General features: G+C 36.8%; 1 protein-coding gene and 3 long non-coding RNA genes across 8 annotated transcripts; 1 reads left to right on the top strand and 3 right to left on the bottom strand.

The window, feature by feature from the left end:
• Positions 1 to 29,401: 29,401 nt before the first annotated feature.
• LOC110008537 (uncharacterized) lies at positions 29,402 to 39,016 on the top strand. The gene is made up of 2 exons (XR_002283495.2): positions 29,402 to 29,599; positions 38,749 to 39,016. It is a non-coding gene; the product is annotated as an uncharacterized LOC110008537 (long non-coding RNA).
• Positions 39,017 to 41,715: 2,699 nt separating this feature from the next.
• Positions 41,716 to 67,705, bottom strand: LOC18449093 (uncharacterized). Of its 3 annotated transcripts, XR_016044237.1 has the most exons (4): positions 67,482 to 67,702; positions 59,801 to 60,103; positions 59,210 to 59,637; positions 53,319 to 59,005 (listed from the first exon to the last, which is right to left on the bottom strand). XR_016044237.1 is itself a non-coding variant. In XM_006859142.4 (3 exons), exons 1-3 carry the CDS (start codon positions 67,613 to 67,615, stop codon positions 41,937 to 41,939), a joined length of 519 nt encoding a protein of 172 aa, XP_006859204.2. In that variant the 5' UTR covers positions 67,616 to 67,705; the 3' UTR covers positions 41,716 to 41,936. The 3 variants fall into 3 exon arrangements, 2 of the variants coding, with proteins under 2 accessions (XP_006859204.2, XP_088707801.1); XM_006859142.4 differs by lacking the exons at positions 53,319 to 59,005; positions 59,210 to 59,637 and adding an exon at positions 41,716 to 42,018 and having other exon boundaries at positions 67,482 to 67,705; XM_088851675.1 differs by having other exon boundaries at positions 53,319 to 59,637.
• Positions 67,706 to 102,630: 34,925 nt separating this feature from the next.
• On the bottom strand, positions 102,631 to 105,281 carry LOC110008538 (uncharacterized). Of its 3 annotated transcripts, none has more exons than XR_016044234.1 (4): positions 104,966 to 105,281; positions 104,013 to 104,217; positions 103,065 to 103,205; positions 102,631 to 102,984 (listed from the first exon to the last, which is right to left on the bottom strand). It is a non-coding gene; the product is annotated as an uncharacterized LOC110008538 (long non-coding RNA). The 3 variants fall into 3 exon arrangements; XR_016044235.1 differs by having other exon boundaries at positions 102,631 to 102,979; XR_016044236.1 differs by having other exon boundaries at positions 102,631 to 102,979; positions 104,013 to 104,169; positions 104,966 to 105,238.
• A 7,105-nt stretch (positions 105,282 to 112,386) lies between these two features.
• Positions 112,387 to 115,115, bottom strand: LOC148779852 (uncharacterized). The gene is made up of 2 exons (XR_016044233.1): positions 114,825 to 115,115; positions 112,387 to 112,869 (listed from the first exon to the last, which is right to left on the bottom strand). It is a non-coding gene; the product is annotated as an uncharacterized LOC148779852 (long non-coding RNA).
• Between the last annotated feature and the right edge of the window lie 6,955 nt (positions 115,116 to 122,070).

Below are 122,070 nucleotides of genomic sequence, written 5' to 3'. Positions count from 1 at the left end.
AACTTTAAGACGTCAAATCTAAGATCAAAAGGTGAATGGTTCGGACAGCTGGATGGTGAAGAAAGCATAGATCTTCTATGTTGGAGGGGAAGTATAGAAACCTTCCCTTATCAAACACGGAAGAAATCAAACACGCCTTAAAAGAGAGAATTTTTCCTCATATATGCAGTCCTGTTAAGATCTTGATCGTGTCTTGCTCTAGCTACAATATGGGTCATTTATCGATCTTCACATGTGTCCACGAGAATTCTCCCATCTCTCATCTTCAACCAAAAGAGCACACTTCCCAGGAGAATACCTGTCTCTCATTTTCAATCCAAAGAGTGCCTCTGCACTCGGCAGCATATGAATAACTCTTCCCTTTCGAATGTTATGAGCGGTGCTTGGGCAAGAGTAGTAGTAGGATGCGTGACCTCCTTGTGCCCTACTCCCTGGTAGGGGCCAGTCATCCTCACTGATTCATCCAAAAAAAAAAAAACAAATAATGTTATGAGCGGTATGTAGAGATCCTCATTTTCTATGTTCCAAATACACACAGCCCTACTGAGTCCCCCTTTTCATGTGGATGTCACTTCAAAGAAAACTTCCCTTGTGTTCTATCTTACAAGGATGGAACGCATTTCCATATCTTCCATGGGAACTATTTCTGTGTCTTCAACACATGTTGCTCTGTGTTGCGCTAATGAATTATCTTCCTCATCACATGCTACCCTAGAAGAAGCCTTATCTTCATCATCTAGATGCCTTGAAAGAATCTCCCTTTTTCACTACTGCTTGGTTGCTTCTTGGAGAATCTTAATCTTCTTCTTTCAGGTCGTCCTTGCTTGGAGCACGACAAGGTGTTTCTTATTTTTAATTTTTTTTATTATTAAAAGTTAGGGATGTATTTTTTGAAGTTCTAAGATTTTTAAGGTTTTTAGAATTATATATATATATATATATATATATATATATATATATATATATATTACGATTTTAGGAGTTGTTCAGGAAGTAATTAGGATTATAATGAATTGTTTTGTTTTATCCAGGGTAAAACTGTTATTACGATTTTTATTTCTAGACTGTTTAGTCAAGTTTGTTGTTGGCTAAGGCCATTTTGTACCCCAAGTAAATGTTTCTAAGTTGGGACTATTTAGTCAAGTTTGTTCTTGACTAAGGCTATTTTGTACCCCAACTAAAATACAAATGGAGGTCTGCTTTTATGGCACGTTCACGTGATTCTATTCCCAAAAGAAGAAAGAAAAGCCCCAAGTTCTTGAAATCCTAGCTGGATTAGGGAAAAATTATGGGTTCCTTTTATTTATTGCTTGTGTTTGACATGAATTATTGTTGTTTTTTTTATTCTCTTCAATTTTTCTATATCAATTTGTCATCAAAGCTTAGTTTTTTTTCAACAACAATGCCAAGAAACTACTATCAAGTCTAGGATTTGATTATTTTTGGCCAAGGATTGCTAATTTCAGCCAAAATTTCGCTAATTTCAACCTAAGGTTCGCCAAATTCAACCTAAATCTTGCTAATTTCTGATAGATTTTGTGGATTCTTTGCCTAGGGTTTGAAATTTCACTAAACCTATGGCCAGCAAGAAGGGGATATAAAATGATAGCTCTTGTGTATATACCTTGTGATGCCAGAGATGAAGAAATTGAAGGTGCCAAGAGGCAAGTTTAGCAGCTTGTACAATAATTTGCAGGCATCATTTATAGGGAAGATGATGATCTTTCTGTTAAAGAAGATGTCAAGTACAACCATTTTCACCAGCATGTTCTACATTAGGAGTTGCATGAAGAGGAAAGTTATAGAAGGTCTAGATATGAGAGGCATCACTCTAGAGTTTTTTGATTTGAAGGTGGACATTCCTGATTTTGGCATAGTTGCATCCAAAATCAGTAGGTTTTAGATTGGGTTTCACCACAAATTTATGCTACATGCTCATGAAGATTAGGATTCGCCACATATTTTTGGAATAGGATCTTGCTTATGAAGATTATAGATAGGAGGCAGCTGAGGGATTGATCAAAACTGATACCATTGAAGATCTCAAAGACATCAAAGAGGTGGAGCATTTAAGAGATTTAGGGCGTTAATAGTTTTAGCACAAGGGGAGTGTAATTTGGAATCATATTAATGAAGGGGGAGTGTGGTTGACTTATAAACCACAAATTGTAGCCTTGGATTTAGAGAATAATGAAATAGATGTTGAGAAAATTTTTGAGGGCCTAACAATTGAGTTTGAAGTTCCTACATGATTTTCAATGCAAATTTAGGGACAATTGAATCTAATAAATTTGCAATTTGAGGATTTCTTCTTACGATAAATGATCTTTGAGCCAACAAAGAAAAATAAGGTTGAAGAAAGTAGCTTTGATGCTAAACTTAACTTAGCTCAGGACAAGTTTCCTCTAACTAGGGGAGATTGATGTAGGAAAAGTAGCCTCTCATTTTTGAAATTTTCTATTGAAATTTTATGTATTTTAAAAGTTTTATGGCTTATTTTTAGGGGTTTGGACTCTAGGATTTTTTATATTTTTAGGAGTTGTTTAGAAAAGTAGTTAGAGTGCTTATCATATATTTTGCTCACTCAAGGGTAAAAATGCCATTATGAATTTTAGTTTAGTTAGGATTATGCAGTCAATTTTGTTATTAGTTAAAGCTATTTTAGACTTTGCACCTCAATTAAAATATAAATAGTTGTGAGTGGGGCCTTATGGCTCATACATGTGATTGTGTTTCAAAAAAAAAAAGAAAAAAGAACAACACTATACTTTTAAAACCCTAGATGATTAAAACCCTTTTTAATTATTGCTTGTGTTTGGCCTGAACTACTATTATTTTTCTGTTCTCCTTCGATTTACCTACATCACTTTATCTCCATCTTCTCACTTGGAACTTTTGGAGAAAACCCTCTGTCATTCAGATCAAAGCCCTTATTATTATTAAGTCCATATGTTGATATATGGGAAAGTGTGTCAAGGCCTACTTATAATGTTCAAACCCAAGAGTCCAAACTAGTTTTCCCACTACCACTGGGGTTTGGACAATTGATCCTATATTTAAGGGGCAATCCTTTTTCAAAATGATATCTTGTCACTTTTTTTTTATCTTGGAAAGATACGAAAGAAAAATAAGTATCTTAAAAACATGGGGCATCTAGTCCCATTAGGACTTGGAGAGGCTTAGTGGTAACATGCAACTCAGGGCTAGTGGAGCCCATTTCATCGACCTCTTTTGCTTAATGTCACAGATCCCATGGCCAGTGGGGTCCCATGTGATCCTTCATACGCTATGTGTGCCTATATGTTGCAGCCCACATGTGCCTAAGAAGCCTCTAACCCATGTATTTAATTTTCTTTTATATTTTCGTGAGGACGAAAATGCCTAATTTCAAAATAGCCTCCATAGAGGAAAAAATCATATTTTCATAACGAAGCTCCTCTCCTTTGATAACACAAAAGATGACTCTTGAGAAAAGTAAAGTATTTAATCTCTTCGAAAAGCTCTTTAAAAATATTGAAAAAAAGGATTATCTACGACTATACCATTTACCTTTTATACATGGAGATTACAATCATTCTTGTCCCTTAGATTTCAAAGTAGGTGGTTGTAGGAGTGTCATTGATTAAATACAAAATTCCAAAAACAAAATTCTCGGACTTCGTGACTCACCCAAAGTCATCCAATTTGATATCTAATGAGTAGGAATTATTGTGACCTCATTGTACAAAAGGTAAATATAGACAATCCCTTGAGAAAAATCTCAAGAGCATATATGTTGTACGATACCATATTAACTTATAACTACGTGGCCCAATGTCAGTTAAGCAACACATCTATTTATGGCTCAATATGGTTAACTAATCAGACTTTATCTCTCAAAGTGACTCAACGTGATCCATGACACATCTATTCAGCTTGCAGGGTTTTATAATTGCTATATCAAAGTTAGCTAGTAAGTTAGTAGGCTGCAAGGTTAATACAGAGTTCAGGTGCTCCCGAAGGATAAGTCACATCAGTTTAAACATGTTCACCAGTCCAGATGATGGGGTGATATGCCCAAAATGTGTTTTAAGAGAGAAAAATGAGGAATGGACTCCAAATAAACATAAACCAAAGAAAACATATCATGGAAAACTAAATTCACCCAAGATCGTACCAAGATCATGGGCTTTCTTTTTTTCTTTTTTCTTTTTTAAAAAAATCATTTATTGAAAGAGATTTGAGAGGAGTGCCATCTTCCAAGGGTTCAGCTGACTCTTTATTTCTTTTATTTCACAACAAAATAAACATAAGCAAGAGAAAACACAACTTGGGAAACCAAATTTATCAAAGATTGTATCAAGATTATTTTTTTAAAAAAAAATTAAAATTGACTAAGAAGGAGTTCCAAGGGGTCAATTGAGCTTTTGTTACATTCAAAGTTGATAGAATACCTTTGTTCAAAGCTTCAGGTGAAGACACTTAAAAGAACAAAAAATAACCAAGGGATTTACTCTTACCTAACAAAGGGAAAGGATGAAAAGTAGACAGCATTGCTGTTGAAAATGCTTGGGTGCTTGATGCTTTTCTCAATAGAGGGATAGCTTGGTGCTGTGCTCCCTCTTTTTTAGTCCATCATAATTTCTCCAAAAGTTCTTAAGGATAAATGGAGAAATGTGGCTTTGATAGCCTTCTTAAGGTCATTGGAATTGATGAGGATGAATTACCATTTTGATCTTCATCAATCATCCATCACCCCATCCGATACTATTAGATACATAGGTACATGAGCATAGGATATGATTGTATCAGAATATGGCTTATCCAAACTCAACTAATAGAGATTTCAAGGTTGAAAACAGCAGATCTCATTGCTGCAGAGTCCACTGCTGTCTAGTGTGCAAACTTAGAAAACTTGAGGTTTTGTCCCTCAAATCATTTACAAAATTGAGGTTTATTGATCCCAATCATATTCTAGTGAGACTAGGTATTTAAAGAGCTGCAAATCCACACAAATCTCACGAGAATTATTTTTGAAATTTCAAGGATTCGGGGACTTTTTAAGATATAGCTCATACTGGGCTGTATTGCATTTTGACTAGTGGCATTGAACAAATATTAACTCAATTTGACCCCTTAATTGTCTCCAAATTGGATGGAATTTATACGTAAGGTCCTTAAGACACTCCATCTAAACTAAGGTAATTAAGGGAATTTTTTGAGTTGACTGATGTTATAGATTTTCCAGACTGCAATATGTTAAACAAAACTGGCAATAGTCAGAGTTTCATTCGATTTAATCCCTTAGCAATGTACAAATTAAACAAAATTTCAAAATTTTAACTATAGGTTTTCAAGACATGTATCCATCTACCCAAAAAATTTCAGATAAAATTTGATATCCTTAAGATGATATTTTTTTATCCATCATAACCAACTTCTGCAAACTACACACTGGTGTATGACACTGGCAGATGAGTACAAATCAAATAAAATTTTGACTTTAGATTCTTAAGGCAGTTGCCTATATACCTATAAAATTATATGTGAAAATGGTACCATTAAGGTGGCATTTTCCTGGCCGTATTCCATGCAATATCTACACATTGCAATCTACTGTACAAAACCGACACAAGGATGAAATTTGTTAAGTGAATCCCTTATTAGTATCTGTCTCGAACGAAATTGGATTGTAGGTTTAGGACATGTTTCTATCTACCCACAAAACTGGCTTGATCTGATATCACTAAGGTCCCGTTATGTAAGCTGCCATTTAGGTAACTCTGTAAATTGTTGCAGATTGCAACATTTGGAGAGATTTAAATATCAAACTTGCTAAACTCTTTATTATACTCCAAATTGTATGAAGATTTTCACTGAAGCTTCCCTAGACCCTTCTCAATATTTCCATCAAATTTCATATGAAAGAATGCTCATTAAGGCCTCCATTTCCTTAGGGGATGCTATTCCATAGCAGATTGTAGAGATACGAGGTTTTGTACCTCAGGTTTGCTTGCAAATCTAAGTTCATCACTCCTGACTCTTTTTTAGGATAATTGTGCATCTGATCAAGAGAATCGCAAGCAATGTTCATGAAAAATATGCTGGAAATCAAGAGATAATAAGATTTATCTTCTTCATCATGGCAATTTTGCTGCATAAGTAGACAACCTCTGCCCCCCGGAATTTTGTTGAGAAGATTGAATTTATATGTTCAAAATCCCACGTTTATTATTGATAATCATCTTCTCATGTCTCCTTACAAAAAATTAGGTTTGAAAAACCCAGATCATTGGTTAGATCATCTCTTGAAGCTTTATATATCGTACATTCATAACACATATGCTGGAACATCTTAGTGGTAGGCATTGCAGTTGCATGATATAAAGTCGTGGGGCTTAAATCCTCCTCTTTACCTTTCTAAGGATTTTGTATTCTATGTAAGATAAAAAAAGAGGCAACATGCCCAAGTAGAGTGGAATCTAGAAAGTCAGGTTGAAATGCAAAGAGTGCTAGTCAGCATATTTTTCAAGACTCAGTCAAAATTATGGGAAGTATAATATATCTTCTGTATAAAACAGTAATTCAGCCCAAGAACTGGATAGTTTTTGGATGATTGCCGATATGGATTAGGTAATTCCAATTCTAATTGCTTGATCCAAATAAGTGATTTTTTAAACACGGAAAAATTCATGGATATTTTGTATTTATCCAATGATTTTGGGTAGTTAAAAGTGGATACAATGAAGCTTATTTGATTGGAAAAGGATAACATGAACTTTGGACCTCAAATGGCATGGAACTCATCTAAAAGATACCAATCGTTTCCCAAAAAGATCCCTTAATTGTTAGAACATGTCCACTTTGGATTAGAATTGGGGATCAACAAATCTTGATTCTTCTATGTAATTAAGTAAACTTAGTCAAGAAACTTCCACAGTGAATTTTGGTAACCTCATCAAATGATTTTCAAATCTCATTAAATTTGAACACATAGCCGATGAGGGCCTTAAAAATATACTAAACTAGGCTCCATACCAATCTGAGCTATTTTGACAAATTTTTAAAGTTACCCTCTAGTATGGCTGTGAGCAAGCTAGTTTTGCTTTTCATCTAACCAGCGCTCATCAAGCAAACTCCAACTTCTATGAAACTTGAGAAGTTAATATACAAGGTCATTCTCAACTGTGCCACCATGTGCTTAGACCATTTTGGGTTGATTTGATTGGATTTTGGAATTTCTCAAGTAAGCATCATATAGCCATATTATACCGGGGATGCATTGTCTATTCCATAAAACAATCTCCAAACTTTATGAAATTTTAATAGGTAGGCCACATGACCATCTTCAGCCTTTCCACCTAATCTCGTGTCCTTTTGAGTAGAATTGGTTGGGTTTTCGAACTGAGCTTCGATTTAGACATCATGTATCCATGTTGTACCATCCCTCAAATGATCTCCAAACCTCATGAGATTTGAACAACTAGCCTATAGAGCTTTTATTAGCTATTCGACCAAATTTTGGCTCATTTCAAACTAATTTGATTGGGTTTTTGAGTTGAGACCAGTCTTCTACAAGCAATGCTTATCTAGACCACGGCTGATGCTATGTGAGTATTGAATGACTCAAAAACTACTTAAAGTTTCCTTATAATACGGCTATCATGCATGCATGCTATAAAGGTCATATATTGAGGTTTTAGCCTTTGCATCAGAAGCTTCCAATCCTCATGCATGACTATCCTTTCTTCTAGGCTATTGATCATGAGATTCACTCCAACCTCGATACGAGATGACCCATAAACCTTTATCGGCATGGTGTATTGTGTGTGCCACATGTCCTTTGGAGCCCAAAATCCCTAAGTTTTTTGGACTCAATCAGCCCTAAGACTAGACTCCAAAGCCTAGAGAGTGTCCAATGGCACTCATTCCATTCAGGTCTAAAGCCCTCTTAAAACTAAATAGGTCCTGGATGTATCCAACCCCACTCAAACTAGAGTGTCTTTCTTTTATTTTACTAGTAACATGAGTACCCTCATGAGGCAATACAAGAGCTAAGGCATTTAATGTTTAGAAAAACCCAACAAAAAATACACCGAAGCCGTTAGAAAGTTTTAATTTTTTGAATACTGACAGCCCAAGAACATGAGGACGATCGACATGCAATCAATGGTTCGCAAATGATTGTGGTATACTTCTTGTCAAATGAAAATAAATAAAAAACTTTGTTGGGACTTGTTGTACTTACAACATTAGGAGTTCTTGCTTAGCTTTAGGATTTTTTCTGTTGCTTCGAGGTAAGGAGTCTGACTTGGTGGTTGAGAACTCCTTAGCTAAGAAGGACTTTTCTCTTTTAAAGGCTTCTAACTTTTCAATACAAAGAGATCATAATCACTCATGGCCATCATATATGAAATTTGATAGCTTCGAGTGTATCACAAAGTTCGAAAAAAATTATTTTCAACTTTGTGCTCGGTCAATGTCACCAGTTGCCCTATTTCAAATCCAACAGCCAAGATTGATTGTGATCTCTTGTACCAATAATAAATTGTTTTATTGTATATTTTCCTAGTTTTAATCGTATTCAAAATATACATTCCATCCTCTTAGTTATGGCTGTTCTCAAATTAAACTAGACAGGTGTTATGTGCTCATGGACAAATTCTGTAATTGATGCACGCTCACTTATGGATCCCATAGTTGAACTAAACTTATAGATAGAAAATTAATTGGAAGTACAAAATAAAAGAATGATTATAAAATATATAGGCCCACCATTGGTGGAAGGAAGCAGAGTGTATGAATTTACAATAAAATAGCTAGGTCTACCATTGGTGGAAGGATGGGGAGAGCAATATGGCATTCACTTATTAACAGATTTCAACTACCCCCTGAACTTCTAAACTTTCCAACATCCTGGTGTATTATATATCTCTCTTGTGCATGCCAATCTTTGTAGCTAATATTTGGAGAACATAATGAAGAATATTTTGTGGGACACGGTTTCTACAGTCCACGTAGAAATGAGTCAGCCTCATAAAAATCTATTTTTGAGATGGAGTTTTGGGCCTAATTTTTTAAGGACATATAATCTCTACCATGGAGATCATGAATATGAAAAAAGAAATTATAAATTATAAATTAAAAATAATATTTTTATTACAAAAACATTTAGACCTTTAATTTTAGTTATGGTTAAATGGATCACATATTCGCTCCCATCTTAAAAAGATGGATGCTTTATACCTCAGGGACCGCAAGCCGCATGAAACAATTTTCCTATTTTGTGAGGGTTTGACGCAAAAAAACTTGGCAGCCAGGGATAAAATTTGTTCACAGAAAGAGGATGGTGCTTAAGAAAGACAACAATAATGAATGTTGCTCTTTTGACCAAATGGTGGTGGAAGATGACAATACAAGAAAACAATAAAACAAATGCAGTATGGGTGACAACAAGATGGACATCTAATATGAAGAAGCACAAAGAATCAGCATATGTTTCCTTATGGAGAGGGATAATGCGCTGCAGGCCCATTTCCAAGAGAAAGCCCATGTGCTTGATTGGCCAGGGTGAAAGCATTCATTTTTAGCACAAAAAATGGCTAGGAGAAACCCATTGATTTAAAGTTAGATAATTGCATCTCTTCCTAAAACTATACAGCCAGATACTAAAGAGACTTCGTCTTTAGTAGCGCATATAACACAAATTGGAATATACTATGCAGATATGCTAGGCTCTAGGATAATCTCATTGAACTGTTGATTCAATTATTGAATGAGTTACAAGAGGTCTTCTATTATTCCAACAAATTGGATGAGAAAAACACAAGTGATGGACACTTACGTTAAATATCTTATGGGATATTGTTTCATGACAAAATCAGATGTGGTGATAAATAAGCGGCAAAATTATGGACTTAGCCTATACCTCTCAAATATTTTTGTGGTTGCCTGTGACAGAAAGGCAACTAACTCAGGCAGAGGGGCGAAATTATGGTGAATATGTGCATCATGTGTAAGAAAGATGAAGAAAATCCAAATGAATTCTTCCTGAAATGGTGTGGGAACTATGGAGTTGGGTTCTGAGAAAAAAGGAGTAAAGCGACGTTTAATAGCTGTGGTCATATGCCTTTACTTTCAATAAATGAAAGAATCTTTTGGAAGATCATGAGTGTACCTATTATTTGGCAGGTAAGGAAAGAAACATGAGAGTTTTCGAAGGGACTGTGGCACCAATTGAGCAATTTAAGGTGCGGATGCTGCTCAGGATAGCAGATTGAGCAAGTCTATGCAAAGAATATTGGGGAGTCAAGTAAGGGGATTTTCATTAACCACCTCGAAGAAGTTGCAAAAATGAACGGCTAGAAGAGAGCCAAGGAGACCTATGTTAGAGACTCCAATACAAGAACAGTTTAAACTAAATTTTGGTCGGAGTTCGCAGGGAAATCTACACCAAGCAGTTATTGGAGGTTTGTTAGGAAATGGAAGTTACACCTTAACATTAAATAAAAAAAAGAAAATAAGGAATTATTATAGCAATTGAGCCAATGCATTCAATTTCTTTCTAATCCGTTCTGCCCTAATTGGAAATTATTCCTTTCTAACCCATTTTTTCCTCCTGGAAAATGATGTCGTAAACTCTCATAAAACAATCACCGCTATTCCACCTCATACACCACTTTCAGATTAATGGGATCTGAAAAATCCTCCATTTGACGTAGGGCATCAAACCAAATGCAAGGAAAAAACAATGAAACTTCACGAGAAGCAAGCGAAATTTTGAAGTCCTTGCTAGTGCACAATGGCCTCTCACTATCCTCAGTCCCCAAAAATCAAAGGGGCATTGTACAAGGTCGTGCCTTTTGAAAGCCAATTGTGTCAAAACACATCTTAAAATAAAAAAAAGCTCCTGATTCCTCGAATCCACCAAAGGGCATCAAAGCATTGGATTCTCCAAGTGGAAACAATCACCTTCTTTACATTTTCATAATCAGTGTCAAAATACATTTCATAATCGATGTTAACATAATAGAAAACCAGTAAGATGGTTTGGAGAGGGAGGTTACCAAGAACACCTCTTGAATGGTTATTGTTGCCTTCTTTGCATTCTTCTTCAGTGCGCACGCACGCACACACACACACACCCACAGAGAGAGAGAGAGAGAGAGATTGTCTTTTCCAAAAAGAAGCCTTACCTAATGAAAATGCCACTTTTCTAATTTGATGCTTATATACATGTAACCTGGATTCTAGCAGAGCATCAGAATTCTCTCATAACCACCTCAAGAACTGATACTAAATGGAGTTCACTGATGTCATAGGATTTAGGAGGATTTTTGAAGTTACTTGCCCCGAATTTTATACATTGGCAAAACTGACAACATGGAAAGAGTATACATTGTTATGCATGAAGTGCAAAGATATGATGCACACACATCAAGCCACACAGGTAGTGATAGACATCATTTGATGCCTGGCACGGTCACTTTCTAAAACATTCCAAATTGATTCAGCTTTTCATGATCCAACAATCAAGAATCTCCTTTCATATTTTCCATTGACCACCACCGCCAAATAAATTATGAACTCAGAGCAATTGAAGTTGATTTATCCCGTAATCTTGCAATCAAATAATAATTTAAACTCTTTGCCATGACAGTCACTTCAATGTCAAACATCTTCAAGAATATTTTCTGCATGTAGACAGGACAATATCAGCCTACAATCATTTAATTTAATTCATAACTATATATTGAAGACACCAACGAAACAAAATTATAAACATATCACTATAACACAACAAACAATGCATGGTTGTGTTGGTGTATGTGGGTGCATGCATGTGTGCCTCTTGGACATCAGATCTTTCGCCCCAACCTTGTCTTTGCCCCCATCCGTGTATCCACTAGTTCAGCTACATTGTGCATTCCGATAGGTAAGTACCAATAATCTGTGAAATACTTATCACTCCTCGTAACCGCTATTTGGAAAAAGCAATTCTTGCAATATTATTGTCCAAAAAAAAAAAATTTACAAGGGTGGATGTCCGAATTGCCAACCTAAAGTGGTTTTTAAGACATGACAACTCTGTACATCATTTAGAGAACGGGTGGGGCCATGGGGATATGAGATTTTCAAAGTAAAATTTGAACAAAAAGGTTTAGTATTACTGTCTAAGTTTCTGAAGCGTTGTACATGCATGTCATGTCCTTGCCATGTCGATGTGTTACAAGAACCTTGGACAACCATGTCCAAATTACATAGCATTATGGAACACACCTAATTACACTAATAGCTATGCTCGACAAGAAAACAGCAAACCGTCTCCATTGGAGGACAACAAACCACTGGCACTACAAATGAAGCGTCCAGGGTTTACTTTATTGTCTGCACCATTTGTTTTGACTTTGACTTGTCCACTTCTTTCTTTTTGGCACATTTGTGTGAATTAACATGCTATGTGTTGGTTGTGTTTAAGCCATGTTTCACGATTCCTACAAATACATTTTTTTGTACTTGCAAAAGTAGTTTTTGGTTATTTTCCTACGTGGTTTTGGTGTTGATGTTAGTGCCACTGTCAAGTTAAGCAACACAAGAGTGGCCTTTAGATCTGTTATTACACAGCCATGCACAGATCTTAGACATATAAACTAACCAACCAAAGGAGTATCTCTCTAGATGTCTTCAATGTTTATGAGCACGAACACCAAACTGGGAGACGCATACTCATTCCACAAAATCTGCTCATCATATGCCTAATGAGTCTGATATTTAGATGCAAAGTTTGTAGCAAGGAATAGAGCAAGGAGATACCAAATTTAAAATGGAATCGCCTACGAGACGCATATGAATTATATCCCTTCAGAGAAGGCCAACAAGGAATATAAATTATAGTTTCTACTGGACATAATCAAATTCTGCAAACAAACTCAGCTGATTACTGGTAGGAATTCAACCTTTTCAGACAATCAACATTCTTTAAGTCATAATGGTATCATCCACCAATGATCACATCCAGAACCCCAGAACAAAGTGTGCTTGAAGAATGTAAGAACCAACATATTATGGAGACAATTCATGGATTACAACTGCAATCCAATGTCCCTGGTGGTTTGTGGACATAAAGTGATCTAGAATGCTGTTTACATTATCAATAGAATTCAAAATTTCATGGTGATATCAACTTGTCAAATGCCTCATTGGTCAAGAACCGGATTATTCAATACTATGAGCAGTATTGAAAGGAATGAACTTGGTGCTGGATCTGTTCAATGTGTTTTTCTGGGATGTAACACCACTCAAAAAGGTTGTCAAATTATAGATTTCTAGACATATTTTTTCCTTTAAAGGGATCTTTTACTTTAACGATTTAAAGGGTGTCCAAACCATGGAACCTTAGTTTCCTAAGTGTCCCACTCCACTTGAGTGCAGTTCTTCTTCTTCACCACTCATAATGTATGCTAAGTGTAATAAGACTCCAGTTGTCCTTCAGAATGTTGACACTCTCCCAGCGGTTGATCCAATCGAGACTATTGAGTAGCTACAACATGTGCCCATTTCCACTCTCTTGACTTTGTTACTATCAAGTCCAGTAGAATTTCTATTCCTCATGTTAAATTATAGTTTTCAGCCCACTCCTTTTTGTCATTCTGCTCTTGTTGGTTCTTTATCTTCTATTTCACCTAGGATTTCTGTCATATTTTCTTGGTTTAGAGATTACAAGGTTGGCTCGAGGGATCATTGTTTATCAGCACAAGTGTGATTGTGATCTTATCTCCCAAGCTAACCTCACTAACTTTAAGATTGCAGATACCACAGTATAACTTAATGTTTGGTTACCCTCATTAGATAATCTATGAGAAAGAAGAGATTAAGGAGATGTTGCTCATAAAATTAAAGCTGGGTGCACGAAGTGAAGATGTGTTTCTAGAGACTTATGTGATCATCACATACCAATGAAACTGAAGGGGAAGTTTTATAGCATGTTTGTAAGACTGGTCATACTTTGTGGGACTGAATGTTGGGTCTAGAAACAATATATCCAGCGAAGGAGTGTAGCTGAGTTGAGGATGTTGAAATGGATGAGCAACAAGACAATGAAAGATAAAATTCAGAGTGAATATATTTGAGGGAACTTAGGAGTAGCTCCAATAGGTGATAAAATAAAGGAAAATAGACGTAGGTAATCTAGTCATATGTAGCATCAACCTATAAACACACCGGTTAGGAGGGCTGATTTGGTTCAAGTGGAACGGTCTAAAAAGATAAAGGATTGGCCCCGAAGGACATAGATGAAAGTAGTAAGAAATGATATGGTGACTTATGACCTAACTGAGGGTATGGTCCTTGATAGAGTGAAATGGCAGAACAAGATTCGTGTAGCTGATCCCAAATGGTTGGGATATGGCTTGGATGATGATGATGATCTTCATTCTATAGGGACCCACTATCTGATCCAGTTCTATACTAGCAATTAGTTTGTGGACTACAATATCACACTATCAGGCCAAGTATCAATAATGCAGTTCATTCCACTAGTTAGTTCATTCAGCTCCTTGCGCAATTCATATCATTAAATATATTTGTTCCACACATGATCATGGTCTCTTTTTTTTAGCATCCTCTGATCTTTGGCCTATTGCATTTGCTGGACTTAGACTGGGAAGTTGTCCACTCACTCGCAAATTGACTTCTTTGATAAGGTATTTTTCTTGTTGATTCACTTTTTTCTTAGTGGTGCAAGAAACAAGATTTGGTTTCCAAATCAAAAAGTATATTGCTTGCTTTCATCTCTAATGGGATTCTCTGTATCCACAAGCTTCTCTATGATTTAGGGGCCCCTACTTCATCGAGTACACCTCTCCATGGGGACAATATCAGTGATCAGGATTGCCACCAATCCTTTATTTCATGACTAAACATATTGAGGTTGATTGTCATTGTATTCAAGAAAGATTGCCCGTGGACTACTTACTCTCTTATATATTTTAGGATCACATAGATGACTTATTTACCAAGGTTATTACTAAACATTGACATGATTATCTTGTGAGCAAAGTGCCACTCATTTCTACTGAACCCTAGTTTGAGGGGGGATGTTAAGATGTATATTGGTCCTATAATTTAGTTTGTGTAACTTTTTTTTTTTGTAATTATTTTAGATTGTGTAACTCGTTAATTAGTTTGAGGGTACCCTAGTCATAGCATAGAGATATTGTACAACCTAGTCATCTGTGTATATGGGATTAATCTCCTTCCAATCAATAAGAGTTCTACCCAAGTTTATCTTATTCTAACAGTTTTCACCTCAACACATAATGAAATCCCATAATAGGCTAATTTAGCTTCTCAGTTAAATAAATCGAGGACATCAACGTTATTTACCATTAAAGATATACCCGCCATTACATATCAGAGGACATACTAGATAAGACAAAAAGAACCATAGGGTAAGAGAAAGCATACGTATACCATGAAACCTGTAATCAAAGTCAACAACTAGTAGCATATGAGGGATTTCGAGGAAAAAATGGATGCAAGTAAAGAGATAAAGGAAAGGAAATGAAAAAAACCTTTCAAACTAGGTAAAGTCTTGAAAAATGGAAGGTTAGAAGGGACACTGACTGAAAAGAATAAGTATATTGCTCAAGTAAGAAGTGTCGTATTTGCAGTGCTACCTGGCCATTAATGCCATGCTAAGACAAAGCAAGGAGAGAATTTCAAACTGGAAAAGTAGTCTCTTCATGAGAGTAAAACTTGTCAGGTGCCTTACGGACAAAAATAAAATATATAATGAAGATAAATTTCCTATATTTCTAGGGGTCCATCTTAGACACCATGGGATCAAGAACAAGGACAAGATGCATAAAGACCTGCCCAACTTTCAATTTCACAAACTTCTAGTCCATCTAACATTTTCATAACCTAGAGTGAAACAAATTTTTAGCCAAATATTTCCAGAAACAGCCTTGAGGCCATGGAATTCCGATTCAATGACACAATACGAAGCTGTCTAAATAGGAAGGAGGTCACAATTTCCAATAAATCAAGCACATTCTGTGTTGTAACTGTGCTAGAAGCTACGTGCATTTGAAACTAAATATCTATAAGAAAGTGCCATTTTGGCTTTAAACTATAGAATAACAACCTTGAAAGGAATAATATATAAAGTTTATAAACAAAGAATATCATTCAAAGCCTAATGTTTTAGTGGATACACATTGACCAAGCGTTCCCAAAATTCGGATTGAAGTTATTCTCTTACAAATTTCGGAAAACGATTCCTGAAGATTAGCTCTTCTTCTCAACTATGAAACTGAAGAAGGTGGAAGGCATAAGCACTAGTTATAACGGAATTACCAGTTCATATAAGATATGGGTATAGTTTGATTACTATCAAACTCTTAATTATATATCAGGATATCCCTTCTACAGTTCTAATTCAATTGTAATGGATAACAAGTGACGTGCTTCCATTCTTTCAGTTGTTTCAAATCCTAGTTCATCCCAGGGTTTTATGTGCCAAAAGCAGCCCACTAGCATGTGGTGAACCATGAAACTGCTAGCTTCCTTCAGTGATCCTCCAAAGCTTGGAGCTACCACCTTAGTTAGCAGCTATCTTCAAAAACCAAAAAAATGACAACACTACATGCATAATTTTCACGTCCCCTGTGCCCTGTGCATCTTGTGATCATCCACTATGACTTTCTTTCTTCATTCTTTATCCTCATCTATTGTCATCACTCGTCATCCTATACCAACCACCATTCATAATCTTGTTTCGAGATTTGTGACTCATGTGAGTCAATTTGTAGGATGCCTGGGTGTCATTGTTAGAATTCGAGTTAGGTTGGGTTTTTTAGTTTTTGATTAAATATACCATAGTTACTACCAGAACATATTGCATGTTCTGTGGTAGACATGTTTCCCTATTTAGCTTGGTCTCAATTTCAAAGTATGCCGTTGGCATAAAATATTCTTTACCACAATTGAAAAACTTGGTGAATTGAACAGGTTTTGCCTGTGGTAGAGTCAAGGACTGAATTTGAGTTTCTTAACAGTGGTCCCAACATAGAAAGATAATTACTACAATTCTGGCAATTAAGCTATATACTCTTTCATTAGAACAAAGTGATTAAACTACAGAACTAATCTACAATAATTAGATAATTTACAGGGTCCGCGTCTGGTATAGCCATGGCCACGCTAGAAATCCTGTGCAGCCATGCCATGATCCATGTTTTTTAAAGCCTTGATGACCCAAAAAAGGTTAGGAAACATTTGCATATCACTCTCCATCAAAAAATAATAATAATATATAAAAAGAATTTCGAGCTACTGAAATGCTTATGATCTGATCAATCCTTAGAAATGAGAGGTTCAGATCAGAGTTACCATTTCTGAGACCTCAATGGAGGTGGAGCATTATAGGGCTCCAAATCCATTTTCTTTTTCAGGAAACTGATCTTGGAGGGCTAGAGAATAATCTCCAAGTTCTTGGGTCCTCAAACATTCAAAAATTTGGACAATTGAGGTGCAGCCACACAGATTCTGCTGTAGCCGAGGCTACAACAATGCAGTTCTGTTATTTGAAAGATAAATTGTTGTATTACAGTAGTATTTTGTATTTCAGTCTCTCTCTCTCTCCCCCCTTTGGTGGTTGGTTCAGCAGTAGGAATCGAATCTGAGAGCCAATGTCAACTGCTAACCACGTAATCCGAAGCCAAAGTCATTTATTCAAGTACTCCACTACCTTCTTTTATTCATAATTTTGATCAGCCTATGAGTACCTATGAGCATTAAAGTCTTTTTATTTACTTTCTCTTTTTGCTCTTCTTTCCTATCGTACTTTTGCATGTTGTACTTTGAAGAATTGTTTGATGCTCTTTGTATACATGTCTACGCATGTTTGCATTTTGTAACTAATGAGCATTGATGTAACCTTGCATTTTGTAGCTAATAAAAATTGATGTATATGTTAATCCAATCTAATGAAATTTTATCTTAAAGAAAATGAACGCTATTGTAAAGATAGAAAGCAGAAGCCATTAACGAAGTTTACAAGTTGAACTACAATGAATAAACCACCCACGTGACAAACGACGGAGATTCAAGTTCATGATGCTTAAAGGAAGAAGTCTGCATGGAATAACTACATATGATGCGTTAATGAAGGTACCGACAAACTGTGCAAAAAAGCCACAAGGCCCTAAGTGAGCACCCAAAGCATGACACATTATCTCACCATATGCACTAAATGACTCTTCTCAAATCAAATGAATCTAGCAGACTTAACCACCATACTTTTCCAAAGTGCTCAATAACTTAGCAATATGACTCAGCCTTTGCTTACACCTCTACAACACTGAATAATTAATTAAACTCATCATGATGATAGGTGCACGAAATACTCATTATACACCCACAAGGTATTGCTAGATACAACACTAGTCTTGTTGCAGTACATAAATAGAACAAACAAGAATCGATAAATATCAAGAGAGCAATCTACATTCATATTTCTGTATATTCCACAGGACAATTTACAATCATACTCGTCTATAGTTTGCATCGTGATGATGCACTAAGGTGTCTAAAACAATACAATGCCCAAGCAAACCGTATAGAACCTTGATTCTATCTTCCAGCATTCTCCAGTGTGCACAACATGCATGTGAGACTCCCTCAGTGTGCCACTCACCAGCACTATAGGGGTGTCAAAATTAACGAATCACCCAACCATGCAAATTGGTTGTGCTAAGTCTAGTATCCATGCTTTTATCCCAAAAAACAAAAAAAAAAAAAAAAACGAAGAAGAAGAAGAAGTCTGATATCCATGTGGTTCTTGTTCTCCCCAAAGACCAAAATCTTTCACCCTGGCAATTATCCCCTCATCCAGTCTGATTTTATTTTTACTATTGTTTTTCTAAATGCCTAAGATAGAATTCCTAATGAACATTTTGAGAACATCAGAGAGGCACTCCTAGCATGAAATATACAAGGCAGGATCCTCATGATCTGGCACATTTATTTTCATTTCCAACTGTATAGGGAAAAAGGATAAGAAAATTGGGGCAAGTTTTCAACTACACGATCATTATGTTCTTGTCTTGCTCTATACAAGATCAAATACGGAAAGAACAAACCAAAATGAATCCCTAATTACAAAGGACAAAGTCATCATTGGAACAAGTATATTGTCTAAGTACACTAATCATGACTCCTAGAACAAATGCATGAAATATGACCTAATGCTCTTCTTCAAAACACAGTTTCAGGTCTCCATCTCTTTCTGATCTTTTGGGACCCCTTCAAAAATCAAGCTAAGATGAAGCAAATGAAAAATAAACTAAGCACATGAACTTTTTGTAGCTGACCAACTTCTCCATAATTTCATCCCTCCTCAATTTTGAGTCGCTAAAGCAAAAGACAAAAGTAGAGAAGATTTCACATTCTCCCATTTTCCATCCTCCAAAATCATGAGCGTATATCATTTTTTTGGGTAGGTCAGGGTCCTGCGCTTATAATATTCCTCAACCAAATAATATATACCCACTCTTGTGAGGGCCTTTGTTCTAAGATAGAATCTCGTTATCATTCCCTGCAACTTAAAACAACACAACATGCACGTTTCAGGAGGATGCGGCTTTAGTTCAGGAAATAGCGATCTCAGTGCTAAGAGTTTGCTGTTCATAGTTGCCAATATTGTACCCTTTTTATAATCAAATGGAACAACTATTTTAAAGTTCCCACATACCAAATGCGCAAATGCCACAGTTCTCACAGATTCCCCTATAATGTACTCATAAGCATTTGCCCCTCTACATGGGTATCATAGGATTTTCCATCTGTCCAATACATCATTTATGAAATGTGCACGAAATATTAGCTCAGGAGCCTTTCCACACACCCTTGAATCCAATAAACCTACCTAAGGAAGTCCTCCATCATTACCATCCTTTCCCTCAAACCTCCTGAACAACAGATTCATTTATAAACTTAAAAAGCCATGGACCATCTAAAAACAATATATGCTCAGATGCATATGACTCACTGATTTGACCAATCATTCCAAAATTTTATCTTCATCACATAATTTGACGAAGTTTTAATCATAATCATAAAGGAAAAGGAAGAAAGCAAGACCCCAAATCAGACTTTTTCTCCTAATTAGGAGCGATTAAACATACGCGAAAAACTTTTAGAAAATATTCATGACTTGTCACATTAATCTATTCATTTCCAATGTTTATCCTTCTCACCAAGCAATGACCCAAAACTCGGCTATTTGGGCTGGGAGTCGCCCAAGCCACTTGAACCTGGCAGGTAATGGATCCCACTCCAAACCATGAGACTCACCCAGAGTCTTTCAAGAGACCAGCAGAGGCGCACCACTGACAAGAGCTCGGGATCTTGGCAACTCCAAGCCTGAGTCCTTGTTTACAAATACCATCAAATGATATATCAATCATCAAGGCAAGTGATGTACACAATTTCAAGAAGGATATCATTAATTATTCAAAAGACACATTCTGTTGGAATTATGGCCTTCAAGGCCTTAAAACCAAAATTCTTTTGCTCAGTGGGAGTGAGTGAGGGAAGATGATTCTAGGTGCTTGACGCACTGGGGCACATAATCACGTATTCCAAGTACATGAGGCAATGAGAGCATGCCTCATGGATAGTGCGTGTTGGCCAATGCTAAGAGAACCCAAATGAGATTAGAACTTGAGTATCTCTAGAGAAATGGCCCTGTATAGGATGGTCATGGCCATAGTTACTCGATTCCCTCATTGATAGTCGCAAGTACGTTTCGGAACACCGGTTCGACGATTCCGACTAGGAATCTTCACAAAACCCATTCCGTGAAGTCTGGAATCTCATTTCCTTAATTTAGGAATGCTGACTCCAACACTTTTAGAATCTCGTTTCCAATATTTATTGATTCTCGATTCTGCAATTGATGAATCTTAATTCTACACTTGTTGAAACTGGTTTCCACAAGTACTAGAATTCTACTACTTCCCCCCCTCTAGTTTTTCTTTTTCTTTTTGGTTTTTTCTAAGAAGTATGTTCAGAAGTTTTCAAGCATCAAACTACACATAATCTCAAGCTACAAGGAATAGTTATCTGTTTTGGTATGAAATGACCAAATAGAAACCAAAGTGGTGGTCCGTCTTCTCAACTTAATTCTTTAAGTATGCATTGTATTAATCCAATGATGAGATTACAACTCCAAGATGTTAGAAATAATGTAATACAAATAATGTAAACGTGCACGTATGGCATGTCCGTCAATGAATGGCATTGAGACATGTATTGTTTCCCTCTCAGTTCCCTCTCAATTCCAAAGATACCGCAATCTCGATTCCATAAATGAAGGAATCTTGATTTTATATTGGTCGATTCCAACTAGGTCAGAAACTCGATTCCAAAGAGCTAGGAATCTCGATTCCAACTATGTATGATTTTAGTCGAATCTTGATTCCTAAAAATAGGAATCTTATCCCACACGATTCCTCTTGTACGGAGGTCGATTCCGGAAACAAGAATCTTCCAGCCGGCTGCAATTCCATGCTTCTGATACCTAAGTCGATTCAGTTTCTGAATCGCTTCAGGTAACTATGGTCATGGCTCATGGGATATGAGTCAGTGCCCTGAAACTTGAACACCCTATGGCATGTGCAGTCACAGTCACACGGCAAGCCACTATTCTGATGTGTATGATCCAACTAAGAAGACCTAATGCATATGTATGTTGATAAGACTCCTGTATAAGAGCACTACTTTGTCCTAAGGGGTACACCTATAATCCACTGAGATCCAGAAATGTTGGGACCTTGATTCGGGTGACTTTGATAAAGCCATATTATGTATCCCCGCTATAGACTGTGGAGCATAGGCTGATTAGATTATTCCAAGATAGTGGACCACCATTTAGAACTAGCCTACTGGAGTACTCTGATACCTTGATTTCAGCCTAGAGATCTCATTTAACAATTGTCTGATTTTATTTTGATATGTAAATGAGTATTTTTTGTTGAAGATACTTTTTAGAATTTTTGAGAATTCTTTTGGAATTTTTTCAAAGTATAAAATGAAATTTGTTTGGGGCAAATTCCAAGGAAAGGACACCTAGTGAGGGTTCACACGTGGCCCCTAAATGGCCATAGTGTGACCAGGTGGCACCCCACAGCCCCACCTAGTTGATGACATCAGCATGACATCAAACTAAAGGGGTGTCCTCTTTGGAATGAAGTTATTTGTTCATTTTAGTTATAATGTTTTAAATAAAGTTATGTTTTATAACTTCATTGTTTTTAATTATCACATGAGTCTTTAACACACATGTGAATTTGATCACATGTGACTAGGGTTAAGCCCAGCCATTGATATTTTGAACTAAACCCTAAGTATTTGATGGAAATACTACCTTGGTCAACCCTTTTAGATGGCTCAATCCTATTGACTAAGCTCATGTGAATTTCATTAAATAGCACATTGTGATTAGCTAATCTATGAGAATTATCTTAATTGGAGTATTTTATAAAATAAAGTTTTAAGTTACCATAAGGGCATACACTACCCTTTTGATGTTTCATTATTTTCATAAAGTCTTATTAACTATTTTGGAATGAGAAAAAGGCTTATGAGATATTTATTTCCTACCTTAGGATAATTTGGTAAAATGGCTTGATTGTGTGGTATATGAAAGCTTTATTGCTAATGGAGAGACCGATGTGTTGGTATTGGACTCCGGCGCCATGGTTCATGTGGCTAATTCCATAAGAGGATTCTATACTTTTGGGGAGCTCAAACCGGGAACTCGTAACCTTTACATGGGGGGGAACCAAGTTAAGAAAGCGTTGGGAGAAAGGGTGAATATATCCTAGAGCTTGCTAATGGAGAGACTCTTGTCCTTAAGGACAATTTTTATGCCCCGAGTATGAGGAAGAACCTTGTCTCCGTGTTGAAGATGAGCAAGGCGGGTATTGCGGTTCTGTATAAGGAAATTGACGTCTATGTCTATGATAGTTCGCTTATGGGGGATCTTGTCTATGTTGCTTTGCTTGTGTATGGTATTTACCAAATCGCAATAAAAGTGACGTGTGCTCTTGTTACAACAGTTGTACTTAGAAACTTCAACAAAGAATTTTTATACTCAACATTTGGACATACAAATTCAAATTCTCTTAAGTCATTGTTACACCTTCAAACTTTAGTTACAAAAACTCAAATATCACTTGAAAATGAAAAATTGCAAGTCAATGGGGTCCCAAAGTTATAAACTCAGAACACTTTGCACATGGAGATACAAACTATGTCACTCATCATCATCATCATTTTAGCCTTTTTCCAATTAATTGGGGTCGGCTACATGAATCCTGGTTCTCCATTTTGCTCTATTAAAGGCCATATCCTCGCTGGGGAACGCCCAACATAAGTAGATACTATAAGTTTATCAGGATTAATGATCGCTTCTATAACTTTCCCTTACTTGGGTATGGGATGAGTTAAGGGAAATTAAGGTCATCAACCTTCTTAGACACATACAAACTATGTCACTATGCACATAAAATAGTACATGGACTGCACATACGATTTCTTCATCAATTTGTAAATCACAATAACAAATTATATTTCATTCTCTATGGCATAAAACATTCACAAACTCAAAGTGATAGCAAAATGAGTACAAATTATGCAAGAGAAGCCAATAGTCGAACCCTTTATGCCTGAATCTCATAAATGAATCTTTTAGGAACTGAATTTTGTCCCATAGCATGGATGGTTCATGTCACAAAGGTTAATATTAATCTCACAAAGGGAAGCTTATGATCTATCACTTGATTAGGTTCAAAAAGAGAGAGAGAGAGAGAGAGAGAGAGAGAGAGAGAGAGAGGAACTTTTGAAGATGGCAACAGTGTGGTAAAGCTAAGTGCAAATAGCTCACATAGAATGCATGAATATCAGTATGTTGTACTGTAGAATGGTGCAATTTCTCAAACAATTTGTCCAAGGACCATACTCTAACTAAATGGTACTCATATAGGTATGAAATATTCACTGATTCACATAAAAGGGATGCTAAAAAATCTAGAAAAACCGGGAGCATGAATCATGAAGAAAATGGTGCCTAATGAATGGAACTAAGGGAAAGGCAATAAAGGATCATCAAATACTCAAAAAAATGTGATGGAGACGCTATTGTAATTGAAAATTTACAGCAAGCAAAGTATAGGAGAAAAGCTCAAAATGAGAAGAGAAATGGTGTAGATCCTTACCTTAGATCATGGAGCATAGATGGCGTAAACACCTTAGAAGATAGTATGCACCACCATGGTCATATGGCCTCAAAAGGATGAAAAAGGATGGAGCTCTATGAGTGGGCCGTGGAGGCCTCTCTCTCTCTTTTTCTCTCTAAGTAATACTCATAAGTTGTGTAGAGAAATGAGGGTGACAAGGGTTTAAATAGAAGTGCGTTAGTGTGACATTGTGAGTGAATAAATCTAAGTTCTTTATGCTACTCATCTATGGTACCTGAGAGGGCTATGATCCAAGCCATACATCCATGTCTAGCCAAGATCAATGGATGTGATTGCACACCATTATCACTCCATAAAACCATAAATCTAGCCATTTTACCAAATTATCCTAAGGTACGAAATATTTTTTTTTGAGAATTAAGGTAGGAAATAAATTTCTCATAAGTCTTTTACTCATTCCAAAATAGTCCACAAGACTCATGAAAAGAAGGAAACACCAAAAGGGTAGGGGAGTGCCCTTATGGAACTCTATTTCATAAAATTCTCCAATTAAGATAATTCTCATAGATAACCCGATCACAATGTGCTATTTAAAGGAATTCACAGAGGCTTAGCCAATAGGATTAAGCCACCTAAAAAGGTGGATCAAGGTAGTATTTCCATCAAATACTTAGGGTTTAGATCAATATATCATGACTAGCCCTCAATCCTAGGCACATGTTATCAAACCCACATGTGTGGTAAAAACCCATGTGATAATTAAAAACAATTAAGTCATAAAACATAACTTTATTTAACAATTATAACTAAAATGAACAAACAACCTGATTCCAAAAAGAATATACCACTTTTTGTTTGGTGTCATGCTGATGTCATCAACTAGGTGGGGCCGTGGGTTGCCAGGTGGCCACACTATGGCCACTTAGGGGCCATGTGGGACCCCCCCACTAAGTGTCCTTCCTTGGAATTTTCCCCAAACAAATTTCAAATGCTCATGTTATACTCCCAAAAATTCCAAAAAAAATTCCCAAAACATTCTTAAAAAAAAAAAAAACAAAAAAAAAACTATTCGAAAGATACCCATTCAAGATATCTAAAATACTTTATGGGATGCCACAACATGTCCAAATCTATCTCTTGCTAATAGGTTATATTTAAGAACAAGAGATGAAGAATGACTTCACAAATTCAATGGCGTGATAGAAGTTAAGACCTCACTTAAAATAAATCCATTCTACATTAATGGATATATCATCCCTCAATCCTCCGCAGCTCCAACAACTCCTTAGAGATCGTGGAAAGAAAGGTTTTATAGACCCCAAACAGAACTCAAAACCTAAAGTAAAAACGAAGTTAAATGAACTGGGAGTGGGAGTTCAGGGGCACCGAAGTTCCAAAAGGTCCATGATTGAGAATGTCTATGAAATGTCCTGTGTACACAGTGCTCATACCTTTGTGGTAGTGATCTTGTATATCTGCGTCATTCCCAACACTAGCATTTCCTATATGATTTATAGGCCAATCCTAATGGCAAATTGTTTCTTCAACCGCTTTGTTTTCCACGTGCATTTATAGTTATTTATGGAGACCCTAGTGAGTGAGAGTGTGTGTGTGCACGTGTATTACATACACATAGATGATTTGGACTTCAAGCAAACTGAACCAATATAATAAGTCCTCCAATATTACCATAAGAAGCCACAACAAAGTTGTTGTAGAAATCACAAGGTGTACATTGATTTAAGAAAATTTAGAGTTCAGAGGCCATTCACTTATTAGAATCTTGATATGCTTTGTTGGAAGCCGAGTGATGCCAAGTTGGGTTCTGATGAAATCAAATCACTAAAAATTTACCCAGAGAGAAGTGTGGTGATACAGATAACTAATGGGAAGTGTGGTTATACCAATCACTAATTTCAGCAACAGAAATTACAGCATTGAATTCTGCTGGTTATCTTTTCATTCATATGTTCACTGACATACAAAAAGATATTTGCGACAATTTAGTCACTGACTTCCAGAAAAGCAACCAGATGCCAACTAAACTAACTAAAACCCTAAAAAGATGAGGCCCTAACACACTTGCATCAAGAGGGAAAATAATTAAGAGATCATTAACAAGTCCAACATAGAAATTTCCAGATCATCCAAGTATCGCAAGCAAATAGCCCACAATGACAATATCAATACAAAATAAGTATGTCTTCACAAATTAAACTAGGAACAGTACAGAGCTAGAACACCCACACTGCTGAATTCTAAAGTCAATTAGAGGAATCCAGAGTTCAGTTAAAAGAAGAGCAACCCATATCAAGAATGTCCAACTAGAATACAGAGAAAGCAATTACCCAGAAGCTGAATGTCTTTTGCTGTAATATTCAGACAATCGGCGAGTAACAGGCTTAGTTTTTTTTGGAGAATTCTTCTTCAATCCAAATATCTCCTGTATGACAGGCACTCTGACCAGCAATACCTTCCAAGCCACAACCCATCCTTGAATCCAAAAATCCAAATCGTTACAAAAAAATAAAACAAAGAAAGATAAAAACTTTATTGATCATAGTAGGCCTTAAATCCAAAACCCAATAAAATAAAGATAAAACCGAAAAAACAAAGGATAGAAATTTCAGTTATTAGGAAAAAATTCCTTAAAACCGAAATAAAAAATAATATGGTGAGAGATAAAATTGACGATGAACCTATAGAGTTCCAGAAAGTACCTAAACCAATCACAGTGAGAACAAATACCGTGGCGAGAAAAGGGCGGAGAACCAATAAACAGAAGGTATCCCAACCAGCCATGGCCAATTCTAGAAGCTTCATATTTACCTCTCCCAAACATAAATTCATTCTTTTGTTTCACTGTTGCTAAAATAAAATAATTTTTTTTTTTGTACATGTGCTTTTTAAACTTTCCTTTGACGGCTGGGGAAATCAAAAGTTTTATAAACAAGTGGCTTAAACTATTTTATGAACCTTCAACAAAAGTGAGCCGTCCGTGCATGACAGCTGCAACTCTTGCAAGCCCTAGGTACGGCCCGGCGAGGGAAGGTCGCGATAAACGTGATATCCGTTTTAAACATAGACCCGGGGGAGTAAGTTATCTATTTGCTCCCTCGGGTAAAACCTAACTTAGGAGTATCTTTTGGATTGTAACCTCTAAAACATAAGAGCCAACCTCCGAAGAACATAAATATTCAAATCTCATGCTCTATGTACTTGAAAAAAATGTCATCTCAAAGAATTGAACCGGTGATGTCCAATCTTTGTAGGGCATGATCTAAGTGCTGCATACTCAAAAAAAAAAAAAATTTTGGATAAGTAAAAAAAATTTAAATTTTCCTTTTAAAAAAATATTCATCTATTGATCCTTAGGTGAATCCCAAAATCTTAGATAAGAAAACCCACCCAAGTAACTTTTATGCCCAAGAGAGTTATGTATGGCATGTTATATGTACTCTTTTCTATTTTTATGGTGGTCACAATAATTCTTGTTAATTAAATTTTCAAAATAGGTGGTTGTAAGAGTGTAGTAGAACAGATACAAAGTTTTTTTTTAAAAAAAAAAAAAAAAATATAGCACTTCATGACTCACTCCATACCATCCAATTTGATATCTAATGAATGGGAATGATTATGAGTTCTATATACAAAAGATAAATGATCTCTTGGTACACAATCCCTATTACCTAAAAATGAATTTCTAAAAAAGTAAAGGTGAGGTTTATATAAGGGGAAAGCTTTCTATGTTTTCCTTACAACATAGAAGTTCTATCCTCCTTTTTATCCAACCGTCCATTTATTAATGGACGGTTAAGATTGTTCGAATCACAATGTTACGTCTCTACACTGTTTTATTTTTAAATTTTTTCTATAAACTGTTTTGACACCAAATTTTGGACGTCTATTCCTCTATTAAATTCTCACTAAGAAAAATATAAAAAAAATATTTCAATAAAATAAAATGACCAAATTACCTTTAAAAGTTTTAAGGGGTATTTTAGTCATTATTTATTATAAAAAAATATTGTTAATATGTTTAATAGGTGCCCCCCAATGAGAAAATGGCACGTACCAAATTTCATGTTCAGAAAAATTGTATTACCAAATTTCATGTTCAGAAAAATTGTATTAAAAAAACTAAAAATAAAATACTTTGAGACGTCGGATATAAGATCAAACGGTGGGTGGCTCTCTTGATAAAATGGACGGCTGGATGGTAAAGGAGGATAGAACTTCTATATTGTAGAGGGAACATAGAATGCTTTCCCTTATATAAAGTACCCACCTTATCCTACACAAGTAAGATACACTTCTTTATTTTGTTGCTTCAATTGTCGGAAACCTTATGATGGTTTAAAATTCCATGTTCAACCTTCATTATGAAATTTAAAATTTTAAAAATGATGTAGATCGGATAGATCTATAAATACTTGAAAATCTTGTCCAAATGGCGAACTATTTTTAAGACTAGAAATTTTTTCCTCTTTTTTTTTTTTTTTTTGTTTTTGTTCTCATAAATCTTAACGTATATTTTCCAACCTAAGAACAACTTTCTTGAAGTACACCTGACTGCGACGATATAAAGTTGCAATCTTATATGAACTTTTTCCAAAAATAAATGGTTTTGAGACCTTAAAACACGAGACGTCGTTGTTCTCCAATTGGACGGTGCGCAAAAGGAGTTTTACTTGCAAAATGGTTTCTGTTATTCTTTTTATTTTTAGGGGTAAATGTTTTATGCCTTTCTTAATTAGCCAAAAGATTTCCTACTCCAGTGGGAGCATAGTATCCGTATACTTCCTTAGACAAAACTTACACTAGCAATATCTTTTAGATTAAAAAATTTGGGGACGTGATCTCTCGCAACCAACCTCAAAAGGAAAATAAAATTAAAATTAACTCACTGTGTACCTAAAAAAATGACATCTCAAGATTAAACCATCTAATTTTTGGAAGAAATTGACCTAGATCATCAAAAACTTAGGATCCAAATTTTTTTTTCTGAAAATAATTATCTAGTTATAATCAGATGGATCCTGAAATTGAAAAAAAAAAGAATTCCTTTTTGCCCGAAAGAGCAAATGTATGGTATGCTCCCGAGGAAGCATAGTACACGCCTTACTTAATTATTAGTTACTACGTGGGACTTCACCACCATTGTTCCTTGGATTCAAAGGTAGAATGGGTGACTCACCAGCCTCATCTCAGCCTGTTCAGAATGCGGCATGTTTGGGAGCAACCCTACTCATAGTTGGTTGTGTTTCATTTTTGGGCTTTTTCTACACAGCTATCTTGTCCAAGCTACATCCACCTCCTGCAAACCAATTTATATCTGCCATCCAAACGGACAGGTATTCTGGATACATCCATTGTTTGGAGTTTGGACTTCCTATTTTGTACTATTGCACTGAGGGCTCCCAATGGTCTTTTCTTGTGCAAGTCCAAGCTCATTTATTAATTCTATGCTCATTGAACATATGATATGTTCCTAGATTGAAAAGATATTCTGATTAAGGAACTTTGATAATGCTCATTGAACATATGATATGTTCCTAGATTGAAAAGATATTCTGATTAAGGAACTTTGATTGTGATCTGGTTTTAACTTCCTGGATTGAATTTACTTTGGTTAACAACTACAAATGCTGAATGTAATTCGGAGTAGTGAGTTTCTTATTGTCTAAATTCAGATTGAAAATTCAAATGAAGAGATAAATTCATTGAGACTTACCAACTGAAATTGCCTGCATCTGTGGAAAGCCATGAAATTTTACAGGAACAGGAAACACAAGACTTAATCTGGATTTCTTTATCATTCTACTCAGTTTTAGGCCTCCATTGATCGTGCCACAGACCTTTTGTTTCATGCTCTAGCTCTTCTATGAAAAAGCAGCCCAATGACTCTAATAGAGCAGGTCATTGCTAAGATTGGACACATGCTTGAAAATATGGTTAACATGTAAATGGCCCCAGTCGTAGGCTAGGAATTGACCGGTTACGGTGCATTTGGTGACGTCAATGGCAGGCTCTCCTAAACCCAGCCTTAAACTCACTTCAACTTATAATAATATGATGAAATTTTTGGTAGAGTAGAGATGCAGGTGGTGATGTGGGCTTAAGCCTTCAGAGGCGAGCATGTATTGTTTGTTCGCTTCAGGAACTATTGCACTTCAATACTTATCCTTCTGTTTATTCCGTTCTTCTAATTTTATACTTCTGTTTGTTTCATTCTTCTAATTTTTGCAGGCTTATCGACAGGTATAAATGCTTGTTTTTCTTAATCATGACTAGATGTTCTGACATCTGCGTTATCAACTTTTTGTTGTTAGGTTTCAACCAAGCTCCTATACGAAAATAGGAACACCTAGTATCGGATTCCACCAAGATTGTATACTTCGCAGGCTAGAAACAAAATAGGCACGTACAAATCATAATAAGAGCATGGGGAAGCATAGATACACACACAAATCAAGAATACAAAGATTTGTATCGTTTTATCCCCAAGGGGCTACATTAACGGCCATCACAAAATCAAATCCACCATACCAATGAGAGTTACCTCTCTAACCCTTGACAAAACATGGTTAAGTAACCTTTTTAGACTAGCTCTTTCAACCAACGTCTTCGGTGGATCGCCCATCTCTCTTCAACTACTAAATCAATTTCCTGGACAATAACCTCGAGACCAACAAAGATTGTCTCTTAACTAAAAGGGGGTATCACTCAAATCTTTATGGGAGCACTCTCACTGCTTTACTGTTTCTCTTTCTAGGAAGCTCACTTCTCTTATTGACAGTCTTTTATCTAAGTGCATCTCTCTTTCAAGAGCAAGCAGACTGTTCGTATTAGGGGTGACCCATCAAGAGCACACCTATTCTTGATCTTCTCATTCCTTATATAAGGTTTTAACCCCCTACATGATTTTTCCTAAACCCAAAGAAACACGTCCCATAGAAATTGGAAACTCCTCTTAGACTCATAGCATGGTGATTTTTCAAATCAACAAAATCTTGTTTTCCCATAGAGTAAGAAGACTTGTTACGATAATCTTGGGCATTGATTTTTGGAGATCACCGTATCCAACATTGGCACCATATTGTACCACAGTGCTATACACAGCCAGTTCATTGTCCAATAATCTGTTCCTAGTACTTGAACATCAGCTATCAGGTAAAAAGAAAAAGAAAAAATAGACTTCTTGGTTTCTCAGCAATCAGCAACTAATGTGCCTGTTAAGATTTTTTAATACAGGCATGAGATTTATTTACTTACCAAAACCAATTTCTCTAGTGATGCTCAATGATGGCACAGTTTAAACCTTCAAGAGTGGCTCAGTTTGATATTATATGTAACAAAGTCCTGGAGAGAATTGGGCCCATGCTCTTCATGACCAATGTTTCTATGCAGAAGCTGCCATTGAATCAATAAAATTTGGATCCTGTTATCAAATGATGTTTTCTTCCCAGTTAGGGATTTTGTATTATTACTATTGTTTTCTGTGTTAGATCTTTTTCATCTTACCTGATGTACTTCATGGTATATAAGGGAATTAGTCCATCAAGTTAGGGACCTAACCTCTCTCAGTAACGGAAACAAATCCTGCTCCTCTGGGTTTGTCATGTTGGTCCTTTCAATCATTGGATAATATTCATCTTTCCCTCCAGCTTCTCTCCTCATTGTCTTTTACCCCTAAGAACCACATCTTCAAACTGTTCATTTTGATGTACAGTACATTCAATTTGCACTCCTTAAGGGCCTCCTCTTCTCCAACACTACTCTTCAGGTTACATCTTTACAAACTCGGATTGGTCTACTGTCTAGATAATTATTTTCTACCATCGATTTGTGTACTTTTTGTATTTATTTTGTGGGAAACAACAAAGCAAGAGAGTTCTAAATATAGAGGCTCTGTAGAATATCCAATTGTTCTACTTTGGGAACTTCATATTCATATGATGGCTTCAGTGTGACTACATTCGAACCATGTGTTTTGGATAGCCACTTTATGTAGGATTTACTTGACTGATGTAATGTATATGCTGAATATTACAATAGAGAGTAGCCAACCTATTCACGAATTGTCTCTCTTTGGATCACTTGAGTTTCTAGGTGTACGAACACTTGCTGCTTGGTCCTTACCAACATGTCAATCTTTTTGTTCAGGTTACCTTGGTTTGTTCATCTTTTGCACCTTCGATATTTATTGTTATTGAAACACCAAGTAATGCATAATTGATTGGGATTTTGCTGTGCTAATACAAAATTTGAAGTCAATAACATGGTTATTTGCAAATGATGTGTTTGAGTACGAATCAGAAAAATGTAAAGACAAAGAAACAGTTCCCTACGAAACGAGAACCAGCTATCTCTTAGAGTGATACAGTGAGTATACTTCGATGAATAGCATCCCAAATGCATGATCTGCCCAATCACTTGGCTAAAACCAAAAATAATATGACTTTGAGAATGAATGTATGTCAAAACGACAAATGTCCATAAAAAAGTCACTTAGGAGATCTTACTGGAGATGTCTCAATGGGATATATTTTTTCGTAACATGAATTTATTTATTTTGGCTCTTTGACCCTATAGATATGTGTATATGTATGTGTGTGCGTGTTTGCATACGTGGAAAAAGTTTATTTGTTTATACTGTAGAATTAAGGTGCACCGAGAATGGGCTGTGGCCTTGGTGGTAGTACCAACGAGTCCTATGATGAAGTATTTGACTCCATTCTCACCAAAGGGTAGAGGCCCAAATCCTCACTGACTTATCCTTTATTTACTTACCCAAAAAAAAGTAAGCTGCACCTCAAAAATCCAGCAAAAAAAAGGTGTTTTAAAGTTGGAAAAACTTCTAATTGATCATCTCGACTTTGAGATGTATGGATATAAAGAAAAAAAAAAAAACTTTTCAAGTTAAAAAACTGGTGCATCTTGTAACAAATTATCGTGACAGTATATTTTCCATATTTTCAAGTGTTTATGGCTCTGCTCAATGTGTACCATTTTCAAAATTTTCAATTTTATTATTAGGGTTGAATACAAATTTTCAAGTTATCATAAGATTCCTCACACTGAAACTACATCTCCCAACAAAGTTTAAAAGGGTACAAAACAAGGGTATATAAGTGTCCAAAATCTGTTGCATACAATTATAAAATGCTCTATAGTGTGAGAACCCTAACATAACATATATATATATATATATATATGAAAAAAGCTGTTGTCAGCCCATGGGCTGATGGAACAGTGTAAGCCCAACAGCCCAAATTGAATCTGGGCTGATCTAATGATCATAGTTGTATTTCGTAACTGAATTTTAATTTTTTTCTACAAATCCAAATCACTTGAAATTTGGAGCGTCTATTCTTCAAAAATAGTGGAATCTAATAAAAATATCAAAAAAATAATTCGCATAAAATAAATTGATCAAAATACCCCTGAAAAGTTTCAGGGGTATTTTGGTCAATTTATTTTATACAAATTATTTTATTAATATTTTTATTAGATTCGCCTCGATGAGAAGAGTTGATGCTCCAAATTTCATGTTATTTGGATTTATATAAAAAAAATTAAAATGATAATTCCATGTTGCAACTAACGATTCGCACCTCCATGTGTTGATTTGTGCACGTAGGAAAGAATGAAATTCAAAATAAACCTAGATGTGATGGGTCGAGTGGACACCATTTTTGTATTTTTTTGTTCAACCCTTCAATGGCACTTTGGCCACCTCCATAAAAAAATGATGTATGTAGTTTTTGAACTCTCAATTTTACAAGTATGAACCTCTCATCCTCATCCATAGGGTCCTTTTCGGTTTGGATATCTCTTAGGCGCATTACCGATAACTTCCCCTGGAATTACACTGCAGTTTATTGTCCAAACTCCTCCATTCTTAGGCCAGACTTCTGGAATGAATTGGAAAGCATAGGCAGAACTCCACCCTGCTCCTGGTGTATAGGTGGGGATTTCAACATTACTCATTGGTCCTCGAAAGGAATTCAAACTCCTCCATTTCCAAAGATATGTTGGACTTCTTTGACTTCCTGTCTCGCCTAAACCTCATGGATATCCCTCTTCAAAGGGCCTTCTTCACCTGGTCAGGTTATTCCTTAAACCCTACCCTTTCCAAATTGGATAGGTACCTCATCTCTTTGGAATGGGATTCAATTTACCTGGCTCACACTCCTTAGCCCTCTCAAAGCCCACATCCGATTATTGCCCCATTTTACTAGACAACTCCCCTGTTTCTTGGGCCTCAAAACATGTCAGATTCAAATTGGCCTGGCTGGAGGAGCGTGACCTCCCTAATCTCATTCAACAATGGTGGGCCTCCTTCTCCAACCAAGTCCAGGGCTGGGCAGGTTTTCGACTGCAAAGAAAACTTCAACTCCTCAAAGGGGCCCTGAGAACCTGGAGCTCCTGACTGCAAGGCAACTTCCACTCCCAAAAAGAGGCAATTCTTCTCACCATTCAGCAATGGGACTCCACTGCAGATCTTCATAGCCTCCTCCCCATGGAAAGGGCAACACTATCTCAAGCAAAATTAGATTTCCAGAATCTCCTTCAGAAAGAGGAAATCTTTTGGGCTCAGCAGTCCCGTGTCAAATGGTTGAAACACAGAGGCCAGAATACTGTGTTTTTTCATAAAATTGCCAACTGCCGAAGGTGAGTCACTACTGTAACCCAGCTTAAAGTGGGCAATCAAATCCTAGATCAACCCCCTTAAATAGAAGGAACCATGATCGAATTTTTCCAAAACCTATTCAAGGTCCCCACTGGACCCAAGCCTACGATGGCAGACCTATCTTTCCTAACCATCCCTCTTCACTCACCTGCACGGCTCGAATGCTCTTCCGATGAAGTAGAAATCCTCAAGGCGATTTCTGATCTTGGCCAGGACTGGGCCTCAGGGCCTGATGGCTTCCCAATTGCCCTATTCAAAACATTTTGGCCGTTAAATCTGATATCATGGCCTTCTTCCTAGAGTTTCATACTAGAGGGGTAAAGCCATAAGGCTATGAACGTGACTTTTATCGTGTCGATCCCAAAAATCGAAGGGGCAGAGGAACTCAAAGATTTTAGGCCTATTAGCCTCATTAATAGTTCCTACAAGGTCCTTTCCAAAGTGCTCACTTCCAGATTTCGAGTGGTCCTTGGATAGGTCATTTCCCCCACCAAGGGTGGATTTGTCGAGGAGAGACAGATCCTTGATGCTACTTTGGGTAGCACACGAGGTCATCCACTCTAGACACGTCTCTAACATCTCTGGGATCGTTGTAAAGGTGGATTGGGAGAAAGCCTACGATCATATCAATTGGGTTTCCTCGACAAGGCTCTATCATGCATGGGCTTCGGGGATCGATAGCATCTTTGGATTAAAGGTTGTGTGTTCAGTCCTTTTTTCTCTATTCTAATAAATGGCTCCCCAAAGGGATTCTTCCCTTCGTCTCAGGGACTCCGCCAAGGAGACCCCCCCTCTCCCTTCTTATTTTCTATTGTGGGTGAGGTGTTCAGGAGATCTATCTCGCAGATGTACCAAGCTGAGCTTCTTAAAGGCTTCATGGTGGGTCGCCTAAGCCCCGTCATCAGCCATCTGCAATATGCCGACGACATGCTGGTCTTTTGCGACGCCTACTCTCAGCAGCTGAGCCACCTTCTCATCTTCTTGAAATGCTTCGAAATGGCCTCCGGCGAGACCAAAATGTCAAGGGTGGCAGTAAATTCATCCCTAGTTAATACTATCTCATCCCAGTGGGGGTACACTGCCAAAGAACTCCCCTTCTCTTACTTGGGATTACCTCTTTGTCTTGGTAAACCTAAGCTCAACCTTTGGAGTCACATAATAGATTTTGATTGTAGATTCGCGAGCTGGAAGGGCAGATTCCTTTCATTGGTTAGGCGCAGTTCTCTCATGAAGGCCACCTTCTCAAATATTCCGATATACTACTGCACAACATAAGTCTAAGTGCACTCTGTGGTGCGGCGTCTGGAACAACTCATGAGAAATTTCCTTTTGGTCAAGAAGTGGGGACAAGAAAATCCACCTCATTTCCTGGTCTCAAGGGGGTCTTGGGATATGCAGACTCAAGCTTAACAACCTTGCCCTTCTCGATAAATGGTGGTCGAGGCTGGCCACCCAAACCAACCATCTATGGCAGGATGTCATCAACTCCAAACACCGTGCTTTGGACCCATCCTGAGTCCCTGAGCGCAGTGCCCACAGTAACTCGTCAGGGGCCTGGAAATCAATCCTTCACCCGTACACTCAATTCAAATCCAATATCAGAATGCGCCCCCTCAGTGGTAACAGGACCCTCTTTTGGTTAGACCCATGGGTGGGCCACGAACCTCTAAAGGTCCAATATCCCAGTTTGTTTCGGCTCGCTACGAAAGCACAAGCCTCAGTTGAATTCCATATGGAAGTCTCGGGACATTGTCGAAACTGGAATCCCAACTTTAGAAGGGCTTTGATGGACCATGAATTGCAGCAGTTCCTCAGCCTCTCCTTGACCTTACATTCTCTCTTTCTCCCTCTTCGGTGCGCTGATAAACTAGTTTTGACCCCGACTCCTTCAGGAGTCTTCTCGGTCATATCCTTTTAGATCCCTTTCCCAACCCCAAACCCCCAATGGTGGTCTGTCTGTTTCTGTTAGAGCCTGGTCCAAGAGCACTCACAGTCGACCTCCTTCAGAGGAGAAGGATGCAGATCCCTAACAGATGTAGCATGTGCTTGGAGGAAGAGGAGACCAATGGCCACATCTTCATCCATTGCAATGTGGCATCCTCCCTTTGGACTGATCTCATTCAACAGTCCCATTGGCAATGGGTGACCCCTCCTACTGTCCCCCATCTCTTTAGAGCTCACTTCTCCCCTCCATGGTCTAAGGCAGGCATCACTTTATGGAGAGCCTCTGTGGCAGCAACCCTCTCGGTCATCTGACAGGAAAGGAACAGCAGAATCTTCTGCAGCCAATGGTCCAACCCGTCGGTCTTGATCGAGGTCGTCAAATCCTTGGTTAGATTTTGGGCAACTCACAATAAACAATTCAGCTACTTGTCCCTCTCAGAAGTCCAACTCAATTGGCCCTCCTTGCTGAATCTTTTAGAATACCTCATGCTTCTTTGTGGACCCCTTGATCCTGGCCAGATCAAGCTAAAGTTTGATGGATGCTCCCTGGGTAACCCAGGGCCAGCAGGCATTGGAGGTTTATTTTGAGACAATGAAGGAGTCATCCTGAGTTCCTTCTCCTTTCCTATTGGTTTTTCGGATTCTCCAGCCGCAGAAGCCCAAGCACTTCAGGAGGGCCTCAGAATTTTTTATCATCTTGGGCCATACTCTAGTAGTTGAAGGTGATTCCAAGAATGTGTTGGCTTGATCCTTGGACAGTTCATTGTGGCCTTGGAGTGGGTGATGCTTTTGACGCGACACAACAACTCAGTACCTCAACTCCAATACTGTGGTGCCACATTTGGAGAGAGGCCAATTCCGAGGCTGACACCTTGGCTAAGGGGCTTTCCAATTGGCTATAAACTTGATTCAACGTAGGGAAGTGACGTAGCACTTATTTGAGCATGCGTCTTCCCATCTTTACATTCTGTCTATGCTAATCTTTTCTACTGTATAGGATTGTCAGTTCATTCCTTTTCTGTACAGGGTACCCGTTTGTGGGTTGCCTTTTAATATTATAGCCTCTGTAATTCTACCCTCTTTAAATACAATGTTAACACACTCAAAAAAAAAGTATGAGATTTGTTATAAAAACACGGTTTCTTATTTTCACACCATGTATGTACAAGCTTTGGCACGAAATTGCCGAAGAGGGTAGTTCAGCTCCTAAGTCATCCACTCCATATCATTTCCTGTACTAATTGAGCGTTCCATAAATAATGCACAGCCAACCTAAGGACAGAATAAGACATTTTGCATTTGGTTTGCGCAAGTAGGAAGAAACTATAGCCCCCTAGCTATTATGGAGTCAGATCCATTCTAAAATAAATAAATAAACCAGCAGGTAAGTTAGTCTATATACTCGTCTTTTGTGAGCAATTAACTCAAATGTTCTCCAATCATATGCTTGCTTGGTCGCATCTGCATTTGGTGTATCCTGTGTAGGGAACAAAGCACTAAACACCAAAAAATTGGAATTGATAGAAGACCAAATCAAGCTGAAATCATCACAATGATGTAGGTCTGGAAAGAAATCCGAGGTTCCGTATGTGATTTTTTATGAAGCTTGACATTATATGAGAATGATGATAAGACCATACAAAAGAAAAACTAGCAAAATGTAGAGAAAACTTTTCCATAATATAAATTTGGCTCTTATGAAAGCAGCGTATCTAGCAATTCGGTTTTGAGGTAATTGATAGGACTACCCAATGATTATGACTCTTTATCAAAATTTGTTTGTATATAATAACTACTGCTACATTGCTGTTTCTACATAATTGGAATTCTGATTATTTTCTCATATGAGGTTAATTCTGTTAGGTACTACTGTTTGTTGGTGCCTTCAACACTTGCCATTCTGGTGGTAGCAGTGTACTTTCACTGGCTCAGCATGAAGCTCTTTAAGCATGCTTGAAGATATGCATGCATGTAAATTCCGTCCCCACATGTAGAATACTCCTGTATTTTAAATATGATATCCAAATTTTGCATTTGCATCCTGATGAACTTGTGCTGGGAATCAATGCATTCTTGGTGTACATCCAAATTGAATGATTTAAAATTGAGTATCTCTATATTGTAATGCAAAGTCCAGTTCCTTCGTAAGCTAAGCTTTGTCAAAACCCAATTAGTCAAGACTAAGCTCAAGTCTTGTCAAAACCCAAGTAGTAAAGACTGTTTTTTGTTCCTGCCCAATAGCGAGTTCAGTCATGAGTGGAACAAAACCACTAAGAGGGAGGGAGGGGAGAGAGAGAGAGGTTAGTCTGGGACACACTTTCAGATTCAATACGGTGACCTCTTTAAAGAAACCAAATGTTCAACCTTAGGGACATTGTGTAAATATTATTCATTTTATCCACGCAAAACATGCAGGTACAAATATGAGGTACTTGACGCACCAAGAGCTGAGGGACATTGTGTAACTATTATTCGTTTGGGAAAGCTTTCTATGTTCCCCTACAACGTAGAAGTTCTATGTTCCTTTTTATCCAACCGTCCATTTTTGAATGGAGGGTCAAGATTGCTCCAATCATAATGTCACGTCCCTCACTGTTTTATTTTTAATTTTTTTTCTACAAACTGTTTTGACACCAAAATTTGGATGTCTATTCCTATATTAAATTCGCACTAACGAAAAATATAAAAAAAATATTTTCAATAAAATAAAATGACCAAAATACCTCTAAAAGTTTTAAGGAGTATTTTGGTCATTATTTTTTATCGAAAAATTATTGTTAATATTTTTTATAGGTGCGCCCCAATGAGAAGATGACATGTACCAAAAATTGTATTAAAAAAACTAAAAAATATATATTTGGAGACGTCGGATCTAAGATCAAACGAAGAGCGACTCTCTTGATAAAAAATGGACAACTGGATGGTAGGGGGAACCTAAAACTTCTATGTTGTAGGGGGAACATAGAAAGCTTTCCCTATTCATTTTATCCACTCAAAACATGAGTTAGTTGACGCATCAAGCGCTCTTGGTACCAATATGACTTCGTTGACGCATCAAGCGCTCTTGATATTTTATGATAGGGCGTGACTTGTATAAGGTGTCAACCTTAAATAATCAAAGTAAGGCGCACCACTAAGTCTTGTCCAAAAATGCAATCTCAGTACCGGAATTATTTATGATGGCAATAAAATCTATTTTTATGCCTAATTATGAAATTTAAAACCCTACAAATGGTACAGAACATGCATATCTATAAATACTTGAAAATTTTGAAAATAGATGGTCCAAATAATACATTAGAAGATGCACTATATTTAACACTTAAAAACCTTTTCTTTTTTTCTATATATCTCAATGTCGAGATGATCAATTGGGAGCATCCGAATAAACCTTTTTTAGTGGGTTTTTTATGCCTTGTATAAACTTTTTCCTTCATGATTAGACAAGCTTTTTCCTTCATAAGGTCAGGATGGCAGTCAACTCTAATACCGTATTTTAGTTCTTGAATGTCATCCCCCCAAGCAAATAAAGAAAGCCACCTTTGCAAGGAATTGCAAATCAAGGCATTGGTATTTCTATCACTTCAAAAATTGTGAAAAGGTTTGGCAGGGAAGCATAGCAGAGGGGCATCCCAATTACCTAAATCTATTATGCAAATATAGAGTTCATCATTTAGAGATTTACATACCAAAAAAAAATTGTGATAGAAACACATTGTGCGAATGACAAGAATTTTTAATATGGGTGAAAATATCGTCTACATTTGGCCAACTAAACATTAAGGGTGGCAACCGGCTGGGCCAGGCTTGTCTCCTTGGCCAGCCCTAGCCCTGTTAGCACCAGGCTGAGCCAGGGCAAAAATAAATGAAGAAAAAGCGAAAGAGAACAAGAAAACAAGGGCTGGGCCGAGCCGAACTGCACAGGCACTAAGCTCTAGCCCAGCCCCTGGGCCAAAGTTTGTGGCCCATGCCCTAAGGGTTCCCTGGCCCATTGCCAGCCCTACTAAACATGAATATGGTCTATAACATATTCCATGGCTCTATTGTATGCTTTCCCAATCCATGAGGCCAATCCGATCACAAATTCAGCAATATGCAGTTTTCACACAGAGAAGTATTATTAGCGGCGTGCATCGCTCAAAGGGGTTGAAGTTTCAATCCAAAATTGGACATTTTAGTCGGTATACTTCTTAAAGAGCCTTAATCATGGGGATGATAAGTGCCAATTCTTTTTTTTAAGTTAGGATCATGACATATGGCGAGATCTGCTACAGCTGTATGGTTTGGAAAGAAATCCAAAACGAGAGTTAGTTTTGTTTTATGCACAATTTTTTTTGTAAAAAGTTTATGTAAGGATGAAACCTTATAATGTAGAACTATGGATGCACCTCAAAAATCCATCAGAAAAAGGTAGTTTTAACGTTGCAAAACCATTTGATTGATCATCTCGACATTAAGATGTATGAACATAAAAAATAAAAAGATTTTAAGTCTTAAAAATAGTGCATTTTACAACATATTATCTAACCGTCCATTTTCAAGATTTTCATATGTTTATAGATATACTTGATTTTAACCATATTTAAATTTAAAGTTTTATAATTAGATATAAAAATAGATTTTAAAATAGTTCTAAGAACATTTTATATCAAAATTATATATCATGATAAAATTTGAAGGTGCACCTTACCTCTATAGCTACGGATGCATCCGTATGCCAACTGCACCCTTGTTTTTTTACTTTTTGAGCTCGAACACAGATTCTTGACATTGCATATACCATGCCTTAGGTGCCCCTGATTGCTCTCTCACACACACACACAAAAAGTATACGTACGGTACCTTGGACTGTTTTCTTATGGATGGTTCACATAGTTTACACGAATTCCACCGGTACTGATAAATGTTGTGCATTACTGTTTATAAAAATATACATACAAGCCCACCGAAATGACAACAACAGGACATGGAAGCTCAAAAAAATAACTCAGAAAAACCATAGACATGTTTGTACAACTCTACACTAAGTTAAGTGTCAGTGGCATTGAGACTCAAGAACTTGGAGGGTTAGTATGATCTTCGTGGCGCCTTCTCACAAACAGTTTATCTATATCTTCAGTCGCAACATTGCTCCTGCAAAAATAATAACAATAGTAATAATAAATCAATAGTCACATACAAAGAATCACCAAGAAAACACCAGGACAGAACCAAAAAGAAAAACATTAAAGATTGATGAGGAAATCGGTTGACTCCAAATCATCAAAAGAAAAAAGTTCTGGACATGTTAGGCTAGTTAAAAATTGTGCTATAATCTTTTTTTTTTTCCAGGGTTAAGATGGGAGACTTTGTGCAAGAACCCCAGCCATTATATTAATTTCAAACAAAGATATACAAATGGCCCAAGACGAGAATTTGGTAAAAAAAACAAACTGGGAGCTGTTCGTTTAAGATGCAACTCAGCTCGTCGTTCTCAGCAAACCAGACCAGGATGGTGACAAAAACAAAAAATGGACTGATCATCATAATCAAAAAACTGAAGAAGTGCTGGATTTGAAGCTGTTAGCTGCATTGTATTAATAATAAAGAGTTACCAGTAAGACTGGTATACCATAAAACAGGCTACCCAAAACAACTGGAAGCCCTATACAAAAACCCTCAAGGGGCCCAAAAAATTCCAAATGAAACTGTACAATAAATCACGGGTGGGAGTAGGTACAAGAAGGGGTTCAGTAGCTCAAAAAGGTGCCTGGGAACCCCTCTAAAGGTTTACTAGAAGCGCCCTCCCTAGCAAGGAGGTCAGCTTCAGTATTAGCTTCCCCCCATATGTGCCTCCACGAGGTGCTAAGAGGGCTGATAATATGCAAAATTTCATCAAAGAGATGGGCCAGAGGTTGAGGCCCAGACAATGGTGTTCTTGGAGTCACCTTCGATGACCAGCATGTATTTTTGAGAAAGTTAACCTTGAATTAAGGACTCTAAGTGCAAGAAACTGGTGGACCACAAGTGGGTGTCCCAGGGGAAAGAAAACAGAATCAAAAGGCCTTCTTTTTGAAGGTTATAATCGAAAGAGCAACCCAAAAAAAGAGGCCGATCCAAAAAAACATGCTAGTTTCCTGCCAAAGATGCCGCTGCTTTAGCAAGGGTGTCGGCTTCCTAGTTTCCTTCTCTCCAGATATGTCTCCAAGAGATGTGGGTGTCCCTACAAAGGGATTCGATCTCATCGAAACACTGAACCAAGCACCAGGGAGGTAGGGTGGAGTAGGGCGTCTGCATCCAAGAGATGACGTTCTTGGAATCTCCCTCAATAGTACTAGAGAGGAAAGATAGGGATTGAACTAGCTTGAGTCCTTCCGCGAGTGCAACTGTTTTAGCCTCCAAAGAATCAGCACGACCTATAGGTTTAGAGATAGAGGCCATCATTGTACCAAGGTGGTCCTTGACGATAGCCCCTACTCCCGAAGGCCCAGGATTTCCGAGGGACCATTCATCGAAGTTTAGCTTAAGATGTCCTAGTTGAGGAGGTCTCCACAAGGATACCTAAAGTAAACGCTTGTGGCTGTATAGAAGAACAGCAGTCCAAATTTTGGGCAAAGGCCGAGGTAGACAACTCTTTGAATCTGTGGTGGTTGGATGCCCAGAAGACCACCGGGGATTTGAACTTGGCGAAGGTCTTGTACCATGAAGAGTACTCCCCCTGAAAGATTCTATTATTATGTTCAATCAATCCAAATAGCCCACAGCAAGGCTGCCACCGAAGATTCCAGAGTAAAGTCCCAGCCTTAGGCCAAGGAAAAGGTTGCAGGGCAGAGAAGATGGAAGGTACATCCGCAGGGAGCACCCATTCTATATTGATGAGGGTAAGAAGGTCCCCTCACGAATAGAAGGCGTAGGGGCAGTGCAAGAACAAATGGGGATTGGTTTCCTCATCTGCCGAACATAGAATGCAACGGTTACGAAGAGGAAGGCCTCTTCTTTGAAGCTGGTCTACTGTGAGCACCCTCGGGGAAAGGGCCAGCCACATGAAGACCTGAATTTTCGGGGGCGCAAAGGAAGCCCAGGCTTGCGCAACAACAGAAGTTGGATGGGCAGGTAAGGTTGGGGGCTGTGATAAATTTCAGTAGGAGTAGGAAACCGAGAAAGTCCCAGATGATGAAGGCGCCCAAATAATACGGTCAAGCCCAAGGGGGACGATGAACCAATCAGAAGTTCAGCTGCAAGGGCAGCAAAGAGAAGAATTTCTGGTTCGATAAGAGCCCTTCTGAAGAGTGGATTCCAGGATCTCTGGGAGCCAGTCATAGTCATCTCATCTGCAACAGTTGCATCTTGATTCCGGGCGAGAGAAATGAGACTTGGGAATCTGTCCATTAGAGGAGCATGCCCAAGCCACAGATCCTTCCAAAAAAGACATGATTGCCAGCTCTAGGGTGGAACCTGATGCGATCTTTAAACAGCTGGTGGACCGAGCATATCGATCTCCAAATCCCAGATGACCTGTGATTAGGCCTACAACTGGGGAGCCAAGGTGATGAAGGTATGCGATATTTAAACTTGAGAATGTCAGTCCGTAGGTAGTTCCTGAGAGCCACCACCACTGTCCTAGTAAAGCTAGAATTTTCTGTCTTAAATTTTTAATCCCCAGCCCTCCCTGGTTCTTAGGTTGGCAGAGTTTCTCCCAAGCTATAAGATGGAACTTACGGTTGGTGGCCTCACCCTCCCCCAAATATCTACGTATCAAGTGTTCGATCCTAGAACTGGGATATTAGCTAAGGTGGCTTTGATAAGAGTGTGCCTAACCCCCGGAGATAAGAAACGGCCCTTCTACCCAGCTAATTTGAGATCTACCTTGTCAATAATGTGTGACCACAACCTCTTTTTGGGTTTCCCTAGGCAAAGAGGTACTAGGTAGATAGAAGGCAAGTTGTCTACCCTACAGCCCCTGCTTTCAGTGAAACTGCTGAGCAAGGTGGGATCAACTGCTTGCCCCATCATCTTAGATTTGTCGAAATTGACCTTGAATGCAGTGGCATACTCAAAACACCTGAGAAATAAAAAGAGGTTATGCATCTCTTCGGGTAGGGTATTACAAAAAACTAAGGTATCGTCGGCGTATTGGAGGTGAGTAACCATATGGCCTTGGTTCCCAATCGAAAAGCCCTACAAACGGCCGGTTGCATACATCCTAGAGATCGAATGACTGAAAACTTCTGCTGAGATAGCAAAAGGAAAGGGGGACAGAGGGTCCCCTTGTCTGACACCCCTAGAAGAGGGGAAGAATCCTTTACCTTTAGGGGATCCATTGATTAGGATTGAGAAATAAGGGGTAAGAGTAGCAAGCTCTCCACCTGCTGCCAAAGCCCACTCTGGTCTAAGTTTCTTCAAGTAGAATCCAATCGACATGATCATACGCCTTCTCCCAATCAAGTTTAACAGTAATCCCGTATTCTTTGGTCAAGTGCCTAGAATGCAAGCATTCGTGAGCCACAAGGGCCCCATCCAATATCTGGCGATCTCTAATGAAAGCACTTTGAGATGGAGAGAAGACCAAAGGGAGGACCTCTTTAAGTTGAGAGGCCAAGACTTTGGAAAGAACTTTATAAGTAGAATTGAGTAGGCTAATGGGGTGAAAGCCTTTGAGGTGGGAAGCACCTTCAATCTTAGGAATCAAAGTGATGAAAGTGGCGTTCAAAGCTCGGTGGATTACCCCTCTAGAGTGGAATCTTCGAAGAGAGCCAAGAAGTCATCTTTAAATGAATCCCAGAATAATTTGAAAGGAGCTAAAGGGTACCCATTAGGGCCCGGTGCTTTATCCAAACCCAAAGAAGAAATGGCAGCAGGATCCCAGATTCCGAGAAAGGCCTTTCCAACCAAACAGCTTTTGTCGAGGGGAAGCAATAGGAAGGAAAGGTCTCCCATGGTGGGTCTGGGGTTTTGAGGAGCAGAAAACAGGTTTTTGAAGTAGGATAGGATGCGCTGCTCAATTTCCAGGGGCTGGTCTAGCTGGCTTTTCCCAAGTGAGAGATGGTATTATCTCTACGCCTGCAGTTGGCAGTTTTATGGAAAAACCCTGTGTTAAGATCACCGGCCTTGAGCCATTTGATTCTGGACCTCTAATACCAGAAGATTTCCTCTTTATTGAGGATGGCTTGGTATTCAAGTTTGAGTTGGCCCCTTTGCTGAATTTCAGAATCCGTGAGTGGCCTTGCTTCCTCCACATTATCTAGGGTCTGGACTGCCATCAAAATCGAGTTCTTATAGGGTCCAAAACATCCTGGGAGCTGCCTACTCCAGGATTTAAGATGAGCCTTCAGCAACTGGAGCTTTCGTTGGATCCTGAAACCAGCCCAGTCGTCAACCAATTCAGACAATGACTGCCACCAGGCTGGGCATAGATGTAAGAGGGAAGGTTCTTCCAGCCATGCCAACTCAAACCTGAACGGTTTGATAACTCTTTCAGCAGGATTAGAGTTGAGTAAAATAAGACAACGATCAGAAGTGGGCTTGGGTAAGGCCACAAAGTGCGAGCCCGAGAAGTCAGAGAGTCCCAAGAAGCGGTCCAATTTCGATAGGGAAGGGGACGCAACATGGTTGGATCAGGTGTATTGGGCTCCCTGAATGGCTAGGTCGATAAGGTCGTTATGGGCCACAAAGTCAGAGAAGGCAGTCATGGCTTGAGTGATTCTGGTGGAGTTATTTCTCTCAAAAGACCACCTAGTCACATTAAAGTCTCCCCTTATGAACCACGCCAGGTGAGGGAGGTCAGCCACAATGTTAAGCTCCTGTCTAAGGGCATCGAGGTTAGGACCGTACACTGCAGTAAATTTCCACAGCATACCGTCAGGAATCCTAGAGACGAGAATAGAAACAGAGAATCTGGCTACGAAAGACGAGCAAAGGGAGTGGGCAGTCAGATCCCAGATCACCCAAATCCCCCCCGAAACACCTTCGGCAGGGAGAGCCACCCATTTGCAGGGCCTGCGTCCCCATACCAATCTGACCTGAGAGAGAGGGGCAAGGGAGTTTGGTCTCAGTGAGCACCAAGACCATGGGCTGAAGCCTAGGACTAAGGTCCCTTACTGCCTGTTTTTTGTTGGGAAAACCGAGCCCCACGAATGTTCCAGGATGCTATCAACATCAAGTCTAGAGGGAGATAGGGGAGTTCCGAAGGGAACTGAGCAGGAAACCCTGGAAAGGTGCCTGCGGCAAAAGAGTGGGCGCAGGGGAGGATAAGGAAGATTTAAGGAACACGCCAAGCCTGCGAATTCGCGACTTCCTTTCTTGTTTAGCTGTAGTCCAGATTGAGCATCTTCATTGAAGAATTCACGAAAGGGTCCATCTGGTCCTGTTTGGGGGAAGCCTATCACATTCAAAACATCTCGGATATCGCCCTGACCCGCATCCACACCGTCAACAGACTCAAAGTCCACCGAAGGTGGAGAAAGGGGATCCCCCCATGGTGTCCACTGAATCCGTGGAAAAACAGGATGAAGAGGGAGGTCCATCCACTGGCGATAGTGGGGCAGGCAAACCCAAAGATGGGGGATCAACAGCAGGAGAAGATGTGAGTGAAGCAGATTTGACACGCGTAGAAGCCCATCCGAGGAGTTACCAAGGGAAGTTCCTACTCAGCAACTGGTAAGGGGTCCCTAGGAGTCGCAGGCTCAGCAAGAAGAGTCAACTACTACTGGGACAGTCAAAGAAGAGGGGCCACGGGGATATAGAGGGGAAAGGAACCCACAGGGGGCAAGGGAGAGACAGGGAGCCAGCCTGGTACAAGGAAGGGTGCCACTCCAGTGGGATCAGACCGAAGAGGGGATGGAAAGAAATGCAGATCCATATCAGTAGGGGGATCTTCCGTCGCTGAAACCACTGGGTCGCAAACGAGAGGGCAAACCTCTGCTAGGGCTGCCATGAACAATATCAACACCTCAGAGATAGCGGGATCCCCAACGGGAGGGTCTTCCACTGCAAGGGGCCTCTGAGAGAACTCGATCAGAGGAGGAGAGAAAGGAGGAAGGCTGCGAGAAGGCCTCGACATGAAGGGAGAGAAGAATGGGGTAGGAGGTGTGCCCAAAGGCAAAGAACAAGAGGGTTGCGAAGGAGGCGAGGGCAGCATCATAGTTGTTGGAAACGCTTGGGAACCCAAATTGTTTTAGAAACTGAAATCACAGAATCGCAGCCGGCTAGAAGATTCTTATCTCGCGAATCGTTGTTCGTACAATAGGAATCGCTGGAAACGAGATTCCTAGTTTTTGAGAATCGTGTTTCGACCGAAATAAATCCAAGTTTCATCCACATGGAATCGAGATTCCCATCCTCCGAAATCGACACTCCAGGTGTCAAGATTCATTAATATGCGGAATCGAGTTTCCGATGCCTATCGAATCAAGTTTCTTACATATGTGAAACAAAGATATGTTGTTGTTCCGAATCATGATTCTAATATATTTGGAATCAAATTTCTGAAGTATATGCGTCAAAGATCCATGTCAATTTGAGATCAAGATTTACGATAATAGGGACTATGGAGTGCTTTTGAGAACTGCTTACCAGGAATCGAGATTTCATTTTTATATAGAAGGAAGCCACAAGCACATCTTGAGCCTTATCAACTTTAAAACCTATATTGGATGTCTTTTATTAGAAGGTTTTTCAAATTTTAAAGTGATTGTATTGAACTTACAGTCACTATATACAAAAGATAAGTATTTCTAAGTTGTGATTTTGACTTCATTATTATAAAGACAAAATAGGATTATGTCTACACCATGGTTTTACTTTTAATTATGTGTTGTCTTTACCAGTTATATTTTAAATTTCAGGTGAAGGCCGTCCAAGGTAGCACAAGTAAAACAATAAAACCCTGCAACCACTTGAAGCATTCGAAGAAAGATTTCTACTCCAATTTTCTTTAGGAAGTGCACAACTATCATAGACATTGGACATTATGTACTTTGAATTGGTGTATCAATTGATGTGGAATCAAGATTTAATCCTCGCTGGAATCCAAATTCGATATATTTTGGAACGTCTACCCATAATTAATGGGTTCAAGTTTCTAAAGATGTGTTGGATCAAGATTTTAAAATTAAGGAATCGAGTTTCCATGGTTCCGATAAATTGTTTCTAAAGATGTGTTGAATCGATATTCCAAAGTAAGGAATTGAGTTTCTTTGGTTCCGAAAAGTGGTTTCTAAAGATGAGTTGAATCGAGATTCCGATATAAGGCGGTTTCCGTGGATATTCCTTAACGGAAACGCAGAATCGGGTTTTGGAACCAGAAACATGAGGTCGGTGGAGAGATTCTGGTAACTATGGGCAACATCTCTACTTGAGGGGCTAGGGTCGTAGGCAAGGCGAGAATAGGTGGCGTGGCAGAGGGAGCACCACGGCCGATGAGGGGGAGGTGGGAAGAAGGGGGAAGGGAGGCAAAAAGGATAGGGAAAGGAGAGGGGAGAGAAAGTGTAGGTTGGGCAACAACACAGGTATCCTTCGAAGAGGAAACCTTCGGGTGAGAGGTGGCAGGAGAGGAGGCTTGGATCCGAGAGGTGTCAGCACCAAGGTTGCAAGGGGACCGATGGGGGGGAACGGAGCTCGAGGGGAGAAGGGCCGATGATGACACAATCTCCTTAGAAGTAGAGCTCTGAGCTGGAGGATCACAGAGAGGTGGCTAAAGGGCCTAGCATTAAAAATAGGTTGACCTATCCCCTCTGACCGACACATGTCATCCAAAATAGGTCGGCGTGAACATCGCTGACGTGCGCCTCCAAGGGATTGCGCTGGGGTAACCCGAGAGACAAGGTGGGGGGGGTAGGGGTGGGGAAGGAGGTGGTGGAGGCAGCGGAGCAATAAGACGACCACAAGGTCAGTGAGGTCTACCCAAAAAATGCAGCGGTGATCAACGTCCAGGATGGCTTCTGTGGCGGTCGATATTACTAAGCCTACACTTGTGTGAGACGACGGTCCAGTTAGATTGAGTAGCCAAAAGGGGAGGCGACAAGTATGGGTCGCTCAAAAGTTTTTCCACCTGCTGAACAAACAGAGGGGAGGGGGGAGAAGCAACTAACCAGGAGAGTAGAACTTGAAAGTATACCCCTGCACTTCCAGCCAAAGGAAAGGAGATATGGTTTGGGGGTCCACAACATCCACTATCAACCGAAGAGAACCGAGCGGGAGGCTTTCCATAGATTGCCAATGGACAGCCACAAAGGATCCACAGGTGTTACTGATGGCTTTGAAAGTGTCGAGGCACCAGGAGTGGAGAGGGATGGATGTAGCCGAAAGTCAGACTTTTTGGCAGCAAAAAGCTCCCACATCTTCAAACCACCTGGACAATTGGAGAGATACTCCCCTGGACAATTGGAGAGATACTCCCATCTCTCGATACCTTAAATGTCATTTCTCTGGGGGTGGAAAACACCAACTAGGGAAGAAGCAAATTGTTTTGCAAGATGAGATGAAGAAACAGGGAGAATAGGGATGATGCAAAGGGTGGAAGAGGCAGAGGGAGGAGAGATGTACGGGGGGGGAGGAGGAGTGCACTTTACAGTTACTCTTAACTTGTATTTGTCATCAGTGTTCGATGACCAGCGTGTTGCCCCAGCTCAAGTTGAATTTTCTTAGTCCAAGGAGACTAGGGCCTCGCCAAAGGTGGAGTCTGCATGGCCGACAGGGGAGAAGAAAGAGAGAAGAATGTCGCCGTTAAAAGTTCTGAATATTCTACCAAGCCCGAAGGACCTGGGTTGCCAAGAGAGCAACCATCAAAATTAAGTTTGACTGTGCCGATGTCGGGAAGTCTCCACAAGGAGGCACGAGAGATTATTGGAGATTTCAGATTCAACATGGTTTGCCAATTCTGAATGAAGCCGAGAAGGAGAAATTCCTGAAAGTTGTATGTTGGTAGCCCAAAAGGTGACCTGCTCGATGATCTTCTCAAAACAGCAAAGGGCCGAGGTTGTCACCCCCTTAAAGATTTCGTTGTTGCGCTCTCTCCAAAGGGTCCAGATTGTGGCTGCAATGGAGGCCCTCCAAAGGAGGAGACCAGCTTTGGACCAATGGTGAGAGAGGGAAGTTCAAAAAATATGGGGGATGGACATTAGGGAAACCCATATCCAATTAAACATGTGTAGCAGTTTGCTTCAAAGGATGCTAGCAAAATGACAATGAAGGAAGATGTGGTTGTTAGTTTCCTCAGCTAATAAGCATAAAGCACACCTATTGGTTAAAGGAATGCCTCTTCTTTGGATTTGGTCGATAGTGAGAACATTGTGGGTTCAGGCAAATCCAGGTGAACATCTGAATTTTGGGCACGGTTAAGGGAAGCCAGGCTTGGGCAGCTATGGTAGGGGGGTGAGGTGATCTTCCGGTACATGGTCGCCACGGTGAAGATTCCCAAGGAAGGGGGAGCCCAAATCAGCAAGTCTACACCTGAGGGAGGGAGAAAGACCTGATCGAGAAGGGGGGCTGAGGTGATCTTCCGGTACATGGACGCCACTGTGAAGATTCCTGAGGAAATGGGAGCCCAAATCAGCATGTCTACACCTGAGGGAGGGAGGAAGACGTGATCGAGAAGGGTGGAGAAGGCAGTGAACACCTCAATTTCATGGTCCAGAAAGGCTCTGTGAAGCTCAAGATTCCAAGACCTCGCGGGACTGCCAAGAGGGAATTAATCAGCCATAGTAGCTTTGGTGTTCCTTACCAGGCTTGAAAGCCGAGGAAAAAGGTTGCACAGTGGGGAAGCATCGAGCCAAAGGTCTTTCCAAAAATGTATTTAGTCCCCCCACTCGAGGATGGAACCGGATATTGGCAAGAAAGGATTCCCGGCTATGATGAATGGACCTCCATGCGCCTAAGATCCTGCTTGAGGTCCTACAATGTGGTATCCAATCGTCACTGACGTGGCAATATTTGCGGCAAACTACCTGCCTCCAAAGGTGATCAGGTTGAGTGGCGCATCTCCACCAGCACTTGCCTAACAGGGCAAGGTTGTTAGGTTTCAACTTTCGGATGCCCAAACCACCCTGAGCTATGGGAGAGCATACTTTGTCCCATGCAATGAGGTGGTATTTCCAGCCTTTCATCCTAGACCACAGCACGTTACTCATAATTTGCTCCAAACAGGCTGAGACTGTGGCTGACATGATGAATAGAGATGTTTGGAAGATCGGGATATTGGAGAGGGTGGCTTTGATGAGGGTTTTTCTTCCTGCAGGGGGAAGGAATCTTTCCTTATATCTGATTCAGATTTTGACAATTCTTTACAAACTGTAACCGTCTTTTTGTGGTTTTCTCCATCAAAACCATTTTTTTAAGGGCCTTTCCTAACTGAAACCTCGACTTCATCATTTTTCAAAATCCTTTACGAATCACTAAAGGACTTTGAAAGCTCATCTCTAAGGGAAAATCTAGACTGATCAATAGTTTTTTAGCATGAATCCATGACTTTCAAAGCATCAGGCACTTTAGATGAATCAGGAACTGGAAAGTGACATTCTGAAACCATATTTGGTTCCGGTGAAAATGTTTTCTAGAAAACATTTTCACATGAAAAGTTCTCTTATGTGGTCAAGTGTGGGAATATTTTCATACCAATTGGTCTTAGTGCATCTTTTCACACCAATTGGCAACTAATTAATGTGAAAATATTCCCGCACTTGAACACATGAGAGAATTTTCTAATGTGAAAATGATTTCTAGAAAACATTTTCACATGAACCAAACGACTTTGGTTCATGCGAAATAGTTTGCATATGTAAAACAGTTTTCATATGTAAACAATTCCCTGTGCAATAGTTTTCCAATCCTGTTTTTCCCTTGTTTGTTACAACATATCTGGAATTCATGTGTACCCAGTTCTTATGTTTGGCAACTCATTGATAAACTATCTCCCAATATCTCTGTCTCTCTCTAAAAACCCCTTTCTCTCTAAACCCAATCTCTCTTTCTCTCAAAAAATCCAATCTCTCTTTCTCTCTCTAAAAACCAATATCTCTTTCTCTAAAAACGCTTTCACTCTCTGGAAACCCAATCTCTCTTCCTCTCTAAAAACCCAGTTTCTCTCTTTCTCTTTCTAAAACCCATTTTCTCTTTCTAGAAACCCAATCTCTCTTTCTCTCTCTAAAACCCATTTTCTCTATCTAGAAACTCAATCTCTCTTTCTCTGTCTAGAAACCCAATCTTTCTTTCTCTCTAAAAACCCATTTTCTCTCTAGAAACCCAGACTATCTTTCTCTCTCTAAAAACCCATTTTCTCTCTCTAGAAACTCAATCTCTATTTCTCTTTTTAAAAACCCATTCTCTCCAGAAACGCAACTCTTTCTCTTTCTAAAAATCCAATTTGTTTTTCTCTCTCTAAAAGTCCATTCTCTCTTTATAGAAACCCAATCTCTCTTTCTCTCTCAAAACCCATTCTCTCTCTAGAAACCCAATCTCTCTTTTTCTCTCTAAAATCCATTTCCTCTTGGAAAACCAATCTCTCTCTCTCTCAAAACACATCATCTCTCTAGAAACCCAATCTCTCTCTAAAAACCCATTCTCTCTAGAAATCCAATCTCTTTTTCTCTCTCTAAAAACCCACTCTCTAAAAATCCAATCTCTCTTTCTCTCACTAAAAACCCTATCTCTCTAGAGATCAGCACCAGAACAAAGAGAGATGATATATAGAAGTGAGAGAGAGAGAGAGAGATGGCGGATGGAAGAGCGAGATATTTTTCTTTGTTTTTTGTGGTTTCAGCCCCTTGCTGTAAACTTGAATAAAATATTTTTTCAGGTCTGCGCGAGTAATGGATCCCCGAGAACTTACTCCCCACCTTGGGGGCTGGGGATTTCTTTGCACACCATTTGCTCCTTGTGGTGGTAAAACTTTCCTATGGGACAAGTTTTCATCGGCTTTACGCACGAACCAAATGTGTTGAATTTTATGTTTCATATGAAAACTGTTTCATGATGCAAGTTTTCATACGAACCAAATAAGCCCTTAAGAGTGTTCTCTGGTTTTAGAGAATAACAGCCCAACGACAATGTTGAAGCTATGAAAGCATAGGAACTAGAGAAAATGGAGGAGAAAACCTATGTGAAAACTCCACGTAAAGCAAGTCAGAACACATAACCAACGAATTTAAAGGGCCACTTTGGTCTTCTTCAGAAATCTTTAAAACTCTAAGAGGTCGAGGAGGATTCTTTAAGAAGCTCTTTTTTTCTCCTTTTTCAGACAAAAAAAAAAAAACCCTTCAAAAAGGGGTTTTCAAGTCAGACTCCGGCAATTCCCCAAGAATAGGTCGGGAATCAGCAGTGGCCCGAGTGCGGCTCATGCCCTCTGTAACCAGAGACTCCCAATTACAATCAGACTCAGCCAATTTTGAGTTGGATGGGCAATCCTTTAGTCATTGATTTCTAGTCCAATTGGGTCTATGGAGTATCAAAGTATGCTCAATCATGTCTAACTCTGTTAATGTGGACTCTATGTGCCATGCATTTGCATGTCATTTCATTTAAATCACATTTTAGTCCTCATATTTCATGGAAATATCCACTGGCTGCATCTGCCTCTCATCCTCGGCCTACAGGCCTACACATTTCCAACTTTGTGCCAAACTCTTCATTTTCTCTCCTTACCCTTCCTTTTTCTTATTCCCTCATGATAGTTTGACGTCATCAGAATTCCTCTTAAGAGCCTTTCTATGAGTTGTAGCCTTTTGTTGATCGTTCTGTTATCCACTGTATGGCATTATGCTGTGCTACATACTGATTGCATGCCTCAAAGGTCCTACCTATAGTATCTTGCTCCATGGAACTACCTGTACCACAAGATGTGTTTTCGTAGTTTACAATCTGTTACAGAGGAACATGCTGTTTTTATTCATGCCTGGGGACTTCCTTGGAATTTAAGTATTGTTGTGCAAGGCCTTGATAGTAACCCCTCCAGTATAAACTGTACTGAATTGCACGATTGAGCTACTTGTGTCATGCTTTGCCTTTTGAAGCATAGCACCTCCTATGTATTTCCTAAGTTTTGTGTATTCTCTAGTAGGCAGTGCTTTAAACAAGGCTCCAGCAATGGACTAGGCACCTGCCTGAGCCAAGGGAATCTGGCAAGTGGGCTCGGACTAGACCAAGCCAAATTCTAGCCACATACAAAAGGGGCAAATATAAGACCAACAATAGTAAAAATTGTACAAAAATCTAAATAATCCAAAAAATTAATACAAAACCAGGAAAACTATATAAAACACATAATAGGATTAAAATGATGTTACTGGCTTGAAAAAATGGAAACTATGAAAAAAGGAATTTAAGAAAAATGACAAAAAAACAGAAAATTATATGCACAAATGGATTATAAATCAATTATATTTAATTTAGTGAAAAATTAATCAATTTTATGAATTTAAATTGAAAAAAATAAAATATACCCAAAATTTCAAGGCCAAGCAATCCCTTGATCAATGATGTTGATGTAAATCGATGCCTTCAATCCTTGTCAAAGCTTCCTTAAGAACCCCCAATCAAAACCTCCAAACAATTATGGGTTTTGAGTTCAGATGTAGATGATCCAAGCACTTGAAAATTTTGGTTCAATAGTATTGGAATTTCAAATCTCTCAAATCTTTTTTTTTTTTTTTGTATTATTTTATGAAAATCTATGATTAGATCAAGAGAACAAAAATAAGCCTACAGATTGAATTTTATCAAAGATTGACCATCGATTGGGAAAGAAATCACAAATTTTCAAAATCAGGAAAAAACCTGGCCAATCTTACTGATATAAAAAATCTGTTAAATCTGGCACTTTTTTCTCAATTTAAGCCTTCCGATAGATATATTAAGGAAAATCTAACAAATGAATTATGGCACAGTAAGCCTCTACAGTACTTGCCCGAGTACTGTACATGTCCATACAGGGCACACGTTGTCAACTGTTTCCGATTCGGCACATGTCACTAACTCCGAGTGAGGTGCCCAACTTGAAGGCAACTTTTCGACGAGTTTTAGAACACTGCTGATAGGTAACAAATTCGTTAGAGTGCTTCGCAAGAGCAAAAAGACAGCAGCACTTCAGCTCGAAAGCCGTTTTCTTCGCCGGCTCAAAGCCTACGTGTATCCACTGGCTCCAGTGCGCACTCTGTTATCTTCACGGGTAACATGCACTGTAGTTTTACACTGGCTCCAGTGCACACTCTGTTTTCTTCACGGGTAACATGCACTGTAGTTTTATTCGCAGCTAGTGTGCCCTGCAGTTTTCTTCGGTGCTGGAATTCAAGTTTTAGGACTATGGCAGCTTTCTTCAAAATCCGAGTCCCCCATCAGACTATATGGTTATAATCTGCAACTTGAATTAGCCAATGGCCTTGCAGGATCTCCTGTCGGACTTAAGCTGGCCAATGAGGAACTCGGATTTGAATATGCGATTGACACATCCATTGAACTACTCGTATCTAAGTCCGAGTTCCCTATCTTCACCGCAATATCCTTGTGAGGTTGCCTGAAATAGTTTCCTGTTCTTTGAGGCTTGTCTCCAGCATCTCCCAACCGTCCAGAATATTTTCATAATCTTTCCTCCTCTCACGCGAACCATCCTTATCCTCAAGTTCCCAGTATTTTTCCATGTTTTCCTTTTCCAGCACCAATATCCCAGCTAGTTCATTTTTCATGTTTTGACAGAGTAAATTGAGGAGGTTTTCCCAAAAGATTGCACTTTTTCCGCGACCAGTTTTCATTTCCTCTTTTATGACCTCCTGTTCCACTCACTTTGTCCTGTTTCGCAGTTCATCAATCCTCGCCCATCCCTCATTTTTCAACCCTTCTCAGTGACCTGTGTAGCTCGTTATCACTTGCAAGAGAATAGATCCCTCCTCGGGACAAAAAATATAGAGCTAAAAGGGGAAATGGCCTAGGACCATGGTGCTGTTTTACTAATCATTTGAGCTTAGTTTAACATGTGCAGTGTTTTAGAACTTGGCTCGGGCCATAAAATCAGCCTTGGCCCGAACTGAGTACTCAACTCGCTCGAGTAATGACAAATACGAAAAAAAAAAGATAAAAATAAAAAAAGGTGAGACAGCATTGGCTACGTGCCCAAGAGAGAGAGAAAGGGTGGGCATGTGGCCAAAGGGGGAGAGAAGACTTTGGCTATGTCCCTCCATCTCTGACAGGCACCTCTCTCTCTACACACAAGGGTCTCTCTCTCACCTCTCTGTTTCGTCTCTTGCTCTCACATAGGGATCTCTCTCTCTTGGAGGAGAGTGAAATGGAAATAAGGGGAGGATCTCCACCCCTTTTATAGAGAGAGATGATGCCCCCTTTTAGAGAGATGAAAAGAGGAAGATTTCTGCCCCTTTTGGAGAGAGGAGGGAGAGAGAGAGACAGATGAGAAAGGGGGGTGTGGAAATCCACCCCTCTTATGAGAGTGAGAATGGAGTGGAAATCCACCCCCCTTTGAGAGAGAGAGAGAGAGAGAGAAGCACCTAGTTGAGAGATGAAAGGGGGGCAGTGATTAGAGAAAGATCAAAAAAGGGGGGCGATGAGCCCTTTTAGTACATAAAACCCACGTACCCGAGGGGTACATGGGTACTCGCCGTAGCACATGGCTGAGGCTGAGTATCTCGGGTGTGTCCAAGTAGCTTTGACTACCACTAAAGACTGCTAAACTAGCAGGACCAGCTCATTAATCCATTCTATAGGTGGACTTTAATGCTGCCTCTCACCTCAACCTCCCTCTATTCAATAAATTTCCCGATTTGACCCAAGGATGTCAACTACCCTCATACTCTCCTTAGTATTCACCCCCAACCTATGTGGCATGGATACAGGTAACCATGTTGCCGTTACACAGGTACATGGTGTTGGATTCTTTGAGTTTCAAAAAGGAGGACTCAATGTCAAGGCCAAACACACACAAACATGCACCCAGACAGACAAAGAGACAAAGATAGAGACACAAGCACACGCATGCACGTGCATGCACACATGCACGCATAGATAGATAGATAGATAGATAGATAGATAGATAGAGAGAGAGAGAGAGAGAAAGGATATACAATGTATATCTACATCCATATGATATAAAAGCATGACTATCATGATGACTCCACCCCCATGTACCTTCATTTTGAATGCATAGGAAAGAATAAATTTTTATTTGTCATTTAATGCATAACAAAGAAGGCCAAGTTCTTTGATTGTAGAATCATAAAAAGCAAATTTTTATTTTTGAATCACATCAAAAAGTCTGTTTCACTTGAATATAGAAACAAAAGCAAGTTTTATTTTAATTATTTAATGCACAATAAATTAAAGCAAGTTTCTCATTTTTGCTTGTTGAATGCATAACAAAAGAAAAGCAAGTTTTATTTTTGATTCACAGCATAAAAGTTCACAGATCTGTTATGTGCTCTTTTGTTTTGAATGTAGAACAAAAAGCACAAGTTTTTCTTTTTTTATTTAATGATTAAGAAAATAAAGCAAATTTTTGTTTTTGTTAATGTATAACAAAGAAAAGGTACTTTTTATTTTTAATTCATTACAAGGAAGTTTGCCCTGTGCTCTATCATTTTGAACGCAAAGCAAAAAGAAGCATTATTGGAAACCAAAGTTGGAAACTTTTTAATGTGTATCCAAAGAATGAATCCAGGAGAATACATACCCGTACTTATCTAGATATGTCTCCGATGCGGGGCAAGGGACCATACAAAGAATCCATGTATATAGCTCCTAACATTACATTAAACTTCATCCTTAAGTCCAAATTTAGTAGAGCCTCCCAAACGTGACTTGAGCTAGACCCTGACTCAATCAGCTAATGCTTCCTAAACTTGTTCACTCTATGAACTGGTACTAGCTCATATGCCAGCTCAATGGGGATTCCCCAAATTCTTCATAACCTTCATCGTGGTAAATGGAATACGCCTTGATTCCATGCACTTGAAGCATGACACCATGATGATTGGCTGCTGATATACGTTTTTCTGCTTGTGCCTAACAGTAGGCCCAACATCCCCTCTTTATGGGCCTCCATCATGCTAGCTCAAGTTTCCAAAGGGCCAAGTTAGAACACTATTTTCATGACTACTGAATCCTCATAGAGGCCAATCACTTCTTAGGAGTCCCTTTTCATGCTTAGTGCCTTCACAATTACATAATGTAAGCACACTACTAATGCTCATGAGAAAAATCAATTAAAATAATAAGTTCTTTTTGCTGGGCACTCACAAAAAGTGAGTACCATACCAATGAATTGCATCCTAATGAGACAAGTCCACTGGCTACGGATTTCATTCTTTGAAAGCTGAAACTACCCATGTAAAATGATTTAAAGTGTCAAACTTACCCAGTTGAATCCAGAAATGCACAGTAATTGACTGGGTTGATCACTTTGAAAGATTAGACCACTGTCAGTTATAAGAAGATAACAAGTATTGTTGATTGCTAAAGAAAACTTTAATGAGAGGACTTGTAATGGACAACAGATATTGCTTATATAACTCTGTTACTTTACCTTTTTAATTATTTTCATAATAAATAATCAGGTAAGAATGCATTTCATGCATGGTCAATACGTACCAAATGTATCTAAGCATGCCTGACAGCATAGGTTTATTAAGCACACACTACTCATTGCTGACATTCCTGATCTTCATAGACCTCCCAAGAAAATTAAAGGAAATAACTGCAGCATTCCATACTGTGATGCACTCACTACAAGCATATCTTAGGGCTTCACATGATCTATTGCAGGAATGTGCCAAATGAGCTGCCCTGAACTTCGTATTAAGTCATAATCTATCACAATCATGAGGCTCATTCTAAACATCTCAAAAGATTACAAAGTTTCAGAAAACTCAGCTATAAATTAATAAAAACCTTCAAGTTTATTTGCATTGCTAACAAAAAATAAGCATGGAAATAGATTGCAACTGACCTGCCATTCAGTTGAGGTGGCAATAGAACACCACCCAAAGTATCTGGACTAATTCTTGATGGAGGTAGGTTTCCACGGGGAAGTTTCCTGTGTGGAAGCGAAGGAACTGATCCATTTGCCTCTCGTTTCCTTGAAGCACTTTCTGCCATAGCAGCTGCGACCCTCGATGAGTGATCACCAGCTCTCAGCTGACTCGATGAGAAAACCGGAGAATCAAAAAGATCTGAGGCATCTGGAAGTTTCTCAATGGACTGAGTAGATGAGTTTGGAGTCATATATGCTTGCGGCGGAAATCTCAAGTTCCTGCAAATTGGAAATAATGAATACATAATTGCATTTCAAGAAAGAATGAAAAGGGCTTGTTTTCAGGCAAGGAGGTAGCACCGTTCATTTCAAGATCCAAAAAGAAGAAGAAGAAAAAAAAACGTAGGACAAATAGATCATATTTAAAATATTGAGATACAAGCTTGTCATCTTAAAGGAGATACAAGTTCTTTTTGAGACAAATGCAATTCATTTCATCATGATGCCAAGCAAGGGTGTGAGGATTCCATGTAGCAGTTCATGAAAGCGTCACTTCAGCTTTTCTTGAGTCTAAGCTGTTCATAAAATGTTTTATGGGGGTTGTTTATTATTCCACAGGTGACAAAACTGAGCTCAACCTAAGCTCCTCAAGCTAAGATCACTTAAAAGCTAGGGAACGTTGTACACATACTGTGCAGTCATTTAGGCTGATTATCATTTTAACTCAACAAATCCAGAGAGAGAAAGCACATATGATCGACCATGCAGTTCAAAATTTCCCAAATAATCTTGAAGATCACTGGAACCGATAAGTGAGATGCAAATAACTATGACAAGGTCAGAACCTCAGATTTATAAGGATAACAAAACCAAGACCCCCAAAGCGCACTTCACAGCAGAGGATCTATAGGAGGGGAATCACAAAAACCGGGGCACTTTGAAAGAACTAATGGAGCATTTCAGAGTTTCCACTATCCATATACGATACCATTTCTCCAACCCATAGTTGTTGGAGAGGGAGTGGCATCGGGGGCGGGATCAGCTAGGAATTCGCCGAACCGCCCTGTAGAGGAAGCTCCTTGGGGTTAGGATTGGTGTCCGTACAGTGAATAAGACAAAGAACGAGATCCTTAGGTTTATGAGAGAGAGAGATCCCATGTCAATGGGTTCGATGTTTTGACTAGCAAGAATCTAAGCTACACTATACATAAAATTGAGGTTGTCAAGTAGAGCTAGTACGAGTTCCCTTAGTGAAGAAATCGAGGTTTAAGTATGTCATATAACGGGGTTCCTTTTATTCTAAATAATTATGTTTGGCACATGTTTTAAGTCCTAAGTATCACTCTTGGGAATGGGGAGAAGAGGCTAAAGCCGCACCACGATAAAAAAGTATAAGCGTCTTATCTTGATGCATTTGCGAGGTTGTACCCAAACGAGAATGAGAGGAGTAGAATGCGGCAACACAATAGTGATTTTGTAAGTAATAAAGGAGTCTACTCCCGACATCCATTTTCGATAGAGGAACAATGTCAGCTATTTCGTGGTGGGATCTATATAGTGGTGGGGTTCCTGAATTATATTCACAGTTGTTAAGGTGTTGTCTCAGAGTGTCAACTCATCATGTGCTGAAAGGTGCTAGAGTATGTATAGTTATATTCACAGTGTTAAGTAGAACAAGTAAATGCTCAATGCTCCGAGTCATTGGTTTGTGTTCACTACAATGACAGGTTGTTAAGTAGACTGCGATCAAACTACGCAGAGAAGTACAAAGAATGAGATTTTCATCTTGATGTTAACCACCTTGATGATGATGTTGGGGCATTAGAAGCATTAGGCGACCGCCTTGATGCTGATAATGAGGCTCGTCAGAGTGCTCCATTACCAAGGCCCATCCTTCCCGCTACATCTTCAAGCCGTGACACAAGTTTGGCATGCACCATTACCTCAGAGTCCCCAGCAACCCAGAATCCTACCACTCAAGGGTCATCTTCTTCGAATGTAGTCTCCTTTGCTTCCATTGTTTCTCAAAGGCTGGCTCTCCAAAGGGGTAAGAGGACAAGATGAACTACGCTCTCTCTCTCTCAAATGTAAAAGAATCTTTTTAAAGCTTGAAATGAAAGCATATATTCTATCTCACAAGTAAGAGGATTCATCATTGTTATTTAAGAATCTAAAACAATAGGACATCATAAATATAAGATTTTAAATGAAATATACATTCTCACAACTAAAAGGGATGGCTTACACAATAGGACTTAATAAAACATTGAGTCACTCTAGACTACGCCTAGTTCAAATAAAGAATATAAAATAATGGAACTTCGTGCTATGCGAAAAAGGGACTGGATTTTACCATCATGGAACTTATGATTCCTAAACAATGGGAACTTGAAACAATGGCAATCTCTGACCTGGTATCATCCGTTAATGAAAGTAGATCCCATAAACATAAAAAACCAATATTTTAATGTACCAAAACCTTGGACCATGGTTGATGGAAGCGGTGATCTATTTTGAAATGGAACTAGATTTCACCGATGGATGGAACGTGGTCCCCTTTTCTTGGGAGAGAAATCCCAAAATCGAAAAACCGGGGTCCCTACAAGATCCCTTTCAGGGACTGTGGGATCAAGGATCCAGAGCGGGATCGTCACCCTACCCACAAGGTTCCCTTAACTATGGTCCAACCACAGATCCTATCTCGAAAATTGAGTCTCAAGGTCCCAGAGTGATATAGTGACCAATGGTCTTGAAACGAGCAGCACCAATGGAAAGAATTGGAGAGGAAGTTAGAAGGCTAGAGCTGGTCTGTGCAAATGTCACAGGCCCCCAAGCACTCAAGCCACAAAAGGGTATAGTAGTGAGTGCATCAAGAATAGCATTCAACTTCATCCTTACGAGCCAACAAAGAAGCATCAGCACTGGGGATGAGAGGGGGAAGCACAAATGTAACTTGGTCCTAGTTCTTTCAACCAAGGCTGATACAGGCAGCTTCCAGAGGGCATAATTTTTACCTGGATGTCAATTTGCAGTGATCAAAGCACATTCAAAGATGTCTTCAAGACCTAGGATTGTTATGTCTATGAATTTAATGATGAATCTTAGGTTCACCATTCACTTAAGTTTAAGTTTTAGTTAGGAGTTCCACGTCAATCTTAATTTAGTTGTTTTGGATTTCCTTTGTTGATGATTGGAATCCTAGACCTTTTTTTTTCTTTTAATGATGGCTGTTTTATTAATTTAAAGTCAGATAGATTTAGCAGAAAACATAAACAATAAAAGGTCATACCACACTACAAGGAAAATAGCTAAGGCCGAATTACAATAGTCGCACACTCAGCACCTTCTGTAGCCAATCAATCAGCCATTAGCCTACTTAGCCATAAAACACGCAATGAGTGTATAAATGATTATTTTTCACATCCCACTACCCTCTCAAATCACTGCCAAAATTTGTGCCACTATCCAAGGTGGTGGAGCTTCCCTCCTTGACCATCTAATGAGATTGAGAGAGTATTCCTCAATATGCAATGGTGCAATCCTGAAAAAGGGCTCTAGATTCAGCATAAGTAATATCACATAGATCTAGGGGCCCTTTGAGTGGCAATAAAGACCTCTCCTTGTTGATTCCATAAGACTTCACCCACTTTTGCTGAATGCCAATTCAAACGACCACCCATAAAAATCGAGTTTAAAGCACCCGACTTCAAGCCTCTTAGTTGTTTTAAGGATTCCTTATGTGCATACAGTCTGACTAGTTAAGGTTTCCAACTTCTAACTAGAGTCATGGTCAAATTATTATATTAGTTGGAGCTTAAGATATGATGGAATTAGGAGTTAAGGGGTATTTGATTAGAATGGATTATTTTAAATACATGAAATGGAGAGAAGAGGTATTCTAATGGGCTTAGGAGCCAAGAGGTATTTCAAATACATATAAAAGGCCAATGGCAAGGACAACGGCGAGGACATTGTTTTATTTGATTATATTGTTTTATTTGATTATTTTAATGAGAATTGCTTGATTTTCTTGAAAATTAAGGTGGTGGTGATTCCATCCAAGGTGGTGGTGGGGATTCCACCCAAGGTGATGCTTATTTCATCTACTCTATGGTGTCCATTCCACAAACCCCAAACTTGTAAGATGCTGATTTTATTTGAACGTAGAAATTTCGCGCAATTTTTCTTCTTCCATCATCTGCTTCTCTCTCTATGATTCATGGCATTCATCCATTTTATCTCTAAACCCCACACTATACCCATATTTTTTTACCATCCATGGACCTCCTCTTGAATCCTACAAGCAAGCCATCTCCAATGAAGTCTGAAATCCCACATCCCTTTACTCAATTTTCTAATTCAGCCCTAAGCCCTAAATACCAGTCACATTACCTTCTTTCGTCCCTTTAAACCTGAAACCCCTTATTAAACCAATTATATCTATGACCCCATATGCATCATCTTACAACCTTCCATGCTAAACCTGAATCTCCTCCATCGCTAACTACGTAACTATAACCCTAGCTCTCATAAACCATAACCCTAATTGCATACCAAGATCTCACAAACCCTAATCTTCGAAATCCTAGTCCTACTTGCACGGTTATCTTTTAGTCCTGCGTTGGATGATGCAGACTCCAAAGCTTTTTAAAAGACGCCTTAAAAGTGAGGGTGAATCTACAACAAGGAAGCAAATAATTGTTTGTTGTATATGACTAAAACTTTACGTCCAACAAGTGTAACTATAGATTCTTGAATGATGATTAATGACTGATCGCTATATATACAACATCACCACGACTCCATCTGCAATAAAATGGGTGGTGAAATAAGATCCCCCTATGTGGTTGTTTAGAGCTTTATTCGAACATCTTAGTCTAGAGGTCTGCTTTCTTCAGGCTTGTATCTCTCCTCTATTTCACCAAATGAGCATTGTGTATATTGTTGCCATGCAAGAAGTGTACATTTTTATGCTTTCTAACTATTTCGTCATCCCGGCCAAAATTTGGAGCAAGGACGTTAATAGGTTGAGCATTATTGAGTGTTATCTTGATAAAGTATGGAATGCAAGTTTAGTAATAATAGGAGTAGAAACGATGAAGCAATTAAGATTGACGGTCAAGAAATACCAAAAAGAGCGCACTTTCGATATCTTGGGTCGATAATCCAAAAAAATGGAGCGAGATTGAGGAAGATGTCGCACACAAAATTAGAGCTGGGTAGGCAAAGTGGAGATGTGCAACTGAAATTTTATGTGATCACTGCAATACCAATGAAGCTGAAGGGTAAGTTCCATAAGACAGTTGTGAGACCAGCTTTGCTTTTTATGGAACGGAATGTTGAGCTGTCAAAAACCAATATATCCATAGAATGAGTGTAGCGGAGATGAGGATGTTGAGATGGATGAGTGGAAGACAAGAAGGGATAGAATTCAAAATGAATACATTTGAGAAAATTTTAAGTGTGGCACCAATAGGCGATAAGATGAGAGAGAATATTTAGGTGGGTTGGCCATGTGTGGCGCAGACCTAGTATAGAACCTGTTAAGAGGGGCAAGTTAGTTCAAGTAAAAGCCTCAAAAAGGGCAAGGGGTACGCCTAAAAAGATATGGTTAGAAGTAGTGAGAAAAGATATGAGAATTTATGGCCCCTCTAAGGGTATGGCCACTAGTAGAGCAGAATGGCAAACCATGATTCGTGTACCTGACTCCAATTAGTTGGTAAAAGGCTATGACGATGATGATGATTATTTGATAAGGTCAATACTTCTTGAAAAGGATAAAAATTCTTCGTTCAATAAGACAATCTTCCACCAAATCCTTCAATTACTAGATCATATAAGTGTCTGTGTTCGTCCAACATGAAGAGGTAGGCCAAAGTATCTACTAGGAAGTCCATCAGCCCTAGACGCCAGTATTGATGCCCAAATGTCCATCAAGTGTACTAATACCAAACCCCATTTGTTTTTCCTTTCTCATTCACTTCCCAAATACTAGCTCATAGCACCAAAGAAAGAGCTTTTGAGTTCCCAACATAATCCAAAGTGATCCTCAGAATTCTTTAAATCCTTCAATCAATCTTAGGCTCACTGTTGAATTAAGGGGGGGAGCTAGGTATACCGTCCAAGTCAAAAGGTATACTGAGTCATTTCACGACTATAAATAAAACAGAAATTGAATAGGAATACACCTTGTCATACTCCTTTGAAGCTCCTAAGAAAACCCATCACAATCCATTCGCTATGAACAAAATAATATCTTGTAAAAAACACTCCCTAACCCGTCCCTTCCACAAACCCTATAATGCATGCCCCATCAAGTAGTCTCAAAACCTCCAATCCATGTCGCAATGGGCCTTCTCTAAATCCGCTTAAAAAATCACACATGGAATCATTAATTCAAAAAAAAGAAAAGAAAAGGCATGCTTACCCTGCCTATTTGTGGAATCAATGCACATATAACTATCAAGGGTTCTATCCCAATTTTTCCTTCCACCACTTAGTGAATGCACCCCATGGCAATCAAATGCTATAACTAGTAGTCCCCTCATCTTCGTGGCTAAGAGAGTGGCTATTGCTAGAGATAAAGAGTACATAGTTTTCAATTCCATAGACCTTCAACATCATCACTTAGGAACACATTTTTATCAAAACATCAAAAATTTCCCAACGAAACAATCCTCCAATTTATTTTTTTACAGATTTAGAGATGTCCAAATCAGCTCCATCAATCGACCTTCATCTAGCAACTTTATGGAAAGCTGAGATCAAGAAGTTTTTTCCTTTTTTGTGATAAATTGCGTCCTTGCAACTTGCAAATTAAGTTTTCAAACCCCTTGAAGAAGTGCTGTGAAGAAGCGACAAACACCCAATCTAGTACGTCCATCATGAGAAAGGATAGTGTTTGTTCAATTTGATAAAACCTCCAAGAAATTATCACAATAAAGCACACCAAAAATGAACAGTTGTTGTTGTAAGCAATAATACCCTACACATGAATTCAGCCTTTTCCATTACTCGAGCTCGTAGCTCCTTCAACTTGAAATTGAAAAATAGACGCGCAATTTAACCATAGTGTATGCTTATTTATCGTTAGCATACAGATAGTAGTTGCAAATTCACTGATTCAAGAAATGTGCTTTCAATAAAATAACAAGCGAATGAAAAATATCCCGTAATAGACTTCATTATACAGCTTCACATTAGAGAATTCCCAAATCTAGGTTGACAAATAACAACCAAAAAGAGCATCACATTAGTAAACGAGTATCATATTCCACAACCAAAATCCCCGTACGATGAGCTAACTCTCTAAAAACCTATAATTTTGCACTACATAGACAGAACTGTTATTCTGACAAAATATTCAGAATATTTCAAGGAATGAGAAACTATCTACAGTGAAAGCCACTCCATCAAGCCCTACAGTTTCAATTGTATAAAAAATAATGAAGCCAATTCCTTGAAAGAAGTAAACTTGAATAAGAAAAAGCTTCGGATTCAGAAATCAACAATGAGGAAAAATCATGCCAAGCAGAAAGCATAAGAAACAAGGAAACATAAAAATTCAAAACAAAAAATTTCCCCAATAATTTACAGAGAGAGAGTGAGAGAGAGCAGGGGATGGTAGCCATAACCAAAATGAGTGACAGAGACTCACTGGTTAGCAGTAGGAGCAGGAGAGACGGAGGAACGAGGCAGAGCAACAACAGCGGTCGTAGTTTCTCTCTCCTCTTCATTTGCTGTTTCTCTCTCTTCTTCAGAGTCCGACGATGCGTAGTCTACTAAAGACATGGAGAGAGAGAGGGGGAACAATTTTTGCAGGGGAGAGAGGCCTGCCCTCTATAAGTTTGCAACCTTAACCAATCCAATTAAGGTGCGCCTCTAAATTTTATCACAACATATGACTTTGGTGTAAAAAATTATTAGAATTACCTGAAAATCTATTTTTATATCTAATTATAAAATTTTAAATTTTAAAAATGATTAAAGTCAAATAGATCTATACACATATGAGAATCTTGAAAATGGACAGTCTAGATACTATAAGGTTGCATCCTTTAAATGTACAAATTACACATGCACCTTAAAAATTCATCGAAAAAGGTTGTTTTAATGTTGAAAAACCATGTAATTCATCATCTCAACTTTAAGATGTGTAAATATATAAAAAAGAGGTTTTAAGTTCCAAAAATAATGCATGGTACAATATAAACTTTTTTCTCTATTTATTATAGATTTAATAAAGGAAAAGGTTTATATAAGGTTGCAACCTGATAATGTAGAACAACGGAAGCACCTCAAAAATCCATCGGAAAAAGTTGTTGTAATGTTGAAAAACCATGTGATTAATCATCTCAACATCAGATGTATAACTATGAAATTTACAAAGATTTTGAGTCTCAAAAATAGTGCATCTTACAACATATTATCTATACCGTCTATTTTCAAGATTTTCATATGTTTATAGATTTACTTGATTTTAACTATTTTTAAAATTTAAAATTTTATAATTAGATATAAAAATAGATTTTGAGATAATCTCAAGAACATTTTATATTAAAATTATATATTATGATAAAATTTGAAGGTGCACCGTAGTGGGATTGTTTACGGTTGCAACTGTATGGAAACCAGACCCCTTAAGAAATTGAAAATCATGTAAATTTAAAAGGGCTTCTCGTTCAGATATATGAAGGGTGATCGGCCTTCAACTCTTTTCTCCTCCAAGCTTGATGGGAAACTTCTTTATGGAGAGTGAGGAAGAGCCAGACCGTACCTTATATCTCTTTTCTATTTATTTTCTTTTTTCTTAATCCTAACCCATGAAAGGTGTTTATTCTTAAGAGGGAGTGGGGAGATGGTTATCAATAATCATTATCTTAATATTGGATAACCAATTCATTTAAATTGTAGACAATATTACATTTCTATAATTATTGTTAAACCACAAAATAGGAATATTTCTAACATTCTCCTATTTTGGCTAACAATAATTATAACTAAAACTACATCTTCAATTCATGGAAATACAAAATACTCTTCTCAAAATCAAAACTTGGACAATTGAAACTACCAATACCAAAATCATGAAAGCTAATTATATTCCATAAATTATATGAGCAATATCACTCTCTACAGTCTCCCACAAGTAACCTTTATGGTGGATGTTTTTATGGTGGACAAAAAGCCTTATGATATATACTAAAATCCACATCCTACCTAATAGCGGTCCAAAACTTAATATATTATCCTTATCATATATATACCAAAAGGAACTTTGATACATCGAATACATATAAATCAAATTGAATGGATGTCACATATTGTATGCTAGCAATATAAAATCAACCAATCCTCTTGAGTTTCGTGCTTGGTTGTTATTAGGCTTTTTTGAATAGCCAGGGACTCTCCAACATCTCTATAGACAAGATCATCCTCATCTGGCTCCTCATCATAAACTGTATCATCGTCATACCCGTCAGCATCATCTAAGTTTTCTTCCCCAATCATGAGTTGTTTACCTTTATCAAGACAACTATTCGACTCCCTACAAACTCCAACTTTGTGACCTGCCTCCCCGCACTTGAAATAACGGAGAGTTGAGTTGTTGCCCTTAACTCTAGCCCCTAGACCAACACTATTTGGGGGACTAATAGTTGTTGCAGTGGCACCCATGCAGCCCCCAGATGGTGCATCTTCAGGCCTTACACTACGATCATTAAATCGGTCTGTACTGTACAGAGACCCCAATATCCTCTCGTGGCTTCGCTAGCCTTGGTCATACATTGATATTTTTATATCATAAAAGCACGTTGATAGGCTTCTGAAATAGTCTATAGAAGGTGCAAGCTTAGGGCATCCTGAATCGATTGGCCCAGTCATACTATGTATTAGGCAATTAGCTGCTCTTTAGTCTCAGACAAGTTATTTTGCGCCACTAATTGCGTCAATATAATCATCAACAGACTGTCCCGCTTGCCGAAGGGTATGAAGTCACCGAAACATCTTATGGGTGTAGTTTAAGGGCAAGAACTGCTATCTCAACTTTTTCTTCATCTTTTCCCAATTAGTGATCTTCAATTTTGTCTATTTCTGGAGCCCTTTTCAATTGCTCCCATCAGGCTGATGTATGACCCTTAAGCTTAATGGTCACGAGCTTAGCCTTTCTATCATCAGGCACATCTTTGTATTTGAAGATGTGCTCCATAGTCTTCCGCTTGCAATCATTCTACTAACCCCTGCATATCAACTTTAATACCTAGTTCCCAAGATCTGCTGCCCGAAACATAAGGCTCCCAATGAGGAGCGTGCACATGGAATGTTCTCGAAAACATTATCCAACTCACTACCATCATCATAGTCTGTCGGGGCTGGATTTTGCATCAAGCACAGGGTTAGCTCCTCTAATTGCCTTTTCAAATATGTGATCTCTATATCTCAAAGGTCTTGCTCTCTTTGGATTGGCTCATTCTTGATATATGACTGTCGAGCACGTCCACGAGCCATGTTGCCTTATCGATAAGCATTGTGATCACACAAAGAATTGATTGACATTCTGATATCACCTGATGCAGCTAAAAATTGCCGGCTATCGATATCTGACAAATACAGCCACATTTTAGAGATAAATAAAAAACTAAGGATAAATCATTAAAAAGAAGCACGTACGCAAAGATTCAAGACCTCCTCACGCACCGTCAAGAGTAAATAAAAGATGCAACTCTTCTTTCTTTCTCTAACTCACTTTCCACAAGTTCAGTGAAAAATTCATCTGCCAAACACAGTTGCATCTCCTTTTATTAAACCCCTCTTCTAATGTCCCATATTCAAAGATAACTTTTACAAATTTTCCTTCCCAAAAGAAACACTTACTTATCTTTACCGACAATCCAATCTCTTCCCTATGGAAAAAAAAAAAAAAAGAAGAAGAAAAAAAGCAAGAAAAGAATAAGAGGACGTCACATATCCAAGAGGTAAGTACCTTATCTCTTAAAACTCATGCACAAAGAAAAATACTTCCAAACTAAAAATAGTTTACGAAAAATAATACTTGTTAAAAAAATAAAGAGAAAAAAAAAAAAAAATTAAATAAATGCTAATCTAATTTTTCCGACCGTGATCCTACAACTCCTTATAATAGTTCGATCATTTCGACTGCATCATTCAAGTATTGAAAATAGTGCATATTGTAAGGCATCATCTAGACCATCTACTTTCAAGATTTTCAAATATTTATATATCTACCTAATCTACACGTTCTTTTAGAGCTTTAAATTATATGATTACGGATGAAGAGAATGTTTAAGTCATCACAAAATTTTCTAGCACCAAAACTACATCTTTTAGAATAATTTACAGGCACGCATTACTTGGATTGTTTAAGGTTTATACCTTATATGTATTACATATGGTGATATGCAAAATCACCAAAAATAAGGAAATCTCATATTATGTGGGATTGTGATTGGTATTGAAATTGATATTGATAAGTTTTCCAAAGCAAATATAAACAAAAAAAGATTAAGATACTAGGTTATCTCTTGGTTTTTGAGATATATGTAACATCTATAAGAAGTTTCTATGTTGTGGGAATTCCTAATCTTATATATAAAAATAAGAGATGAAAGAATATGTATGCCCTATTTGAGACACCATATGAGAAATGTGGCTTCCTCTAGAGAGAGAGGTAGAGGCCTTCTGTGCATCAGGGGCAAGTCCTCCCCATAGAGAAGAGAGCTTCCCGTGAAGAGAAACCTACGATGGTGTCACCTTGCCTCCCCTTGGAGAGACCAGAGCTCTCCTTTAGACTAAGAGGTAGTTTTTATTGTAGAAAAACAATTCCTATAGAGATTTTAGGTGATTTTTCCTAGTGATAGAAAATCTTAGTTGCTCTCAAAGTTCTCTTCTAGGATAGTGGTTTAACTGTATAATAGAGATGAATCTCTTTTTGGATAGTAATTTGGCTGTGCAATAGAAGAGTTCGATGGGCGATGACAGTCAGGAGATCGAATTTAAAAGGGTTGCTCGACTAGGTTTTGTCGATGATTAAAGAGGCAACTCTGTGTCCCAAAATATGTGATGTAACTTTCATTGATATAGTGGATTTCTGCTTGCCATGCATGTATGATGTAGCCTTTTTAAGGTGAACTATGTAAATCTTTGTGCTCTTGTGAAATGTGTGTTTTATTTTTTATTTCTAGTATTATAGCTCGCAGTCTTGCCTATTTTGTTTTTAGCAAGATAAGTACATGTTACTGGTGGGATCTAATTTTTTGAGATTCATGTTTCCGCATCTAAGAGGGTTCTTAAATCCTAACAAAATCTACACCCTTTAAATATATAAAATTATTTTTACCCAATGTTCAAAAATTTGGCTTGGTTAGCCGAACCAATACTAACTCTTTCTAGCTGGACGAGCCAACTCATCGGGTTAGCTCGAGTAACCAAAAATTAGTGTTTGAATATTCAAATCCAAGAGATGAATCGTTTACTCCATAGACTGCTTGTTGGATCACTGGATCAAGGATTCATATCAGGCTGGATCAGTCTGAAGCAATGATTTAAAAAATATTAAAATCTAAATAAGATAAAATAAAAAGTAAAATAGGAGTTTATGGGATGGGGATTTAGGGGACCTATGAAAATGTTAGACATACCTCCAATATATATATATATATATATATATATATATATATATATATATATATATATATATATATATATAGATAATAAGGGGAGTTTTAGGGTGGAAGTGGGCAGGGGACCCATAACATCCCAGAACAGGTTTAGTCTTGACTTAATCGACAATTTGGATCAAGAATCACTGGCTTTTAAAATACTAAAAAAAAATAAAAATTCCAAAATAGAGAGAGTAATGAAAATGGCCAAAAAAAAAAAAAGGGGAAAAATAGCCAAAATATTGAAGAAAATTATAAGATGATAAAATAAAAAACTAGAAGTTGGTTTCATCTTAAGGAGCTGCAAATAGAAACAAAAATCAAATATAAGAATCAAAGAATATTTTGGGGCAAAAAATCATTACTAATCTTGAATATTTTATGTTTTGATTCAAAACTATCTGTAGGGTTTTGTAGATCAACATGATAGAAATATGTTGCAATAAATTTCAGTAAATTAGCTGAAAAAATAACATGGAAATGTAAGTTTTTCAATATAAGGTTAAAAAAATTCCTAAATTTCGACTCTAGTTTCTTTCTACCAAACACAACAAATCATGGCTTCGCTAGATGGATAAGAAATGAACTATAAAAAACAATAGCTTTATTGTGCTTTTAAAAGAGAAATTCAAAGAAGTGCGGATGGAGTTTTTAAGTATATTCTCTATTTTCTCTCTCCATCTCCAAGACACTCTCTCCCTTTGGCCTCTTGCCCTTTCTCTCTCTATAAAAAGCTAGATTAAAAAACTCCTCTAGAAAGCCCAAGGGAGAGGGAAAGAGCGAGTTCAATTTTCACAATCTATATCCTAAATCATCATGAAACGATAACTGAAACACGAAGTCCCAAAGGGAGTGAGAGAAATCTTTGTGAGTTAGCAAAAGATAAAAAAATAATAATAATAAAATATATATATATATATATATATATATATATATATATATATATATATATATATATATATATATATTCTTTGATTAAACAAGGACACTCTTGAATTGTTCTAGAATTCCCAGCCCATCTTAAGCTAGAGAGAAAGAGAAATTGATGGGAATATTAAAGATGAGCCCATTTCAAGCCGAAGGTTTTTGTTGTAGTTATGAAGACTAGATTGGACCGGTCTGATCGATCGGATTGCCAACAGGTATATTGGCCAGTTTGGTCTAGAGTAAAAAACTAGAATTTGGTTTTAAACTAGTCAAAATAAATCTTTTACTAGTTTTGACTAGACTGACTAGTTGGTTCGACCGACTAAATATATTTGGCAACTTTTTTTTTAATATATTATATATTTTTAAACTAATTTTCATATTGTTTTTTATATTTTTAAAATCTAGTCAAACCAGTTCAATCAGCAATCATATCGGTTTTTACCAGCTCATACCCTTAACTAGTTTGGTGACCGGTCCAATTCTGATAACATTGTTTTTGTTGTTATCTTTTATGTGGTTTTTTGCAGGATCATTCAAGAAGCTCTTACTTGGAGAATTTGAGAGAGGGAGAGTATTGTGTGTGTGAAGGGGCATGTGTGGATTAACAAAAAGTAGTGTAGGAGATGAAAATGGTTTAAGATAGGGAATTGTCATGACATAGAGGAGATGGGTAAAAGCCATAGGGATATAAAGAAAGAGGGAGAGTTTGGATGGCTGAAAGATAGAAAGGGGGAGGCTTTGAAGGGGGAGAGAGAGAAAGAGAATAGTTTCAAGGGGGTTAGAGAAAGATAGGGCAAAAAGGGGATGTTAACATAAAAGTGCATGACAGGTTAGGACTTTTAGGCTTTCCAAAGTGGATAGTCCAAAATTAAATACACTCCAATATATTCAAAATACGTAAAGATCATTCCCTTATCATCTTTAAATGTGATACAATATTTTAATTTATAGATTCAAAATACGTAAAGATCATTCCCTTATCATCTTTAAATGTGATACAATATTTTAATTTATAGATTGTATGCTATAAGACCATTTATATTTTTTAGAAAGGATTTAACCTGCACTATAAAATGGGTTGGGTCGAGTCTGATGTGAGTCTACATGTAGGACCGAGATATGAATAGATTCTAGCTAGGCCCAAGTTGACAAGACCAATTCAAACCCGTTGGGTCTAGATCAAAATATAAAAGAAGAAAATATATATAAGCGAAATGATCTTGTATATTATACCTGTTTGGGGTGATTTTAGCCCCTAACCATAGGATCCAATTGAATCTCGTGATGAATGCTAACCTTTCACTCGTTAGCCTGTTCACCAAGTGATCTCAGTTACTTTCAAGCATATCCCTCTCTCTCTCTGTTCAGCATGCCCATCTCTTGCATTTTCTCTCTCTAAACTCCCTCGGATTTTGTAGTTAGATTCTTTACCCCTTTTTATTTGTATCTCCTTAGCTTAGTTGTTTATTTGTGGTTCTCTTCCATTGCTCTTTTTTTAAATCTATTTTTCTAAAATCTCTTACTTTATCTCAAACTCACTTTTGAAAGCTTTCTTTGTTGAGTTCCAAGGTAAAGATAGGAGGAAAGCCGGCTTTGTCTGCGGTCCGAGAGGGATAGGGTCTTCGGACCCGATTTTCCCTTAGACTGTAATTTGATAGGACCCATACTCTATCAACTCATCGATTTGTTTGCTCTCGAAACCAAGATGGGGGCGAAGTCCCCTGCCAGCAATTTGGAGCATAAACACATCCTCATTTCTTCTCTCTATAATATGTGAATCCCTTCTTTCCCTTCTTGAATCAATTCATGAGCTTGATGGGAAGATCAACAGGCAAACACCCATGTCTCTGATCAAAATGACTCTTTTACTACGAAGCTTACTAGTGAAATCTCTCACAAGTTGAAGATATTTGAAGAAAGTTTTATTAACACAAACGAGGTAAATTTACAGGGCCTTCCCCCAATTGTTTACCAATTTTAATTTGCTTTCGGCCCTAAGAAGTAGGAGGCTCACTAAGGCTTCTATTTATCTATGAAGTGGGTGGTTTATCGATCTTATCCTCCAAATTTTCTCTAAGGCCCGTTTCGCAGAAACTACCCATGGAGTCTAGAGTAAATTTGAATTGGATTACATTTTTGTTGAAACAAATAGAGTGGCTAATTAGCCCTAGCAAGGAGTAATTTGATGCATTTCGAATATATTGACATTAATAGAATCTTTCGAATGTAAGAAAATTGTATATAAATATACAATAGAAAGGGAGAAGAAAATAATAAGGATTTCATCATAGTTAAGAAACAATATTGAAGTTTCGAATGAATGTGAGAAGTTAATTAATATAGCTTAAAAAAAGGAAAATTTACGCCGGTACCTGTTTTTTAAATTGTTATAGCGAAAAGGCCCCAAAAAAGGCTGTTACTACTCAGAAGGATGGGCCCTTATAAAAATTTTTTTTTGTCAAATTTGTCCCCCATTCAATTTTTGAGTCATCGGACCACTTGGTACAATCTCATTTCCTATTTCGAAGCAGTCCGATGTTTGAAACATTGGATCTCAAGTATAAAATGATAACAAAAGGTGGTCCAACGTTGTAAAATTCGGATTGCGTTACATGTTGGAAATGTGACCTATCAAGACATTTTCGCACGAGAATTTATTTTTCAATAACAGTACAAAAGCAAGATTGTATACCATGTGATTGACATGAGGCAATACCATATACTAGGATCCATGTTAAAACTTTTATAAGACGTTGCACTAGAGCGAAAACCTAGTGTCATTGGAGGGAAAACCCATTGATGTGTTTGGATTCCTTGTAATAATTGCTTTTCTATATTATAGATGTACAAAATTATTTAATTTCTATGCATTTTCTATCAAATTATAGGAATGCTTGGATGCCATCTTATTATGTGAGTCATTAGTGCACTAATTACAGGTTTAGCTTATTACACACGATTAACATTTGCTGATAACTTGTTAATCCTAATTAGCTGCGCTTAAGTGAATTAAGGCAAAAGTTATATTTTGATCTCAACTCTTATAGACTATGAATGTGAGAGTTACAAACTAAATAGTTCTCTATAAAAATAGGTTAACCCCCCAAGTAAAATAGAGACATAGAAGGATGGAAAAAGGGTGCATGAGATTCAACAAAGAGGACTTTCAATGTAGCCTTTCTTTGGATGGCTTGGTCTATAGTTTTGGTATGGAACCTTAAGTCCATTGTCTGATTTAAGGACAGATCCGAGTAAGTTGTTTATTAATTTGATTTATTTATTTATTAATTTTCTTTATTGGGACTAACAACGGTGTTAGAGAGAGGTTGTTAAATTGACTTCCGAATACAACTTATTGGGTTATCTTTTTATTCTTTTATTAATATTTTTTTGGCCTTTATCATAAATATCAATACACATAGAATTTCTTTCTGTCAATAAAAAATAAAAATTGGGCTATTTCTTTGAGGTCCTTTTACTTCTATAGTGATTTCTTTGTAATGCCCATAATAAATGATTATATTCCAATTTATTGCTTAGTTATCAAAAGTCTTTATAAGGGCATTTTTTGTCCATTCTATAACACCCCCTTTTTTAGACTTATGAAGGATCATACCGGATCATCTCAATCTATCATGAAAAAAAATAAAGAAAGGGAAAAACTTACTGCTCCCTTCCTCTCTCTCTAAAATTTCATTGCAGATGAGAGGTTTTCTCTGATTTGTTTTTTGGCAAATCACCATCTAAGAGATCTTGTCCATTCAAGAGGGAGAGAGTAGTGAGAAGGAAGAGTAGAGTGGGAGGTTAGATTTTTTTTAACCGATGACTGTTTTTTTTTCTCTCCAATGGATGGCTATTTTTCTTCAACGGGCAACTGTTACTTGATGATTGTTTTTCTTTGTTGCCTAAAATTCATTGTGATGGGTTGCATATTCAACATCTTTCTCTAACATGTAGGATTTGTTTTCATTTAACTTGTTATATTGGGCCATATTGAGCATTATTTATAGATGCCCTAAATCCTTATACCAACATAATTAGTCTATCAATATTTTTTCCCTTTTCTGAGATAATACACAATATTCTCCTCTGTTGTTCTCATATATCTTTTTTTTTTTTTTATTGCTATTTAATCCATTTTGAGATCATCCATTTTGTTAGTATCACTTATTTCCCCCCCTCCCCCCCCCCAAATCTGGAGAGAGAAATTTTTATACTGGAAACTCTTATACTCTATTTGCTTGCAATATGGGGTTCATCTGCTGAGAGGGGTTGAAGAATTGTTGATTACGCTAATCCACATTGAGGCTTCACCGGTTGTTGCAAATTTTTCTTGAGCTATCTTTCTTGATAATCAATACTATCCTCCTGTGAGATCGTAACTATAGTCGAGATTTAATTTTCTTGGTCTGTAATTTTTTATTATTCAGGGATCAAAAGCTAGAATTGAATATAGAAAGACTCAATAGGCCAAATTATAATACATGAGAAAGAATATTGACTTTGATCTTAGAGCTTGAAAATTTAGATCATATTATTTCAACTAAAGTTCCTACTGAGCCCATTGATGTTAGCAATAGGGTAGAAAAATCAACTTATGCTAATTCAGAACAAGAAAATAAGAAATGTAGGAGTATAATTTTGAGAAACATGGATGATGAATTATTATTGAGCTTTGATAAATTTAAAAATACCAAAGATATTTATGATAAATTCTAGATACAATTTGGGGTGACTTCAATGAGTAATTTAAAAGTATTGACTCAAGAGTATTATTCTTTTAAGATGAAGGAAAATGACTCTATAGTTGAACATGTTAGAAAAATGATTTTACTAGGCAAACAACTTATTAGTGCAGATTATGCTTTGAATGATCAACAACAGGTTTTAACCATACTGAATAGTTTGCTTAGTTCTTGGAATTTGTTGTGACTACTTTATCTTTGAACAACAAGGATCTTATGCTTCAACATCTTGCTGTTGAATTGAAATATGAAGGGGATCGTAGATCTTCGAGGAGGGTTGTTGCACTTCGCCATGCCCAAACTCAAAACCCTCAATAAGGAGAATGCTTTAACAAAAGAAAACTTTATCAAATTTGGAACAATAATGAAAACTAGAATTTTGAAAATAAAAACAAAAAGCCTATGCACAACAGACCCAAAGGGACATGTTTTATTTGTGAGAAGGTGGGACATTTCAAATCCGAATGCCAAAACAAATGAGCACCCAAAACACCCAACCAAGGTCGTGAATACTACATGTATGGTGGTTGATTGCTTAATAACTAATGTGTCTAATGATGATTGGTGGGTGGACTTTGGGGCCACTAAGCACATATCCAGGTCCAAAAACGGCTTTGTAGAACTTAAGGAGCTTAAAGCTAGGGAACATATCATCTCGATGGGCAATGATTCTAAGTCCGATATTGTAAGGACCGAGATTTTTCGGCAAGGTAAAGTTCACGAGTGTAAGAGGACAACAGTGCGCGACAATGAGGTGCCGTCATGTGCAGCAGCAAGAAGCAGAAGAAGCGAGTAAACACGTGCGACGGTACGAGACCGACGAAGAGAGAGAAGATAGCCATCGTGCGTGTAAGCTTTACCGTCGTACGTGAAGAAGATTGCCACCATGCGTGTAAGCTTTACTACCATGCATGAAGAATATATCCGTCGTGCGTGTAAGCTTTACCACCGTGTGTGAAGCAGATAGCCACAATGCTTGTAAGCTTGATCGCCGTGCATGAAGAAGATAGCCACCGTGCATGAAGAAGATAGCCGCCGTGCTTGAAGAAGATAGCCGCCGTGGTCTAGCGTACTGTTAGGTATTAGAATGTCATCCACATATAAAGTCATGAAAGTAATGCTAGTCCCACTGGTCTTATGGTATACACAATGGTCATCCTCATTTGGTTTGAATTCATACCTAATCAGGGTTTAGTGAAACTTGAGGAACCATCTTCTTGAAGCTTGTTAGAGACCATAAAGTGATTTGTTAAGTTTGTATACAAACTTTTCTTTTCTTTTCACAACAAAGCCCTTGGGTTGGTTCATGTATATATCCTCTTCTAGGTCACCATTTAAGAAGGTGGTTTTTACATCCATTTGATGCAATTCTAGGTCAAGGTAGGCTTCTATGGATATGATCATCCTAATTGAAGGCATATTGGCAACAGGTGAACAAGTGTCAAAATAATCTATCCCTTCCTTTTCAGTAAAACCTTTTGTTACAAGTCTTGCCTTGTATTTTTCAATACGCTCTTTGGAGTTTAGTTTCTTTTTGAATATCTACTTACATCCAATGAATCTAAGGTTAAGTGGTAATCAGACTAACTCCCATACATATTTCTTTATGATTGAATTTATCTCATCTTGCATGACTTCCTTCTATAACTTATGATCCGGACAAGACATGGCATGTAGGTAAGAATAAGGTTCATCATCGGGTTCTTCACTAATTCTCTCATAGTCCTCCCCAAGGTAAGTGAAAAAGGTAGGTGGTCTCCTTATTCTCTCACTTCGCCTACGTGGGTTGGTTTCAATGTTTTTGTTAAGCTGAAGCTTATGGAAGTCTACTCTCTTTTGGGTTGATTCTCTCTCAAGGAATTCATCTTCAAGGTAATGGGAATCAAGGCTTTCAATCACATTACGATTCAAGAAGTTATAAAACCTAAATTACTTCTCATGACTTGGGTATCCGATGAAAACACATTTTATGGTTTTAGGATCACGTATGGACCTATTTTGGGATGGTATGAGAACATCTGCTGAACATCCCCAAACCTTGAGGTGTTTTATTGAGGGAGGTCGGCCCATGAAGAGTTGATTGAATTACTTTGGTGGGAGTCCGATTAAGGACATAAGTGGCGGTTAGAATTGCCTCCCTCCAAAACTCTAATCTAAGATTAGCGATACTCATCGTACTTCACACCATCTCAACTAGGGTTCTATTCCTTCTCTCAGCAACCCCATTTTGTTTGGGTGAGTAAGGCATGGTGGTTTGGTGGACAATCTCATATTGGACACAAAGGTCTTGGAAGGCTTGGGAGGTGTATTCCCCACCCCTATCTGATCTAAGGTTTTTTAAGGTTCGACCTAGTTAGTTTTCAACTTCCACTTTATATTGTTAGAATTTGGTTATAGCCTCACTTTTGTTAAAACGGGAATGGTCATCTAATGTTATGAAGTATCTCGTGTGCTCCATGATAGACACACTCATAGGTCCACACACATCCGAGTGGATTAGTTATAAAAGACTAGAGACCCTTTCGACCTGTTGGTGGGACTTCTTTACCAACTTTCCTTTAAGGCAAGCCTTACATCTATTATGAGAATAGATATTCATTTTATCAAGCAATCATTCTTTCATCATAATATGCATTCTAGATGGATTAATGTGACCTAACCTTAAATGTCATAAAGTAAAATTTTGTAAATCATCACCCAAGTAAGCAAACTCCTTTTTTATTTTAATTTCATAAAGCCCTTGAACCACGTGGGCTACAAAAATAAGGTCTCCATTAATAGAACCATCATGCACATAGGCCTTTTCCTCCTTGAACATGGCACAAACTCGGCTTTACTCATCTTGAAAACCGAGATGAGATTCTTCCTCATCCTGGGTGCATAGAGGGTATCCTTAAGCATGAGAGTCTTACCGTAAGTGAGCTCCAATACATAGTCCCCTTTTTCTAAGACCCTTTTCATTTGATTTCCACCCATATAAAGATTATGGGTACCGGGTTTGACATCAAAAAACCTTCTAAAGCCCTTCATAGAATTTTTTACATGGATAATAGCCCCTCAGTCAAGAGCCCACACATCCACCTTCTCATTGGCAATCAAAGTCTCATGAACCATGCAAACTCTCTCTTTCTTTAGTCCTCCACCAGTATTAGCTTGAGCCTTACCGGTATTGGGCTTAAGAGAAAAATGATGGTTTTGTGGAGGAGGAGGATACCTACAAAACCTTGTGATATGCCCGTATTTCTTGCATCTAAAGCGTTGCACCTTCGAATAATCTTGGCTTGAGGGCCAAACCGACCTCCCCCTTACCATCATGGGTGTGGGTGGTGGTTTAGGCATAAAAGGCAGGAGGCTAGCGTGGTTTGATAGGCAAGCATGAGTTTTATGAGGGTAAGGGCTAAATAAATAAAGGGAGTAGGACTTTCCCTTTTGCTTCCCCTTCCCTTTCCATTTGCCTTTTCCCTTTTTTTTCTTGTTCTTAGCATGATCACTCCTACATTATATGTATTTACCATAGAAGAGTTAGGAAGAGATAAGAGTAATGAGTAAGGGAATAGAAGAAGATGATGGTTGGTGAGATTTTACCATATGGACAATGGAAGATTGTCCATCCATTGCCATCCTGCTTTGCTCTTCCTCTTCCATAAAACATGCAATCTCCTCCACTGTTGTAGGTGCATATTTGGCCATCAAATTCACCACAAAGGTCTCCCATGAGGGTGAGAGCGAAAGCACAAACATCATCTTTTGTGTCACCTCATTATATGAGTGATTGGCTTTCTTAGTCTCTCTTATACAACTCTTAAACTCTCTTAGATGATCACCCACTTTGGTGTGATTATCCATTTTGCAACATATAAGATTCCTCATTCTAATGATCCGTTGAGCTTCATTCGGTGTGTCGAATTTCTTTTTCATGCTCTCCATAATATCTTTGACACATACTGAATTCTCATACTCCTTAATAAAGGAATCACTCATGGTTGCAAAAATAATATTCATGGCACTTTGGTTTTTGTTATGCCATTCTCATATGCATCATTAACAACTTGAGGAGCATTGATTAAGGGGTGATTAGGTGGTATAAGAGTCAATCATGGAAATAGACCATCTTCATGAAACACAACCAATTTTCCTTCTACGGTCAGAGAAGTTAGTTCTATTGAACCTCACCTCCTTAAGCAATTCAGTGAGTATCGAACGGGCTACCATGGGTTCCCATTTGACACTCTATAATCCCTCTAAAGACCCTAAAAGAGGCTATAAATGAGCCTAGCTCTGATACCAATTGAAAGTGGATGCAAAGATTAGAGCAAATTTCATGCCGAAAAACAAGGCAAAATTGACTCCTTCAACAGCCACTTGCTAAAACTAAGCTAAGTGAATAAGTTACAATCCTTTAAATAACAATTACAACCATATCTAGCCTTGTATAACCATTTTAAATAAATCCAAATACCAACCCCTTATGGGGCAATTACATATTAAACAAGACTAGCTTATGAATTACACTTTCATAACACAAATTGCATAACCTATGTCCCAAAGTTTAAATATATCATACAACTAATCTAAATAAAATTTTAAGGAATAAAATCAGCTAATTAGGGAGGTAGAATGCCAAATTAATATAAGGAAGCTATGTTTCAAACCCCTTGTGCCGTAGCCATGCAATCGAGCCCTATAAGGACTTAATTTTGTCCCTTCGGATTGTACAAAAGTAGTTCAACACAAGAGTTTCTAATCTAAATAGAAAGCAATTACACACCATAAATCACTTCTTAAGATCTCAACATACTGGCATTATCATCCAAAACAGAATGCAAAAGGTTTGAATCAAATCGGATAAAGAACAAGAGAGTTATGACCAAAATACACATGATGGTCCCTCGGACCACCAAAACAGTCTTGTATGAAAAGATTATGAACCCCCATAGGTAAAAACGTGATGAAAAAGTTTTAAAAATTGAGTAACACTCTGAGACTAAATTATTTAATGGATTTGAAGCAACGTAATCATTAGATACTATGCATGATTATGGATTCTCATGCATATAGGCTATAACTCATGAAGACCACACTATGAATAAGCATGATGAAAAAGATGATCAAATGGGGATTCTAAGATCAATGAAACTTTTTTAAATTCGAAACTCCAGCAACTATAGACGCTAAGATTATGATCTTATCAGAAAAGAAAATTCAATAGAGTTTACATTTATAAATGCACACTATAAACTTAAGCATAAGAAATGAGGATCACCATCAAGATCACCATTAATGGAACTCTAAAAGCTCTCTCTCTTCAATTTTCTCTCACAAAGCCTTAAAAGAAGGATGGGAACAATAATTTTCCGAAATGGTTCAAGAGTTGAGATAGTTAGGGTTTGCAATCTCATGATGTGTTTTTATAACATGTAACCTTAGACTCAATCAACACCCTTGATACACTAATCCAAAGGCACATGAGAGGTTAATATACTCAGCCACCCATCCCCATCTAACCACTAGGATGAAGGGATGGGATTTTATACCATTATAACTCACCCTAACTCTAAGTTATGTCACTTTACCATTTTGTCGTTGGCCCATGTTTTTGTTCCAATTGTATTCAATATGGCCTTACAAAAATACTTATAATTTTTTTTAATAATATATTTGAATAGATAACCACAAAGGCTAAAAGGTAAATAAGTAATTGGTAAAGCTCACACATGTGAAGATATTCTACTTTATGAAAGACAATCACTTTGTGGATCTAAAATTTCAAACTAATCAATTTAAAGATAATGCCCCCTTCACACATGTGTGTGAAGATATTTTTCAACTCAAATTAAAAATGCATTTTCTCTTTAATATCAAATAAAGAAATTAATTAAACTTCACACTTGCCATGCATGAACCATGTGTGAGTTATTTAAGACATGTGATAAAAAGGATGGCCTTAATTTATAACATAATATAACAAAATATAATAATAAATAACAAGACATTCTAATAGAACCCCTTCTAAAACAAGCAATCAAATACCAATCTAGTCCCTACCTAGGGATCAGCTCCCAGCTGGGCGGTGATCCTAGAGTGAGGCGTGGGGTGCCACGTGGCAGCCTTATGGCCACTCGGACGCAACATGGCACTACCAAGTCTGGATTAAAGGAGAATTTGAGTCAAACAATTTGAAAACCCTCATTTTTTTAGCAAATAAAATTATGAAAAAATTCTCTAAAATTCACAGTAAATATTGAAAGTATTTTTAAGCAATTATTAAGTTTCTCTCATCATCTTAAAATCGAAAAAAAGGTATAGTGAGATCTCAGGCTAATAACTATAGGTATTGGAGTACTCCATTAGGCTAGTCTCGAATGATCTTCAGCCATGTCTCAGAACGACCCATAAATATATGTTCCACAGTCTAAAACAGTGACATATAATTGGACATATCAACAACACTGAACCAGAACTTCTGATCATTCGGCTCTCAATAGATTACAGGTGTCCCTGTGGGACATGATGTAAATTAATTACAGGGGTCCTCTCAAAGCACATGTGGACTGACTCTTCCAAACTCGGATAATGCATTTAGAAGAGTGACTTCCCATACGAAATGAAAATGCACATTCCATGCAATGGTCTCGTATTAGGATACGGGCTTATGTCCCATAAGTCTTGACCATTCTATACAGGGCGAATACTCAATAAGTACTCGGTTTCTATTTTTCTTGTTTGGATTCTTCAAGCCCTGGTCGATTGTAGCTAAACATGAGGCTAACCTATAAAATCCTGACTAGGAGGTGATCCTCACACCTTTTTGAGAAATTACTTTCTCAACACGTGAACTCTCGACGCTTTATGCGTACTTGGGGTAAACGAATCTGCGCTCCATTTCGTAAGACGCCTAGATTTCAATCTCTCAATCGCTCCCACTGAATGAGAGACAACTGCCTTAATAGGCCATATTTTCAACAAGTTCTAGTAATGAGAACACCGAGGCCTTCGGGGAATTCTTCAAGACTTTAGGGGCCATGACTCAAACAATGAAAGACCATATTCCGGCCTCTTTTATTCCTGCCCCAGACCAAACTGACAGTAGTTTAATTGAGAGATTTAGGAGGCTTGCACCTCCGGCATTCTTGAGGCATGGGGGAGTAGAGAAAGCTGAGAGATGGAGAAGATAAGTGGAGAAGATATTTGAGGTATTACACTGTTTTGATGGGCTAAAGGTTAAATTGGGGACTTTCATGTTGGAAGAGGATCTTGAACACTAGTGTCAGTGAAGAAATCCTGGGAGGAGTCAGGGACCATGACGACGTGGGAAGCTTTCTAAAGGATTTTGATGAGAAATATTTCCCTGACTCAGTCCGAGAGAGAAAAGAAGTGGAGTTCATTAAGCTGTAGCAAGGGAGATTATCAATGGAACAGTATGCAACAAAATTTGCAGAGCTCTCCCATTGTGAGCCACACATTATCAATGCAGAGGCGCGAAAGGCGAACAAATTCGAGAGGGCCTTGGACCAGATATAAGAGGAAGAATAATATCAACCAACCTTAATACCTTCTCCCCATTAATGGACCTTGTTATGAAGATTGAGAGAGATTGTGAAGAGTTCTGGTAGAGGAAAGAAGGGAAAGTGGGGGCCATGCTATCTGGGAATTTTAAGAAGAAAGCTCAACCACCTCCCATGAGAGAGTTTAATGGAAGGAACAATCAAGGTAATACTAAGATCCAAAAGACCTTCCTGGGTGATGCAAGGGATAATCGGCACCCGGCCTGCTCGTACTATGGGTTGAGTAACCATTCTACAGTCGAGTGCTATATGAAGGTGAAATCATGTTTTCGTTGTGGGAAGCCAAGCCACCTGATCAAGGACTATCCATTTAAGGGACCAGAGAACCGACCAAGGAGTCAAGGTCGGGTGTTTGCGCTCAAGGAGCAAGAAGCCAAGGCTTCTACCTCTGTTATCCGAGGTACGCTGTCTGTTTGTGGTATGGAAGCTAGAATTTTGATTTGACCCTGGATTTTCCCATTCTTTTGTTGCACCTCACTTTGCATACCACATAAATGTTAGACCTTCACTTCTTGACTGGACTTTATTAGTATGCACACCTATGGGGGATTCTACAGAAATTGATATGGTATATAAACAATGTGGGGTTTTACTTGAAGGGTGTGCCCTCCCTTTAGACTTGATACTTTTGAATATTCAGGACTTTGATATTATCTTGGGCATGGACTAGTTGTTCCCACATCATGCTACAGTTAATTGTTATGATAAAACGGTGACATTTAGACGCCCAAACCAGCTTGAGTTGCACTTTGTTGGTATTAAGGGTGCTCCCCCTTTACACATTATCTCTGCCCTTCGGGCTTCCTGTCTTCTGACTAAGAGATATATTGGATACTTAACCTATGTGGTAGAGAATCGGGATGTCCAGTCTAAGTTAAAAGAGATACCAGTGGTAAGAGAATACCCAGAAGTTTTTCCTGAGGAGTTGGCCTCTTTGCCTTTAGTCAGGGAGATAGAGTTTGAAATAGATATGGTCCCCGATACTACTCCCATCTCCAAAGCCCTTTATAGGATGACCCCAGTCGAATTGAAGGAACTGAAAGAGCAACTGCAGGAGTTGTTAAAGAAGGGGTCCATCTGACCCAGTGTATCACCTTGGGGTGCACCTATTCTGTTTGTGAAGAAGAAAGATGGGTCCATGAGACTTTGTATAAACTATAGGCAGCTGAATCATGTCACAGTAAAAAACAAATACCCCCTGTCTAGGATTGATGACCTCTTTGACCAGTTTCATGGAGCCCAAGTATTCTCTAAGATTGATCTCCGGTCGAGCTATTACTAACTACAGGTTAAGGAGGGAGATGTTTTCAAGACCGCATTCAGAACCCGACATGGCCACTATGAGTGTTTGGTAATACCGTTTGGGTTGACCAATGCCCCAACTGTTTTCATGGACTTGATGAATAGAGATTTCATACCCCTTTTGGATACTTTTATTGTGGTCTTTGTAGATGATATTTTGGTGTATTCAAAGAACCTAGAAGAGCATGAGCAGCATCTAAGAATGGTCCTCTAGACTCTGAAGTCAGAAAAGCTATATACTAAGTTGAGTAAGAGAGTTTTGGCTTCCTAACGTGGCCTTCCTTGGGCACGTTGTTTCTATTATAAGATTGAAGTCATACTTAAGTGGGGAAGACCAACGAATGTGACAGAGGTCTGCAGTTTCTTAGGACTGGTGGGTTAATATAGACGCTTTGTAGAAGGATTTTCAAAGATAGCCCTTTCCCTGACTCGCTTAACCCAGAAGGAAGTAAAATTTTTGTGGTCAACTGATTGTGAGAAAAGTTTTCGAGAACTACAGAAGAGACTGACTACGGCTCCGATACTGACCTTACCTCAAGGAAAAGAGGACTTTGTGGTTTACATTGATGCCCCTCACAAAGGGCTTGGTTGTATGCTTATATAGTGAGGGAAGGTCATTGTTTATGCCTCCAGACAGTTGAAGCCGTATGAACAAAATTACTCAACTCATGATTTGGAACTTTTAGTTGTAGTATTTGACTAAAAAATATGGAGACACTGCCTCTAGAGTTTAAGGTGTTTATAGATCATAAGAGCCTCAAGTACCTGTTTTCTCAGAAGGAGTTGAACATGAGGCAATGGAGATGAATTGATATATTGAATGATTATAATTGTACCATCAATTACCACCCAGTCAAGACTAATGTGGTGGCAGACACTCTGAGCAGGAAGCCCGTGATATCGATGGCTCACCTAATGGTTTGAGAGATGGGACTGTTAGAGGATGTAGTGGATTGGCACCCAAGTCTGCCCCTTGGTGATGAGGTATGTATGACCGCTTGTATAAGGGTGGAGCCCCAACTCTTTCAATAAATCCGCAGGGAACAAAAGAAGGATACCCAGGTCATCAAAATTCTGGAAGAAATAAAATTGGGGAGGAAAGATGATTTCTTTGTAAGTGGTGATGACTTGTTGAGATTCAAGGATTGGGTCTGTATTCCGAATGACGAGGATGTGAAGAGGGCTATTCTAGAAGAAGCTCACCGCTCTCGTTATGCCATACACCCCGGGAATACTAAGATGTATCAGGACCTGAAGAAAACTTTCTGATGGAATGACATGAAAAGGGAAGTAGCATTGTTTGTTTCTAAGTGTTTGACATGCCAGCAAGTGAAAGCTGAGCATCAGAGACCTGGAGGGTTGTTGCAACTCTTGCTCTGCCAGAATGGAAATGGGAATACATCGCTATGGGCATTATCTTTGGCTTACCTAGAACAGGTACTAGACATGATAGTATTTGGGTCATTATAGACCGGCTGACCAAAGCACCCATTTCTTACCGATACGCACAACCTATACCTTGGATAAACTGGCCCAATTATACATCAAGGAGATAGTGAGATTGCATGGAATACCAGTCATTATCGTGTCCGACGAGGACACTAAATTTACCTAAAGATTTTGGGCTAGTCTGCAGTCAGCCTTAGAGACAAGACTTACTTTGATTAAAGAGAGGCTCATGACAGCTCAGAGTCGGCAAAAGAGTTAAGCCGATAACCGAAGAAGAGACCTCGAGTTTGAGTTGGGCAATCGGGTATTTTTGAAGGTGTTGCCACCTAAGGGCATTATGAGGTTTGACAAGAAAGGAAAATTGAGCCCACATTTTATTGGACCTTTTGAAATTTTGGAAAAGGTTGGAAGCATGGCATATGGACTTGCCCTACCACTTGAGTTAGCGAACATCCACGATGTTTTCCATGTATCTATGTTAAGGAAGTACCAGCCTGACCCGTCCTATATTCTAAAGTATGAACCAATAAGGATCAAAGAGGACTTGACCTACATTGAGCAACCAACTGAGATACTGGATTGAAGAGTACAAGTGTTGCGCAACAAAGAAATTCCTCTGGTCTATGTTTTATGACAATACCATTCCTAGGAAGAATTGACTTGAGAATGGGAGGATGAGATCCGGGATAAGGACCCCCATTTATTCAATTAGCAGAAACAAGATTTTGAGAACAAAATCCCTTTTAAGGGAGGGATGATGTAAGGATTGAGATTTTTCGGCAAGGTATAGTGCGCGACTGTAAGAGGACAGTAGTGCGCGGCAATGAGGTGTCGTCGTGCGTGGCAGCAAGAAGCAGAAGAAGAGAGTGAACACGGGCGGCGGTAAGAGACAGACGAAGAGAGAGAAGATAGTCATCATGCGAGTAAGCTTTACCATCGTGCGTGAAGAAGATAGCCGTCGTGCGTGTAAGATTTACCACCATCCGTGAAGAAGATAGCCGCCGTGCATATAAGCTTTACCGTCGTGCATGACGAAAATAGTCGCCGTGCATGTAAGCTTTACCACCATGCGTGAAGAAGATAGCCGCTGTGCGTGTAAGCTTTACTGCCGTGTGTGAAGAAGATAGCTGCCGTGCGTGTAAGCCCCTACCGTCGTGCATGAAGAAGATAGCCACCGTACGTGTAAGCTTTACCGTCATGCATGAAGAAGATAGCCGCCCCTGTTTGGCACCTGTGAGCCCTTTCTTGCCACCCACCCCTCTTTTCTTACAAATGAGGCTCTTTACAAACCACCAAGAGCTTTAGCCCTCTCTCACTCTTACGTCCTCCCTTCTCACTTAGAAGCTCTACCTCTAAGAGCCTTTGTTGGGAGCTTTGAAAACTTGGCCTGTGTGGGGGACTTTGGGACACATTTGAGCACAAGTAAGTGGAGTTAACACTCATGTTTCCATATTTTTGATAGGAAATGGTTGCATGCTAGTGAAATTATGTTGTTTGTACATTGTTATTACAAAATTGTAGTCCTCATTGACATGATGATTTTAGTGCTGAAAATAACTTTGTTGGTCATGAAATCTGGGGAAGAGTACCCCTATATGTCTAAATTAAGATGCAAAAGCTTTTGTGTTAATATCCATTTTAGTTTGGAAGTTATTGATTATTTTACAAGGTGTACCAAAAACTTTGCTGTGAATTTCCAGGGACCCTACATGTTTTTGTAATGAACTTTTGACTGACTAAATTGTGTTAAAATTACTTCACACACTTTTAAATGAAATATAGATGTATCTACTTTAATTTGGATTTGAAACCATGTCTAAATTCCTCATAAATTTGAAGTTATACTTGTGTTTGTATAGACATGTCACCATTATCAGTTAGAGCAGTTTCAAGACTGTTGCTCATTTTATGAACATTTGACTGACTAAATGGTGTTCAAATGAATTAAAACTGCTTTTAAATAAAATATGGATGTGTATACTTCAAATTTTATTTTGAAACCATGTCGAAATTCCTCATAAATTGGAAGTTATGCCTCTATTTGTATAGATATATCAATGTTATCAGTTATAGCAGTTTCTAGGACTGTTTCTCATTTTGTAATAACTGTTTGACTGACAAAATAGTGTTAAAATGACTTTAAACTACTTTTAAATTAAATATGGATGTGTTTAATTCAAATTTGGTTTTGAAAGCCTATCAAAATTCCTCATAGTTTGAAATTTATGCCTCTGTTTGTATAATCATGTCACTGTTATCAGTTGCAGCAGTTTTCAGGACTGTTGCTCATTGTTTATTGAAATTTTGACAAATTAAATGGTGTCCAAATGACTTCAAACCACTTGAAATGAAATATGTATGTTTCTACTTATAGTTTTGTTTTGGAACCTTGTTTAAATTCATGATTATTCGAGGATTATGCCTCTGTTTTCATGTATATGTCGCTGTTGTAAGTTGCAGTGAATTTTTAGAACTATTGCACATTTTGTACTAAACTGTTTACTAACCATAAGTCGTCCAAATGATCTCAAACTGTAAATGAAATATGGATATGTCTCACGTTTTGTTTTAGAACCATGTTGAAATTCTTGATGATGTGAGAATTTTGCCCCTGTTTGCATGCATATGTCACTGTTGTGAGTTGCAGTGGAATTCCAAAATTTTTATGTATTTTATGAAAAACTGTTTGCTGACCAATATATCTCTGATTAAGGCTAAACCACTTCTAAATAAAAAGTGGATGAGTTATTTTCAAATTGGCTTTTGGAACCATGACTAAAATCCCCATGGAATGGAAGTCAGACCTAATTTTCTAAGAGGCCTTCGTATTGAAAATCCTGTTCTGTTATGAATTCTTGAATATGCATGCTTATGATATAGTGAAGGCTCATGAACTCTTAAATAATTATAATGAGACATGCTTAGGCATGAGTGAATTCTTATGAGATTTGCATGTGCATAGTTGTGATCTGATACGATAACATTGTGATATGAACCACTACACAATGGGACATCCATTGGTAGTATGACATGAGATTCTGATACTACTGAATAAGGCACTACGCAAAGGGTCATCCGTTTGTAGCGCAATCTATTCTAATATGATAAGAAAGTTATGTCAGAAGTTAAGATCTCCCTAACTCCCCATGACAGGATGGGAGTATCTGGGAGGGTCGTGCCCCCCGGATCTATATGGGCACTACAGATTGGGTCACCCATTGGTAGTGTAACACCCTCTCGCTTGAAAGGCAAAATGAGAGGGTTGTGTCTTGCAAGGCTACAACCTATCAAAAGCCTCAAAGCGTACTAGGGATTGTGTGTGTGTGTGTGTGAAGACATTATGAAATGGGCCATCTGTTTGTCATTGTCTTCCCTCTTGAGTTTGGGCAGAAGTCCCAAGTAACAGGATTGGCTTGACTTCTACTTTGGGAGTAGGCAACACTAGGATTGCATGTATGCACTATGTGTTTTGCTTGCATTACTAATCTATTATTTTGATGAAAAGATGTGATAGACTGTTAGCTCATGCAATGTATAATATTTTGATATCTGATTCACACTTCTGCCACCACTGCTAAAGAATTTTAATACATGGCTCCATGTTGTGATGCTTGAATGAATTTGGCAGGAATACATGAAGTTTGATCTGCTTACTGGGCTTTATAGCTCATCCCTTTTACTTTCTCTGTATAGAGTAATAACCTACAATTTTTTAAAGTGGGCGGTTGGGCATTCATGGTTGGCGGTTGAAGATTCAAGTTTGGCAAGAAAGGCCTTATCTTGATAGTAGGTGTCTGTTGGCGTTGGCCATGTAGTTGTTTTGCTTAAAGTATTGTATTTTGTGGTTGGGCCTGTAGTGTCTTGGACATGATAGTAATTAAAATTTTGGAATTTTTATATATTTAAGTTGGTTCTATTTTGTCCAATTCTTGTACCTTTGTGTATAGTTTGTTCTTTCTTTTGTAGTTTGCTTGATTCCGCCTTCTAAAAAGCGTTGAGCGCACTCCCACCTGAGTGGCTTTCACTACCTCTGGTCGTGGTCCCATATTTTGTTGCCCTCCGATAAGTACTGTAGGGGTCAAGGGGCGGTGTCGTGATAGATGTATTGGTATTGGCACTTATAACTTACTCATTCCGAATAGGAATTTCTTGCTCCTTTCTGAACTCTTTATGCTCCTTCCATGTGTTGTAACTTGCTTTCGATTATGAGGCTTGATGCCAACGGATATGAAGTTCGTTTCAGGGATGGGATTGTTTCAATTGGGAATAATAGAAAAGTCATTGTATGGGAGAAAACTCAAGGGGATATAAAATAAATGAAATTTCATCTTCTTTGCTTACTTGAATGTGTGTGATGATGAAACTTCTCTTTTGTGGCATATGTGTTTGTGTCATATTAGTAGAAATAGAGTTTCAAGACTTGTTAATGATGGCTTGATTCCTAAAATGACAAATTTAGATTTTAAAAATTGTGACCCATGTTTATCTGGTAAAATGAGTAAAAAACCCTTTCGTAAGGCAACTAGATCTTATGATTTATTGTCATAATTCATTCTGATATTTGTGGGTCACTTTATGTAAAAGCACATAGGGGTATGGAATATTTTATTTCAATCATTGATGATTATTCGAAATTCGATTATATTTATCTAATTAGTGGAAAATCTGATGCACTTGATATATTCAAAGAATTTAAATTAGAAGTTTAAAACCAATTAGATAAAAGAATTAAAATCCTTAGAACAGATCGAGGGGGGGAATATCGTTCTAATTTGTTTGTTATTTTTTGTAAAGAAAATGAGATTATACACCATAATACCATGACCCACACACCCCAACAAAACGGTGTTGCCAAAGGACGTAACTAAACTCTTATGGAAATGGTTCACTCAATAATGAGTCATGCTAAATTATCCTCAATATTTTGGGGTGAAGGATTGTATACTGCCATGTATATTTTAAATTGAGCTCCCTCAAAATCCTTAAAAAAAACGCCTTATGAGTTATAGACTGGTTGTAAACTTCGATTGGATCATTAAAAAATTTGGGGTTATCCCGAGCCATGAGAGATCTAAGCTGCAGGCTAAAACTAGAAAATACTGATTCATAAGGTACCCTGACACTTTAAAGGTTATAGTTTTTATGACAATGAGACCACATCTTTGGTTGAATCTAGAGATGTACATTTCTTAAAAGAACATATGAAAATAGGCAACCTTTTCTTATAGATATACATGAATTAGAAAAAAACAAAAGAATACATGAAAACATAGAAAATTATGAACCTAATGTAGAAAACCTTGATAACTACATGGATAGTGGGAGTGATACATTTGAACCTACCATTATAGATGACAGTTAACCTAGGAGCAGTTCTAGGATTAGAAAGGCACCATATCATTTATAATCATACCAAAGTTTTATTTGTATGGACACTTTACACCAATACTATAACTTTGTTTGTCAAGATACTCCTGAACTATCCAATTATAAATAAGCTATTAATTCTAATAAATCTGATTTTTGGACTAATTCCATGAATAAAGAAATAGATTCTATAACTAAAAACCATTTATGCGAGTTGGTAGATTTGCCTAGTGGGAGAAAACCGATTGGTTGTAAATGTATTTTATAAACAAAACTCAAGGTTGTTGGTAGTATAGATAAATATAAAGCATGACTTGTTGCTAAAAGGTATAACAAAAAAGAATGTATAGATTTTGTTGATACTTTTTCTCCTATAGTAAGATTTCCTTCTATTAGAAGTTTGATGTCTATTGTGGCTAATCCTGATTTAGAATTGTTTCAAATGGATGTTGAAATTACATTTCTCAATGGATACTTTAAACAAAGAGATATACACGTAACAACCTTAAGGATATATTTTTAAAGGCAAATAAAATAAAGTGGGCAACTTAATCAAGTCACTATATAGATTGAAACAATCTTTTTAGACAATAGCATTTAAAATTTCATGATGCTATTATGAGACTTGGTTTTGTTTCTAATGAAAGTGATCATTTTATTTATATTAAAATTAGTGGGCGTAAGATACTGATATTGTTTTTATATGTGGATGATATTTTGATTGCTGAAAATGATATAGATATGATTAATGAAACAAAATCATGGTTGCAATCTAATTTTGCAATAAAAGATATGGGGGTGGCATCATATGTTTTAGGAATTGAAATTACAAGAGATAGATTAAATATGATGCTCAACTTATCTCAAGAGTATTATTTAGAATATATTTTAAAAAATTTAAAATGGATTTATGCAAGCTGGTCTCTAACCATGTTGATAAAGTAGCTAAATTATCCATTGATTTATGTCCGACTAATGATAATAATGATATTGTTAAGATATGGATATCTCGTGTTAGTATTGATTAATACATCAATACTGATACATATCACTATATCTCTTGATAAGATGAGGATATGTATCATACTGATATATATCAGTATGAATATGCATCTGTATTGATACATATCTCTTGATAAAATTAGGTGATAGTCTATCCATAATCATTGGTATTTATCTGTAACTGTTATTTGCCGTATATTTAAACAGAGTTTTGTATATTCTTGATTAATCAATTTAATAGAGTTCTCTGCAGTATTATGAAATAATCTTCGATGGAGGCCTAAGGCGCAAATATACAAAAATGTAGTTTCTAACATGGTATCAGAGCCATCTTTAGCAAGCTCAATACTCAATGCTCACATTGCAAAGCTCAATACTCAGGCTTGAAACGAGATCGCAGTAGAGAGAGAGAGAGAGAGAAAGAGAGAGAGAGAGTTGCAGCGCCACAGAAATTATCATATAGAGAGAGTTGTCTTGATATGCTCAAGATAAGCCATGCATTAGCCATTTGGGGCAATCTGAGGAGCACTATTGCGGGAAGCTCTCGATCCACACGGGAGATTACTTGGATCTGTGTTTGCTAAAGATGGCAGTGTTTCAAAGGCTTCGGAAATTTTTTTTTTTTTTTTGGCTTTTCCAAGTGCTTCTTGTTCAATGATCGAATCTTTTGATCCTGGTTGATAATCAAATTTTTTGTTAATTTATCATGTTTAATGATTGAGTTTTTCGTTACTCAAAATCCAAAATGCAGTAACCCTTGGTCATGTGATTAATTTCACTGCTACATCAGACTACCTTTTATTATCACTTTGTACATGTAAGGCGGTTCAACTTTTGCAACATCCTTCTGTTATCATTTAGTCCATGTAAGGCAGTCTGACTTTTGGAACATCGGACAACCTTTTGTTATCATTTTGTACATGTAATATTAGTGCCATTAAATAAAATAAAATAAAATTAATAAACAACTTACTCGGATCTATCCTTAAATCAGATGAGGGACTTAAAGTTCCATACCAAAACTATAGACCAAGCCATCTAATGACAAGCTACCTTGAAAGCCCTTTTTGGTGCATCTCATTCATCCTTTCCCATCATTCTCTATCTCTATTTTACTTGGGGGGTTAACCTCTTTTTATAGAGAACTATTTAATTCGTAACTCTCACATTCATGGTCTATACGAGTTGAGATCCAAATATAACTCCTGTCTTAATTCGCTTAAGTGTAGCTAATTAAGATTAACAAGTTGTCAGCAAACTGTTAATCCTATGTAATGAGCTAAACCTGTCATTAGTGCATTAATGACTCATATAATAGGATGTCATCTAAGTATTCCTACAATTTGATAGAAGATATTTAGAAATTAAATAGTTTTGACATCTATAATATAGAAAAACAATTATTACAAGGAATCCAAACACATCACTGGGTATTCCCTCCAGTGCAACATCCTATTAAAGCTCTAAAATGGATTATAGTATATGGCATTGCTTCATGTCAACCATATGGGATTTCACATTTACTATATAATATGACTTTTATACAATTATTGAAAAATAAATTCCCGAGAGAAAAGGGAGTCATAGGCCACATTTCCAACATCTCCCACTTGGCCTAAAGGCTTATATATGGTATTGGCTCATGCTCTCTACATGGGATTTTCATATACACAGCCTGAAGGCCCTTTGACTTCTTGTTCATAGTATTGCCTCATGCTTTCCATAATGGATTTTCATATACCCACCTGAGGACAGTTTGACATCTTGTACGTGGTATTGCCCCATGTTTTCTACATGGGATTTTTATGTACTTATCAATATGGTTTTATGCTCTATTATTGGATTTTCATTTGGATTTATCTCAGCCCCATAGCTACTACATATTTCTCAAATATATCCCGGCCCAAAGCCTTAAAATGGATATGTAATAATCTCATTTGAAGGTATATAATCCACTGTTATGTCTCCATATTCCACTACATCCTGAATATGGTACCTCCTACGAACGTGCATAGATTTAGAATTTATTTTTTAATCCTTGATAACAACAATGACTGCTTGATTATCACGTAATATGTTTATAGATCCATTTTTGATGCATTCCAATTTTAAATCTATCAGAAAATTCTTCAACCAAACAACGATCCTAAATTGCAAGCCACATATTTTGCTTTCATGGTTGATAAAGCAACATAATCTTGTTTTTTACTACAACATGATTTAACACCTCCACTAAGAGTAAAAATGAAACCCGAAGTAGATTTACTATTGTCTTAATCTCCACTCCAATTAAGCCCCCATCAAATATTTATTTCATAATACTGCAGAGAACTCTATTAAATTGATTAATCAAAAATATATAAGACTCCGTATAAATATACAGCCAATAACAGTTAAAGATAAATACCAATGGTTATGGATAGACTACCACCTAATCTTATCAAGAGATATGTATCCATACAGATGTATATCCATACTGATATGTATCAGTATGATACATATCTTAATCGTATCAAGAAATATACTGATATGTATCGGTAATGATGTATTAATCAATACCAACACGACATATCCATATCCTAACACTTCCCCTCAAACTCAACATGCTTTGACGCAAAGCAGCTAGAGTTTGAACAATACTAAGTTACCAAAAACAAGTAGTGATATTCAGATTGTTTGAACAACTAGCACATATTGCAAGATTAACAAGCCTCACGAACAGACAGCATCAGGAACAAACATGATCGAGTAACGAAAAACTCAATTGATAGCAAACAAACAAGTCTTCAGAACATCTAGGATCGAGTCACGGGAAATTCAATCATCTCACAGGATGAAGCAATAGAAAACTCCATCACCCAATGGGATTGAGTCACGAAAAACTCAATCATTAAAACATAGGCATCCGGAACTGGATCGAGTAAACTCAATCATCACACAGGATGGAATAACCCAATACTCCATCATCCAATAGGATTATTAATATATCATAATAATTGTCGCATTAAAACACTTTCCCAACAATGGCCAACCTTGCCTATTTCAAGAGAAGCCAATTCTAGGAGAAGCCTATCCCCATGACAAACTTCTCTAGGTACCATACAAGCCTGGTTTTGCTTGAGAGAGAGAGAGAGAGGGGGAGAGAGAGAGAGAGGGAGAGGGTTAGAGAGAATGAGAGAAGTTTCTCTAACTCGTTTTGTTTTAGATAGATAATGCATGGGCTAGAAAGAGAAAATGAGAGAAAAAAGGGATAAATAGAGGAAAATGGGAGAGGTGGTTTAGGGAAAGAGAGAGACAGAACGGAGAGAGAGACGGGGGCGTGGGGCAGGTTAGAGAGAGATAATGAGAGGGGCACAAACTTGGGTTACTTACTTGTTGGGCTGGTGGTGAAAGTCCAACATTCATCTTGAGATTCGATTTGATATATGGTTAAAGGCTAAAATCACCCTAAACTTCTATATTTTAAATATGAAGGATCATTCCCCCTGTATTTTACCTTATTTAAGAAGGCGAATATTATATTCCTTATCTCTCACTAATGTAAAAAATATGAGGGCATAAATGGAAATTGTAGGAGGGATATTTTCACCTTGAGGTGAGATTGTTTAAAATCAAATGATAGTTATTCTAGGATTTGAGCTTGGGCTTGATTGGATAGAGTGTTGATTAGTGTTATAGTATGCTCAAATTCAACTAGAAGAATGTTGGCTACCTTTATTATTATAAGATAGAAAATTGTTTCATGCGGTGGAGACTGCATTTTTTGGTCCTCGAGATATAATCCATCTAAAAACAATTGAAACTAATGGTTCAAATGTTTTCTTAATAGAATTATTATTTCTAATTTTCTAATTTTATTTATTTATTAATATTCATGATCTTCGTGTTAGAGATTACATGACCTTAAAAATGAAGTCCAAAAATCCATCTCAAAAATAGCTTTTTAAGAGGTTACTCATTTCCACATGGAGTCATAGAAATCGTGTCCTTATAAGTATACCGTTTCATTGATCACTCAAGATGACTCAAGATAACATCACTCAATACCAACAACATCACTCATTTACTGACTCAGTATAATTAAATAGAGATGAGAAAGAGGGTGAAAATATTTCATTGATCACTCAAGATAACATCACTCAATACCAACAACATCACTCATTTACAGGTTCAGTATACTATTTGTCTAATAGAGATGAGAAGGAGAGAGAAAACTGAAACCAAAATAACAATTTTTTTATTATAAAATTTTTTCTTATTTCTTCATAGATTGCCATAGAAACATGAGGATTATGATAAAAGTTTAGACTGGTCTAGTCTCTGATGGAAGTATATAGTTTTTATGTAGTCGTGAAAAACTCACATTAATCTTATTATTTCTGAGTAAGATAGAGGTTTAAGATTTGGGTCCTGAGCAAATTGAGAAAAATAAAAAAGGGTATCTTCTGATTTATTCTTCTGGCTTGGTACCTGGTTGGTTTCCAAATTTATCTCTCTTTTTTTTCATTGTTTAGGAACTTCTTTCTTCCCCTTATTTAGGAGTGGCTGGTTTCCTTTGTCCATCTAAAAATTATTCGGGATTCCTGCTAAAAAAATCTACAAGAATATTGTCAGTACCTTTAATTTATTCAACTTCAAAGTTATAATTATGAATATCATTAGACCAACAAATGCATATATCAATAGACCCAAAAAGACTTGTCATTGTTATATATGCAATGACGAAGGACATATTGCCCCAAACTGTCCTCAAAAAAGAAAAAAATGTTAAGAAAATAATAAAAATCCTTGAAGAAAATTATTATGAAATTTGTTTCGGGTAAGAAATTTTTTATAATGAAACAATTATATTCGAAGTTGAGACTGAATCAGAAAGCAGTGATTCATAATCAGAAATAGTTTTCATAATGAATGAAGAATATAAAGCAGAAGTTCCTGATGAAGAGCATCAAGAAGTTCTTAAATTAGGAAATATAATTCATGAAGAATTTACAGTTGATTAGTCTAAATTAGAAAAATAAAATACTCTTAAGAAAGAAGAAATATATAAATTGTTAAAGTTCCAATTTTTTAATGCTAGAAACTTTGAACATTTTAGTGGTAATACAACAACTAAAGCTTCATAAAATGGTTCGGTTTAAATAACAATTTTTTACAAAGTCAAAATTGCAAAACTCATAAAGCAATATCAGAAACCTAGATATATGCATATTGGAGTAATCGTAATCGAAATAATAACATTATTTCGACAAGGGATAGATACCCCAATATTAGTTGTTGCTTTTGACAAAAGATTCAGTGATCCTATTAAGGCAATAATAGGAGGTGTACAGTCTAATCTTGTCAATGGAAGAGTTTGGTTTAAAATAAAACCCAACTATTTCATCTCAGTGCAAGATAAAAACATTCAAGATATTGCTAAAATTTTAATCCAAATAAAAAATATTGGGATAAAAGAAGATAGTTTTGATCTTGCAATAGAATGGAAAGCACACTACATGAATTAACTAGTATGACTAAGATTTTTTTAAAGAATATAGACAATAAATTCGTAGATATCTTTGAACCTTGTAACTTTGATATAGAAATCCAACCAAGATTAATCAATTGGTGAGATCTTGAGATATCTGCTAATTGGATATACTTATGGATTGTTGAGTCTCTTCTTGAGATTGTTGATTATTTTCCTACTCATCTTCTTCTCTTTGTAGAGACGAACTAGATCCAGGAAAAATAATAATTTTAATATTTTTGTATCCCAATGGTTTTTGGTTTACCACAAAGCTTAATCTTTTATTTGAGAAACGTTGATCAGTAAAATATATGTTGTTTCCAGAGGTTTGGAAAGTAATAGGTTGTACTTCTTTTTTGGAAGTTTTTTCTATAAAGTTTTCAATTAACCAATTCATAGGGATCTTAAGATCTCGTCAATTGATTAATCTTGGTTGGATTTCTATATCAAACTTACGAGGTTTAAAGATTTCTACAAATCTATTGTCTATATTCTTTGTAGTAGTCTTAATCATTCTAGTTAATTCATGAATTGATTTCCATTCTATTGCAAGATCAAAACTATCTTCTTTCATTCTAATATTTTTTGTTTGGATTAATATTTTGATAGTATCTTGAATATTTTTATCTTATACTGAGATGAAATAGTTAGGTTTTATTTTAAACCAAACTCTTCCAGTAACAAGATTAGACTGTGCACCTCTTATTATTGCCTTAATAGGATCATTGAATCTTTTGTCCACAGCAATAACTAATACTATGGTATATATCCCTTGCGGAAAGAATGTTGTTATTTTCATTAAGTTACTCCAATATGCATATATATGAGTTTTTGATGTTGCTTTATGAGTTAAAAATTGCTATTTCAACATAACTATTTCTGAGGCTTTAACAGTTGTATTATTACTAAAATATTCAAAGTTTCTAGCATTCCAAAATTGAAACTTTGACAATTTATATATGTCTTCTTTCTTAAGAGTCTATAATTTTTTTAATTTAGACTCATCGATTGTAAATTCTTCATAAATTACATCTGCTAATTTAAGAACTTCACGATGCTCTTCATCAGGAACTTCTGCTATATATTCTTCATTCATCATGAAGAATATTTTTTATTAAGAATCACTGCTTCCTGATTCAGCTTCAACTTCGAATATAATTGGTTCATTATCGAAAATTTCTTCTCTGAAACAAATTTCATAATCATTTTCTTTAAGGATTTTTATCATTTCCTTAACATTTTTTCCTTCTTGATGACAGTTTGGGGCAATTTGTCATTCCTCATTACATATATAACAACGACAACTATTTTTGGGTTTGTTAATATTCTTCTTGACTACATATCATTTTTTTACAATTGAAGTTTTATTCTACTTCTTCGAATTTTGTTTTTTTGAAAAATTTCTTTTGTTTTTTATTTTCGCAACCAAATTCAAAATTGTTTTTTAGGATTCGACTGTAATCTTTTTCTCCAAGTCCTTTCCTGACTTTTTTTTTGCTTTAAAGTCTAGGCAATGACTTTCAATTTTTTGGAAACAAATCTTATTCTATTTCCCAAAGTATCATTTAATGATGTATCACTGACATATTTACTATATTCAATGTCACAAATTTCATCCCATGGTGATGGTAATTTATGGAAAAATTGTTTTTTCCATAATTTTGATTTATTTTTATTCAGCAATTGGTACCATTTTTTAAATTCTTTAGCAAAGGCTTCAAATTCTTTAATGTTACAAAGTTGTATCTTTAACGAAGTGTATTCTGCACGATTTTGCAGTTTATACACATCTATGTGTCCACAAAATTTTTGTGAAATCTTTTAAGATGTCTTCCATTTTCTTTTCTCTATTAAGTATATTAGTTTTTTCTGATTCCCCTAGTTGAAGCTTCCCATTTTCTAAGAAATTACAAATTATCTCATTATTGGTGCCTTGGGCAATAACTAATTAACTATAGTTTACATGGACTTGAGAGAGAGAGTAAGATATTTGAGGATTCAAACCACAACTTAACCATCAAATAAGAGAAAGTTAATTCATGTTGACACATAAAAATAAAGTACATCAAATTATTTTGAAATTTGAGAGAGAGAGAGAGAGAAATAGCCTTCAAGGTTCAAACGACAACTTACCCATCAAATAAGGAAGAGATTTGGGAGAGAGAGCAAAGCATGTAATAATTTCATATGAATTACTACGAAAGGAAGAAATTTGTGTGTGAGAGAGAGAGCAAAGCATAAGATAATTCCATATGAATTACTAGAAAAATCTCCACTAACATTGCTCATATAAAATTCAAATAATATGATTACAACATTGTTCCATCACTTCCTCTCCCAAAAATAATTTTTGCCCTTGAAAATACATATGCTTAAAGGTATCATGCCTTTGACTTGATAACTTTGAAACCCCATAACTTCATCACCACACTTCAAACTAGAGCCTCCTACTTTTGTTGTCCCATACAAACTATCTTTGTTCCCCATTCAAAATGCACCACTTTGGCTTCTTGATGCTAATTGTAACTCTAGGATCTTCATCATCACACTCTTATGACAATTCTTCTATGGCTCCTCTGCTGTTGAACATCTTGGGCATGCCAAACCTATCCTATGGAATTAGATAAAGATGTTATTGCAAAATGGAAGTATATCACATTGTAGAATATATACATTGTACCCAGCTCCCACCATTTTCTCCACTGTTCATGTTCGACTTCAGGATGCGATTGATGGTATCCGTAAGAGTCATATTAGGGAGTTGATCATTTGCCATGACATAAGTAGCACCACATAAGCACATTGACTTGGAAATGATATAGTCCCTGGTAGCTGATAAGAAACATCAGATAAATTGGGTTCATCAGATATTGCTTCCTCAAATACCTTCAAAAGTTACGAAGAGATGGACAAGACTTAAGGACTAATTAAGAGTTCCTTTCAAGATGCATTACCTATGGTATCATAACAGGCCCTACATATCAAGAAAACAAAATTAAAAAGAATGTAAAATAATTAAAAAAATGCATTGCTTTTGGTATTATAACAGGCCCCTACGTATACATAGAAAAATCTTAAATAAAAAAAAAATACATAAGACTACTTTGACAACGGGGATGCAATGCATGAAAATTACTAGTAATTTTGGTATTGTAACAAGCCTCTATTAAGAATTTTGTCGAATACTTTGCAAATGTGTTGGATCTCAACAAGATTTATAAACAAGTCAATAATTGCAGTAGCTACAATGAACCAAAAACTAAATTGAGTGATTCTAATATGAACTCATATTTTTTGGGGGGACTTTTAAAATTATATATAGAACGAGAGAATTCCATTTTATATCAGACGCTTGGGTTTTTAGCAGTGGAGTTGCCTAAATAAACACAAATACAGTGAAAAATCAAAATGCATAGAGAACCCGACACCAAAACATCAATCAATAAATAGATAAACAATGTAAATTATAGAAAAACCCAAGATTAAAGTGAAAAAAAGAACGATTATCAAGTCCATGTTTTTGTGGGCCTGTAAATTAATATTTGAGATGAACAATTTGCCCTAGAGAGAGGGTAGAGAGAGGGACTATTAGCTTGCTAATTCATCACCAAAAGTGAATACTTAATTATTAATCCATACCATATTCAAAATCCAGATTTTGAGAGTAGCTTTGAATTTGAATGAAATAATAGGTTCTCAAAGAGGCACTCCTCCATTCAATCTTCAACCAAACAAAGGTGTCTTCTATCATGTGCTTCTTCCATCATGAACTTGAATGAAATAATGGGATACTTTCCTGCATTTTTTAGGAGATTGCTTCCTCAAATATTGCTTCCTCAAATACCTTCAAAAGTTACGAAGACAAGACTTAAGGACTAATTAAGAGTTCCTTTCAAGATACATTACCTATGGTATCATAACAGGCCCTATATATCAAGAAAACAAAATAAAAAAGAATGTAAAATAATTAAAAAAATGCATTGCTTTTGGTATTATAACAGGCCCCTACGTATACATATAAAAATCTTAAATAAAAAAAAAATACATAAGCCTACTTTGACAACGGGGATGCAATGCATGAAAATTACTAGTAATTTTGGTATTGTAACAAGCCTCTATTAAGAATTTTGTCGAATACTTTGCAAATGTGTTGGATCTCAACAAGATTTATAAACAAGTCAATAATTGCAGTAGCTACAATGAACCAAAAACTAAATTGAGTGATTCTAATATGAACTCATATTTTTTGGGGGGACTTTTAAAATTATAGATAGAACGAGATAATTCCATTTTACATCAGACGCTTGGGTTTTTAGCAGTGGAGTTGCCTAAATAAACACAAATACAGTGAAAAATCAAAATGCAGAGAGAACCCAACACCAAAACATCAATCAATAAATAGATAAACAATGTAAATTATAGAAAAACCCAATATTAAAGTGAAAAAAAAGAACGATTATCAAGTCCATGTTTTTGTGGGCCTGTAAATTAATATTCGAGATGAACAATTTGCCCTAGAGAGAGGGTAGAGAGAGGGACTATTAGCTTGCTAATTCATCACCGAAAGTGAATACTTAATTATTAATCCATACCATATTCAAAATCCAGATTTTGAGAGTAGCTTTGAATTTGAATGAAATAATAGGTTCTCAAAGAGGCACTCCTCCATTCAATCTTCAACCAAAAAAAGGTGTCTTCTATCTTGTGCTTCTTCCATCATGAACTTGAATGAAATAATGGGATACTTTCCTGCATTTTTTAGGAGAGAGAGTATGGGCGAGGGCAAGGAAGGAGAGGGAACGGGCAAGGCAAAGGGGGGGAGAGAGAGCAGAGGCGTGTCAGAGAGGGGATAGAGAGCAGAGGCCAAAATTTAAAATTCCGTCTTTTTTTTTTTTGTAGTTGTCGTTTGAAGTTTTTATCAAAAATCTAAAATACCCTTGTATATAAGCTATGGTCATCACATAATGTGCGGGTAGTAAATGTAAAAGGTTCTTCATGAGTCCCTCTAACTTGAGCCTAAAGTTTTTGGAGGGTTGTTAACTCTGGGTTTTGTCTAGAGTTAACTAACTCCTCAAAATATAAAAGTTTAAGTTAGACGGGGTTGTAATAGGTGTATTTATCAAAATAATTATAATTTTTTTATTAAAAAATTATTTGAATAGATAACTTTACCATTAAGTAAAGACAAATTTAAAGTTTTCACAAAAATATAATGGTATTTTGAAAGTTAGTGTCTTAAAATTTTATTTATAGAGTGCCTTTGTTTTTTAGTTAAAATTTCAATTTTATCCCTTATAGAGATGACAAAAGTACTTTTTGTCTTGTAATAATATTTACAAAATTGTCTCAAAAAATATTTTTTTAAAAAAAATAGACTACAAAATTAATAAATCCACATTTTACAATTCTCTCTATCTTGAACCTTTATAATTTGAAGGGTTGTGAAGTTTAGAATATCCCATATATATATATATATATATATATATATATATATATATATATATATATATATATATATACATTTAATTATTTTTTAGAACTTTTTTAAAAAAATTGTAACCCGAATTCTGCACTCAACTCGAGCAAACTTGATGTTGAGTTACTCATCGGTGTCTTAGTGGGCTGGCACAGCACACTTACTTGTACCTTCATTCTTTTTTTTACTTTGTAATTATCTCTTCTCATATAGGACACTTTTGGTTTAAGTGAAAGTATTTTCACATGAAAAAACTCCGTCGTGATTTGGTGTGGGAGTTGTGGGAGTTTTTTCAAATTAAATGGCTGGTAATTAGTGTGAAAAGATTCCCACACCTAACTACATGACAAAATATTTGCGCATGAAAAACTTTCTACCAAACTTATCTTTAACTTCCCATACTTTCAACGAAACAAATAAAATTTTATTTCAAACAATTTAAAACCCATTGAAGTATAAGGATTGTTGTCTTTTGGCTAGGGTTTGAGTCAACACAGCCCAAGGTTCTAGCTTTGAATTAAACAACTAGCTAAAAAACGAAATAAAATAAAATAAGAAATCTACAAATCGACAAATCTTCTTCTTTCTTGAACATTATAAATCCCAACTCTAATCAGGGGCTTCTATTAAAAATGGGCTATCGTACTCATGCTTACTTGGGTTACTTAAACAATATTAATATAAAATCTCTTACTGTACATCAAGATTAATCTCCACAAACCTCTTTAGTGTTGACCAATCCTTAGATGGCATGCTCATTTCCCATTGGCTCAAACAACTTCCACAAATTGTGGGTTGTTGATATATAAGGGTATTGACATTTATCCTACAGGTGAATAACATTTCTCAAATTTATATTTTCATTGAATGTTTTTAAACTCGGATGAGCGGAGAAAATCGTCCACCCATAGATCTTATCAGATTATTTGGATTAGTGATCGGGGATTGAACCTAGATAGGTAATCTAAAATAAAATTAAAAAATAATGAAATAAAATAAAAATTAAAATAGGCTTTACAAAGTGGAGATTTAGAGAGGACTTAAAAAAACAATAGATAAATTTAAAAAAGAAAAAAATATATATATACGGCAGGGTTTTAGGGGGAATTAGACTTGGATCCATACGATCTTGGAACCGGTTCGTCCCCAACCGATTTCCATCCTGATTGAGGATCTAAATTAAAACATCGTTAGGTTTTAAAACACTGTTTTAATTCAAGTCCATTTGCTGTGAATTCTATTTTCTTCAATATTCAAGCTTATACAAAAATTTATGTGTTGATCTTCTTTATTTGAGAGTTGAAGTTTTCTAGAGGTCATTATGGGTTTTATTGAATAAGTATATTACGACTAGTTTTGTGAAGTTCATTAAATTTATTAAAGGTTTACAAGTGGGTTTGAATGTAGATACATGGATGTGAACATGGCTTTGAAATGGAGGATGTGGGTCTTGCTTATAATAGAGTGTTTTGCTCGCAGCGGTGCCCAAATTGTGTGGAATATTACCTTTCTTTATAATAGAGTTTCTGACTTTCTTTTCACTTAATTTTCAGGGTTACTCAGTTTATTGAAGGACGTATATATTCCTCATGTTGATGAGGTGGTTTGGGAAATTGACAAAAATGAGATTTATTCATTTAAGTCTATGTATCATTGCTATTTCATGATAGGGTGAGGTGGTCCATGCCTGAAATAGCTATTCTGTGGAAATAGCCCCTGCCTCTCAAAGTGCTAGGCTTTTTATGGCTGGCAGTCCAAAATAGGGTACTCACGATTGATAATCTCATTAAGCGAGGGAAATTTCTGTATAATATTTGTCTTATGTGCAAGGAGGATGGGGAATCAGGTGACCATCTCTTTCTCCATTGTCCTTTTGCTGGCCACATTTGGACGTTTCTTGCGAAGTTTGGAGTAGCAATTGTTATGCCGCCTTCTGTGGTTAGGATTTTACATAGCTTGTCGGTTACCTTACCACAGACTGGGTCAATTATTTGGCAAATCTCTAGGGGTGTCATTCTTTGGGAAATATGGAAAGAGAGATATAGAAGAGTTTTTTAAGGGATTCCTCTGCCTTTTGGAAAAGTTTTAGAGAGGATTATGCACTCTATCTAAATACATCTTTCTGTTACTACTTGTGGGCAAGATATATCTGAAGTGGACGTTCGAAGAAACTTAAGTAATCTTTTTCATTTGGGTTTTATGAAATGTAGGCCTAAAGGTAGATGGATTGCCCCACCACCTGGGGTTTACAAACTTAACTTCGATGGTAGCTTGGTTGGGAACCCGGGACAAGCTGGTGTTCGTGGGGTGCTTCGGGACTTGATGGGTAATGTGGTCTTTACGTATGCAGGGCCACTTGGGGTACGAATTGCCAATTTTGCTGAGCTCTTTGCTCTTTTTTGTGGTCTATGTATTATTGTGGAGAGGAATTTGGGTGTCTCATTCATCTTTGAAGGGGTTTCTCTCAATGTCATAAAGTGGTGCAAAGTGGAGCAGTTGATACCTTGGGACCTCAAATCTTTGTTGCTTCAGATTTTGGACATGTTATTCTCCTCTTCTGTCTCTTTTGTTCATGTGTATAGGGATACTAATGGGTTGGCAGATTCTCTTGCTAAAGGAGGATTATCCCTTTCTGTTTTGTCTATTTCTGATTTTGTAGTCTCCTTCTAATCTAATACAATTTATGAACTTTCATAAAAAAAAAAAAAAGGAGGATGCGTGGGTCTTGCTTCCCCACGATGCGGTAGGTGTTTACCGATGTTAACAAAATGCCGAAATAACTATCGGTTTTGGACACATATCTAAATACTTCAAAAAGAAATTAAATATGTTACCGGTATGGAACTCGCCATAGAATTGACGAAGAGGCTGTTCCAGTTGAAATTGATAGGAAATTTTTTTTTTTTTTCACTGTTTTCTGATGTAATCTCAACTTCAAATAAAATTGGTTCGTTACTGGAAATTTCTTCTCCAAAACAAATTTCATAATCATTTTCTTTAAGGATTTTTATTATTTTCTTAACAATTTTTCCTTTTTTAAGACAGTTTGGCGCAATATGTCCTTTCTCATGGCATATATAACAATGACAACTCTTTTTGGGTTTGTTGATATTCTTCTTGATTGCGTATCATTTTTTACATTGAAGTTTTTCTTTTTATTCCACCTATTTTATTTGAAAATTTTCTTTTTGAAATTTTTTTTTTATTTTTTATTTTCACAATCAAATTCAAAATTGTTTTTTAGAATTCAATAGCAATCTTTTTCTCCAAATCCTTTCTTGACTTTATTTTTGGTTTTTAAGTCTAAGCAATGAAATCTTATTCTATTTCCCAAAGTATCATTTGATGATGATGTATGACTCACATATTTACTATATTCAGTGTTAAAAATTTCATCCCATGGTGATGGTAATTTATGGAAATTTTGGTTTTTCTATAATTTTGATTTATTTTCATTCAGCAATTGGTACCATTTTGGAAATTCTTTAGCAAAGGCTTCAAATTATTTAATGTTACAAAGTGTATTCTGCATCATTTTGCAATTTATATTCATCTATGTTACAAAGTTATATCTTTAATATTTTTGCGAAATCTTTCAGGATGTCTTCCATTTTTCTTTTTGTATTAAGCAGTGGTTTAAAAAACGGATCGGTGACCCGGATCGGGCATCCCAAAAACCGATCCGGATCGACGAATCAGTAATCCGGATCGGGAATCAGTTGAATCGCTCGGATTACGCCTTAAAAAAATTCAAAATAATTATTAAAATTCATTATAAATATTGTTTTTTAGGAATCCAATAAGAAATGGGGGTACTACATTATTAACTTTCATTGTTTTGACCAATTTATGAATATTGAGATGTTCTTTCCCTGTATGAACTTATGTTAACCATTAAATTTACATCACACAAAAGAAATCATAGAATTATCATGGATTAAGTATATAATCATATATGGACTACAATAAAGAGTTGACTAAATCGATGAGAATTTGGCCACTAAAATCTCAAATTGGTGAAAAACCCTAATCCGCTATAAAAGCCCAAATTATTACAACCTAACTAACTATAATATATATATACCAACAATATTTTATAATTATTTTATTATATAAATAATAACAAATCCAAAATAGTTTATAATATCATCTAATTTAAAATGTATTATTGACAACTGTAAAAAAAAATAGTACACTACATGATTTATAATACAAAAATTAATAAATAAAATAAAAGATTTCGTTATCAATGTAGAAATTATTAGAATGCGTACCAATTTTCTATAATTTTTTAGGTTTCTAGAATAAATTAGTGGAAAAGATTGTTATTAGAAAGAGAGAGATTTCTAATGGCCTCATTGTATGAATCCTATCTTTAAATTGGTATTACTAAATTTATGTTAAAGACCATCATGTTATAAAAAAAAAATAATAATTAGACCATTTATTCCTAGGTTGTATTAAGAAATACCTTTTATTGTTTTGACAAGAAATACTTATTGTGTTATCTTTTATTTTTTTTAACAAGAAAAATATGATACTTGTTGATTTTTTTTTTTTTTTTTTTTTGACAAAAGAAGAAGATGTTGTACTATATTTTTTTTTGCTTGTCGTATTACTTTTAATTTTTTTTTACAAGAAAAATAAAAAAATGATGCTGCCAAAGTACATTTTATTTTTTTATTCCTTTTGTTTTATTTATTTACAAGAAATACTTGTTATATTACCTTGTATTTTTTTTACAAGAAAAATAAAAAAATATTGTATTATATTTTTTATCTTTATCTTAAAAAGCTTTTTATTTTTTATTTTTTCTATTTTTTTACAGCAGTATTTTCTGCCTTTGTTTATTTTTGTTGTCAAAATTTTTTGTTATGCCTTTTGCTTTATTTTTTTGCAAGAAATACTTGTTATATTACCTTGTATTTTATTTACAAGAAAAATAAAAAATGTTGTATTATATTTTTTATCTTTATCTTGAAAAGCCTTTTATTTTTTCTATTTTTTTACAACAATATTTTCTGCCTTTGTTTATTTTTTTGACAACAAAAAAAAACAACGACCCGCGAAGTTCAAACTCTAGATGTTCACCAAAAATTCCGGGTTGTCAACCAACACTGCCACGTCGCCTTATGTGATTTATTAGCTTCTATAATAATATATATTCAATTGTCTTGCTTAAATGATTTTTTGTGGTAATTATCCCACATCGAAGGATGAACGTCGCTTTGTTCTCTATAAAGTATTGTGTACTAGATATTCAACTGTGTGTGTAGAAAAGCGGGGAGGCAGACATGTGAGGTGAGTTACCATGTGTGGAGGATTTTTAGGTGCCACGTGTTGCTCCCGTGAGGCGGCCACGTGTAAACCCAAAAATTTTCGTTGAGACTTGCGATTCACTATTGGGAATCGCCCAGTTTTCTCTGGACACGGGCGATTCCCTATTTTTTCGTGGAACCGGCTCGGTAGCAGACAATTTCAGAGTCGAATCGGGAGAGTCCGGCTCGACTCGGTGAGTTTTCAAACCCTGGTATTAAGCATATTAGTTTTTTCAGTTTGCCACCTAGTTGAGACTTTCCATTTTCTAAGAAATTGCAAAGTATCTCATTGCAAATGGTCTAAAAATTTTTATTTAGACCAAACTGTTTTCTAATTTATTAAGACTAGAGTCATGGATTGAGCCTTGTCATCAATGGCTTGACCATATTCTCCAAAAGGTATATTTTTTAGATCAAGATAAGTCCCATTTACATTGACATTTTGTTTGCGTAAATCATCTCTTCTAGAGTTTATCTCAGGGATAGGGTTTGAAAAAGAAGGAAAAGCTTTATTTTCTTCATTTTGAAGAAATTCTTCTTTTTTGATATTTTGAAGGTATTTTTCAAATTCTTGAGGTGTCCAAGGCCTAATTTATGGGTCTGATTCTAGGTGATTTGGTTCTTCAATTTTTCTTTTACCGTTTGATTCAAAGTCTATGGTTTTAGATTCTTCATTTTCAGATTATGATTCATTTATTTCACTTGCAACAATCTTTTATGATTCTGCATCACTATCATCTAAAATGATTATTAGATGATAATTGTTTTTTAACTTGAGTTTTTCATGCTCAGTAAATAATCTTTGCATATTAGAAATAAGATTAATTTTTACTTCTATATCTTTTTCTTTTGTATATCTTGATTTCTAATATTCAATTATTTCTTTGATGGCTTCAAAGTTTTTTAAATCTTCTTCTAGAATTTATTCTACTTTGAGAGGCAATGTCACCCAAAGAGAGTGAGAAAGCATAAACAATACCCCAGTGATGTGTTTTGGATTTGTTTTAGTTTTAAAATAGCAATTTTGTGAGTCTTAAATTTCAAATAAAAGAAGGAAATACCATGAAACAGGTTTTGCTTGATATCAAATTGGAAAATGCAGTCCCTGCCCCAACACATTCACAAGGAACAAAGAATGATGCTTTGCTTGAAATCATATCTAATGAATTAGCAAAAGATGGAGTATTTAATCAAGTGAAAATATATTCATGACATTTGATGCACAACATCAATATTGCATCCACATTTCAACTTACAATAATCATTATGTACAACTCCAAAATTACATATACAAGGTTGTCTCAAAAATCTCATATGCAAAGTAGCATTTCTAGCCCAAAAATGGTGTCAACATCACACCAAGAACGGTGTTCTCTAACATATAATGATTACCTACTAAATTAACCTCTTCTTAATGGAAAATTCCTATAATCATGGCCAGTTTGGCTACATGGAGGAACCTTACATTATCTAGGTTTCTTGGCAACTTCAACATGAGGCTTTGACTTTTTTTCAAGAGGCCATCCTTTTGTAATAGACCGAACAATGGAGGCTTTTTACAGCAGAACGGTGCTTTCACAATGGATGCCCTTCTAATGGGTTGAAGCAAAGCCCTCTACAAGCATGGTTTCATTTCGAGGAGTGTCCATGTGGGATCTACTTAGGTACCAGTAAAAAAGGACTCAAGTTTGATTGTGAGTACCTGCAAAAAAATAAATATCAATAGAGTTACTAACACATCAGCAACTCGTATGTAATACATATATCAGTAAACCATACATCAAAAGAGTTAGTAACCATAACAAGCAAATAACACATCACTAATCATATATATATATATATATATATATATATATATATATATAGGCTAACCAAATTGTAGAATCATAAGAGGAAGGACATCTTGGTCATGCCAAACCTATCCTATGGAATTAGATAAAGATATTATTGTAATATGGAAGTATATCACATTGTAGAATATATACAATCTTACTAGTTTCCTCACAATTTCCATAGAACAAATACACATTGTTAGAGTAAACGAACACAGATGTGATCTCATAATGTCACGAAAACTCATGTGCACAACCACAATAGAGATAAAATAATAATTAGACAGCCCCTCATCCAAAACCCACATTAGAATGACATAGACATGCATGTCCAAGTTCTTTCCTTTAGAAAAAAATAAAAAATCCATGTTTGAGGGTGTAACAACGCCACATAAGAAGAATTTTGATAACATGAAAAACTAAAATGCAAGGCCACAAAATTTCTGAGCCTTGTAAGAAGCATAAATGGGCCAAAGTAGAGCTGCTCTGTAATTACTATGTTAAGCCTTCACATAAAGAAATGGGCCAAAAACAGAGGTATTACTATGCTAAGCCTTTGCTGAGCATTGTAAAAAGCATAAATTGGCCAAAACAGAGCTGCTCTATTATTACCATTAATCAACATAAAATTTTTATTTTTAATTTTTTTTAATAGAAGTGACTTCTCCATTAGTGCTCTATTAGGAATTCTATTGAATACTTTGCAGATGTGTTGTTTCTCACCAAGTTTTACAAACAAGTCAATAATTGGAGTGCGTACAATGCATCAAAATGTGTTTCTAATGAATAAGTTAATGGTTCTATAGGATTCTATTGCAAGAGAAATTGCAGCCCAAAAACAAAATTTGCTTTTTGAAAAGATCCAAAATGCTCATATAAATTCATATTTGAGATGAACAATTTTCCCTAGAGAGAGGGTAGAGAGAGAGAGGGATTATTAGCTTGCTAATTCTTCATTAAAAGTCAATATATCTCTTGATTTTAATCCATACCATATTCAAAATTTAAAAAAATGTAAAATAATTAAAAAAAATGCATTACTTTTGGTATCATATCGGGCCCCTTCAAAAGTTGCAAAGAGATGGACAAGAGCACAGTTAAGGAATAATTAAGAACTCCTTGCAAGATGCATTACCTATGGTAGCATAACAGGCCCTATATATCAATAAAGCAAAATTAAAAAGAATGTAAAATAATTAAAAAATGCATTGCTGTTGGTATTATAATAGGTCCCTACGTATGCATAGAAAAATCTTAAATAAAAGCAAAATACATAAGACTATTTTGGCAATAGGGATGCAATGCATGAAAATCACTAGGAATTTTGGTATTGTAACAGGTCTCTATTAGGAATTTTGTCGAATACTTTGTAAATGTGTTGGATCTCAACAGGATTCACAAACAAATCAATAATTGCAGTAGCTACAATGAATCAAAAACTAAATTGAGTGATTCTAATATGAACTCATATTTTTTGGGGGGATTTTAAAATTATACATAAAATGAGATAATTCCATTTTATATCAGGCGCTTGGGTATTTAGTATTGGAGTTGCCTAAACAAACACAGATACAGTGAAAAATCAAAATGCAGAGAGAACCCGACACCAAAAAATCAACCAATGAATAGATAAACGATGTAAATTATAGAAAAAACCCAAGATTAAAGTGAAAAAAAAGAACGGTCATCAAGTCCATGTTTTTGTGGGCTAGTAAATTAATATTTGAGATGAACAGTAAGCCCTAGAGAGGGTAGAGAGAGAGGGACTATTAGCTTGCTAATTCTTCACCAAAAGTGCATCTATCTCTTAATTATTAATCCATACCATATTCAAAATCCAGATTTTGAGAGTAGCTTTGAACTTGAATGAAATAATGGGTTCTCAAAGAGGCATTCCTCCATTCAATCTTCAACCAAAAAAGGGTGTCTTCCATCATGCGCTTCTTCCATCATGAACTTAAATGAAATAATGGGATAGTTTCATCCTCTTCTTACTGTGTCTTTCAGGAGAGAGAGAGCATGGGGGAGGGCAAGGAAGGAGAGTGAATGGGGAAGGTAAGGGAGGTGGGGAGAGAGAGCAGAGGCGCGTTAGAGAGGGGATAGAGAGTAGAGGCCAAAATTTAAAATTCCCTCGTATTTTTTAAATTGTCTTTTGAATTTTTATTAAAAGTCTAAAATGCCCTTGTATATAAGCCTTGGTCATTAAATAATGTGAGGATAGTAAATGTAAAATGGTACTTCACAAGTCCCCCTAACTTGAATCTATGGTTATTGGAGGGTTGTTAATTATGGAAAATCCACTTTATATATATATATATATATATATATATATATGGAAAAGTCTTCCTAATATCTATATGAAAAAATGAGCAGTGATTTCGCCTACTTTCATCACCATCCAAAATTCATCGTAAGGTCACGATTGTCAAATAGTATTTTTCATATTTTTTTTAACTAATTGAATGATCTGAAATTCGGAGCGTGTGTACATCTTCATAAGTCGCACCTAATAAAAATGTAAAAAAATAATTTGTGAAAAAACATTTACCACAAATACCCCAAAACATTTCGGGGGTATTTTGGATAAAAATTTTCATGTAAAATATTTTTTTGATATTTTTCATAGTTTTGTTTATTTTTTATGAACACACGCTCCAAATTTCAGGTCATTCTAATTTGTAGAAAAAAAAAATGAAAAATGAAACACTATCTAACAATCGTGACCGTTGGACGGTGATGAGAGTAAGTGAAATAATTGTTTATTTACTTATCAGAATGATCTGAAATTTAGAGCGTGTATACATCTTAGTGAGGCGCACGTAATAAAAATATGAAAAAAATAATTCACAAAATATAAATTAACTAAAATATCTCGTAAATTTACGGGGTAAATTGTCAATTTATATTTTGTGAATTATTTTTTTCATATTTTTATTAGGTGCGCTTCACTAAAGTGTACACAGGCTCCAAATTTCAAACAATTTGAATTTAAAGAAAAAAAATGAAAATTGAAATACTACTAGAAAACTATGACCGTGCGATGAATTTTAGATGGTGATGAGGGTAGGCGAAATCACTGTTCATTTTTACCTATAGGCATTGGGAAGAGTTTTCCATATATATATATATGTGTGTGTGTGTGTGTATGTGTGTGTGTGTGATTTGGATGTATATGGCAAAGATTAGTGTGTGCTTTTTGCTATAATCGTTATTTTTATTTTATTTTTTCAGATTTTTTTAAATGTCCCAAATTGTAAATCTGTTTTTCTAAATATATTTTTTCTTTATATTTTTAAGCTTTTTGTAACGTTTTAAATTTGGTTTAAGTTTCAATTTACTTTTACTACATAGTTTTATTTCAAATTTTCTTTTATTTTTTATTTTTAATTGTTTTAGGGCAAAAAGGTCTTGTGCCAAGCTCAATCATGTAACTCATCTCAGCCAAGATGAGTCCCCTGGCTAGGGCGAATCTCAACACACTGGTATGGATTTATGCCAAATGCTGCAACTTAATCTAAGTCAATGATTATAATCACAGTCAAAGATTTTAAGGCTTTTGGAGTACACAAAATTTTAGCCTGTTTTCTTCACAATGGTTCCAATTAGTGTTTCAAAACTTGGATTGGTGAGGCGAATTGTTCACCCACATAACAGCCCCATACAATGGTTCCAATTAGTGTTTCAAAATCGGAATTGGTGGGGCGGATTAGTGTTTGAAGCCGTTTTGCTAAAATAGCAATAATGCAATTTCCACGTACGGCTACGGTCTACGTCTTTGACACGACTATCTATTAGCATGTTTAGATGGGCATAAGGTCCTGACTGGATCCACCTATTCAGGCTATTTCTTTGATATAACCAATTTTTAAAAGAACAATATAAGTGAATTGGAAATCCTAAAAACCTGACTGGATCCACCTATTCAGGCTATTTCTTTGATATAACCAATTTTTAGAAGAACAATATAAGTGAATTGGAAATCCTAAAAACCAGTCTGAATTGACAAATTGGCAGTCTGAATTGGTGGATTGGCCCCATCCGGGGATAAAAACATTTCAACGAAATCGTTATGAATATTGGTTTTAGGGTTTTCAACGTGCATCATGGATTTTCATTATTTGTATAAATATGTGAATATTAAGTATATGTTAATATTAATTTTAATGGTAATTTTTATATTAATTTTGATATAACACTGGAAAAAAAAAAATCTATACAATGGGTGGTTGAATTATGTTCTAGAGCGACTCTTTGGACTTATGGGGGTATGTTGCCTGGTTGTGAGACCATTCATGATGAACTATTTCCGCTCCGGTTAACAATGGAGCACAATGGAGTCATACTTGAAGGGGGCTCATACAACATGATCAGACAGTGCAATCAACTAGACTCTACCCCTTGGGATTTGAAATAAAATCTTCTATGTGCTCAGAGGCTTCGAGTTCCTTTTCAGCATGTATTCAGAGAATAATTCAGAAATTAATAAGGTGGCCAATTTACAGGAGGTGTGAGGATTGATGTTGTCCTCCTTCCATCTTCCCTGTGTTTCTCTTTCTTCGTTTGCTATCAGGTTTTTATGCGTCCGGGCCTGCGCCTAATTTAGTACGGGCTCTCAAATTCAGGCCGTCCTTTTAAGTAAGAGCAGAAGGTTCCCAAATTCCAAGGTAGGGTAACCGGAACCCTAAGTTAACGTAGGGCAAGTTATCTTCAGTTAAAAATGGCCCGCATCAAAAACTCCACAGGTGTCCGTACCCCTATTTTTTCACTTTTTTTTAGTATAATTTGTAGAGAGAGAAAAATAGTACAAGAGAGAGCGGCTTTGGTGTCAAGAAACTTGCAAGCACAAAGAAAAAATACATGTCTGTTCACTAAAGGGAGAGGCCTTTACCAAGTAATCTGGACCATTAAATTATTTGCATGGTGTAGATCACAAGCCCGCATGGGTTGTCAAGTAATCTGGACCATTAAATTATTTGCTTGGTGTAGATCACAAGCCTGCATAGTAACAAGTATGGGCTTGGACGCCCCCAAACAATTTTTCTTTTTCTATTTTCTTTTGTTTCCTTGTACCTCTTTCTGTTAACTCATCAAGTTGATGAAGTTTTTATAGGGCCTAGGCTTTATGAAAACAAATTAAAGCTTCACCTCAAATCCTCATCCAAAAAGCACTTTCGATACTGAAAATCTTCATGGTGGCTCTAAAATTAAATTCCAGCACCAAAAATAAAATTTGAAACTTAAAAAATGGTACAAATCTTGCGAATATGTAAACACTTATCTTTAGGGCGAAATGGATGGTCTAGATGATTTATTGCAATGTACACTGTGAAATGAAAATATATATTGTCTATCAGGTTAATATGGAAGGTGTATATGTAATCAATATATATGGGAAAGGTAGGTATCATATCTTGTATTTTATGGTAAGTCTCGGTATAGTATGGGTGTCTATGATTTAGTGTCTATTATTATCATATGTAATTTGTCTATAAAAGACAAGTTTGTATATTCATATCAATAAATGGACACTTAATCTCTTCAAGAAAACCTAAAGCTCTTCACATACACTACTTTTAGAATTTAAAATTATAATTTGTTTGCACAACCATATGTTCAAGCTGAGATGATCAATTTAAAGGTTTCCCAACACTTGAATTGCAATTTTTGATAAGCTATGAGGTGATTTACTTATTTTGATAGGGCCTATCAAATCATTTTCCAGCAAAGTAATACAAGGCTGGCTGATCATTCTTTATAAAGATATGAGGTGAAGTACCTTGAACCATACAAGAGAGGGAGAATTGGGGTGGGCACTTCACAAAAAATGTACAGTGAAAAATGAGCATTAGTATCACACATCGGGGACGTTCGAAGCCTTGCTCGGGACACAGGGTTCAGGGTTTGTGGGTGTGGGCAGCCCAAACATACGTGGGCTTGTGGCACCCAATCATTGGGAGGAGTGGGCCATCCTACCCCTTTTTTAATTAAAAAATTATCAAAACAAAGTGTTAGACCAAAATAAAAAATTATATAAAATAAGGGAATTGGGGTCGGTCTAGTTTTTTAGCACAACTGGACAGTTCTGTTAGGGAATCAACCAATTCTTTTTTTAATCGGTTAATTTTCAAAATATGTGGGAGCCGGTTCGGTCTTTATTGATTTTCGATCCAAATCAAACAATTATGATCCAAATAAACATCTTTTAAAACTTTGAATGTGACTATAAACATAGGCCTTGGGGCCGGTTTGGATATCTGCCTTTTTAGCAATAGCAATTAAATTGTCATATTTTTGGGCCCAAATGGGTAGCCTACAAAATTGGCACACCAGTTGTAAGAGAACTTATGATCTCATTTATTCCAAGGGATTGTATACAGTGTGACTATTTACCTTTGATACAATGCGGTCACAATTCTTTACAACCATTTTATGTGAAATTTGATAGCTTGGATGTGTCAAAAAGTTCGAGAAAAATTCTTTTGTAGTTTGAGCTTCGTCAATAAAATAATTGTAGCCACCCAATTTCACATCCAATGGTCAAGATTAATATGACCACCTTGTATCAAAGATAAATGGTCTCATTCTATACTTTTTCTTATTATAAAAATGCAACTAATAGTCGTTGTTTTTGCGTAGTGGTTAAAACATATATACATGTTTTATCACCATATGAGAATGTTACGATATAAACACAAAAGTGGAATAAATGTTATTCTATACTCGATAGGAAAATAAATGTAGAATAATATTTCCTTCCAAGGAAAATAAATGCTATTATATAAACTGGGGGTCCAAATCGAGGACCTGGCCTGGTGCACTGATGAATAAAACAAAAAAAAACTACGGAACAAAAAAACGCAAAAATATTGAAAAATAAAATGGAAGGGGTTCCCAGACAAATGTGACCGATTCTATTAGAGAATCAGCCAAAACCGGCCGGATACTTAGAGGAACCAGCTCTTTCTCGATATCTAGGCAAAACTTGATTGGCCCTGACTATTCTCAATCGGAACCGGCCGGTTCCGTTCGTCATTTTCGAAACCTTGGGGACAAATAACATACAAGCATGAATACTTTTTAGACGCATACCTTCCAAAGGTGAAAACCGAGAAAACAGATTCGTAGTGAAAGTTTGGGGTAAATAAATGTCCAGCTTTTAGAAAGGATAATATGCTGAAAAGAAAAAAAGAAAAAAAGAAAAAAAAAATAGTACAACTATAATTTCACAAGAGAAGTATCTCATATGATAATATGGAAAGTTATTGAAAGGATGGCCATTTATAAGATGGAAATGCAGCAAGGTACATGACTACTACTATTATTATTATCCTAAAAGACAACCAATATATCAAGCAAAAGAGTACAATACATAAAACAAAAATAAATCTGTGGTGTACTTCAAATATTTTAAGTTCATATATGATAGAATCGTACCAGTAGTCCACATGCGTCATGCAAACCCTAAAAACTAAGGTCTCTCTCTCTCTCTCCAACCATAAAAACTAAGGCCCCAACCCCTAAAACTAAGGCCTCTCTCTCTCTCTTGCTTGATAAAAGAAAGGGGTAACTTTATAATGAGAACAAAAAATATAAAAGCATTAATTAAAGGGCATTATTATAATGATTGATTGGAAACAGATAAGTATAAAGGAAAAGCTGAGGGGGCTCAGATCTCAGGCCTTTTCCTACTCTGAAATGGCAGAAAAGATGTTTGTGTGAACAGCGAAGGCAAACATCTGAAACGTGAAGAGCACAGTGAGTGAGACAAAGGCTGAGCCAGCGAATAATGCGGAAGACATTATTTCGTATGATGTGAGCAATTCCCTAGATCCAAAAACAGAGAGTCTCTCCAAATTGTTGCTTGTTGACCACAATGCCCTCTTACATGAACTTAAATAACCAGACAGCCTCTCTCTCTCTTGTCATCGTCATATCATAGTTTAGTTTTTTTTTTTTCTTTTTTTTTGACAATATTCATCATCATTATAATTTTTTTTAAAATAATTGGTGTCGGCTACACCAATCTTCATCCATCATTCTGTTTTATTTTTAAATCTCTCTCTTTATCTCTCTTTTTTAAATAATAAAAACACAAGTTGTGGCCTTGTATAAGATCCAAGATATCGAGAGAGAGAGAGAGAGAGAGAGAGAGAGAGAGAGAGAGAGAGAGAGAGAGAGAGAGAGAGAGAGAGAGAGAGAGAGAGAGAGAGAGGATTCCTTTTTAATGATAAATGAGAAGTTGATAAAGAAAAATATCAATGAAATGTTTAAATCACCTGGCAAGATCATTAACTTGATCAAATAATCCCATTTAATATGTGGATACCGCCTCAAAAATTATATTAAAAGATAACCATAGTCCTTAGGATCGGAACCTATGGAATTGTGTTTCAGAATATACCAATTTGAATTGAGAATCGTCGATGAAAATTGGAAATTAGGCTTAGAATGAAGCATTGGGACCGGTTCAAATCTATCATTGTTTGCCGGTTTTTGTCAAAGAATCAATGATCATGTTGGGGAACTGGGTAATCTGAACCGGCCCGATCACCCAGCTCCCACGCTCTATATTTTTTTTATTATTTCTACTTTTTTATTTCTTCATAAATACACCAATTCTTGTCCAAAAAATTTGTTAGATCACAGATTCAAAGTCGTTTCCCATATGACTGATTCACCTGGTTGATCCTAGTTTCAAAACATTATATAGAACCTTGATGATTATAACCCTGATCATTCAAATATAGGAAACGAAACAAGGGTTTATAATGAAAAAATGAAGTGAGTTTTATGTTGTCATCCTTAATAATCATGGTTTGATTATTTTTTAGGAAAGCTATATAATAAGATTATTTACTTTTGTTTCAAGGAGGTTACAATTAATCTTGACTATTAAACATAAAATTGGACGGTTGCATTTGATGTACTGACTAAGCTCAATGTTCAAAAGTCTAAAACTTTGTGACACAACCAAGCTGTTAAATTTCATATCAGTTGGTTATAAGTAGTTGTGACCTCCTTACTAAAGGGTAAGCTTTCTATGCTCCCCCTACAATATAGAAGTTCTATCC

The sequence above is a fragment of the Amborella trichopoda genome, chromosome 11, assembly GCF_054954075.1.
Source record: "Amborella trichopoda isolate Santa Cruz 75 chromosome 11, AtrichopodaSantaCruz75HAP2 v2.0, whole genome shotgun sequence".
Classification (NCBI taxonomy): Eukaryota; Viridiplantae; Streptophyta; class Magnoliopsida; order Amborellales; family Amborellaceae; genus Amborella; species Amborella trichopoda.
This window is presented reverse-complemented; position numbering and strand designations above follow the sequence as displayed.

Coding starts and splice junctions, on each gene's coding strand:
- LOC18449093 (XM_088851675.1), bottom strand. CDS start 67,615: ATGTCTTTAGTAGACTACGCATCGTCGGACTCTGAAGAAGAGAGAGAA. Junction 60,104..67,481: donor CCTGCTCCTACTGCTAACCA/GTGAGTCTCTGT, acceptor TCCAATTTGCAG/GAACTTGAGATTTCCGCCGC. Junction 59,638..59,800: donor CCACCTCAACTGAATGGCAG/GTCAGTTGCAAT, acceptor TACGAAGTTCAG/GGCAGCTCATTTGGCACATT.